Raw genomic sequence first — 118912 nt, 5'->3', positions numbered from 1 at the left:
TCCAGAGAAACAGAACCAATTAGAGATATATATTAGATTTATTTCAAGGAATTATCCCACAGGATTGTGGGAAATGGCAAGTCTGAAATTTGTAGATCAGGTTGGAAACTCAGGCAGGAGTTGATGCTTTGGTCTTGAGACAGAATTTCTTCTTCAGGAAACTTCAGTTTGTGCTTGTAAGGCCTTCATCTGATTGGATACAGCCCACTCATATTATTAAGGATAATCTCCTATACTTAGTCAAATGATTATAGAGGCTAAATACATTTATAAAATACCTCATAATAACCTAGGTTAGTGTTTGATTAAATCACTGGGTACTAAAGCCTAGCTGATTTCATACACAAGACTATCATAGCAGTCTTTATCATAAATAGATTATACTACATATATCACCTTTATTTTATTCTGAGCTTTCCCCAAATCATCAGATATTCATACAAAACATGCTATTTATTAAAGTGGTTTGATATCCCAACATATCAAAATAAAATAACTTATTTATTCCTGTATTTAAGGACTAAAAATATTGTATACATGTATATATATCTCATATACTATAAAATATTGTATACATGCATATATATTTTTTAAACTATTTTTGATTATTCATTAAATTTCTAAAAGCAGGGGATCCCTGGGTGGCTCAGCAGTTTAGCATCTGCTTTCGGCCCAGGGCATGATCCTGGAGACCCAGGATCGAGTCCCATGTCAGGTTCCCTGCATGGAGCCTGCTTCTCTCTCTGCCTGTGTCTCTGCTTCTCTATATCTCTCTTGCTCTGTGTCTCTCATGAATAAATAAAATCTTTAAAAAATAAATAAATTTCTAAAAGTGGGATTACCAAGTCAATGACTATAAAGATTTTATTTTATTTTTTAAATTTTTTTTTAAATTTTTATTTATTTATGATAGTTACAGAGAGAGAGAGAGGCAGAGACACAGGCAGAGGGAGAAGCAGGCTCCATGCACCGGGAGCCCGATGTGGGATTCGATCCCGAGTCTCCAGGATTGCGCCCCGGGCCAAAGGCAGGTGCCAAACCGCTGCGCCACCCAGGGATCCCGACTATAAAGATTTTAAAGCCCATATTCCTATTGCCTGAAGCTTTGTACCAATTTACACTTACACCAATATTATATGAATACAATGCCAATGTCACTGTACTCTAGATAAAATCAGGTTTCATAATTTTATCAATTAAATAAAATGTTTTGTATCTCTTTACTGCTATGTAAAACATTTAATCATTCACTTTATCTTTATTGATCCTTTCTACTTTTTCTTTTGTTAATGTTTTTACTTTTTGCTTATTTTTCTGCGAGGCTACTAGCTTTCTTCTGATTGAAATATGAAGTATTTATATATTATGAATATAAATCTTGGTCATATTTCCTGCAAATGATTCCTAATTAGCTTTTTGGTTTTTTATTATACAATTTTTAGAATATAAAATCCATTACTTTAAGTAAAGTAAATCTTTCCTTTAAGTAAAGGAAGAAACTATAAATCCTTCAAGTTTTCACTTAAACAGTTGATCAAAATTAATAAAGATATAGTCATATATTGGTGATTAAAATAGAGGGAACTGAAACATGAAAATGAAATTATTTTCATATACAAATGAAGCATCACTCCCACAGATGACTCAGGTAACTAACTAATCATGTCTTTCCAAAAAACATATTTGGGAAAACTCAGTTCCCCCCCTGAGATATCTTACATATATGGTATTTTTCTTCATTTAGTAGTATTACTAACTTTAGAATCTATTAACTGAGTTGTCATTTCTAATTATGTTCAAATAAATTTTAAGATGATCAGTAATTTTTAAGAAAAACATGGGAGAATAAACAAAAAATGAACTTATGATTTTTTTCCTGCTTCTAAATAAATTTTAAAAATTTAAAAGTGGGATCCCTGGGTGGTGCAGCGGTTTAGCGCCTGCCTTTGGCCCAGGGCGCGATCCTGGAGACCTGGGATCGAGTCCCACGTCGGGCTCCCGGTGCATGGAGCCTGCTTCTCCCTCTGCCTATGTCTCTGCCTCTCTCTCTCTCTCTATCATAAATAAATAAAAAATTTAAAAAAATAAAAATTTAAAAGCAAATAAGGGTGTTAAATCTGTGATGGTAATAATAGCTGCTTGACATTGACATGCTACAAATAAATCTGTGTGGTAATATAAATTGACTCAGGCATTTGTTGCACATATGACAGCCCAAAATATTTTCATTTCCTCCTTAGTAATTTTTAGATTTTCTTATCTCATTGACTATGAAAAGCACAATCATCCCACGCAATGTTCTTGAATTTACTGTAATCTGCCCAGAATTCTAGCTTTATTTTCAAAATCGAGGTGAAATTGAATTCCAAGAAAGTTATCTAATTTGACCAATAATTTAAACTTGCATAGTATAGTAATACTTAGAATTATTTTTCTACTTTAGTATATTTAAATTGGTTAGTTGAGTCCAATTGGTTCCAATAATTTTTATAAGGTTGGCAAAGCATCTAATTCTTTTCATTCATAATTCCTAATTAAAATGGGTTAGTGGATATCATATTTAAAGGGTCTATCCAACAAGAAGACCTAACAATTATGGATATTTATGCCCCTAATGTGGGAGCAGTCAATTATATCAACCAATTAATAACCAAAGTAAAGAAACACATAGATAATAATACATTAATAGTAGGAGTCTTCAACACTCCACTCTCAGCAAAGACAGATATTCTAAGCAGAAGATCAACAGAGAAACAGGCTTTGAATGACACACTGGATCAGATGGACTTCATGGATATACACAGAACATTCCATCCTAATGCAACAGGATACACATTCTTCTCAAGTGCACATGGAACTTTCTCCAGAACAGACCACATACTGGGTCACAAATTAGGTCTCAACTGATACCAAAAGATTGGGATTGTCCCCTGCATATTTTCAGACCACAATGCATTGAAACTAGAACCCAATCACAAGAAGAAATTTGGAAGGAACATAAACACTTGGAGGTTAAAGAGCATCCTACTAAAAAATGAATGAGTCAACCAGGAAATTAGAGAAGAATTAAAGATTCATGCAAAGTAATGAAAATGAAAGTAAACCATGCAAAATCTTTGGGATACAGCAAAGGTGGTCCCAAGAAAGAAGTACATTTCAATACAAGCCTTTCTCAAAAAGTTGGAAAAATCTCAAATATACAAGGTAACCTTACACCTAAAGGAACTGGACAAAAAATGGCAAATAAAGCCTAAACCAGGCAGAAGAGAAATAATAACATTAGAGCAGAACTTAACAAAAGACAGACCAGAAAAACAGAACAGATCAACGAAACCAGGAGCTGGTTCTTTGAAAGGATTAATAAGATAGATAAACCGTTAGCCAGCCTTATTAAGATGAAAAGAGAAAAGACTCAAATTAATAAAATCATGAATGAAAGAGGAGAAATCACAACCAACACCAAGTAAATACAAATTATTTTAAGAACATATTCTGAGCAACTATATATGAACAAATTAGGCAATCTAGAAGAAATGGATGCATTCCTGGAAATTTATAAGTTATGAAAACTGAAAAAGGAAGAAATAGAAAACCTGAACAGACCCATAACCAGCAAGGAAATTGAAGCATCATCAAAAACCTTCCAAGAAACAAAAGTCTAGGCCAGATGGCTTCCCAGGGGAATTCTGCCAACCATTTAAAGAAGAAATAATACCTATTCTACTGAAGCTGTTTCAAAAGATAGAAATGGACAGAAAACCTCCAAATTTGTTCTGTGAGGCCAGAATTATCTTGATCCCAACACAAGAAAAAGACCCCACCAAAAAGAATTACAGACCAATACCCTTGATGAACACAGATGCCAAAATACTCACCAAGATACTAGCCAGTAGGATCCAACAGTACCTTAAGAGGATTATTCACCATGACCAAGTGGGATCCCTGGGATACAAGGGTGGTTTGGAATTCATAAATCAATCAACATGATAGATCACATCACTAAAAGAAAAGACTAGAACCCTATGATCCTCTCAGTTGACACAGAGAAAGCATTTAACAAAATACAGCATCTATTCCTGATTAAAACTCTTCAAAGTGTAGGGATAGAGGGAAAATATCTCAATATCATAAAAGCCATCTACAAAAAGCCCACAATGAATATCATTCTCAATGGGGAAAAACTGAGAGCTTTTCCCTGACGAAGGTCAGGAACACGACAAGGATGCCCACTCTCACTGTTGTTCAACATAGTACTAAACGTCCTAGCCTCAGCAATTAGACAACAGAAGGAAATAAAAGGCATTCAAATTGGCAAAGAAAGTCAAACTCTCCCTCTTTATAAATGACATGATACTGTATATGGAAAACCCAAAAGACTCCACCCCAAAATTGCTCAGACTCATAAAGCAATTCAGCAATGTGGCAGGATACAAAATCAATGCACAGAAATCAGTTGCATTTCTATACACTAACAATGAGACTGATGAGAGAGAAATTAAGGAATCAGTCCCATTTACAAGTGCATCCAAAAGCATAAGATACCTGTGAATAAACCTAACCAAAGAGGTAAAGGATATACACCCTAAAAACTGCAGAACAAAACAAAACAAAAAAAACTACAGAACACTTATGAAAGAAATCGAGGAAGACACAAAGAGGCGGAAGACCATTCCAGGCTCATGGACTAGAAGTATAAATATTGTGAAAATGTCAATGCTACGCAGGGCAATTTATATGTTCAATGCAATCCCTATCAAAATACCATGGACTTTCTTCACAGAGTTGCAACAAATAATCCTAAGATTTGTATGGAGCCAGAAAAGACTCTGAATAGCCAGAAGAATGTTGAAAAAGAAAATCAAAGCTGGGGGCATCACAATGCTTGACTTCAAATTGTATCACAAAGCTGTGATCATCAAGACAGTGTGGTACTGGCACAAAAACAGACACATAGATCGATGGAACAGTATAGAGAACCCCAAAATGGGCCCTCAACTCTATGGTCAACTCATTTTCAACAAAGCAGGAAAGAATATCCACTGGAAAAAAGACAGTCTATTCAATAAATGGTATTGGGAAGAAGAATGGACAGGCAGCCACATGCAGGAGAATGAAATTGGACCATTCTCTTACACCATACACAAAGATAAACTCAAAATGGATGAAAGATCTAAATGTGAGACAAGAATCCATCAAAATCCTAGAGAAGAACACAGGTAACAACCTTTTTGACCTCAGCTGCAGCAACTTCTTGCAAGACACATGACGAAAAAAAGCTTCTGCACAGCAAAGGTAACAGTCAACAAAGCTAAAAGACAGGTTACAGAATCAGAGAAGATATTTGCAAATGACCTATCTGAAAAAGAGCTAGTATGCAAGATCTATAAAGAACTTCTCAAACTCAACACCCAAGGAACAAACAATCCAGTCATGAAATGAGCAGAAGACATGAACAGATATTTCTCCAAAGAAGACCTACATTTGGCCAACAGACACATGGAAAATTATTCCACATCACTTGCCATCAGGGAAATACAAATCAAAATCACAATGAGATACCACCTTACACCAGTGAGAATGGTGTAAAATTGTAAAATTAACAAGACAGGAAACGACAAATGTTGGCGAGGATGTGGAGAAAGGGAACCCTTTTGCACTGCTGGTGGGAACGCAAGCTGGTGCAGCCACTGTGGAAACAGTGTGGAGGTTCCTGAAGAAGTTAAAAATAGAGCTACCCTATGACCCAGGAATTGCACTACTGGGTATTTACCCCAAAGATACAGAGGTAGTGAAATGACAGGACACCTTCACCCCAATGTTCATAGCAGCAATGTCCACAATAGCCAAACTATGGAAAGAGCCATGATGTCTTTCAACAGATGAATCGATAAAGAAGATGTATATATACACAATGGAATATTACTCAGCCATCAGAAAGGATGAATACCTACCATGTACTTTGACATGTATGGAACTGGAGCGTATTACGCTAAGTGAAATAAATCATCATAGAAAGACATCCACTTCTTGTTCACTCCTGGCCCTAGCCCCTAATCTACTCTGTCTCCATAGATTTTCTCATTCCGAACATTTAATGAAAACGGAATTGCACAATATGCGGCCCTTTGTGTGTGCAGCATAATGTTCTCAGGGTTTATCCACACTGTGGTGTGTATCAGTACTTCCTTCCCTTTTGTGGCTAATAGTCCATTTGTGTGCATGCACAACATTTTGCTTGCCTACTTGTTAGCTGATGAGCGTTTGAGTTGTTTCTACTTTTTAATTACGAATAGTTACTACATGAACATTGTGAAAAAACAAAAAAATAAAATGGGTTAATGGTTATTCATTTATTTTACTTATAATAGTCTCACTTATCAAATGTATTACTACTTTTACTACTTATTGAATCTATTCATATTTTAAAAACCTTTTATGGTTTTTTCTAATGCTTCTTTAATGAGTCTGGTTAAACATCTTTTCATTGTTTACCAGCTGTTTGCATTTTAATCTAAGTAAAAAAAATTTTTTATAAGGGTGTTAGACATCTTTTCCCTAAGCATGTAGTAGTTTAAATGTAGGCATATTTCTATTTCAGTTTTTTTATAAAGTTCTCTTGCAAGGCTAAATTTGAGCAAAAATTAAAAGGTACCTTTTATATGAAAACTCTTTCAGGGAAAATGTCTTTGTGTGAAAGTATTTTTTTCTTAATATCTTCCTGATTTGGAAATTGTTTGGGATCTTAATATAAAAATGTGGACTCAGAGTAGAATTGAAATTCTCAGAATTAAAATTCTTATGTTAATGTTGGCTAAATTAGTAGTTAAGGAACCACTTTTTGGAAGATGAATTATGAGCACTAAAAGTAACTCACGCAATATTAACATGATAAAAATGTATACTTCTCATATGTAGGCCAGATTCAAAGTACTTTTGGTATAAGAATTTACAATATGAAAATAATATAATTATCACTGGAGAAGAGTGTGTAGATAATTCCAAGTTGAAAATAGATCCTGCAATAGATCATTATTAAACTGAGACAAAACAAGTCCTCACTTCCACTTGTCCAAACTCCGCCACACCCCCCCAAAAAAGTTGCAGAAGATGGAAGTAAGAAAGGTCATAATTTGTTGGGTTTCTGAATTTTGAAAGACATTATACTGTATACCCTGGTTATCTCAATTGTGATATGTCCAAATTTAAAATTGTCTTTTTTCCTATCAGGAACCATCAGCCTTCCTTTTTTTTTTCTTTTTTTTTTAACTTGTTATAATTATGGGACATGGGCAGGGGATCATTCTTATCCCTTCTCCCAGGTCTTCACCCTCAATTAGCAACCACATCTTGTTTTTTCTACCTCTGATTATATCTCAAATCCATCCTCATTTCTATTCTTGCTATTACTTCCTAAGCTTGGGCTTCTTCTTTAATTTTTCCAATGACCCCCTTACAGGCCTTCCTTCCTCCAGCCTTTTCTCATCCCAAAATATACTCACACTCTAATCTTTTTTTTTTTTTACTAAGATTTTAAAGATTTTATTTACTTGAAAGAGAGCATAAGCAGAGGAAGAGGGAGAAACAGACTCCCTGCTGAGTGGGGAGCCTGACATAGAGCTAGGTCCCAGGACCCTGGGATCATGACCTGAGCCAAAGGCAGCTGCTTAACCAACTTAGCCATTCAGGGCCCCCACCGAAAGTAATCTTAATAAAAGTCCTATAATGTATTTGCCTTTTAAAAAAATTTGAATATTTTTGCCTAAATGGCTTGTTTATTGTGCTTAGCATGACTTACAGGTTTCTTCATGTTTTGGCCTGCCTGTATTTTTCCAGCTTTATCTTCCAATGCTGTACTTGGCATTCAGTACTTTAGTTATATTAAATACCTGAAATTCCTTGAAGTGCCCTGTGTTAGTTAGAACTCTTTGTGTTTGATCCCACTGCTTCCTGCCTCTTCCTTAATGGTCCTGATTCAGTGATTATTCCCAACTTCTTATTTTCAAAGTGCTTAAGTTGCTTCTAACTTAAAAACAAACCAGCACTGTCTCCTTTTCAGGCAACTTCCTTGAAAGAGTAACTTCTATTTCTTTACTTCCTGTTCATCTTTTTGCCCTTCCTACTACTCTAAAAAACACCAATTGACAAAAGCTGCCAGTAAAATCATGTCCAAATCTAATGAACTAGTCTAGGTGCATACCTTAGCTGACATCTCAAACAGCACTTAACACTGTTAACTATTACTTACCCCCAAACAAACCAACCTACTTATTTTTCTGCACCTTGTAGAACACATGGAAAATATGTGACTTAAAAGATAAAATAATCAGTACCATTTAACCACAGCCATCATTAACATTTTTATTTCCTCTGTCTCTTTTTCTATATACTGTAAGTATGGAAAATTGGGATATTATAAATATGTATTTTGGGTTTTTTCTTTATGCATCTTCCCTTGGCATTAGACAAATGTTCTGGAAATGATTTTAATCATTGCATAATGTGTTATAGATGTATCATACTTTATTTAGCCTTCTGCTACTGTTGACATTCAGCTAGTTTTCAATTTTCACTAATATATCTAGGTCTCAGATCTTATTTCTTAATAGAATATCCCAAGAAGGGAAAAAACTAGGTTCAGGATAAGTGATAAGCATTCATGATATAAGTTGCCTAATTACTTACAGGAAAGGTAATTTACATTCCCATTGCAATGTATGAGTATCTGAAATTTATCATTCTCTTCCTAACATTGTAGTTTTTTAAAAAATACTTTAAGTTTGATAGGTTCAAATGGAATCTTGTAGCATTCATTTGCCCTTCTGATTATAGTGAGATTATACTTTCATCACTTTCATCACTCTTTCCTCCTCACTTTAGTCTTCTAGTTCTCTTCGGAATGTTCTTTTTCATTCTCTTTCTCAGGCTTTTTTCTATTCCACTGTATTTTGTCCTCAGTCTCTTGAATGTCCCACAGGCAGCTCAAATGCAGGATGTCCAAAATTAAACTCATCCTAAGCTTGCTTCAATTTTTGGCTAATGATATCATCAACCACCCAGGCACCCTCAAGTCAGAAACTTGAGTCTTTTAAGATGACTCCCTCTTCTCATCCCCACATCAGTCCAATCCACATGTTAAATCTCTCAAATATGTCCACACCTCTCTTTCTCCATAGCCATTGCTCTAGTCTAAGCCTTGGTTACTGTAATACTCATGACTGGACTCCCTCTGCCTCGTCACCCTGCTCCATTTCATTCTATATACTGCTTCCAGAATGATCGCTCTCACTCTTTTTAAAAAAATTATTTGAGGGAGAGAGAAACAGTGTGAATAAAGGGCGGAGGAGGCAGAGGAAGAGAGAAAATTCCAAGCAGATTCCCTGCTGAGTATGGAGCCCCACTAGGAGCTTGAGCTCAAGACCCTGAGACCATGATCTGAGCCAAAACCAAGAGTCGGTTACTCAACTGACTGATCCACCCAGGTGCCCCCAGAATGATCTTTATAAAATGCACACCCAGACTCAATTGGTCAAGTGTGTGACTCTTGATCTCAGCTCAGGTCTTGATCTCATGGTTGCGAGTTCAAGCCCCACATTGGGCTCCATGTGGGGCATGGAGCCTACTTAAAAACAAACAAACAATAAAAATAAAATGCAAATCTGATTGTTACTCCTTGGACTCTACATCCCCATCCAACTTTATCCCTTGCCCTTACCATCTGTTCCCTTTTCTCTAGCCATATGGAACAACTAGAATTCCCCACTGCTTCTAAACTCTTTCTGCCAAGAGTATGCCTCTTTTGTGTTGTGAACTCCTACAATAGTAAGGGAGCCTATCCAAGTATCATTCCATCACTTCCCTCTCCTTTATGCACAGATTACACTTTATACAGAGTTTTATTATGACACTTAACATTACAATTTCATAATAATAAAAAAAAGACTTTATTTGAGAGAGAGCATGAGCAGGAGGAGACAGGCACAGGGAGAGGGAGAAGCTGGCTCAGGGAGCCTGACTCAGGGCTCGATCCCAGGACTCTGGGATCAAAACTTGAGTGGAAAAAAAAAAAAAAAACTTGAGTGGAAGGCAGATGCTTAATCAACTGAGCCACCGGGTGCCCCTAAATAAATGCCATTTTTGAGCAATTATAAAATTCCTTTCAATCTTCTCCCAACATCTAATTATTCACCAAGTTCTATAATCTCAATCTATCTGATATCTCCGTTACCAGATCCGCCTCCATTTCCCATTTCTAAGGTTGATTAAACTATTTTTTTTATTTATTTATGATAGTCACAGAGAGAGAGAGAGAGAGAGAGAGAGAGGCAGAGACATAGGCAGAGGGAGAAGCAGGCTCCATGCACCGGGAGCCTGATGTGGGATTCGATCCCGGGTCTCCAGGATCGCGCCCTGGGCCAAAGGCAGGCGCCAAAACGCTGCGCCACCCAGGGATCCCCTGATTAAACTATTTTAATTGCATTCTGAGACTTGGGTGCTTCTCCAAACCAGGCTATTGTCACTAGAGCTGACAGTTACCTTCCTAAAACACACCTGGTTATGTTACTTTACTTAAGAAAACAACTTTGATGACTACTCATTTTGATTATAGGTGGGTATTTCCTCAAAACATGGAAAGCTTTTCTATGGAGTTAAAAATAGAAGAATGCACTTTTCTATGGAGTTAAAAGAAGAAGAAAAAGCATAGAATGCTTTTCTATGAAGTTAAAAATAGAAGAATGGAAGGAGACACAATTCTCACTAAATTCAGGATTTTTACTAAACATTATAGCATAGTATTTAATAACTTTGAGAATCCAACCCCAGCTCAGCTCTTTAGCTCTATCTCCTTTCACTTTCTCCTCATCCTCAACACACATCCTGGATACCATTCTTTAATACACTGTTGTGTCTAGTATGCCCTATCACCAAGCAAATTCTTACTCATCCTTGAAAGCCAGCATCTGGTTACCCGGTTGCTCCAAGAAATGGTATAAAGAAGCTTCAAACTGTTTATGTAATCTTTATCAGTCCTCCAAAGCAAGCCAAATCAAAGTAAAAATAGGATTTTGGGGGAGTATGTTCAATTGGACTTTTTGCAACATGATGTAAACTATGTATAAAAGCATCTTTTAAGGACATTTCTATTTTTATAGATCTATAACATACAATTGAAATAAAAACAAAGTACTTTCTATACAAATACAACTTCAAATTAAGTCCCCTGGCCTATACTTCCAACTAGATTGCAGTCACTAAGCCCTTTATAGAAATTCTGAAGGAGTTACAGAATACTAGTTGCTCTAAGAAGCTTTCTCTAATCTTCTCTTCCCGACAAGCTGTTCATAGCTTCTCCTTCTGGGCTCACACACTCTGATCATATACAACTCTTATCTTACTAAACAATAATATAGTATATTATTTCTTAGTTTCTTCCACTAGGGTAACTAGTCCAGGGTAAGGACTCTCTCAGTTTCCTCATGTGTCAAATAAAGATGATAAGAAGATAAATCTCATAGAATTATTGTGAGAGTTAAATATGTTACTGCATATTTAAAGCACTCAGCACAGTGTATAACATAATAAAATGTTAGCAATTTTTTTCCCTTTGTGTTTGTTAGATCATGAAGTACTAGCCTGAAGAGTCCCACAGGAAACAGACTGGTAGATGTGTCATTCACAAAAGAGCATCATAAGAAAACACACACGTCCTGAAATTACCTAAGAGGTCACTACTTAAGCAAAATGCCTTGCAGATGTGATACGAAACTGAATGGCTTTTTAATGTATAGTAGTTTAAGAAGAAAGTTTTTTTTTTTTAATTTATTTATGATAGTCACAGAGAGAGAGAGAGGCAGAGACATAGGCAGAGGGAGAAGCAGGCTCCATGCACTGGGAGCCCGACGTGGGATTCGATCCCGGGTCTCCAGGATCGCGCCCTGGGCCAAAGGCAGGCGCCAAACCGCTGCACCACCCAGGGATCCAAGAAGAAAGTTTTTAAGACCTTAAAACTGGGAAAGAAGTTTCATTTATAAAGTTTAGAACTTCTGAGCTATTTATTAAAAATAAGATAAAACAATTTCACATTTGGAGAAAAGGAAATAACACAATGTCTTGGGAATTTGCACTGTTTCTGACTCCATCATACATTACTTCTTTATATTATAAAATATACTTTATTTTCAGGTTTTATGACAAAAATCAAATGAGTGTGTTGTATGGTAGAAATAACATATTAAAATTAAGGAATATCAGATTCTAGTCCATAAATTAGCTGTGGGACCTTGGGCAATCTTTTTTATTTTGGTGGGGGGGGGGCAATCTTTTAACTCCTCTGGCCTTCAGAGTTCTTCTTTAGAATTTGTAAGGATTAGACCAATCTCTAAATTCCCATCCAGCTTGAAAATACAATGTTCTTACAATCTATATTTTAACCTTTCTCTTACATGGTTTTTCCCCTCATTAGAAACTAAACACTCTTTTTTTGAGTGGGGAGCAGGAATCAAACCTTATTTATTTTTGTACCTTAGTGCCTAGAATCAATGCCTGTTTCTCGACTGAATGAATGAGTGCCCCTACAGAGCTTCTAATTTAAAAAAGGCATAGCAAATTTATGGTATAACAGGTTAGTGGCTAATGTTAATGTTATTATACAAGAATAACAAATGATCGTGCATTAATATGATGTGGATATTCAATATACAGATTCATTCTATTGTTAATTTGTTGAGAACTGTTATTTTATTTTAAAAAAGGAATTCTAAACCAAAAGTTTTCCTTACTTTTGACATATTTTAGAGAAGTTATATGTAAGTTATATAGCTTTGAGGAGAGAGGCTAATTCTACTAAATCTCATCATCCTAAGGGCAGTGTCCTCTTAGATCAAGTAGGTATCCAAGTGTTTGCTCTCCAGTACCATTTTGTAAAAAAGATTATTATTTCTGCCTTGCTACCAAAATTATAGACTGAAAGACAATGTGATCAAGGAAATAAGGAACTAGAGCATATAGATGTGTGGAGAAAGCAAACACACGTGTGTATGTACACACATACATACAGTTTAACTCAGTAACTCGATTGCCTCATGTACCCATTTTACAATTAATATTTAGTGCAGGCTTATTGCTGGAACAGTTCCAAAATATCTCTAATATGGAATAGAAAATGAAGAGCAATTATCTAACTATAAAGTCTATACAGATGAAACAAATGGACAGTTCTCCTGCTTCTTTTGAATAAGGGCAGATGTCTCTCTCTGGAAATACTCCAAAAATAGAGTTACAAGGGATTCTATTTCCGTTTCAGTATCAATATGATTGAAATTTGAGGTGCATTTACTTCACAATTTCTTGGACCTGCACTGTTGGGAAAATGAAGGGTTTTTTTCCTAATATTTAGCTCTCAGGCTCAATCACACCACCCTGAGTTTCAATGTTACTCACTGATTAACTCTACATAAATTGACACAAGCACAATAAGTTTTTATTTTTAAATTATTATTACCATATGCAGAGCAAAAAGTAAAGGGACTGATCTACTTGTGCATTCACATTTTAAATTCTTGAATTATAAACAAGTGAACAAATGATCAGTTAGGAAAGGAAAACTGAAGGTTTTCTTTATAAGTCTACTAATTTGTCTAATAATTAATAAAACATGCTCAAATTTTAGAAAAACACCTTTTCCCTATATGTGATATCATATTAATAATAAATTATGTGTACCCCATAAATTTAGAAAGACTCCCTCAATATTAAGGACAGTCTATCTCTGGCTAATGCAATTATTTGGATATAATATAAGCATCAAAAAATAAAGTGGTGGCATAGTTCAAAATTTTCCAAAGTGTTAATACTCTCAATGTTGAGTTTCCAGTTCCAGAATTGTCCATTCCCCTTGGGGTGAACAATCTTCAGAGGAAAAACTAGCCATGGTAATGCTTGCTGAGGAATCATCAAGGGGAGAGGTCAGTTCACTCCATCTGTTCAAAGTGTCAACATGTGCTTTACCCTGAGGTTTTGAGCTATCTCGTGCTAAAAGTAGTGTCTGGTTGATTAGATACTGTGCTAAATTTAAGTCTTCAGGAACAGAATTCGTAATATTTAAGTTTGAATCCTGTTCAGAGAGCAATTGCTTTAATAGTGTCCAATCTTGTTCTGCAAAGTGCTGATCATCTTCAAAATCCATGTCTGTAACATGTGTTTCTGATTCCATTTTCTGCTCAAATGCTTCTATTACATCCATCTCATATATTGGAGAGAGGGTTTTTGAAGGCCGATGGTCATACATGTAGGTTTGTGCCAGTGTGTCACAATCATCTATGTCTCCTGAAATAATTCATAATACTACACAATGTAAAAATTGCACATGTTGGTATCCCTCAGAGTTTTGTAGAATAATATTAAAACAATATAATATAGTCCCAAAAAACAGAATGGAAAAAATAACACTTATACAAAATTGACAAGATTATTGAGGCATTTCTTTTTCTACGTTAAAAAAAAAAAAAAAAACCAACCGAAGAATGTTTAGCAGCAAATTAACATAGGCAACTAATAATAATTCTCCATACTTTAATTTGAAAACTTGTGATACAGAAAACAAAAATTATTTAAACATAAACATAGAATATGCACATGTATCTAATTCACTACAATAGGAACTTAAAGAAGAAAAAAAGACATGGTTATTTGATGGTGACTTTTAAGGTGAGTCAGTTCCAAAAGGGGATACATACATTTTGTCTAAAGCCTTATTTGTATATTGCACATGCAAAGGAGGATGCAAGCAAGGACAAACAAAAAAGTACAACTTTAAAGAGCTCCCTGTTGTGATTTTGCTGAACAAGGGCTATTGATCAGTATCTTTCTTAGTTCTGATATACAATAGCTATGCAGTCAGCCACTATTGCATATTTTAAATGTGGGTCATTAGTTCAAATTACTGTAATAAGGAAGACAAACACACAAAACAATTAGACAGGAAATCATCTATTCATATGAAATAAGCCTGGGCTTTTTTCATATATTATCATTGCTTCTAAATATAATCTCTTTTAGGAAATTTATCTTTTTACTTGAAAATTTTAGAATTATAGTGATGCTTAAAGTCTTAATCTCTGTAAAATGCATATAAATTATAATAATTAATCTAGTTAAAATAGTTCAGTGCTTTTAGTTATATTACTATAGTTATTGCACAGCCCTCTTAGATATATACTTAGCATAGTCCATAAATCATATCCAATGTATAATAAAATTTCTAATAGTCAAGAATTTTATGTTAAATTAGACATAATAACTAAATAATAGCAAACTAAGTTTTTCTCTTCATTCTTTTATGTAAAATCTCTTAATAGATTAACTCTAATAATAACCAAAATTTTACTAGATCTTAACTCTGCACTAGGATTTTCAGTGAACAATAAAGATTAACTAGCTAGTTTTCATATTATTATGAAATTTAAGTTTTCATTTGAATTTCAAATCTGTTGCTTAATTATTCTAACTAAAATATAACATTCAGGGCTACATACGACTTTAAAATTCTATAAACTCATTTTCTTATGGATTTAGTATTTCTATTTCTGTACATTACCTGCAGATAAAGCAATATTAGCTTTTTTGGTAGCAGTAGAATGGTTCTCTTTCACTTGACCTTCCTGAGGCAGAAGTTGACTCCGACAGGAGTCTAGAAATTTTGTAGAGCTGTTCTTTGGTATGTCAGAATTGGGTTCTCTTTGATGAAGCTCCAAATGACACGGTCTTTCTTGAGATTTTATATCACTATCTGAGAGTTTGCTGCGTTGCTGAAAGTCATTATCCACATCGTTTCCACTGTTTACTTTTTTATCTTCTGGAAGAAGCTGTCTGCCTCCTTTGGACAAGACATCTACTGTGTACTTTTTTCCTGTGGCTAAAGCACTCTGTTTATCTTTTCTTGATGAGTCAATGCTACTGGGACCCAAGAGAGAGCTTTCGTTTTTATATACACTCTTGCCTTTATCTTGTTTACATTCTAAAATACTACCTTCACTTCCATGTGTATACCTGGAATAGCAGGTCCTTCCGTTATGTTCATGAGAAATGCCATCAAAAACATCAGAAGGGGAAAGAGAATCTACAGAAGGCTGAAAGGGAGTATGGGCTTCCCCTTCATCAGATCCTAGTTCTTCACATTCATCTACTGAAAGTAAAACTGATCTTTTAAAATTCTTAGTTGCAGAAAACTCATGACTTTCATTTTCTGTTGCATCTTCAAAAGCTAAATTAATTATTCCCTGAAACTGCTGAGGAGCTGAGTTAGATGTAGAGAAATTTTCTCCAACATTTTCAGCTTCAGATCTTTCATCTTCTGTTTCATCTGCAGAGGAAGAAACTTGATCTACTTCTTGAGCAAACTGGATGCTGCCTCGTAGAATATTTTCTTTTTCTCTAGGGTGGACTACTGTAGATCGAGACCAAATTTCTGGCCTTTTCCTAGGAATCTCATCATCACTTGTTGAATTGACTTGGAAAAGATCATTACTACTTTGCTTTTTCATTTTCACTTCAATTCTTAAGTTACTATCATATATTTTTAATTCCTCAGGAGTACTGGTATCACTACTACTTCTTCCAAGAAAATCATGGCACAGCATAGTGCCACATTTAGAAATACCTCTGTCATTTGACCCATCATCATCCTGAGACCCTCCAGCATCATAGTCTTCAGATCTGGGCTTTATGTCATCAGAGGATGTGGTAGCACTGCCAGTATCAGATTCAGGACTCTCTCTCTGATGCAGACCACTGGTACTCAAATTCCAGTGGCTCATAAATGGAACTTCTGGAGTTTCATGGCTATCTGGAGTTTCTGTTGTTTCCATATCTTTAGGAGAATTTTTTCCTGATGTATGTTCCAAAACACACTTGGAGGAAATATCTGAGTCTGCTGTAGCATGTTTGATTTCACTCATACCAGAATCATCAGATAAGTGCCTAGGAATTTTCTGTTCTTCTACATGAATTTTAGATTTTCTGTCATCTTGGACAGAATTTAAGGTGCCATTTGTCCTTCCAGGAACACATGGTAAAACATCTTTGACACATTTAATGCTTAATTTTTTATTTGTATCTTGTTCCTCTCCTTGCTTTTCCCTGTCTGATACTGAATGGATTTGCTTTGGATTTGCTGAGTCTAAATCACAAACAGGATTAGAATTCAAAGAGTTTTCACTGGGATTTGAAATCATGGATTTTAGGGCAGTGGTGGTATAAAATTTTGAATCTACATTAGCACTCCCATCAAAATGACAATATATTTTAGCTGTGTTGGGATGATCTGATTCTTTGCCAGAAAATTTTGCTTCATTTTTATCTGAACCAGTCTGTTTTGATTCCAGTTCATGTTTTATTGATTTATCCAGATTTGAAATACTTTGGCATTCTAATACTAATTTCTCTTTCCCTTGGTTGCTTAATGGCTTTTGTGGCTCAGGTTTGCATGATGACTGGAAAGCTTCTGTACTGCTGATTTCTGATGTGAGATTAATTAGAGGTTCATGAGGCTTCTGTTCAGAAATATCATCCTTGTTATTATTTTCATGTACATCATGAAGCATACTTTTTTGGACAACACATGTTTCACTTTTTAAAGGTCTTTGAGAAGGCTGAGTTTTCAATATAACCTGTCCAGGAAGCATTTTCTGTTTTGAATCTTTATTACTCAAAGTTTCACTTTTCTTAGACTGATTTAAGTTTTTAGGCATTGCCCCTATTTTTGCATTAACCTTGGGCAAAGGTGTGTGTCCTTGCTTGACAATCTTTTTCTTAGGTGTTTGTTTATCTGTAGTTGTATTGAGGTCCAATTTTGTCACATTTTCTTCAGACTGCTTTGAAGAGACTGAAGATTTTACTGAATTTGGTGACTCTCCTTGAGATCCAAAGAAAAGAAAATTTAAAAATACAATGTATCTTACAACTTGTGAATGAAATGCAATATTTATTTTCAAATTACTTTATAAGAAATAAAATAAACAATGAAATATCCATAACAATGGACAACAAAAGATTAGGTGTTAGTACATGATAAAATAAAAAATATTTTTATTACAAATATAGGGGGATTATTCCAGCATCTTAGTAAAATTATTTAAATAGGATCTTTCTTCCTCAAGTAAAGAGTTTTGATCTTTATGCCAGAATTGGATTTGCATAAATCCATGAGGGTGGAAAAATCTGATTTTCTTATATCACAAAAGAGCAGGAAGGGTCTTCCCTTTGAAGTTTTTCTGGGAAAAAAACACTATTCCACACAGCTGAAAAAGGAGAATCAAACTAAATATAAAATAGAGGGATGCATGGGTGGCTCAGCAGTTGAGCGTCTACCTTTGGCCTAGGGCATGATCCTGGAGCCCTGGGATCAAGTCCCACATTGGGCTTCCTGCATGGAGCCTGCTTCTCCCTCTGCCTATGTCTCTCTGCCTCTCTCTCTCTCTGCCTGTGTCTTTCATGAATAAATAAATAAAATCTTAAAAAAATATATAAAATAGAAATGTTGAAATTACTACAGTTTTTTCTGTCAAACATGAACAAAACTAATTTACTTTTCATAACTAAATCATTATTATTGTAGATCATTTAGGTTAACGACTTAGATGTGTAATAGAAACTAAAACTGATAATTGGAGGGAAAGGATTAATTATGAGACTCTATTTGTTTACACTGGTTAAGTCCTAGAGATGATATTTAAATCTATCAAAAAGAATTGCCAAATCTTTTTAAATGTTTAATTTTTAGCTATTACTAGAACATGAATAATTTTTCTCTGGTTTATTTTAAAATATACTTTCAGTATTAATTCATTATCTAACTCAAAATTGATTTTAGGTTTTTTAAAAAATTTTTATTTATTTATGATAGTCACAGAGAGAGAGAGAGAGAGAGAGAGAGAGGCAGAGACATAGGCAGAGGGAGAAGCAGGCTCCATGCACCGGGAGCCCGACGTGGGATTCAATCCCGGGTCTCCAGGATCGCGCCCTGGGCCAAAGGCAGGTGCCAAACCGCTGCGCCACCCAGGGATCCCGATTTTAGGTTTTAACAAACTGCTCTTACCTATGTGAATGCTTAATGCATAAAGCAAGTTAATTTTAAAATCAGTTATTAGGTCAGCAGATTATGCAATCTGATCATTATGCTTTTCTTTCTTAGAACACGGCAAAACAGGCACAGAAGGAAAATTCTTCTTCCCTATATAATACAGCTCTCAAGACTATACCATTGCTTTTGTAAAGGGCTCTAATGTTAGTGCTGGTTTTCTGTATGGAATTTCTGTAGTTGTCAATGAAACTGAAAAAACCTAGGCATAACATATTAAAGGACCAAAAATGCAGATAAATTAGTGACTCTTTTAATTATTTCTCATAAAAGACAATTAAAACTAAACCCACACCCTGAAATACCAAAGTACTTATCTAGGGGCAGCTGGGTTTCACTCTTGGTTTCAGCTTAGACTCAGGTCTATAAATCCATCTGCCTGCCTCCTCCCAGCTCTGCACTCCAAAGGCTGCTTGGGCCTCTTCCTTTGCCCCTCCCCATGCATGCACTCAGGCACTCTCTCAAATAAAGAAATCTTTTTTTTTTTTTATAAATTTTTATTTATTTATGATAGTCACACAGAGAGAGAGAGAGAGGCAGAGACACAGGCAGAGGGAGAAGCAGGCTCCACGCAGGGAGCCCAACATGGGATTCGATCCCGGGTCTCCAGGATCGCGCCCTGGGCCAAAGGCAGGCGCCAAACCGCTGCGCCACCCAGGGATCCCTCAAATAAAGAAATCTTTAAAAAAAAATATTTATCTAAAAGTTAAAGTGTAAAATCTTATCTCTATAGTATGATACAAATATAAAATGAGTGAAACCGTGTCATATTCTTATTTGTTGCTAAAGTTCCAAATCAGAGTTCTGTTTATTCAATTTAAACACAGATGTAATACCTAGGACCATATCAGCTTTACCTTGAGTTTTAGCAAGATTAGATGAGGCATTTTTTGTCCTCTGTTGAGCTGTAGCACATCCATTGCCATTTCCTTTTTTCTTTATAATAGCCTGTGGTACTGGATCACTATATCCTTTGCTAGTGACCTTCTTTAGCCCACTAAGAAAAATGATTTGCATTCAGTATTATACTCAGATGGCATCACATGCACTTTTTAAAAGACCCATATATGAAATATTTTTTTCAAAGAAATTAAAAATATCTTTTTTTTTTTCTAAAAATAGGAAAACCTTATATTCATAGGTCTTTAAGTTTATAAACCTGTAGGTTAATTAAGTATGATAAAGCAATACAGAATCAAGTGCCACAAGTGTAATCTATCATTTTGTATCAATAATCATTTTTCATAAATATACTATGTTCTAATAAAGTTTTAAAATATTGTATAAATAAATACATTAAATTTTCTAACAAAAAAGAAAAGATATTTTAAAAATATTTGGCTAGAAGTTAGCATATAATTAACTTTCAGAGAAAGCTAATGTATAGGTAAAAAAAAAGAATGAAAATTTACCTGTTATTTATATTAGTTTCTTCTTGAATGCTTTTTTTATTTGAAGTTCCATTGGCAACTTTTGAAACAGGTCGAGATTTTACTACTGTAAATTAAGAAAAGTCAGTCATGAAACTGAACACTGCATATGTGAATGTCATGCATAAATTCACTGGTCAGACACTATATCCAAAAATAAATGTTAATGTGGTAAGAAGTATGTTTTCTCTCAGTTTGCATGAACACATGTAAATAAATGCTTCTTGGCATTTGAAACTAAATAAACATCCAAACATAGAATCATTTTTTCTAGGAACTTTAACTGTCAGGAGCTATTAAAAATAGGGGTACTAAAACCCACCTACAGAAGAAGTTTTGATACTTTCCACATTGTTTTTCACTGTCTGTCCTGGAGGTTCACAAAAGGACAATTTATCACCAGAAGGCTTCTCTTCTCCTACTGCTCCATTTTCTTTTGGTTCATCCAGACATTCAGTGGAAATCAGTAATTCCATACTTGAATTGGTTGATCTGCTGGCAGGCTCTGCAATGCTGAGGCATGGAGAATCTTTTCCTGTCACTTTCTTCAAAGGCTTTGCTTTGGCTTGCACGTTTAAGGTTCCAGTGAGTACCTTGGGTCTGGCACCTGTAATGTGCCCTTCCTGATTTCTCACTCCTTTCTCATTTAATGAATTTTTCTGTCCATTTGCTGACACTGCTGCTGATCTTTCCACAGCTTGTCTAGGTGACGCATTTGCTGACTTAGCATTATCACTGTTTTCTGTTTGGGACTTTATTACAGCTTTGGGCTTTCCAGAGACATTTTTCCCCCCAGTTTTAAGTTCTTTTGAAACTTTAGATGCTACTTTTGTACCACCCTTTTCCTTTAAATCATCATGTTTCAAAGTTTTATTTACAGTATTTCTATTAGTATTTGATGAATGTCCAGATGCTCCCAATCCATCAGATTTCATCTTTTGCTTAGTAGAGGGATAACTCCAACAATCCTTGGTATTTCCTCTCCAAGATTTGTTTTTTATAACACCAGAGTCAGAAACTTGTCTCCTTTGCTACAAAGAAGAAAAAAAAAATCTTTATAACTTGACTAAAGTCTTTGACTTATAATACTTTGTCTCAATAAGCCAACTTTTCAAAGAGGAAAAAGTAAAGATCACATTAGGATATAGGGTCACTTGATGGGCACTGAGGAGAGCACTTGACAGGATGAGCACTGGGTGTTATGCTATTGGCAAATTGAACTCCAATTTAAAAATATATTAAAAAATGTAAAAAAAGGATATAGGGTCACTCAAAATTGGATTATTCTTGATCATCTGAATGTGTCTTTCATGACATTACCTTAATTGAATCTAAAATACAGCATAAAAAAATCAAAAGGCAATGCTATTTTAAAAAGGCATACTATTTAGCTTTGTGAAGTTATGCTAGAGATTAACACCTAAAGGTGTCAGGATGCCTTGAGCCAATGATAACTATGTACAACGTTTTTTGAGGGCCCACTCCCAGGTTCCTTGCTAAAACTCTTCATATTGTATGAAGCAACAATAAGCTCCTGTTGCTATCTATATTTCATAGACAAGAAACTGAGAATTAAAGCTGGTATGTGATTTACCAAGGTTACATGCTTGGTAGGATGGAAGTAGGACTTGACCTCATGATTTACTGCTTTAAGCAGACAATCATCTACATGGTATAATTTGAGGGATATTATAAAGATTTTCACCAAAAACCATTTCTTCAATCCTACCCCAAATGCCAGAAATTTTATGACTGAAGATTTAATCTTTGGGGGTGGGGGCTGGGGGCCACAAGCCTCTGGGAAACAAGACAGTACATGTGACAAGTTTGGCTTTTGCAAGAAACAAAATAGTAATACGGCACTGGCTATATGGAGAAAGTGGAGGAAAAGAGGTTCTAAAAACAGATGAAGTAGGCAAAAAGGTGAAAAGGGAAGGACCAATGTCTCAAGGTCCTTCTAACAGGTCCTAACAACATTTTAAAAAGTGGTAGGAAGTGCAGAATAAAATTTTAAAATTACATTGCTACTCTTTAGGAAATACGTCCCCCTGCTTTGAAAAGCTGTATGAAACTGCAGAGGTCTGAGGAAAAACCTGTGCTGTCTTCGTCTTTGTGTCCTTTACCACTGTGCCCATAACATACTGGGTACTCAAAAAAAAATGTGATGCATGTTGTCAAATCTGAACATATACTGACATATAGTTCAAGGACTAATATTCCTGAATATAAAAAACTTTTTTTACATTAGAAATTTGCCTAAGTTAAAGATAACATATATATGGGAGTGGGAATACACACATACACACACGCACACACACACACACACACATGCATGCGCACGCACAAAGTAATAACCTGGCTAAGTTTAAGGAAAAGCTAGGTGTGGTACTAATAAAGGAATTACTGGGTTCCTGTCATGGCTTTACCTACTTGACTTAGGATATCTAAGAGGTCATTGACATATCTGGGCCTCATATTATATATTTCTAGGGGGTGGAGACTTGGTCCTACTCAGTGTAAAGTTCTAGGATTCTATGTAATATTTATAAAGTTCAAATAGGTTTGGCCCTCATTTTTTGTTTTCTTGATCAAATCTTAGCTCAAAAAATAACCATTCCCTATTTTTAATATCTAAAACCAGGTAGAGGGATCCCTGGGTGGCGCAGCGGTTTGGCGCCTGCCTTTGGCCCAGGGCGCAATCCTGGAGACCCGGGTTCGAATTCCACGTCGGGCTTCCGGTGCATGGAGACTGCTTCTCCCTCTGCCTGTGTCTCTGCCTCTCTCTCTCTCTCTGTGTGACTATCATAAATAAATAAAAATTAAATAAATAAATAAATAAATACCAGGTAGACTTCTGATTCTAGACTTCTTCTCACCCTTAAAATTGATCCTACTTAATTTTCTGTATCCTTGAATCTATTTTAAAGCATCATGCTATGGGTGAGATCTATGTAGTACATGGGGTAACCATAAGAAACTTTATATTAACATGGTATAGCATGATGAGGATACAATACATACACACATCAACTCTACGTATTCTCTAACTTCCATCTGCAAAGTTTACATATATTTCTTATATACGAATGGCCAAGTGGGAAGATCACCACATGCTATTGACAAAAATGAGAAAAAGAGTCAACCTTTTAAAGAATTCCCCTTAGATACCCTTTAGTTCCAGTTACTATTCCTTTTGTTTAACTTTTTATTGTAGTAAAATTCACACATAATCAAAAGATAGAATAGTATAATGAATCATGGACCTATTACCAGCTTTAACAATGATCAGTTCTTGGCCAAATTTGTTTCATATATAACTACCATTTTATTTTGAAACAAGTCCCAGACATCATTACCTTAAGTATTATGGTACCAGAACTCTTCTTAAATCTTTCTGTCTTATCTCATTAACTTTCTTCCACTTCCAGAAGATCTCATCTCTTTTTGTAAAACACATTTACTCATTCCATACCTATTGAGCATTTACTGCATATCAAACAATTGCACATAAATTATTTCACTTAATTTTCACAATAATTCTGCTAGGTTTTATTAGTCCGCTTTACAGACAAGAAAGCTAAGACTCACATATGGCAGAGATAACAAATGTGAAATCAAGGCTGCATTGTCCTGGCAACTGCCAGGCAGCAGAGTTGCTTCCCTTGCACTTGGCTAGAAAACTTTTCTCCTCTACCCATCCTTCCCTCCCACACTCGCACACACACTTCCCACCTCTGTGTAGGGGTAAGCAAAAACACCTTAGGCAGGTAAAGAATGATGCTGAAAGACCCCAGGAAACCTGTACCCTGCATTCAGCCTTTTGGCCTCATGGAGGCCACACATTTTCCTCTTCACTTCCTCACAAAACCAATAAAAATCTAGGTAAGGATAAAAAAAAAAAAAAAAGTGAAGTCAAGATTTTAACTCTTATTATTCCATGTCCAGCACCCAATTCAGTATACTGTCCTTCAGAGGGAAATGTATTACCCTGTTTTCTTCCCACTGTGGTTAACAGTATAAATCCATGGACAACCTGAAAGTCAGGAAGGTAAGGAAGAGCAACAAGACTTTGTTCTATTTCACTGTAAGGCAAGGAAAGAGGAAAAGACTGGTTGATAACAGCTAGTAGAACAGCAGAAAGAAAGGCAGGTAGGATAATTCTAGGGGAGCCTGAAAAAAAAAACCCACTGGGGATAACAGGGAACTAGTACATAGAGAAAAATGTTCTAATGTACCACTTCAGAGTATGTTCTGTGGAACTTATAATATACCTAAGAACGGTCAAGGGGGAGTCTAGCAGTGTTCCATGCTTAGGGAAGAAAAATGTTCAACATTATAACAAATAAAGCAAGTCATTTGTGTGTGGGAAGGGGTTAAAAAAAAGACAAAATTAACCATCTTAACCATTTTTAAGTGGGAAGAACAAAAATGCTCCCTATATAGATCTTGTGCAACAAATATCTAGAACCTTCTCATCTTGTAAAACTGAAATTCTATACCTACTGAAAAATTGCCTTTTTCCTTATATCTCCAGCCCTGGGAACTGCTATTCTACTTCATGTTTCTAAGAGTTTGACTACTTTTGATCACATAAATACAGCAAGTAACTTTAAAAGTAAAACACAACCAACTATACTCTTGGTATTAATTGCCTTTTTCACACCAAAAATGTGTTATATGAACTAAAAACTTAGTATAGAGAAAACTGGGACAACTAAAATCTTTTGTAAGAAGTAGGTTAATTAGAAAATTAGACACTGAATTAGGTCTAGGATTTTAGACAATTTCTGATCTGTCGGAATAGCTCCAATACATTAGTTGCCAAAAAGGTTTTCAAAGAAATAAAAAAGGCTGAATATTTCACTTCCTATGCCAGCTGGATACTAAAAATTCACATCATTTAAAAATGTATAGAATATTTACTTGATTAGAGAAAGACTCAAAATTATTTTCATTAAGAATCAGCTTTATTTGGGATGCCTGGGTGGCTCAGCGGTTGAGCATCTGCCTTTGGCTCAGGTCGTGATCCCAAGATCCGGGATTGAGACCTACAACAGGCTCCCTGCAGGCAGCCTGCTTCTCCCTCTGCCTGTGTCTCTGCCTCCCTCTCTCTCTGTGTCTCTGCCTCTCTTGTGTCTCTCATGAATAAATAAATAAAATCTTTAAAAAAAATCAGCTTTACTTAAAGAATATATTTAAGGAAATCACTGAAATATAAAATAATAAACTTTAAATTATTTAGCATCTTTTTTCAGACCTGTAAAATTTTAAGTTTACCTGAGAACTACTGAATACAGGCTTTTTGCCAAGTCTTCGATCATCACCTTTGTCAAATGCAGCTGTAGAAAGAAACAATTTATTTTTATAGAAAACACTATCATTGCCATAAAACTAGAAGGAAAATAGTATGCTAGCAGAAAAAGGTGGTATTTTAGTGGAAGTAACTTTAAAAAGGCTAAAAACAATCTAGTACACTTAAATAATTGCATATTATATTTTAGAATTTTTTTTTAAGAATCTCATTTTCAATCTTATTTTCTGGTCTCTGGGTTTTACATTATTAAAATAAATAAATGTAAAATCTTATGAGAAGATTCATACATTTACAAAAAAACAATTTTATCAAGCTGTAAAATTATAATTGGTTTCATTAAGTTTTCCAAATTTCAAAAAATCTCAGGTTGTGGCAAATTAATATTTTATAAATTATTAAATATAAGAAAGTGTCTATCCTAAAAAAATGTAAAAATACTCTGTTGAAATTGACTACAAATATTTCCTGGTTTTGCAGGTTTTTCATGAGGAAAAAGGAAAGAAAAGAGAAAAAAATAAGATACTGTTGGAAAATAAAACAAACAACCCTCAAACCCATTATCATTCTTTTTAGAATTACTTAAAAACTCACTTTCTAGATTGGGTTTATACGGGAATTATTGCAGAGCTCATGTTTTTATGTTCTTCAAATAAGAATTTGAATGACGTCAGGAAAATATATAGAAATAATGAGATGAGAGCTATAAATATAGTTCAGCTAATGTATTTCTTTCTTTTGAAGGTTATAGTTCAAACTATTTAAAACATAATTTGAATATAGTCTCCAAAAATTATTTAATATTTATTAAAACAGCTGATAAAAATATATTAAATTATACGTAACACTCCCATTGTATCTTCTATTTGTGTTCTATAGAATCTGTGCTATAAGACAAAGCAGGATCCTAGAAAATGGCATTATAAGGACTGATTTACAGTAAGCAAATGACTTTGCACAATCCTATGCAAAAAGAAATTAATATAGGATTTCTCCCAAAGGTCAGTAACTCAATTAGACTATAAGAAATGCTACAACAAAGACAACCTAGAATCACTCCTTTTTCTGGGGTTTCCCAATGCAGTAACTATCCGTAAGTCAGGACTCATTATAATTCAGCATACTGAAGATTAAAAAAATATTATTACACTGATAGGATTGAAAAGTTCTTTTTGACAATTAGTACAATTACCAATAATTTTGTTTTACATATGTGTGTACTTATATGTATTTGCATTATTTTTAATTAACATCTTATAGAATTAAAATAAAGAACATTGTTTAAGGCATAACTTAACTATGAAATCCTTTAAAATGAAGAAAAACAAAGTTTACACCAATCAGAAGAGAGTTGAATGACACCTACTCATGGAATGCTGATCTTATCCTATTCCTTCATATTGAATAGATTTCATAGTAAAAATTAACTGTCATCTAAAAATCAGTACAGAAATAGTCACAAGAAAAAATCTCAAATTCCTGAAGACCTTGAGATTTTCATTATTTCATGATTTTGTTCTTTTATTATTTTGTTGGAATGTCTTTGAAAAGTGCTCTTCAGTTCACATCTAGCTACACTATCATGTTATGCTCAAAATGCAAGACAGAGCAAATCATATTCTGACTATTCCATTAAGGAATTTAACATATCTATGTACTATCAAGAAATATATCACATATGGCTTTCATGTTTTATAGTGCAAAATGTTCACTTCCTAAAATAGAGTCTCTTAGAATGTTTTTAAAAGTATACTTGCTGAATCTGCAAATATTTTTTCTAAGGCACCTGCTTAAACCCAAAAATAGTCATGAAGCCATTTTTAGTTCCACACCCTCAAAATTTTTATCTTAATGTTTTTGAAACAAACATATATTCTGAGCAATATACATCTTTTGTTTAATGGTAACATTTCAAATGGTACCTATTAAATGTCAGAGACCACTGTGCAGCTCCTGAGGGACACTCCGCAATAGCACACATTGTATCACTGAACCAATCAATTGTGAAATAAAGCCATCTAATTTAGACAAAACCACAAGAAATGATATATTATACAAAACACGGAAAAGCTCTGTGACAAAATATATTTTAAAAGGAAGAGAAAGTATGTTTAGTAATATGTTCTATGTGGATTACATTTCCTATACTTCTAATCTCTTTATAAGAATGCTTTTTAAGCAAATTTGGCTGGAATATTGTTGCTAATATAGAGTAGGGTTAAAAACTGATAAACATATATGTAAAGGAAATGAGTCATTTTCTAAGAACAGCAAAGCATGATTTTTTAAAACTGCCTAAACATACTATCACTAGTTTCAATTAGCAAGCTATTATTGAACAGAAGCAAACAATGTTAATCCTACCACTTATTAGCATCCTCTCAAAATATCTCTTGCACAAAGATCATAAAATTAGAATGAAAAATCCCAAGGCTAACATACCTGCTTGGATTTTCTGTTGATCATCTGTGCTCATCAGCTTCCAGCTTTCTGTGTGACGAACAGCATAGAAAGACTGAACCAGGAAGATCCACAGCTTATCACGCAGAGCCTGGATCTTGCACGTAAAACCCTGTGTTCAAGCAACAAATCAGCAGCTGGTGAGAGCCACATTGTCATAGCAACCAGTCATTATTCCTTTCTGAATCTACTTACTCCTAAGCTAGATCAATGATGTCATCACTTAGATTTTTAAAATCGTCGAGTACATGTTATTTATGAAGGCTTACTCTTCAAAAACAGAATTTTATAGTGAACACGAAGCTAAACCTTATCCTTTCAACCAAACATTATTTTAAATCACCAATGGCCTTTACATGAATACCTTCTACAGCAAGTTAACTATGACATTACAAGGTCAAATACTCTATGTAATAGTAATAAATATGATGAAATTTTTATCATTCTTGTTAAACAAATACAAAATGTCAATAATTTGCAATAAGCTAACACTAATTACATTTAAAAATAAGATTTTAATTTTGCTTTTTCTTAGTCAATCCAATTTTAAATATGATTTTTTCTGAAGATGAAAAGGAATCAAAATATACTATAAAAATAAAAAACAAGGAGTATTGAAAATTCTAAAAAATTATTTAAAATTTTCTGTAAGTTTTATATTTAGGCAATTTAATAGTGACAGGGGAGAAATACAAGTTATGCTGTACCAGTTAATATTGTTAGTACCAAACTAACTTTAGAATTAGTGAGTCAAATGCCAAGTTCTGAACTTTTACAATAAGTCTATTGAGAAGTAAATGAAATTTAAAAATTTTTGTTTAATAAAAAGCTCCAAGCAGATACAAAACTAGAGCCTATAACCAACCCCCATCACCTAGTTTCAATGAACCATGCAACATTTAAAATGTGCATATATTTTAAAGTCTTGAAACAATTCAATATTATATCATTTAAATGAACTTTATAATTTTCAATACCATTTCCTTTGTATTGTCAGAGTTCAGTAACATGTCCAAAGCCATTAGAAGAGAGCAACTATTCTCAGTGGTAATATTTTCTTCAATTGCTTTTAAAATTTTGTCCAATAGATCAGCTGTGCTGCTCATTGCTTGTGACTACAAAACACAGAAATTTATATTTAATAGGAATACATGTAAAATGTGTAAGAAATGTGAAAGTCTGGCTTAACAATAGGCCATTCATCATAACTGGCCATATGCAGTCAACCAGAAATCTTATTTCCTCTGTTAATAATAATTATAATCACATAATTATAATCATAGCCGTTATTATAAAAATCTTTTTCCCTTAAAAAAATCTGTAGACACACACACACACACACGCACACACTGTTCCTAGGAGCCAAAATAGTCCCAAAAATGGAACTAGAAATAATAAAAATTCTTTATTCAATAACTAAACTTAGGAATAGTGAATCCCCAGTAAAACTGAGAATTTTGCATGGATCATAACTGTATTACTGACAAAACAATATCTTTTTGACTGATTTCTAAAATATGGCTTATGCTAATTGAGGGCCACTGCTGGCCAGAGTTACATTCTATTTGCCAGTGCACTCAAACCTGTCCCCTCCTGCCTTCACTATCTTGTGAGCCAAAAATCCTGTCCATCATTGCTCTAAATCCTATACAAGCATGCCATCTGCTATGGAATTTATTTAAGTCACACTAATTTAATCAAAGGCAACCTGCATTTAAAAACTCTTACATAATTGTAATCAGAACACAAAGATGGGGCTAAATATAGGATATAATTTTAGACACATTACCTGCAAGAGAAGAGCAAAATTTTCACTTTGAATGATCGTGGAGAAGTTTTCTATAATAAATGCAATACATTCTTCTTGCAGCTGAGATGCCATAGTCAGTGCTACTTCTGTCCACTTCACTCTGGGTAAACTGATGATTAGCCTGTCGCTTTCCATCAGAAGAAAAGCAGCATTCTCAACATTCTTATAATTTTTTAAAAATTGGAAAAAAGTTAGATTACTATTTATAATATAACTTTCTACGAAAATACTTTTCTTATGATGTTTCCTGCAAAAAAATCCCAAAATTCCAGGTAGCAAATGTCTTTGTCATTACTTAAAATACTTATTTATTCATCCATTCAGAATTATCCAAAAGGGCAAACTTTGAGCTGGGAATAAACTACCTCTAAAAGATGACTAAAACAAGCCTGAGAGCAGAGATATAACTACAAAGAAAAACTTGACCTGAGATTTTGACTATTAAATTAGTTTTTGTGCTTATAGATATCATTCATAATGGTATGCCTACACTGACAAAACCTTCTTTTCTGACTATAAAATACATGTTATTACAAATTTAGAAAGGCTAAAAATTACTTATATTCTCCAGTGATTTTCTTTCTCCTCTCTAATTAGGTAAGACTCTATATTTTATTCATTTAATGATGATTCATTTTTATACCACAGGAAAAGAATATTCATGAATACTGATCTCTCTAGTAGAATGACAATTTACAAATACTATGTGCTCCAAGGAAAAGGAAAAAATGGCAACATACACATTACTGTATCTTATTCATATTTGATTTCTAGTTCTTAAAACAATCCTTAGTAAATAACTGCTTAATGAGTAATTACCTGATAGATTGTAGTAGACTGAAAAAACATGGCCACAAATTCTTTGTAAAATTCTTTGGAATTTATTTACTCATTCCTTGAATCTAGACTGGCCTTTTCACTTGCTTACACAAATAGTGGCACTGTGCAAGTTCCAGAGCCAAGGTTTTTAAGAAGCCCTGCGGATTCTGTCTTTATGCTTTTACAATTGTGGGACCACAAGGCCATGAAGGTGGGTAAGGGAGACCCCATAGAGTAGAAACCCAAGCTCCAACTTAGCCACCAGCTGAAAGCAGCTCCAGAATGAACTCAGGAAGAATCAGAAGAATCACCCAGTCAACCCACAGAATTGTGAGAAATAATTATAATTTTAAATCTCTTAGTTTTGGAGTAGTTTGTTACAGAACAATAAATAACTGATAAATCTGGAAGTGAAAGGCTGAAATCCTCAACATAGGCTGCATGATGTAAACTTTGCACACCCTCTGTATGTTTCAGATCTCAACTCTATCTTCCCTCATCTCTGGCCCTACATCAGAATCCTTTTATACATGCCATCAGAGAACTGTCCCTTTTCTTTTGGGTAACTGATTCCTTTGTAATTATTCGATCATGAACACAACTACTTGATTAGTATCTGTCTTTCTCACTAGGCTGCATGTTTACTGAGCATAAAACCATGTCTGTTTTGGCTCACCACTATATCCCCAGGGCCTAGTACAGAATTGGGTTATAGTAGACCCTCAAATATTTCTTCATTTCTTAGCATCATCAGAGAGTGAGGGTCTATATGTGAATTCCTAAGCTGAATTAAGTTTAATCCTTGAACAAAACTTTTTAACATTTTACCCACTTACCAAGAATTCTTTTTAAATATATTATATAATTCCTTGCCTTATTAGAGTAAAAAAAAATCATACATTGATATAATTCTTTTTTTTTTTTTGATACCATCATCCTTTTCTCCTCTATGACATCCTGAATAACTGTGCTTTTAGGCAGTAAGTCCAATTTGCTCTACTGTAGGGATTGTTCTGGTGGTGAAGCCAAATGTAGGGTATTCAAATAAACGTGGTAAGTGTCTACAAAGTGCTTACTATACACATAATGTCATGTGCTATGATAATTTTTTGATAATTTTTAAAAAATACAGATAGTTATAATAATTTAGGTTGGAACCTACTGGAAAACCAAAATATGGACATAAATGATAATATAAGTGGTATGTGATCTTATTCCATGCAGATCTGAATATACAACATTAAATGTTAGAGTTCAAAGGAAGAAAATGTAATACATTTCTAGACCAAATATATAAAATTTTAATCCAATAGTTAATATAACATATGCTCCAAACTTTAATATATAAGGGGTAGTACTAAGTTTTTTTCCTTTTCCTTCCCCAAGCCACCCATTTTCCCTCCTCCCAATTAATATTATTTATTTTCTGCATCTTTCCAAAGCTATTTCATACATACTCACCCAAGAAATATATGTAATATTGCCTTTATTTTACTCAAATGAGGCAATAATATGCATAATACTCTTGTCCTTCAAACTCAGTTACATCCTAAATATTTTTCTAATCTGAATATGAAGAGCCTTTTTATTTTTTTAACAGCTAGCACTAGCCCACAATATGGATAAGTCATTCAACCAATCCTATACGTATATTTACATTGTTTCTAATTTTTTGCTGTTACAATGTTGTAACAAAATATCTTATAGATGAAATTATTTCACACAGATGTGAATATTTCTACAGGATAAATTCCTAGAAGCAGAATTGCTGGGTCAATACTATTTGTTTTGGCCTGGGTTCTGCCTGAACCCTGAGTCTGAGAAACAGGCTTATATGAAGATAGTTTATTTTGGGAAGTGATCCATTAGAAGAGTGAAACAGAGAAGGAGGGAAAGCCAAAGAAAGGGTATGTTTTCTAGCTCCTTACAACTCAGTGTGAGCCACAGCATCTGCATCACCTGGAGCTTGTTAGAAATAGAATCACAGGCTCTACCTCTGACTTATTGAATAAGAATATACATGTAACCAAGATTCTTTTTTTTAAAAAAAGGATTTTATTTATTTATTCATGAGACACAGAGAGAGAGAGAGGCAGAGACACAGGCAGAGGGAGAAGCAGGCTCCATGCAGGGAGTCCGACGTGGGACTCGGTCCCAGGTCTCCAAGATCACGCCTTGGGCTGAAGGTGGCGCTAAACTGCTGAGCCACCCAGGCTGCCCTGTAACCAAGATTCTGAAGTGTTTTGTGTATATACTGAAGTCTGATGAGCACTAATATTGCATTCACTATTACAGGCAACTGGGGCTCAATCTTCCTGGGGACCCTCTGAAGAGCCACAGAGAATGCACTTTGAATTACTCTGCCCAAGGGACAAAAAAAGGAAACATTTAACCACTGGCTCCCATCTCCCATTAGTCAAGGCTTATCCCCTGTGGTGTTAATTTCCTTCTACTTCCAGGTTTGCATGCCAGAATTACTGAGTTGTAGGTACCCTGTGTAGAGTGATAGTGAAGCCTTAGGACAGAAAGTGAGAAATATGTGTGATGTGCCTGAGGGAAAGTGCTGTTGGACTGCACGCATATGCAGCTGGGTCCTGCAGCAATGGCTGGAGTTCACACATTGGCCAAGAGGATATGAGGTGGGGCACCAGAAGTATCCTAAACATTGCCAATATATATTCAATAAAGAACTGTTTTCCAAACTGCAGATTTCTCTCCTAGCAACCTAGGGAAATATTTTTCGTGGCTTATGATCAGCATTAGAAAACAAAACGGAGAGAAAAGAGAAAAATAGGAAATATCAGTACATCGTGTAATAATAGTAAGTATTCTTTTGTAAAACTTGTTTCAGTTTTGTATGTTTGAGTGTACTAGGTTACAGTGTAAAAAAGAAATTCCTAGTCCCAGTCAAAAAAGTGTGAAAAACACAGCAAAAGTTATACTAGTTATTTTCATTCTAAAAGATAGAAAATGGTTTGATATTGTAATTTTCATGTCCATTTCTCTTAAATGAAGTGAGATTTATTCATCAAATTAAGAAGTGTTTGTATTTTCTTTGCAAATGATCTAATTTTGCCCTATTTTTAATAATCAAATTGTAGAAATCCTCTATATTAGGAAAATTAGAATCAAAAGTATGATATGAACTGTGATTTGTCTTTTGACTTTGCATATGGTCATTTTTACTACATAGAAATCTTGCATTTTTATGTAATCAAAAATATTTAAGGCTTCTGAATTTTATATCTCTACTCACCTGCCAAGGTTATAATTCTCCCAGAGTTTATTGTAGTATTTTAATTTTTTTCCCCTTCATATTCAAACCTGTGATCTATTTGGAATATATCACTGGCATACCAGGATATGAAGAATAGATCCAACTTAAAATTTTTCCAGCTAGCTTCCTGGTTGTCTTAATATCCTATACTGAAAAAACACTATGATTCATATCATTTTCTAATCCTTATGATACTGCATTAATCAAATAGGTCTTAAGCTATCCTTTGGCCTTAGGACTAATAGCATAATATATATAACTTTGGTTTTTCACCCTAGGGACCATGCCCATACCTACTTTTGTTTTAACTTTCCTAAATTTAAAAACTCTTCATAATTTGTTTTAAAGGGCTTAAACGGGGCACCTGGGTGGTTCAGTGGTTGAGCATCTGCCTTTGGCTCAGGTCATGATCCTGGGGTCCTGGGATCGAGTCCCACATCAGACCCTTGCAGGGAGCCTGCTTCTTCCTCTGCCTGTATCTCTGCTTCTCTCTCTGTGTCTTTCATGAATAAATAAAAAAATCTTAAAAAAAAATAAAGGGCTTAAAGTATTTTGACAAAGAAAAATTTAATGTTTTGAAATAGTTCAAGTAATTACACATTATAAAATCATAACTTGGGATCCCTGGGTGGCGCAGCGGTTTGGTGCCTGCCTTTGGCCCAGGGCGCGATCCTGGAGACCCGGGATCGAATCCCACATCGGGCTCCCGGTGCATGGAGCCTGCTTCTCTCTCTGCCTGTGTCTCTGTCTTTCTCTCTGTCTCTCTCTGTGACTATCATAAATAAATAAAAAATTTAAAAAAAATCATAACTTTTCTGACACCTCTCTCTTATACTCATGCCTCCACCCTGCTTTCTCTTCTCAAAAGCAATGGTCGTACATCACATCTTACTGAACTGCTGCAAATTGATCAAGAAAGAGAAAAACCTTAAAGTCTCTCAAATTAATAAAAAACAAACAAAACCCTCAAAATATAGTTCAATGCAGCATTTTCTTATCTCCCTTGCTATATAACAGCGTTGGTCATGTCACCAATAGAGTAAAGTGCCCACCACAGCACATGTACCTGAACTGAATTAGAACTAAAGGAGACTACAAAGATCGCCTGCTCTTTCACTTTTTGAATAACTTATTTACATTTTAAATTTGAAAAAATTAAAAATATTCTATTAAAAATTTTTGAATATAGTTGACATACAATGTTACATTAATTTCAGGTGTACAACATAATGATCCAATTTTCCTATACATTGTTATGCTCACCATAGTGTAGCTCCCATCTGTCATCAAGCAATGCTATTACAATACCACTGACTATACTCCCTAAACTGTGCCTTTTATTCTCATGACTTATTCATTCCAGGACTAGAAGCTTGTATCAACCACTCCCTTTCACCCATTTTGCTTATCCTCTTATCCTTTCCTTCTAGCGACCCCCAATAGGTCTGATCTTGCTTTTTAAAAATTTATTCATTTTTTTTAGATTCCAAATATAAGTGAAATCATATGGCATTTGGTTTTCTTAGTCTGACTTATTTCACTTAGCATAATCCCTTCTAGGTCCATTCACATTGTCACAAATGGTAATATCTTATCCTTTTTATGGCTGCCTAACATTCCTGTGTGTAAGTGTATGTGTATGTCTGTATATCATTTTTATCCATTTGTCTATCAATGGACATTTAGGTTGCTTCCATATCTTAGCTATTGTAAATGATGTAGCAATAAACACAGAGGTGCATATCTTCTTCGAATCAGTGTTCTCATTTTCTTTTGGGTAAATATCCAGCAGTGGAATTATTGGACCATATGGTATTTCTGTTTTTAATTTTCTGAGGAATCTCTATACTGTTTTCCACAGTGCCTGCACCAGTTTGCATTCCTACCTATAGTGCATGAGGGTTTCTTTTTCTCCACATCCTCTCCAACACTGGTTATTTCTTATCTTTTTGGTAACTAGTAATTCTGCCTGGTGTGAAATGATATCTAATTCTGGTTTTGATTTGCATTTCCCTGATAATTAGTAATACTGAGCATCTTTTCATGTGTCTGTTAGCCATTTGTATGTCTTCTTTGGAAAAAAAATGCCTATTCAGGTCTTCTGCCCATTTTTCAATTGGACTGTTTGTTTTTTGATGTTGAGCTGTAGAAGTTCTTCATATATTTTGGATATTAACCCCTTATTGGATATATCACTTGCAAGTATCTTCTCCGACTCAGTAGGTTGCATTGTTTTTTTTTGTTTTTGTGATGCTTTCCCTCACTGTGCAAAACCTTTTTATTTTGATGTAGTCCTAGTAATTTATTCTTGCTTTTGTTTCCCTTGCCTGAGGAGACCTATCTAGAAAAATGTCGCCATGACCCTGTCAGACACATTATTGCCTATGTTCTCCATTAGAATTTTTATGGTTTCAGGTTCCACATTTAGGTCTTTAATCCATTTTGAGTTTATTTTTGTGTTAGAAACTGGCCCAGTTTCATTCTTTCACTTATAGTTGTCCAGTTTTCCCAGCACTGCTTAAAAATATCCTATTTTTTTAAATCAAAAGCTAAGTATATTTTACTGATAAAATATGAAGAGTTTATGAAGTTAATGTTTCTTAAAGCTTGACTATTCACAAAGAAAGACATAATTTCACATTTTCATTATAATCACCAAGATACCAAAGGCCACTGGATATTTGGCTATTCTGATGTTTACCTTTTCATCTATTGTGAAAGGAAAAAATGAACATTCATAAAGCTTATAAGAACCTAACTAGAGTTATAAAATCAAAATAAAATATTGTAACAGAGGTAGAGGCATAGTTTGGAGGGCTTATTCTTCAATTAAATTCACAAACTTACCACTTGTAAAAAATAGACTTTTTAACAAGACATCTAGTTAAGATCCCTCCCAATCTGGCCTTACCCTCTCCGCAGACTTACCTCTTCTCATTCCAGTAACAGCAGAATATTGGAACTGCCTGCCACCAGATCTCTGGTATAATTTAGAAGTTTGTCGGGAATATCCTAATGTACTTCTGTTATTTTGAAATTATCCTCATCTTCAGCTTCATCTCAAATTACTGCTCTCATCCTTCTAATCAGAATCAATTGTTTTTACCTCTGTGATCCCAGTACATACCTGAATTATAACATATTTATCCATTCATTTATTTACCTATTTGACAATACATATTGCATGGCCTAAACTGGGGTTACCAGGATAAATTAGAACATGGAACTTTTTTTCCTTTTCAAATTTTTATTTAAATTCTATTTAGCTAACATACAGTTCAATATTGGTTTCAGGAACATAATTCAGTGATGCATCACTAACATACACCACCTGCTCATCAAATCAAGTGCCCTCCTTAATAATTACCCATCACATATCTAGCCCATCCCCCGCCTACCTCAATCAACCCACAGTTTGTTCTGTTTTTACGAGTCTCTTATAGTTTTCCTCTTTTTTTTGCCCCTCCCTTATGTTCATCTGTTTTGTTTCTTAAATTCCATGTGAGTGAAAGCATACAGTATTTGTCTTTCTCTGACTGACTTATTTTGCTTAGCACAATACACTCTAGCTCCATCCATGTCATTGCAAATGGCAAGATTTCATTCTTTTGATGGCTGAGTAATATTCCATTGTGTATATATACATCTTATTTATCCACTCATCAGTTGATGGACATTTGGGCTTTCTCCATAGTTTGGCTATTCTTGATAATGCTGCCATAAATATCAGGCTGCATGTACCTGTTCAAGTCTGTATATTTTTTTATCCCTTGGGTAAATACCTAGTAGTACAATTGCTGGATTGTAGGGTAGTTCTATTTTTTACTTTTTGAGGAATCTTCATACTATCTTCCAGAGTGGCTATACCAGCTTGCATTCCCACAAAGCGGGGTAAGAGGGTTCCCCTTTCTCTGCATCCTCGCCAACACCTGTTGTTTCTTATATTGCTAGTTTTAGCCATTCTGGCAGGTGCAAGGTGGTAACTCATCGTGGTTTTGATTTGTATTTCCCTGATAATGATGTTGAGCATCTTTTCATGTGTCTGTTAGTCATGTTTTCTTTAGGAAAGTGTCTATTCATGTCTTCTGCCTATTTCTTAACTAGATTGTTTTTTGGGGTGTTGAGTTTGATAAGTCCTCTATAGATTTTGGATATTAACTCTATCTGATATGTCATTTACAAATATCTTCTCCCATTCCATAGAGGGCCTTTTAGTTTTGTTGCTTGTTTCCTTTGCTGTGAAGAAGCTTTTTATCTTCATGAAGTCCCAATAGTTCATTTTTTTTTTTTTTTTTTTTTTTTGCTTTTGTTTTCCTTGCCTCTGGACACATGTCTAGGAAGAATTTGCTACAGCTGAGGTCAAAGAGGTCACTGCCTGTGTTCTCCTCAAAGATTTTGATGATTTCCTGTCTCACATTCAGGTCTTTCATCCATTTTGAATTTATTTTTGTGTATGATATAAGAAAATGGTTTAGTTCCATTCTTCTGCATGTCGCTGCTCTCAACACCGTTTGTTGAAGAGACTCTTTTTTCCATTGGATGTTCTTTCCTGCTTTGTCAAAGATCAATTGACCATATAGTTGTGGGTCCACTTCTGGGTGCTCTATTGTGTTCCATTGATCTATGTGTCTATTTTTGTGTCAGTACCATACTGCCTTGATGATTACAGCTTAGTAATTTAGCTTGAAATCTGGAATTGTGATGTCTTTTGTTTTGTTTTCTTTCTTCAGGATTTTGTGCTTTTGTGGTTCCACACAAATTTTAGGATTGTTTGTTCTAGCTTTGTGAAAAATGCTGGTGATATTTTGATAGGGATTGCATTAAATGTGGACATTGCTTTGGGTAGTATAGACAGTTAAAAATGTTTATTCTTGGGGGATCCCTGGGTGGCTCAGCGGTTTAGCACCTGCCTTTGGCCCAGGGCACGATCCTGGTGTCTCGGGATTGAGTCCCGCGTTGGGCTCCCGGCGTGAAGCCTACTTCTCTCTCTGCCTGTGTCTGTGTCTCTGCCTCTCTCTCTCTCTCTCTCTCTAGGTCTATCATGAATGAATAAATAAAATCTTTTTAAAAAATGTTTATTCTTCCAATCCACAATTGTGGAATATTTTTCCTTTTCTTTGTGTCCTCTTTAATTTCTTTCATAAGTGTTCTATAGTTTAAGAGTACAGACCTTTTAACTTCTTCAGTTTGGTTTATTCCTACGTATATTATTGTTTTTGGTGTAATTACAAATGGGATCCATGCCCTGATTTTTCTCTGCTTCATTATGGATATACAGACATGCGACAGATTTTTGTACGTTGATTTTATAACCTGCAACTTTGCAGAATTCACGTATTACTTCTAGCAGTTTTTTTTTGTTTGTTTGTTTGTTTGGGTTTTTTTTTTTTGGTTGACTCTCAGGTTTCCTACATAGAGTATCATGATGTCTGCAAATAGGGAAAGTTTGACTTCTTCCTTGCCAATTCTGATGCCTTTTTTCTTTGTGTTGTCTGATTCCTGAGGATAAGACTTCCAGTACTATGTTAAATAGTAATGGTGAGAGTGGACACCCTTGTTCCTGACCATAGGGGAAAGGCTCTCAGTTTTTCCCCACTGAAGATGATATTAGCTGTGGGTCTTTCATATATGGCCCTTATGATGTTGAGGTATGTTCCAACTATCCCTACTTTGTTGAGGGTTTTTATCAAGAATAGATGCTATATTTTGAACTTAATGTTAGTACTCACATAGTCTAATTTGTATTTTACTTAATTATTTAAATGCCTTTTTTCGGGGATCCCCAGGTGGCTCAGAGGTTCAGCGCCTGCCTTTGGCCCAGGGCACGATCCTGGAGTCCCAGGATCGAGTCCCACATCGGGCTCCTGGCATGGAGCCTGCTGCTCCCTCCACCTACGTCTCTGCCTCTCTCTCTCTCTCTCCCTCTATGTCTATCATGAATAAATAAAATCTTTTTTTTTAAATGCCTTTTTTCTATCAACTTGTGAAATGATGAAGTCAAGGTCCACACTTCTTCAGAAAAAATCTTTGCCCACAGTGAAGACCTAGCATATTATCTTTAGAATGGCAACAATTTGTTTTAAGATCTGCTTTGTCATTTACTGATATTATGAACTTAAATAAAGCACTTACTTCTCTGATTGTCTTTTCTGATATATAAAAGAGAGATAAGGGTACCTATCTTATATAAAATTTTTAAAATGAAAGTATTTTTTGAACTGTGAAGTTCTAAAAACACCTATTAAATAATAATGACAGTAGTAGTAGTAGTAAGTGATGTTTCTACTTCTAGTAAACTGAATTATAGCTAGGCCATTTGTTTGCCTTCATGAACAGGGAGTAACTATTTACTGATCAAGAAACTAATCCAAAATATTAAGCAACAAAACTACACAGTCCTTCATTAGCATAAATATAGATTTATATTTATTTTTTGCAATGGTATCTCACTAGCTGGTGGCCTACCCCAGTTAGATTTAGATGTATCTTCCATGTAACCCAGTCTGATGCATCATTTAGGGTTCAATCAGAGAAAGAGAACCACTAGGAGTTAAATATATATATATATTTATATGAATATATATATATATGAATCTGTTACAGGGATTTGACCATATTCAATTGCAGGAGCTGGCTACTGATGTAGTTTGAAGACCACAGGGAAGGCAGCTAAGGGAAGACAGATATAGGACAGCAAGAACAAGCTGACATCCAAGAGCACAAGCTAAAACCTACAAGAATGGACTCATTTCAGTTCTCAGTTCCTCCAACCTGGATTAAATGGATGTCCTTCAGGAGATTCTGGTGCCCTTCATCATGGAACTAAACATATCCCCAGCAGAGGGGTAACGAAAGCCAAAAAAGGACACACGGCATGGTGGAGCAGTTGCAGCCTGTCTGCTGTTTCATTTCAACAAGGTGAGCCAGTAAACAAGCAACATGTATGAGATAAAAGTGCCTACCCCAACAGTCCTGGTGTTTAAATAAAAAAAGGCTGCTGCTTCACTTTTACCCATCAAATCTCACGCCAAATTGTCTCTCGTGGCCACTTCAACTGGAAACATTCAAAGAGGAAAATTCTGGGAAGCATAGTTCATCAGAGCCAAGCTGACAATATTACAAAACCACTGTAGTCTGCCCTTTGTCAGCTTGGCACCCATACACTTCTCTTTATACGATACTTAATTCTCAAATGGAAACAATAACAAAGTTGTGTTTTTACCTAACTTAGTATAACTATCCTCTATACAACAAATATGCTAACTTTTTCCCTATAAGAGGATATAAAACCCCTTTTTTGTCTTTGGGTGATATTTATTGTTTCCAGACTGATTCACACTTCCCTTTGGTATCCTATAACTTTAACATGGAAATATAAAATTAACTATTATTAATACATCTTATATTAGATGGTAGAGATATGAGACAGTAGAAAAAGTATACACAAATACTGGTTTATATAAACAAATATTCAAATAAAAAAGGGAAATGAGTATTTATATCATCACCACTATAGCACTCATTTCTGTAACTGGTAACTTGGTTATAGCTGGTATTTATCAAGCCAGCTGTTTCAGGATGATATAAAACATGGAAAGGCCATTGAAATCAGGAGCATCGGCTTACTGCCAGACTTGATTTACTGTGGAGTTTATTAGTCACAAGTGATGCTGTGTGAAATACCATGATTGTGAAAAAAGCTGTCTGTAAGTCCATGAATAGTGGTTTTAACAGAAACATTGGAGGCAAGGAAGGCAAATATATAGCCAGAGCAAATGTCTACTCTACTGAGAACGGAGCACTGCCTTTTCCATGATGAAATGGTCCAATATAATTAACTGGCCACCACGTAAATCCTCTTGGGAAATGTTGCCATAGAGAAGTTTCAGTGTTATATCCCAATCTACCTTAGTGAGTGAAAATCCATGTTGTTGATACCAATGTACAATCTCCATCTATGGCACCATCCTCCTTTTGTTCATGAATCAAAATATACTTCTCAGTGGTTCTGCATCTCTGAACCCTAACTAATGAATCTGGTACAGGGGAACAGAATCTTAAGGACAGGTTTTCAACTAGTTCTGTGTTATCTGGAATTGCTTTTCTCATCTTGCTTTTATAATATAATTCTATATTTATATTTAAAACATTGAAAGTACCTATATAAAACCAAATGAACTTTTTGATGACAAACACAAAGAAGGATATTCAGGTTATACTTACTAAAGACTGAATCAACATATTAAGACAACTTTTCTGAATCTCAGGAGGTACATTTGCAAAACTTCTCTCAGACCAAAACCTTGCAAAATGCTTTACAATCCATCTGTTAAAAAAAAAATCAAAGAATCCTGAGTTAGAGAAATATTTTTAATTATGATACTCAAATAATACTTTTATTTTCCGTGACATAAGTTGTACACATATATGTGGATGACTAACTAACCCTTATAATTAATTTTGTGAGTTCTCTGATGGACTTAATTATCCTTCCTTTTCTGTGAACACATTTTAAATCCACCGAGTTATATGCACAGATTTTAACATAAATAATTATGGTTCAGCTAAAATAAGATTGATCCCAAGCACCTTGAGTAATATCTAAGTCAATACTTCTCCTCACAATTGTTACAATGAGTTAAGCACTAAGCTACATAGTGTGCCCAAGAAAATAGGCCAATTCCAAAATTTCTCAGAAAATTAGGAGATGGAAGAACAAAGTCCCTACATCAATAGTATCAACACTACTTCAGATCACTTACTTCATGCAGTCAGCAAAAAAGACTGTCCACTCCAACTGTATGAGCAATAATCAGGCACTCTAATACAGTCCCTACATCAATAGTATCAACACTACTTCAGATCACTTACTTCATGCAGTCAGCAAAAAGACTGTCCACTCCAACTGTATGAGCAATAATCAGGCATTCTAATACAGACGCCAACCTTCTGGAAACCGGCTAAAATTGATAGAAAACAACACATGTATTATTTTTCAATTTACAGAGGCTAAAAGTGTTTGGTTCATAAAGATGACCTGATTTATATACCTAAACTATAGAATAAATGTTTATGATTCAAAAGTCTGTTCTTTCAAAATTATCACTAACAACCTTTAGTTTTATAGAATGGCATTTGAGCTCTCAGTGTCAGAATGCATACAAGTTTTTTGGTTTTTTGTTTTTATTTTTTTTAAATTTATTTATTCATGATAGACACAGAGAGAGAAAGAGAGGCAGAGATGTAGGCAGAGGGAGAAGCAGGCCCCATGCCAGGAGCCCGACATGGGACTCAATCCCGGTACTCCAGGATCGCGCCCTGGGCCAAAGGCAGGCGCTAACCCGCTGAGCCACCCAGGGATCCTCTACAAGTTTTATTCTAATTTCATTTAGCTTAATTTTATTTGTTTTATTTATTTAAATTCCATTTAATTTTATTTACATTCAATTAGCCAACATACGGTACTCCATTAGCCTCAGATATAGTGTTCAACAATTCATCAGTTGTGTATATTTAAATTCAATTTAGTTAACATATAATGTATTATTAGTTTCAGAGGTAGAATTTAGTGGACTCATCAGTTGCACATGACATCCAGTGTTCATTCTATCATGTGCCCTCCTTAATATCCATCAGCCAGTTACACCATCCCCCTACCTACCTCTCTTTCAGCAACCCTCAGTTTATTTCCTATAGTTAAGAGTCTCTTATGGTTTGTCTCCCTCGGTTTTCATCTTATTTTTCCTTCCTTTCCCTGTGTTCATCTGTTTTGTTTCTTAAATTCCACATATGAATAAAGTCATATGATATTTGTCTCTGACTTACTTTGCTTACATTTAGCTTAATTTTTTGTAAAATGGTATAATAATTTCTAGCACATCTCAGTGCAATGCAACCATATGGTTTAATCCGCTTCATATAAACATAACTCTAAGTATATATGCAAGGGGAGGTCCTACACTGACCTCAGACAAAATTATAGAAGTTAATTAGATCATAATTATATAACACATTTTTAAAAGCTCAAATACAGAAGAATCAAATAAAATGTAGATATAAATAGTGACGACTCACTGCTCTTGGTGTTAAGCCTCTGTGCAACATATAGCCCATATCATTTATTTTCAGGTTTTGGATTATTTCCTAAGCATATCTATTGCCTATTAGGGTGAACAGAGTTCAGTTTCTCTCTGTACACATTCATTTGTTGTAATGCGAGGTTTATACACTTAATAAAGACCACTAATCAGTCAATTTATAGATATAGTCTCTAAATGTGTCCTTCTGAAGATCCCCTGCTCTCAGAGAAGAGCAAAAGCTTCTTTTGAATTGCATCCAGCATTGTATTTCTAATAAGGTCAGTGATTTCCAACTTTTAAAATTATTAATTGCTATTATTTGAGTTTCTAATACAATTCTCCTAAAGGTATCATATTAGTGTTTAATAAATTGAATATAAATATTTTGCTTTATATATTAACAATTTGATTATCCCCTTTAAGATAACTGGAGGTACTCTAGGTTATTCTAAAATCAGAAATGGCTGTCACTATATAGATTATACAGAGATAATTCTACAAAGTTAAATAATTTGGTTTTCTGAGCCACTTTAGATAAGAGTATCAAACTCATGCGAAGAAACAACTGGTATAAACAAAAACACTCAGAGTCTAAAAAACTGCAAAAGTAAACACAAGAGTTAAAAAAAGTCTAGCAATCTAATTCTATTTAGGAATAACCAACCATTTACAATGTGAAGTCCATTAATTGATGTATAACTTTAAAATTTTTTCCATAAAAAATATTAAAATGCAAAGTAACTTACTTAAAGCAGAGACTAGCAAACTATACTTGTGAGCCAATCTAGTTCACCACTGTTTTTGTGAATAAAGTTTTATCCAAACACTGCTACACTGTTTCATTTACATATTGTCTATAGTTGCTTTTCTTCCAGAAGGCAGAGCCCAGAAGCTGTGATAGAGAACAAATAGCCCACAAAGCCTATAGTATTTGCTACCTGGCCTTTTACAGAAAAAGTCTACTGACCACTGGCTTAGGAGGTTAACTTTAGCTCTCTGAGAATTGTAATTATATAAAAATGCCAATTCCCAAAGGTTTTGTAACAGGATGACTGACTTTTAGTCATTTTCAAAATCTGCCTGCAGAATCTGGAAAGATGTGCATTTAAATTACTACCTAAAATACGTTTTTAAGAGGTGGAACGGGGCGTGTGGCTGGCTCAGTCAATTATAAACGTCCAATTCTTGGACACTTATATTTTGGCTCAGGTCATGATCTCATGGATCATGGGATCAAGCCCTATGTGGGGCTCCCTACTCAGTGGGAAATCTGCTTGAAGATTCTGTCCCTCTGCCCTTCTCCTCACTCGCGCACCTGCGTGTGCTCCCTTCTCACTCTCTCAAGTAAATAAATAAATCTTAAAAAAAAAAAGAGGTGGCAAAAAAATATGTAATGTAATGCTGTGATTCTATAAATGGCTATATAATTAACCAGATGCAACATGGTAGTAGGTTGACGTCACTTAGTTTGCTCTACTTAAGATGTCAATGACTTTTGCTGATGACTCTTTTAGGAGCAGACTGAATTTCACCCTAGTCTCTTAGTGGATAAAGATTATTCCAGTGGTTCATGATGCACAAAACTTCCCTAGGTGGATACAGCATCATTTGGCCCTATACCAGCATTCTCTAATCTCACATACCCACTAGGGTTCTCCTCCTGCCTATTGTACCATTTATAACTGGGGTAGGGTGGACGCCCCATACTTCTTCAATGTATGATAATAGCTATCGTCCCTAATCACCAAGCTTATACTGGCTTCTCCCTTTAAAAATCTCCATATTAGAGTATACTCTCACTGGTTTCTGAGGCATATTCCAGGCTCTTGGAAGAAATCTCTTACCATTTTCTTTTATTCTTTAATGGAAGCTCCAGAGTGGGCTGGTTTTAGAGATATGGTATATGTCCATGTTAGGGATAAGACATATCTCCTCATTGCAGATACCCTCTATCTTTAATCTTTATTCAGGATATGCTTGTATCATCCTCCTAACTTTCACTTGGCTGGGAGATGAGGGAAGCAGATGAATGAGAAGGAAAATCTTTCATCAAAATTCTTCACCTTGGGATCCCTGGGTGGCGCAGCGGTTTAGTGCCTGCCTTTGGCCCAGGGCGCGATCCTGGGGACCCGGGATCGAATCCCACGTCGGGCTCCCGGTGCATGGAGCCTGCTTCTCCCTCTGCCTGTGTCTCTGCCTCTCTCTCTCTCTCTCTGTGACTATCATAAATAAATAAAAATTAAAAAAAAAATTCTTCACCTTCTACATATTTGAGGATACCACTTACTACCCTCCTTCTTCTAGTTCCCTTACTTCTAGAGGCTGGAATGAATGGCTGATTAAAGGTGGCTGAGAAGTTTAACTTTTTCAGTAAACCCTGAGTGGGTGGTAGTGGAGGTGGTGCTATATGCAACTATTCATGGCTCTGTTTTAGTACATGGAGTGCTTTCTCAGCTACAACTTATATAGAGGTAGGAAAAGTCTTACCTAACACAAAAATCTAAATTTAAATGTTATTTAAATTATTTAAATTACCTAATTAAAATTCATACAATGCATACTGTTGCCTCAAGTACCCAATAAGAAGGGAATGATGTAAAACAATTCTGTTAAGATTTTTCTGTTTATTACTAAAGTAATACATGACCATTGTAGAAAATGTAGAAAAGCATAATCAGAAAATAAAAAATAGGGTAGCCTGGGTGGCTCAGTGGTTTAGCGCCGCCTTCAGCCCAGGGCACGATCCTGGAGACCAGGGATCAAGTCCCACATCAGGCTCCCTGCATGGAGCCTGCTTCTCCCTCTGCCTATCTCTGTGTCTCTCGTGAATAAATAAGTAAAATCTTAAAAAGAATAAATAACCTATCAGTCACAGAATAAATTAAAACAATGGAAAATCTAAGAATAATGTACAAAACGGGATCTGTACAAATGCACAGTATGATATCTTTCTTTAGAAAATAAATTTGTTTGCATAAACTAAAGTTAAAAGTTAGTATTCATACTCTATCTGGGGAGACTGAGAGGAATATATTCGACCCCAAGTACATGCTACAAAGAGAAGTCACAGGAAGGAAGAGCACTTTCAGGAAAAAGAACCAATGAAACACTTCTAATAAATGTGTTTTGATAAATGGAGAAGGTAACTTTGGTTCCTGACTTCCTTAGTTCCAAATCCTGACTGAGTCCCAGCTATACCTTCTACCTTTGAATTATAAAGGATACTCCTATATCCTTTTAATAAACCCCATGTCAATTTTATTTTACTTAAATGATCTGAATTAGTTTTTTTGCAGACATACCATATGAGCTATTTCTTAACTAGAGTTCCCATTAGTTAAATTGACTTAATATTTTTAAGATTCAAAGCACTATTCACTATCAGAGTTAAAAATCTAGTAGGTAATAATGGGTGACTTTAAGCATTGGGTAAGATTTCTGAGACTCAATAATTACCTTCTGAAAGAAATTACAGTAATCTCTTCTTAAAATATAGATTGCTACTTCTTTTAATCCTTCTAGTCCATACATATCGGCCATATTGAGTATCTGACTAAAATAAAAATAGATACACTGTTAATTCTCCAGTTTAAAAATCAAGAAATAATACATAGTAATTTCCTGATTAGTCTGTTTTAAAAAAATAATAATCTGAATTATTTTAACTCTAACTTTCTGCCCTATATATTTTCTTTATGGATAATAAAAAGGACACAGGTCAAAAGTTGAAAGCACTGTTACATGACTTGATTAGTGGAGATAACAAGAAGTAAATTTGGAGATGTTTCAATCAAATTCCCCTCATATTTTCAGCGACATATATAGCAAAGTTCAGGAAGCTGCTTCAAAGGCTGTAAAAGTTATGAAACTCTTTGCAACAAATTTGTACAATAAAAACTTACTTGGGAGAAGAGTAATTAATTGATGCTTATCATTGAAAATGCCTACAAAGAGATTTTCCATTGCTTCTTTCATTTGGTAAGTATTTCCCAGCACCACACTTACTTTAGGTAGTTAGGAAACAGACAAGCCTTAAGAGCATGATAAAATTCCATATAGATTTCCAGGCAGGAAAACTTCAGTACTTAATCCCTGTGACTTATGATACTTTCCTTCCAAAATTATATTAATCAGTTTATAATTAAAGGAACCAATGAATATTTAAATTAAAGAAGCAGCTTTCATTTGTTTGATACTAGAACAGCAATAAAAGAAGAGAACATTCAAAAAATTAGAAGAGCAAGGTAGATTTCACTTTCCAGTATGATTTCAGCAACTTAGCATTTCACTAAAGAGCAATGAAGAACCATTGTGGTTTTTTAGGATACCTATATTCTTAAAGTAATTTTAGGTTTTTTTTTTTCTTTTCTTTTGCTGCTTAAGAGAGTAATCCTAAAATTTAAAAATAAAGTAGTAAGATAATTATTCCAAATTTGATAAAGATTCAACTTTATAAAAACCTGTAATTTTTCAAACAAATATAAAGTTTTCCTAACAAAATTTAAGTCAAATACTTTTCCTAATCTTATCATTGTGAGTTGCTAGATCATCTTTTCTTCTAACTAAGGTGACTTACTGTTTTTAGATATTCCTAACACACACAAACAAGATATGGCAAAATAATAAAAGTGAAGCTTTTATTTCATTGACACTTTAAAACATAGCTCAATCAAGCAGAAACCATTAAGTCTTAATACTTCTATATTTAAAATCATTAAAAAGTAATACGCACCCAACATTAGCTTTGTCTGGAAAGTCCAAAATTCCTCCATATATAAAATGCATCATAACATTCATTTCTACATGGTTTATACTGAAAAATAAAAGAAAACTTAATTCAAATCCAGAAATAATTAAGGTTTGACTGATATCAATGATACATTCTATTTTCTTGCAAAATTTTAGCCAAGATAAAGTTTTAATCACACTTTTATCTGAATATATTATTCAAATAACATCTATACAGTTATTCCATTAATTTAAAATTAAGTATAACTGTAGCTATAGATTTTTATATGTTATAAAATGTTATTTGTATGTTATCAAATCACTGATTACTTGTTGAGCATCTTCTGTAATGAACTTTTAGAGTTAGAAGGGATCTGAGAGGTCACAATACAACCTCTGGCTCATTAGGAAATCATCGCTGACAAATGGCCTCTAATCTTCTTTTTTTTTAATATATTTTTTTAATTTTTTTTATTTATTTATGATAGTCACAGAGAGAGAAAGAGAGGCAGAGACACAGGCAGAGAGAAGCAGGCAGAGAGAAGCAGGCTCCATGCACCGGGAGCCCGACGTGGGAATCGACCCCGGGTCTCCAGGATCGCGCCCTGGGCCAAAGGCAGGCGCCAAACCGCTGCGCCACCCAGGGATCCCGCCTCTAATCTTCTTAAAGCCTCATATGAACAACTCTATTCACTGGAAAGATTCTTGTTATGCTGTATAGATTTCTTAATTTGTAATACCTATCCAGCAGCTCTAGCTTGACCAACATCCTCATTACAGATGAAAAGTAAAGATAAGACTTAAGTAGTCTAGAGTGATAATTTTTATGTCCTACTGACTACTGGATTTCAAACTGAATTCATGGCCTCCTTCCTCTTCCCCATTTCCCCCAGTACCCCAGATTCAGTCTTCTTCATGCTATTCCTAATTTGTTCATAGCACTGTAATAGGGCTTCTTGCATCTTGTCTTATCCTCTGCCTCTGTACCAAAGGGACTGAATTATCGGGTTTGTGGGTAACAAGCACTGGTCATTAGTCAGGAGGAACTTGAGATGAGAGATAATTGGATTTCTTTTTCCTTTCTTCTCTATTGAACAAGTGTGAAGAGGTGATTGGGAAGAACTGCATCTACTACTATACAGTTTCAGACTTTCTTTCAGATGGGTTGTTATAGAGGGGACATAGTAAGCAAGTAAACTGTGGTTCTTCCATTTAACACACATTTTATTGCTTTAACAGTTTCTATCGATAATAAAGGAAATGTTGGAGCCCCTGGGTGGCTCAGTTGGTTAAGTATCCAACTCTTGATTTTGGCTCAGGTCATGATCTCAATGTCATGAGATGGAGCCCATATAGGGATCTGTGTCCAGCAGGGAGTCTGCTTGAAATTTGCTCCTGTCTCTTCCTCTGCCCCTCCCCCTGCTCACACACTCTCTAAAATAAAATCTTTAAAAATAATAATAATAAAGGAAATGTTTTCTTACTTCATCTGCTAGTTCTTTCAAATTATTTTGAATAGGAAGAAAGTGTATTATTTATTGTCCACCCCAACTCTAATACCATCTAGATTATCACCTACATACCTAAATTAGAGCCTGAGATTCATCTTAATCATCTCCCTCATTATATCCCATCACTTTCAAAACTTCTTGAATTCAGCCTCTGCTCCCTCTTTCTCCTCTCACTGCTCTGGGTTAGCCTCTTATTTTCTCTCATCTGTATTATGACTATATCTTCTCTCTCATGTGGGTTTCCTACCTGAAATAATCTCTTCACATCCCATTTCCCACACTACTATTAGAGTGAAAACCTTTCAACAGTTCTCCATAGCCCATTGAAAAAAAAAAAGTACAAATTCCTTAGCTTGGTGTATAGTGTTCTTTTCCAACTGACCTCGTTCTCCTTCCCTCTAAAGAGGGAGATGAATGAACTACTCATTTCCTATACTTGAACTACTTATAATTCCTTATATGTCTATGCCTTAGTACACCTGTTTACTCTTAAAATTCTCTCTCTCTACTTATTTCATCTTCCAGACACCAGACATGTGGCTCTTTATCTCTGATTGTTTCCTTAATATCCCAAAGGCCAAAAAATAAAAATCACCAAATAGTAAACAGTAATAACTAACATTTATTGAGCACTTATGAGCCAGTTACTGAGCTAATAAGCATTTTGAATGCCATTTGCTCATTGAATAATAACTTAATAATAGATACAAGTGAAAAACTGAAATTAAGCAACTTGCCCAAGGATAAATGGCTTACACTATAGTTTAAATCCAGGCCGACTGACTCCAAAGTGTAGACTCTTAAGCAGTACACTATACTATATGCTTCCATTATCACATTTATCAAACTGACTTTTTTTTTTATATATATATATTTATGTTAGTCACAGAGAGAGAGAGAGAGAGAGGGGCAAAGACACAGGCAGAGGGAGAAGCAGGCTCCATGCACCGGGAGCCCGACGTGGGATTCGATCCCAGGTCTCCAGGATCGCGCCCTGGGCCAAAGGCAGGCGCCAAACCACTGCGCCACCCAGGGATCCAAACTGACTTGTAATATCTTTGTTTACACATTTGTTTCTCCTTCTAGACTGAGTTATGTTAGGGCAGGCTATACCTTAGGTTTATCCTTGCATTTCTAATAGCAGCCAAATGTCAGCAATGATTCAGTAGCCCCAAGTTGAGAAGAATTTTCTTCACCCATACAATATTGCAGTTCTGCAGTGGAATCAGGGTGGGAACAATGCTAATAAGATTTCCACAATTCATTAAGCATAGTATCTATGCTAAAAGATATCTGCTAAATAATATCTGCTAATAATATCTGCTAAAGGAAATAAAGAAGGAAGGCAAGAAAAAAATAGAGTCCCACAGGGTAGGACTCAGAAAGGTGTTTGATTCTATTTCTTATATAACATATGCTCAATAAATGTTTGAAGAATGTTTAATGAATGGCTTATTAGGACACTTGTAGCATCTTTCTGACTCTTCAGAGGAATATTGAGTTGAAAATATAAAGCATTTAAAAAAAAAAGCATTTTTCAATTAATTTAATATATATTTACTGGCCCCCACTATGGCTAAATACTGGTTTCTGCTGATTCAAAAATCCCACATCTTTAATACTTAGGAAAAAAGTCAAATCTCTACATATTCTCATTTATGTACTATGGATATGAGAAAATTTGATCTCAGACTAATTATGCCACATTATCTGTAGTCTGTAAATCTATGACACTAGCATAATTACTACAATGTATATGCCATGCACTTTCCCTCAAAATTTCAAGAGCCATTCTTATTATTGTTAATGAGAATTGGTCATTTATGTTTAATAATGGTTTCTTTCAAAATTTGACATATTTAAGCAAAAGATAATAATAATTAAGTAAAAACAAAAGTAGTGTTATTAAAATCAATAGCAAAATCTAGACATTTGAGCGTATATATAAATATGTTATAAAAATGACAAGAAACCATTTTCCTACAGTTTTACAGATGTTTTACTAAACTGCATTCTCATTACAGTGTTGTAAGTCATATGTATTTTTACTAAAATTATTTATAAAGACATATTCAACTGACCTAGAAAAACAACAAATCACTTCAATAGCCTACAGTTTAAATGGAAAGACTGAAAGCACTATCTCCATTTAAATGTAATCAGAATAAAAGCTTTTAGGAGATGAAAACTTTATATATACTCCAGGGAGAAAAAACCTATGAGAGCTCTAAGACCAGAGAATAAACATGCACCTCATTTACTAAAATCTTTGTGCTTAATGTGTGCTTCCTAAAGTTTTAGGGTTCGATGTGTGTGGGCTAAGGTAACCTAAGGACTCATCCATAAGTTAATTCATTCACATTTAATATTTATTGAATGATAGGCTCTATTCTAGACCTTGAGGCTATAAGAAGCTTACATTCTAGAGGGAGAACATGGACATTAAATATATAAACAAATATATGAAGAAGATAATTTTAATAGTGAAAAGTGCCATGAATATAACACAACAAGATAATATAAATGAGGGTAACTGGAGAGTTGGATTATAGTTACTTTAGGTGGGATAGTCTGGAAAAACCAAGGAGCCAGATCACATAGGGTCTTCTAGGTTGTAATAAGGATTTGGGTTGAATTCTGTGACGAGAAGGCACTGAACAATTTTAGTCAGAAGAGAAATATATCTAATTTATATTTCAAAAGATCATCCTGAAAATTCAGTGTAATCCCTGGAATCTCCTAAGGGAAATGAGAAAATCCAAATTTATGCTCCAGAACCCCAAGCCACCATTCAAAGACTTTTATTTACATAAAATGTAAATATGTAGAGTTACAGAAATTATTGGCTGTGGTTCGATTTGCAGTGCAGGGTGTGGAAAACTTCCCCCTTCTTCCATCAAAACTGGAAAACTTTCTTACACTTTCCAACCCTGGGGCATAGGTAGAACTAGGGTTATAGGACTCTACTACTCCTACCTCAATTTATTGAAGGTTATCCCTCTTGAAAAATATCACGTGCGTTACATCTATGAGTTACCAACTCATTAAAAACTCTATGGTTCTTTTCTATAAGGACAGACAGGATTTCATTCTAATCTACTGCAGAAAATATCCCACAGGCACACAACAGTGGTACAGTTCCCAAAAAAGGCTGCTGATCAAGCAAAGCAGGTATTGCTGTCCTAGTATTGGTAATGGCCCTTGCTTGAACCCATTTCTCTCTAGAAAATGAGAACAATCTAATCTAGGGAAAAAAAGAAAAGACAAATATTAATAAACATTATATACTATATACCAAGCACTATCTCATTTAATCCTTTCAATAACCTCAGGAAATTCAGGGAAGGTAAGCAATGTCTCTAAAGTCATGTAACAAGTTAGGGCTGGATGTTGGACTGCCTATAATGACATCAAAGTCCATGATCTAAACTACACTACCCATGGAAACAGCTATCCAGGTTTACAATATATACTAATGTGGAAAATTTGTTTTGTAGATTGCTTTGTTATAAAAATTCCTAAAAGGTGTGATTTTTTATTCATTTTTTAAAGCTTAATTTGTTTTAGAGGGAGAAAGAGAGCACATGTGCGTAAGTGGGGATAGGGACAGAGGGAGAGGAAGAGAGAGAATCCTTCAAGCTGAGCAGGGAGCCTGATGTGGGGCTCAATCTCACAATCCTGAGATTATGACCTGAGCTGAAACCAAGATTATGACCTGAGCTGAAACCAAGAGCTCCACCTACTGAGCAACCCAGGTGCCTGAAAAGATGTGATGTTTTAAAAACCAAAATTCCTAAATCCCTTTTAACCGCAAAATTCCTAAATTCCCTTTAGCCTTCCTATAGCTTTATATCCCATGATACTAATAACATTTTAGGTGATAATTTGACACAGCGAATTTGATATGTGATGCAAGAGGGAAAAGCAAACATATTGTGTAATAAGAATAAAGGTTGTATACAAAACCCAGCAGCTTGGGCAGCCCAGGTGGCTCAGTGGTTTAGTGCCAGCCTTCGGCTCAGAGCGTGATTCTGGAGTCCCAGGATCAAGTCCCACATCAGGCTCCCTGCATGGAGTCTGCTTCTCCCTCTGCCTGTGTCTCTGACTCTCTCTCTCTCTGCCTCTCATGAATAAATAAATAAAATCTTAAAAAAAAAGAATATAACACAATGATTTAACAACTCTGTATGTTATGTTATGCTCTCAAGTGTAGCTCCCATATTCCCTGTGCTGTGCCTTTTATTACTGTGACTTATTCATTCCATAACTGGAAGCCTGTATCTCCCACTCTTCTATCCATTTTGCCCATCCTCCTAGGCCCTCCCACTCTGGCAGCCATCAGCTCTCTGTATTTATGGGTCTGTTTCTGCTTTTTGTTTATTTCTTTGTTTTGTTTTATTTATTTTTTTTTATTTTGATTTATTTTTTATTGGTGTTCAATTTGCCAACATATAGAATAACACCCAGTGCTCATCCCATCAAGTGCTCCCCTCAGTGCCTGTCACCCAGTCACCCCCACCCCCGCCCACCTCCCTTTCTACCACCCCTTGTTTGTTTCCCAGAGTTAGGACTCTCTCATGTTCTGTCTCCCTTTCTGATATTTCCCACTCATTTTTTCTCCTTTCCCCTTTATTCCCTTTCACTATTTTTTATATTCCCCAAATGAATGAGACCATATAATGTTTGTCCTTCTCCGATTGACTTATTTCACTCAGCATAATACCCTCCAGTTCCATCCACGTCAAAGCAAATGGTGGGTATTTGTCGTTTCTAATGGCTCAGTAATATTCCATTGTATACATAGACCACATCTTCTTTATCCATTCATCTTTTGATGGACACCGAGGCTCCTTCCACAGTTTGGGTATTGTGGACATTGTTGCTATAAACATCGGGGTGCAGGTGTTCCGGTGTTTCACTGCATCTGTATCTTTGTTTTGTTTTAGATTTCACAGTGAAATCATATGATATTTGTCTTTCTCTGACTACCACTGACCAACTTCAGTAGCTTATTCAAGGGAAAAACAAATTGTGAAACAAGTTTGGCTACTTCTATTTGGCTTTTTCTTGGGCAAGCTACTAAAGTTGGTCAGTGGTAGTCAAGCCATATTATAACAGGAGATTATCCATCACATCCATCATAATCAAGGATGGAAAATTACAGGTAAAGTCGTAGAGACCAGTAGTTAATGATACCACTTGTTTCTTGTCTACTCACTTCTTAACAGACTTCATCTTTAAAAGCCTTGTATTTTGAATGTTTAATCTGATCACTCATGAGGGCTGACTAAGGACTTCCCTTATTCCCATAGCTAAACTCAGAGGTCATCTTAAACAATACAAAACAGATAGAAGCGGAACATATCTGGTTGAAGGAGTGCCCTTCCCCATGTAGTTTTCCCTCAGATCCCTATCCCATGCCATCTGTTCCCTAACATACCTACCAGGAACATTTAGGGTCCTATGGGATGAAGTTTAAAAATCAGTGATTTAAACAATCAGTTTAAATTAGTGCATTAGCTCAAGAACCCAACTCATTCCAATAGGAAACTTTTAAATTCTTTAGTGACTATGGTGTAATGGACACTGAATTAAGTCCCCCCAAATCATGTGATTTATATTCAGGATAAGCTCTTATTTACCAGGTGACTCCAGGAAGACATTTAACTTAACTGATCTTGCTTTTACTCATCTGCAATACATGAATACACCTGCTCTCTCAAAGACTGATTCTAAAAATTAAAGGGCATAGTAAATGTGGAAGAAGCCCAGAAAAAGACATGGTGTTACTATAAGGTATTATTATTACTGGTGTGGACAGAATCTATTTGGAGAAAGGAAGAAAGAGCTACATAATAGGTATCAGATAATAAAAACTGTCACTAAACCTACAAGGAACTAAGATTTCTTCTAGAAAAAAAAAACTAGACATGTGCTTTCTGTAAATTACTTTCCCCTGCTGTAGAAAAAGATCTCATAATCATACTCTTCTGTTGACTTTTATCTCACTACACAGGATCATGTGATTTTTAATGAATGTCAAAAGTTGCATTTTGAATCAAACTACTGTTACTTCTCCATTTACATTTCTATTGAATTCAGTTCTAATGGAAGTGGATTGACAGGTTTTTTTTAAATGATGTCTAAAATATCTGAAACACAGACCCTGGACAAGTTTCCAAAATTACACCAATGTGATTATCCCTAGGAATGGCACACTTAAACTCTGGCCTCTACTAGCACTATTCTTTTTTTCTATATTCAGTGGATATTTTAAATTCATCATAAAGAAAGAGATCTTAGGGCAGCCTGGGTGGCTCAGCGGTTTAGCACGCGGCCTTCAGCCCAGGGCCTGATCCTGGAGACCTGGGATGGAGTCCCACGTCTCCCTGCATGGGGCCTGCTTCTCCCTCTGCCTGTGTCTCTGCCTCTCTCTGTGTGTTGTCTCTCATGAATAAATACATTTTACAAATCTTTTTTTTTTTTTTAAAAAAGGTTGCAAAATACAGGGATATGTGTATTAAAACTGTGGTAGTATAATTAAAACATAATCTCAAAGGCCCTAGTATGAAGAAAACAGGGTTAGGACCTTTTGCAGATGTTTCATTTCTACTAAATGGATAAAATATGAAAAAAAGAACAAAATAAGAACACATTATATATTCTTACAAATAACAGTTCCATTTTTTTATAGAGTGAGAAATTACAAAATGATAGGCATTTGTAGATATGTTCTAGATAGTAAGAGAACCAGATGACTGCAACCAAGAATCAAGATTATAGGTCAGGATGACAAAATAAATGGTAAGAATTTATCAATACTTTCTGTGCATCAATTGTCATGAAATTACCACTATCACTATTCCACACCCAAATCTCTGGCTAAGATCTAGAGCTGAGAGGTTCCCTCAGAACTCCTAGGCAATTTTCCTACTGAGAAAGCCCTCCCCCATACTATAGAATCTTGCAGGGATCATCTATGACCAAAAAAAAAAAGGTTGCTTTTTATCATTTAAGGTACTAGTTCATCTCTTAATAACTATTTTAGCAGTTTACATAAACTGCCACCAATTGTGTAGATTCACCATTGCCTCATAATAGGTCAATTAAATCCACACCTACCCAAATTATTCTTTTAAAAAAAAAAAGAAGCAAAACTACCTTTTACAGCCCAACCCATCCAAATTGATATACCAAGGCCTAATCCTCCAGTGTGGCTATATTTGGAAATAGGGTTTATGAAAGATTAAGATTAAATGAGGTAACAGGGTGAGGCCCTGCCCTAATGTGCTAAAATTAGTGTCCTTATAGAAGAAACACCAGAGAGTTCTCTCTCTCCCTCTATTTTCATCTCCCCTTGCCCCCATGCAGTAAGGAAAGGCCATTAAGCACATACAAAAAACTAGCTGTCTGCAACCTGAGGTAAGAGCTCTCAAAGACACAAAACTTGCTAGCACTCTGATCTTGCCAAATTGCGAGAAAATAAATTTCTGTTGTTTAAGCAACCCAATAGTAGTATTTTGTTATAGCAGTCTAAGAAGACTAACACATTATCTCTATTACTAAATGCTTCCTACTATGTCATTTTCAGAAGATGTACTTTAATGAATTCCACAAACATGAGAAACATTCCATTGAACACATGGGGAAATCAGATCCATAAAAAGTGCTTTGTATGAAGGAGTATTTGTAGTCAAGTTGCCTTATAAAAATTATGCTTACCCTTGAAGAGTAATGTACTCTTGGGAGCTTTCAGCCCAACAGCCACTCAGCATTGCAGCAAAATAACTAGATCTGGCACTTAAAATGGCCCTAAAGGGAAGAGAGTGGAAAACACAGGTAAACATTTATGTATTATGCAAGATATAATTTTTTATGAAACTCATCTTTACCTCTTAAAATGTAGTAATCTATTTGTCTTGTTTACATTTACTGGTAGGATTATAATAATAATAAGAATTACACATCTATATTTATACCTAAATATTTTTTTATTTTGTTTTTTAGAAAATGAGAGCATGTGCATGCGTGAGGTGGGGGGGGGGGTGGGAAGGGGAAGGAGAGGAGGAGGAGAGAAGAGAAAGAATCTTAAGCAGGCTTCATGCTCAGCAGGGAGCCTCACATTGGGCTTGATCTCACAATTCTGAGATCATGACCTGAGCTGAAATTGAATTCTACACTTAACCAACTGAACAATCCATGCAACCGATTATACTTAAATATTTTGATCACTTAATTAAAACGTTAATTCTAATGTTTTTATTTTTTCCCCTTGAAAACTCTTTACCTTCAATGATTGAAACTATTTTCATGAATAAGAGAGTAATAAATCATTTGCAAATGGAGAAATAAAGAACCAAAGATGTTATTTAACATTTTAAGAGAGTAGCAACAAGAAAGGTACTAAAACTATAAAGGTCCTGAGTTCAAGTTCAGAACTCCCCTAATTATGCTAAAGAACACCCATATCTTAGATGGGAGAAACGACAAGAAAGATATTTTCTTTTGAATTTCTATTCTATATTCTCACATAAAATGTCCATTCACTCTTTAATTCAACAAATGTCTATTGACTTCTGTTTTGTGCTAGGCACTATTCTAAGTGCTATGAATACAGCAGTAAATGAGATACACAAAACAATATTATATTCTAGTGGATGGTATAGAAGAATGGAGAGGGACAAGGAGAAGAAAAATACACTTCTGGCAATGCCTTACTGGGTTATCTCAGACCAACATTCTTCAAGATAGCTAAGAAAGGGATGCCTGGGTGGCTCAGTGGTTGGGCGTATGCCTTTAGCTTAGGGCATGATACCAGGATCTGGAATCGAGTCCCACATCAGGCTCCCTGCGAGAAGCCTGCTTCTCCCTCTGCCTGTGTCTCTCATGAATAAATAAATAAATCTTTTTAAAAATAGTTAAGAAAAAAAGGGAGATACATATAAATACAGCCATATACATAAATATATAAATATAGTTTTTTTTAAGCAAGATTGATTTGAAGGCATCAGGAAGATACCATCATGGTAGATTTTGAAACAAATTCTAAGAGAGAAGACAAAAGAGCTCATCCAAGTATTTTAGGTAACTTTTTCCACTGAGGCAATTTCCAGTATCTCTGATGAACACAGATCTGAAAAATCCTTAACAATTAGCAAACCAGATCAAATAATATATTTTTAAAAAACCATTCACCGGGCAGCCCGGGTGGCTCAGTGGTTTAGCGCTGCCTGCAGCCCAGGGCGTGATCCTGGAGACCCAGGATCGAGTCCCACGTCAGGCTCCCTGGATGGAGCCTGCTTCTCCCTCTGCCTGTGTCTCTGCCTCTCTCTCTCTCTCTGTGTGTGTGTCTCTCATGAATAAATAAATAAAATTAAAAAAAAATAAAAATTAAAAAAAAATTAAAAACCATTCACCATGATCAAGTGGGATTTATTACCGAGATGCAAATGCAAGGGTGGTTCAGTAACTGCAAGTCAATCAAAGCGATATATCACACCAACATGAAAAAGGATAAAAACCATAAAATCATTTCAACAGATACAGAAAAAGCATTTGACAAAGTACAACATTCACTTATGATAAAAACCCTCAACACAGTAAGTTTAGAGGGAACATATCTCAACATAAGGGCCATATATAAAAAACACAGCTACTATCATGCTCAATGGTGAAAAACAGAGACCTTTTCCCTAACATCAGAAACAAGAAAAGGATGTCCACTCTCACCACTTTTATTCAACATAGTACTATAAGTCCTAGCCATAGCAATCAGACAAGAAAAAATAAATAAAAGGCATCCATACTGATGAGGAATAAGTAAAACTGTCACTATTTGCAGATGACATACTACATATAGTAAACCCTAAAGAGCCCACCAAAAACCTACTAGAACTGATAAATGAATTCAATAAGGTCACAGGACATAAAGTTAATATATATAAATCCACTGTATTCCTATACACTACTAATGAAATATAAGAAAGAGAAATTAAGAAAACAATCCCATTTATAATTATAGCAAAAATAATAAAATATCTAGGAATAAACCTAACCAAGGATATGAAAGACCTGTACTCTGAAAATTATAAACACGGAACATGAAGAAAACACAAACAAATGGAAAGATGCACCATGCTCATGAATTGGAAGGACAAAAATTGTTAAAATATCTATACTACCCAAAGCAAACTATAGATTTAATGCAGTCCCTATCAAAACACCAAGAGCATTTTTCATGAAATTTGAACAAATAATCTTAAATGTATACGGAATTACAAAAGATCCCAAATAGACAAAGCAATTCTGCAAAAGAAGAACAAAATAGGGGGTATCACAATCCCAGATTTCAAGATATTCTATAAAGCTATAGTAATCAAAACAGTATGGTACTGGCAAAAACAGACACATAGATCAATGGAACAGAATAGAGAACCCAGAAATAAACCCATAAGTAATCTGGACAAAGATTAATTTTCAACAAGGGAGGCAAGAATATGCAATGGGAAAAAGACAGTTTCTTTAAAAATGGTTTGGGGAAATGGGACAGCTACAGGCAAAAGAATGAAACTGGACCACTGTCTCACACCATACACAAAAATAAACTCAAAATGGATTAAGGACCTAAATGTGAGACTTGAAACCACAAAAACCCTGGAGAGAGCACAGGTGGTTAATTATTCTGACATTGGCCATAGCAACATTTTCCTAGGTATGTCTCCTGAGGCAGGGGAAACAAAAGTAAAAAACTATTGAGACTACACCAAGATAAAAACTTGTGCACAACAAAGGAAATAATCAACAAAACTGAAAGACAGCCTACAGAATGGGAGTAGATATTTGTAAATGATATATCCAATAAACAGTACCCAAAATATATAAAGAACTTACACAACACCAAAAGAGCAAATAATCCACATTAAAAGTGAACAGAAGATATGAACAGACATTTCTACAAAGAAGACATATAGATAGCTAAAAGACACATGAAAAGATGCTCAACAGCACTCATCATCAGGAAAATACAAATCAAAACCACATGAGATATCACTTCACACCTGTCAGAATGGCTAAAATAAAAAACATGAGAAACAACAAGTGTCAGTGAGGATATGCAGAAAAAGAACCTTGTGTACTGTTGGTGGGAATGCAAGCTGGTACAGCCACTGTGGAAAACAGTATGGAGTTTCCTAAAAAAGTTAAAAAAAAAACTACCCTACAACCCTACTAAACTACAATATTAAAGCAATTACTCTAGTAGGTATTTACAAAAAGAATACAGAAATACTAATTCAAAGAGATATACACACCCAATGTTTACAGTAGTATTATCTACAATAGCCAAATTATGGCAGAAGCCCAAGTTTTCACTGATAGATGATTGGATAAAGAAGTATGTGTTTTTATATATATGTTATATATATAAAAGGAATGACATCTTGCCATTTGCAACAACATGGATGGAGCCAGACAGTGTAATGCTAAGTGAAATAAGACAGTTGGAGAAAGACAAATACCGTATAATTCTACTCATATGTAGCATTTAAGGAACAAAAGAAAGAAAAAAGCCACAAACCAAAAAGTAGACCCTTAACTCTTAGAGAGAACAGATGACTACCAGAGAGGAGGAGGGGGGGAGGGGAGGAGATGAGTGAAGTAGCTAAGGGGGATTAAGAGTACACTTATCATGATGAGTACTGAGTAATGTACAGAATTGTTGAATCATTATATTGTACATCTGAAATTAATGTAACCCTGTATGATAACCATATATCATGCTCATATAACTACATGCTCAGTTGGCTGGGCATCTGCCTTTGGCTCAGGTCATGATCCCAGAGTCTTGGGATGGAGCCCCACATCCAGGACTCTGCTCAGTGGGGAGTCTACTTCTCCTTCTCCCTCTGCTACTCTCCTCCCACGCTCCCACTCATGCTGTTTCCCTCACTCTCTCTCTCCAATAAATAAATAAAATCTTTAAACATTTTTTAGTTTAAAAAACTCATCAAATTAGACTTTTAACTCTCTGAATTTGATTATATGTGAATTCTAAATATAATAAACTTAATTGTAAAAAGCAGAATAAAAATAAAACTTAATATAGAAAATTACAGGCCAAGATGGCTTCCCCAGTAAAGTCAAATAAACTTTTAAGGAAGATATAAAATTAATCTTACTCAAAGTTTTATTAAAATAATAAATAGAAAAAAAGAACAAGAAAAAATACTTTCCAACTCATTTTATAAGTTAACATAACCTTGAGACCTAAACCTAAAAATTTCTCTCAGAAATATAGATGCAGGGCAGCCCGGGTGGCTCAGTGGCTTAGCGCCACCTTCATAGTCCCGGGTGTGGTCCTGGAGACCCGGGATGGAGTTCCACATCGGGCTCCCTGCATGGAATAGAGCCTGCTTCTCTCTGTGTCTGTGCCTCTCTCTCTCTCTCTCTCTCTCTCTCTCTGTGTGTGTCTCTCATGAATAAATAAAATTTTAAAAAAAAGAGAAATATAGATGCAAATATATATTCAACAAAATATTAGCAAACTGAATCCAGCAATAAATACATTGAATAAAACATCACAATCAAGTTGAAATTATTGTAGGAATACAAGATTGCTTTAATATTTCAAAATCAAGCAATATAATTTAGCACATTAACAAAATTAAAAAGTTGTGGTCATTAAAATAGATATAGAGAAGCAGTTGACAAAATTCAACACCAATTTATGATTTTAAAAATTAAAAATTTAGGCAATTCCAATCAAAATCTCAGAAAGTTATTTTGTAGGTATTGACAAAGTGATTCTAAAATTTATATGGAAATGCAAAGAACCAAAAATAGCCATAACAATACTGGAAAAGAAGAACAAAGTTGGAGGATTCAGACTACCTGATTTCAAGAGTAACTGTACAGTAACAGTACTCAAGACAGAATCAACACAGATCAGAGGCCAGAAATAGAGCTACACAAATATAGTTAACAGAGTTTTGACGAAAACACCAATGGAGAAAGGAGAGTCTTTTCAATAAATAGTGCTGGAACAATCAGACACCCACATACAAAAAAGTAAACCTAGATACAGATCTTTAACTTACACAAAAATTAACTCAAAATTGATCAGAGATCTAAATATAAAATATAAAACCCTACACCTCTAGAAGAAAACACCAACATAGGATCTTGGGTTTGGTGAAGAATATAGATACAATATCAAAGTACAATCCATAGAAGAAAAAACTGGTAAGTTGGATTCTATTAAACTTAAAAACTTAAGCATGGAAACTAGTCAGTAATATTTTATTATATATTTGAAAGTTGCCAGAAAAGTAAATCTTAAAAGTTCTTATCACAAGGAAAAAAAAAATTTTTGTAACTTTGCATGGTGACGGATGGTAAATAGACTTCGTGTGGTGATCACTTCACCATGTATACAAATATTGAATGGTTGTTAACATCTGAAACAAATACAACATGTCAATTTTAACTCAAAAAAATTTAAAACTTTTCCTCTGTAGAAGACATTGTTAAGAGAATGAAAAGACAAGGCTCAGGGAGAAAGTATTTGCAAATCACATTTCAGATACAGGATTTCTATCCAAAATATGAAAGAACTCTTAAAACCCAATATTAGACAACAAACAGCCCACTTGAAAAATGAGCAAAAGATATGAACAAAAAACTCCCAGTGATATACAGATGGCAACTGATTGTATGAAAAGATCCTCAAGATCTTCTGGCATTGGGGCGCGAGGGTGATTCAGTGGTTGAGTGTCTGCCTTTGGCTCAGGGTGTGATCCCAGGACCCTGGTATCAAGTCCTGCATCTGGCTTCCAGCGGGGAGTCTGCTTCTCCCTCTGCCTATGTCTCTGCCTCTCTCTGTGTGTCTCTCATAAATAAATAAAATTTAAAAAAAGAACTAAAAAACAAAGATCCTCTGGCATTAGGGAAATAAAAAGTAAAATGAGGGCGCCTGGCTACCTTGGTTGGTAGATCATATGACTCTTGATCTCAGAGTTGTGAGTTTGAGCTCCATGTTGGGTGTGGAACCTACTTAAATTTCTTTTAAAAACTAAAAAAAAAAAAAAAGTAAAGTAAAATGAGATATAAGTACACATCTATTAGAATGACTGAAATCCAGAAAACTGACAGTATCAATTACTGATGAGGATGAGAACCAAAAGGAACTCTCACTCACTGCTAGTAGAAATGCAAGTAGGGGGTGCCTGGGGGGCTCAGTCAGTTGAGTTACTGATTCTTTATTTCAGCTCAGGTCAGGTCATGATCTCAGGGTTGTGAGATCGAGCCCCACACATCAGGCTTCGCACTGGGAGTAAAGTTGGCTTAAGATTCTTTTCTCTCTCTCCCTCTGCCCTCCCAGCTCATGGGTATGCTTGCTTTCTCAATCTCTCTCTCTCTCTCTCATATACAAACAGGAAGGAAGGAAGGAAGGAAGGAAGGAAGGAAGGAAGGAAGGAAGGAAGGAAGGAAGGAAGGAAGGAAGGAATGCAAGTGGTACAGCCACTTTGAAAGATAGTTTGGCAGTTTCTTACCAAGTTGAACATAATCTTATCAGATGATCTGATAATCATATCCTATTTAACCAGCTGATCTGAAAATTACGTCCACAAAAAACTTGCATACAAATGTTTACAACAGGGATCCCTGGGTGGCTGAGTAGTTTGGCGCCTACCTTTGGCCCAGGGCATGATCCTGGAGTCCCGGGATCGAGTCCCACATCAGGCTCCCTGCATGGAGCCTGCTTCTCCCTTTGCCTGTGTCTCTGCCTCTCTTTTTCTCTCTGTGTCTCTAATGAATAAATAAATAAAATCTTAAAAATAAAAAAAAAGTCAAAAATAAAATAAAATAAAATCATCAAGTCTAAGGCAACTATAATATCCCTCAACAGGTGAATCAATAAACTGTGGTATAGTCTTAACAACAGACATTATTCAGTGATAAAAAAAAGAATTAGCTCTCAAGCCACACAAAAACATGGATGAATCTTAAATGCATATTTCTAAGCAAAAGAAACTAGTCTGAAAAGGCTACATACTGTATGATTGTATTATATGACATTCTGGAAAAGCCAAAACTGTGAAGACAATTTTGAAAATTGCCAGAAATTTGGGGAGGGCATCAATCACAGGAAAGTTTTAGGTGAAACTATTCTGTATGATAACTGCAATGGTAGATGTAGGACAATATCCATTTATAAAAACCCAAAAAACTTTAAGCACAAGTGAACTTTAAGGTATGTAAAGACAAAATATTTTGGAGGAGGTCAGGGGACCCTGGGATGAAATGCAGTCTGTGACAAAAGAATCTAATTGCATTACACATGTATGAAATAACCTCACTGAAGGGAGTGGAGAAGGAAGGTCCTGGCCTAAATAACTTTGGAAATGAGTACAGACTACAAGAATAAAGACAAAGGAACCAAATACAAACACTGTATGCCAGTTGGTGAAGCTGTTTCTCATAAAATAGAGATTAACAATTCTGTTTTTTTTTTTTAAGATTTTACTTATTTATTCATGAGAGGCACAAAGAAAGAGGCAGAGACATAGGTAGAGGGAGAAGCAGACTCCCTGCAGTGAGCCGGATGTGGGACTCCAGCCCAAGACTCCGGGATCACGACCTGAGCCAAAGGCAGATGCTCAATCCACTGAGCCACCCAGGTGTCCCTGAGATTAACAATTCTAAAACCATTATATGTGTGTGTGTGCATGTGTGTCTGTATATATATATATATATATAGAGAGAGAGAGAGAGAGAGAGAGAGAATTGAACAATTAAGTACTAGATATTGGAATATGAAAGCCAAGCTTGTCACTGTTATAGAAGATTACAAAAAGTAAGGGAGTAGACTAGGATGATCTATGTGGTGACAGATTAGTATTGGAGACATCAATATGAATTTATACTTAGCTTAATATAAAGATGGATTCATATAGAAATATTTATAGATACGTGCATATATGCCGGTGAATATAACACATATATTTCTTTGCTCTGTCGGCTGAGAGGACCTAAAAGAAAACAGCAACAAGCACACCCAGTATCCAGATACTAGTTTCTAATTCCATTAGAATAAAAGAACCAGGGATCATTAGAGAAATGGTTGATTCTAGGACAGATGAGCTTAGAGTACTTTTAGTGTCAAAAAGTAAGGAAATGCTACACATACACACAATGATGTGGGGGTTGTTAAAGGGATATAAGAACACATTGAAAGAGCTCCTGTAGCTAAAGCTGGAACAGTTTCAGCAATAAAATAAATAAGCCAAAGTAAAGAATAAGCCAAATTACAAACCAAAGTACAAAATGTAAGTCAAAGTACAAAATAAATTTTTTTTCCATAGACCAACAGAGTTAATATAATATTGCCATTTCCAGTGATGCAGAATACAGCTGCAGTTGTGTTTCAAGGAGAAGCTTACTGAGGATGGCCATCCCAACAGCATGATGCCACTCCTGGGCCAGTCTGCAGCCTCAGTAGATACTCTTCCATAGTGGTGAGGCCCTGGCTCCACCTCTGGTTATCCTGTACTGTCCATATCATTATAGTTCAATGTGCAAGACTTTTCCTTTTTCATCAAAAGCCTCTGCTCAGTGCTCTGCAGCTTAGTTTCTGTTTGTCCACTCTGGTCTGTCCTTTATCATAAGATCTGCTGAATCACTCCTGAATTTCTGTATATACTGATATATAGAAATGACTGAATAAATAAATGGGGAAAAGATGCAAATTTCTTGAGCAAAAGAATTCCAAATAATTTAGATACATACTATTCCCTCAAGAAGGTGAGCCCTAACTCCCATCCCTTAAGTGTGGGCTATATACAGTTCTTTCCAGAGAGTATAGTGTGCAAATGGGAGATTGGGGATGGTGATGAGAATAATTTTACAGTGCAAAATCAAAAAACTACCTTAGCCAGGTGATCAAGGTTAACATCAACAGTAATAAGTCACTACCATTACATGTACCCATGAAATGATATAATAAGAAATGACACTTTATCCTTTTGAACTTCCTCACCAAAACCTATAACCTATTTAATGGTGAAAAAATTCAGATAGGGACGCCTGGGTGGCTCAGTGGTTGAGCGTCTGCCCTCGGCTCAGGTTGTGATCACAGGGTCCTGGGATCAAGTCCCACATCAGGCTCCCTACAGGGAGCCTGCTTTTCCCTCTGTCTGCGTCTCTGCCTCTCTCTCTCTCTCTGTCTCTCATGAATAAATAAATAAAATCTTTTTAAAAATCAGATAAACTCCAATTGAGGAATATTTCTACAAAATACTTACCCAGAGCTCAAACTGTCCAAGTCATCAAAAACAAGTAAAGTCTATGAAACTGTTACAGCTAAGAGAAGCCTAAAGAGACACGACCATTAAATGTAATGTGGCATCCTGGATGTGACCCTGGGGAAAAAAAATATTAGGCAAAAACTAAAGAATTCTGAATAAACTATGGACTTTAGTTAATAAGGTCTCAATGTTGGTTAATTGTACCAAATGTACTACACTAAATGTATATAAAAGATGTTGATAATATGGGAACTGCGTGAGGGCATATGAGAATTCTCTGTACTCTTCCCAGTTTTTCTGTCCTAAAAAATAAAGGATATTAAGAAAAAAATTAAAGGGATGCCTGGGTGGTTGAGCATCTGCCTCTGGCTCAGGTTCGAGTACCACATCGGGCTCCTTGCATGGAGCCTGCTTCTCAATCTGCCTGTGTCTCTGCCTCTCGTTCTGTGTCTCTCATGAATGAATGAATGAATGAATGAATAAATAAATAAATAAATAAATAAAGTCTTAAAAAAAAATTAGGGATGCCTGGATGGCTCAATGGTTGGATGACAGCCTTTTGGCTCAGGGCATGATCCTGGAGTCCTGGGATTGAGTCCCACATCGGGCTCACTGCATGAAGCCTGCTTCTCCTCCCTCTGCCTATATCTCTGCCTCTCTCTCTCTGTGTCTCTCATGAATAAATAAATAAAACCTTTTTAAAAATATTAGGGATTCTGCTTCCACTTTTGTAGAAAAGGTAACTTTTCTACATTAACAAGTAGAAAAGTGAATAAAATATGACACTGGAAAAAAAAAGGTAGTATAGGACTGATTCCTAAAAGAGGGAAAACTAATTAGGTAAGTCCTATAGTTATGATACTTTTCTTCCTGGAAACAAATTGTAGATCATGGCATAGGGAGAACAAACACAAGAAGAGCCTGGTTGTCTTCCTGAGTTGAGAAGACTAATATAGGAGCTTCAGGAGGATAAGTCAGATGGAATTTATGGGGCACAATACAATGGAGGAGGGAGTTATGAGAAAAAGAACTCCAGAAATGACAGGAATTAAGTTTTGTCTGTGTATAATCCCCTGCCCACCTCCCTCCTAGTAATCCTCAGTTTTTTCTCTGTAATTAAAAAAAAAGCCTGTTTTCTGGTTTGCCTCTCTCTCCCCCCCACTCCATGTTCACTTGTTTCATTTCTTAAATTCCACATGAGTAAAATCATACAGTAATTCTTTTTTTGACTTATTTTGCTTAGCACAATACACTCTAGCTCCATCCACATCATTGCAAATGGCAAGCTTTCATTCTTTTTGATGGCTGAGTAATATTCCATTGTGTGTGTGTGTGTGTGTATATGTGTGTGTGTATATATATATATATATATATCACATCTTCTTTATTCATCAGTTGCTGGATATTTGGGCTCTTTCCATAAAATTTGGCTATTGTTGATACTACTGCTAAACACTAGTGCATGTGCCCCCTTGAATCTGTATTTTTGTATCCTTTGGATAAATATCTATTAGTATGATTGCTGGATCATAGGGTAGTACTATTTTTAACTTTCTGAGGAACCTCCATACAATTTTCCAGAGTGGCTACACCAGTTTGCATTCCCACCAACAAGGTAAGAGGGTTCTCCTTTGTCCAAATCTTCACCAACAACTGTTGTTTCCTGCATTGTTAATTTTAGCCGTTCTGACAGGTGTGAGGTAATGTATCATTGTACTTGATTTGTATTTTCCTGATGATGAATGATGTTGAACATCTTCTTTTTATTTTTTTTTTATTTTTTATTTTTTTTGACTGGTAGTAGCAGGCTGAAACCCTAGTTTATTTCAGCATCAGCAACATCTTAGCCGTCACAAAAATAAACTCTACCAAGGGTGACAGAAGTCTCTACAGGGAGGCTAAGGGCTCAGCTGCCAAGTGGCGAACAACAGAGGGATGCATGGCGGGCACTGCCCGGGCAATAAGTTAGGAAGCAGTGGGGCTGGTGGTGGTGGCAGATGCTGCTCCATCTCACTGAGCAGCTTCACACCATCCACCACCATCTGTACCAGCTCCACCTCTGAGAAGCCCAGGCGGTCTGCGTTGGAGACATCAAAGACACCACCCACAGCAGCTGTGTCCACACCACCTGTGCCTCATTTCTGAAGCCGCAGCCACTTGAGCACCTCCAGGAACTTCTCATGCTTGCCCAGGAGGGGCAGCTTGATGTGCACACCTGCCCGCAGGCCTGTGCCCAAGTTGGATGGGGAGGTGAGGATGTAGCCCAGGTGAGGGTTCCACATGAATTCATAATTCTTCGACTTGAAAAGTGTTTCAATCTGGGTGAGGTCGTTGCAGAACCGAGCGAACACCTCCTTCATGTTGCCCCCTTTCTGCATGGAGATGACCTGCAGGTGGTCTTCCTCGTTGATCCACACCAGGAAGGTCTTATTGTCATTGTGCCAGATGCCACAGGCATCTGGCCAGTCGCAGGCCATGCCCGAGGCCAGGAGCAGGGGTGACATGGGCTTATCAAAGAGGAAGTGGTTGTCAATGAGCTGCTGCTGCTCCGCCTCGGTCATGTGTTGAGCATCTTTTCATGTGTCTGTTAGCTATCTGTATGTCTTTGAGAAAATGCCTATTCATGTCTTCTGTCCATTTCTTAACTAGATTATTTGTTGTTTGGGAGTTGAATTTGATAAGTTCTACACAGATTTTGGATACTAACCCATTACCAAATATATCATTTGCAAATATGATCACATCTTCTTCCAAAAGAATAAAATCTGTGAAAATCTGTAGTTGAGTGTAGCCACCTACATGAATTATCTTAGCTAGATCTTCTGTATAATTTGCTATAGCTTTTTTTTTTTTTTTAATTTGCTATAGCTTCTACACCAGCACTTGGCGCTTCACGCTGCACTTTTTTTTTTTTTTTAAGATTTTATTTATTTATTCATGAAAGACACGCAGAGAGAGGCAGAGACACAGGCAGAGGGAGAAGCAGGCTCCATGCAGGGAGCCCGACATGGGACTCGATCCTGGGACTCCAGGATCACACCCTCGGCCAAAGGCAGGCACTAAACCGCTGAGCCACCCAGGGATTCCCTTCACCCTGCACTTTTATGTTATGAAGACAATCTCTTTCCTTCAACCTCATGAACCAACCTTTACTGGCTTCAAAATTTGCTTCTACAGCTTCCTCACCTCTTTGAGTCTTCATAGAATTGAAGAGAGTTAAAACCCTACTCTGGATTAGGCTTTGGCTTAAAGGAATGTGATGGCTGGTTTGAGCTTCCATCCAGACCACTAAAACTTTCTCCATCAGGTTTTCATTTAACATTTGTTTTTTCACTGGAGTAGCACTTTTAATTTCCTTCAAGAACTTTTCCTTGGCATTCACAACTTGGCTAAGTGTTTGGCAAAAGAGGCTTAGCTTTCAACCTGTCTTGGCTTTCAACATGCCTTCCTCACTAAGCTTAATTATTTCTAGCTTTTGATTTAAAGTGAGAGATGTGCAACTCTTCCCTTCACTTGAACACTTAGAATCCATTGTAGGGTTATTAACTGGCCTAATTTCAACACTGTTGTGTTCCAAGGAATAGGGAAGCTTGAGGAAAGGGAGAAAGAAAGATAAGGGAATGGCTGATTGAGAGAGAAGTCAGAACAAACACAATACATATCAATTAAGTTTGCCATGTTTTTATGGGTGTAGTTTGTGGCACTCCAAGACAATTATAATAATAACATCAAAGATCACTGATCACCACAACAAATAATGAAAAAAAAATAGAAATATTGCAAGGATTACCAAAATGTGACCAGAGACATGAAGTGTGCAAATGGCAGTTGGGAAAGTGGCACTAATTGGACTTGTTTGCTGCAGGTTGCCATGAATCTTCAATTTGTAAAACAAAAACAAAAACAAAACAAAACAACAATAACAACAAAACTCATACCATCTGCAAAGCACCATAAAGCCAAACGCAATAGGAGCTATACCTGTATAAACATATAGCATGTCATAACTTACATGTGTGGCAGGCATGAGAATGCATCTCTCTGATCTTTGACTGCATAACTGACCAATGGCTCCAGTAGGGCACCCTGCATTCGTTACCACATGGGTACCAAGGCTTTCTCACAGGCTGTTCTCTACTAGTGACTGAGGACATCCAGGACACTATTCCAGAGAGATAGGGCCTTTTCTGATGGGTGACCTTGGCCTGGGAACTTTCTAACACTGCTGATTTTCCTCAGAACTTCACTGTAGCCTAAGACAAATACTACCCAAGCTTCCTTCCTTTCCCTGTTCCTTCCATCATAGGCAGATCAACACAGAAGTTTGACAGCTCCTTCAGTCACCCCTGGGTTCCTTACCATGTTCTCTCACATGCATTTAGCCTACTAAATTTCTTGCAAGTATAAACCCTATCCTCATGTCTGCTTCTCAGAATATTTGCACTAATACAACATGCTATTTCCTTTAAGTAAGATTAAAAGCATTTGAGACTTAAACAATTTCCCCGACTTTAAGACAGAAACTTCGAAAATATTCCTACTTAATTAGATACAAGCCTCAGTTTAAAAATAATGCTATATGGGGAGGCCTGGGTGGCTTAGCAGTTGAGGGTCTGCCTTCGGCTCCTGGAGTTCTGGGATCAAGTCCCACATCAGACTCCCTGCATGGAGTCTGCTTCTCCCTCTGCCTATGTCTCTGCCTCTCTCTTTCTGCGTATCTCATGAAAAATAAGAAAGAAGAAAAGAAAAGAAAAGAGAAAAGAAAAGCAAGCTGTATGAAAAAAAATGCTGTATAAGGTGACTGGGTGTCTCAGTCAGTTAAGCATCCAACTCTTGGTCTTAACTCAGGTTTTGAAATCGAGGTTATGAGTTCAAGCCCACACTGGGCTCTACACTGGGCATGGAGCCTACATTTTTAAAAAAGTGCTATGAGATGGCAGAGCATATTAAAAATCTTTGCCAGATTTTTCATTCTTCAACATGCCAAAAAACATTTTCTCCTTTTGATTAAATTTAATCTCAACTGACAAGGCTGCTTCTGCTTCTGGCTCTGTCAAGATGCCCTAATTTCCCCCTTGCTCTTGCATTAGCACATTGCTTGCTATTCAATACTTCCTGATGTTAGCTGAACTAGATTCACTACTCCAGGCAGAATAATGGCCTGGATTACTTGGGGAAGCTCTAAAGAAGGAATTTTTCACTAAGACTGTTTTTTGTTGTTGTTGTTGTTTTTGTTTTGTTTTTAAGTACTCTTGCTCCAAGAATACTTTTTAAACTATTTCTATATAACTAAATAAAGTTAAACCAAGGGTAGTGAATCAAACTTTTTGGAGTTGTCACTATTACTCACTGCACATCTTTGCAAGCATCTTAGAGAACACATACTTTAAAAAAAGCAAAGAGCTTTTTCTTAAGACATCCATTTTGACATCCATTGATTAAAGCTTTCATAAGATTAGCCTTCCTAAGTAAAAAAATTATTTGTAAAGTGTAATGGATGGATGCCCTATTATCCAACAAAATTAGAACTGATAGTTGTTTGGCTAATCAAAAATAATTAAGAGAATTTAATTATTTGTATATGTCATAATCATTTTATAATAACTTAAAAATAAATATGGAAAAGTACAGCATAGGAAATATAGTCACTAATACTGTAATGACTGTGTATGAGGACAGTGGTAACTACACTTATTGTGGTGAGCACTGCATAACATAAGTTGTTGAATCACGGTTATGCACTTGAAACTAATACAATATTGTATTAGTCAACTGTATGTCAATAAAACAATCATTTTACTGAGCATTAAAATTCCAGAAATTCCGGGATCCCTGGGTGGCGCAGCGGTTTGGCGCCTGCCTTTGGCCCAGGGCGCGATCCTGGAGACCCAGGATCGAATCCCACATCGGGCTCCCAGTGCATGGAGCCTGCTTCTCCCCCTGCCTATGTCTCTGCCTCTCTCTCTCTCTCTCTGTGACTATCATAAATAAATAAAAATTTTTAAAAAATTAAAAATAAAATAAAATAAAATTCCAGAAATTCCAAATTATACAGGTAGAAGTATGCTTAAAAAAAAAAAAAAAAAAAAAACAAAAAAAAACCTTCTATACTCTTCATGGGGAGAAAACGAGAAAACCACCAGTAATCACTTGATAATGACCTTAACTTCTTGCAGGAAATTAGCAGTCTCAAAAAACTCTCTACCCGGGGATGCCTGGGTGGCTCAGTGGTGAGGATCTGCCTTCAGCTCAGGGCATGATCCTGGAGTTCCAGAATCAAGTCCCACATCAGGCTCCCCACAGGACACCTGCTTCTCCCTCTGCCTATGTCTCTGCCTCTTTCTCTGTGTCTCTCATGAATAAATAAAAAAAAATAAAAAATAAAAAAAGAAAGAAAAGAAAAAGCCTCTCTACCCCTAACACTGAACAATCCTTTCTCTTTTGAAATTCTCCAAACTGTTTTCATGCTCACTTGCAACCAACCAATCATTAACAAATGTATCTGAAGACCAGTTAGAATGTCTGTCCCACTTCCAAAAACTGTATCTTAATAAAATATCTGCCAATTTAAAAAAAAATACATATGGATTCATTCACAAATCTTTCACCATAAGGCCAATCCTTTTTTTAATGTGAGTTCACTGATTAGAGCATCTTTTTTCTCACAAAAACTATATGTATATACATCTATAATTTCGAATTCAAATTTCTCTAAAATGAAGAATGAAATCTAAAACTTTTGTGAAGCACCCAATGTATAGAATCATTTTAGATTTTTGTAACTTCCCCCTCAAACTTTTACATTGTTCATCTATACTAAATTCAGTAACAATTTTTAAAATGTCTCTTCTTTATTAAATCTTCCCATTCACTTTATTTTGTACTGGAATAACTTTTTTTTTAACTTTTTAAAATACTTTTAAGATTTACTTATTTTAGAGAGAGAGAGAGAGAGAGAGAGAGAGCACCAGCGGGAAGAGGGGAAGGAAAGAAAATCTCAAACAGACTCCACACTGAGTGCAGAACCCAACGCGGCTCAATAGCACAACCCTGAGATCATGACCTGAGCCAAAATGAAGAGTAAAACATTTAACTGACTGAGCAACCCAGGTGCCCCATAAAAATTCTTTCATACTCATGTATCATTGATTTATTTAATATTTCATTAAGTTATGCTGTGAAAATTATAAGTTAAATGGCATTAAACAGGTTTGGGAACAACCCAAGTGACTCTTAGAAGACACAAACTCAATGACAAGAACGGAAAAATCTAAGTACAGAGAAGAGCCTCCTAAACCTTGACAGTTCTGCCTCCTGTGCTGTTAGTATGTTCTATAGAGAATATCTAAAGAGCAGTTTTAGTCTAGTTCAATCAGGGAGATTGTACTGCATCGGGCACCCAGTGCCTTTAGCTTTGGTACCCCACTGCAACCTCCCTTAAAAGCCTGTAGCACTCAGGAATTTTCTGTTTTCCTTCTATTGTTATCACATCAAACCTCACAAGTGGACAGGGCTGACCACTTATTACTAACAAAGTAATTAATATTAAGATGTTAGTGACTCACTTCATTGCATGGTAATTTGGAATTTTATAATTATTAAGGCTTCCTGGCAATCTGAGTAAGATAGCAAACTTTTTCTGTAAAGGGACAGATAATAAATATCAGATTTAAATATCAGGCTTTACAGGGTACTGTTGCATATGCTTGTTTTTTGTTGTTTTATATAAAAAGAAGGCAGTGACCAGATCTGAGCCATAGTTTGCCAGCCTCTACTATAAGGTATAAGACACAACAATGTGTCTCCCTTCCAGATACCCAATACATATTTATATCAACAAACATTCACTAGAAGCTTATAATGTGCCAGCTATTAGGTTATTTTGTGTGCATTACCTCATTCAATCCCCAGAGCCATCCCATGCTATAATTACTATTATTATTCTTTTCATAGATAAAGAAATTGAGACTTGAAGGCACTTCTTGACCATTCCATAAATGATGGAGTCAGAATCTAAACCCAGAAAAACTAGCTTATGAATTACTGAACTATACACTTCTAGAAAAGCTTCCAGTTGAACATATAACTGATTAATACTATGGCACAAACTAGAACACTGACCTTCTGACTGAGTTCCAATTTGCTAAATATTCAGAAAAAAATCTACATTTTAAAAGGGGAGTTGGATACTTTAACTCACTGAATGAAAAATCTAATGGTATAATATCAGGCACTGAAAAGAAAGGCATTTTGGAAAGGATATCAGATTGAGCATCAAAGCTAAAATCAGGAATCACTGCCATGCTATTTCAATAAATAAATGATTTATTTCAATAAATCAGCCCAAGAAAATCTTAATTATGGAACACAGAAGTACAACAGACAATCTTAAAAATGAAACAGATTCAATCTCTCTGGAAACACTACAATAATAAATAATGCCATAAAATGGGAAATCCCCAATAGAGTGGGTCAGGTGTGAACTTAGGGGTAGGCTGAAGATGATAGGAGGAAATAAAGACAGAAATGTACAATATCCAGATAGTACTCATCTGGTGAATGAGAGCAATTCAGGCAGGAAAGTAATGTTACAGAGGTCTACAAAAGTAGGTAATGCGTAGTAGCATCCCAGGAAGCAGTACTCAGAAAAGGAGTAACATAAAAACAGGATCAATGAATTCTAGGGGGTCCTCCATTTATTATAACCCCCATCCTTTCAAATAAAAAGTGCTCTCTTCATTTCTCCTTTGAATAGAAGTATTATAGATAAATAAGGACAAAGATGTGAGAAGAGTGTAGAATATGCTTCAGAGGGGAAAAGGCCTGTGTAGATGGAAAAAAGTAAAGTAAATTTGACTTTTCCTGACGGCCCACTGCTATTCCATCCTTTCTTGGATTGGGGTGAAATGGAAGTGATTCAAGCCACATTTCTCTGCTTGTCCCCTATAAGTGCATACAGGTTGTTGTTACTTTCTACACAAAAACTTGTTATCAAAGGCTTGTTGCCTGCATGATGATAACAAACACCTAAATAGTACTTTAAAGTATTTTAATCCTAATAATCACCCTGTGAGATGAGTGCCTTGAGAATATCCTGTTTGATGAAGATCTGAAGCACAAAATGGTTAAATGACTTGCCCAAATTCACAGAGCTAAAAGATGGCAGGGCTAGAATTCAAAACCAGACAGAAAGGCTCCACACACAGTTCACACACTCTTAATTACTCTGTTATAAAATAACTTCTTTGGCTTAATTGTGCTACCACAAGCAAGTGACTGGCATCAAACTGCATATCAAGGGCTCCAGGCATTAAGCTAGGGATCAAGATAAAGACTGGACAGAGCAACTAGCAATGGGAGAGATAATCTTGGAAGAACCAGGTATGGGGATATTTATGAAGAGAGAGCATGAGAAACAGGGACTCAAGAAGAAACTACCTCATTACCACATCAATTTAGACATATTACACTAGCAAACTATTTATAAAATAGACCCCTAATGTGAATATAATTCTGATCATAAATCCTGGTAATTATTAGTACTTGCACTGATCTTTCAATATATGAGTACATATAATTTTAAAATGAAAACAGCCATATTACAAACAGATTTTTAGCCACACCACTAAGATAAATGTGAACGTTGACCAGCTAGAACAAGAAGTAATTCAGAAAGGTCTGATGCTGGGCTTTAAATTACATGACATGAATATATGTCTTCTGAACTACTGACATAATATTCCTTAAATTGAATAATAAAATTATGTACTAAACAGAGAGTTGTTCAGTTTGGAGTAGGAAGGTAATGAGATTTAGATTTTGCCATTGTAACTCACAGAAGTGTACTGAGTAGTAGAAAACATTAAGCCAGATCTTCTTGTAACATGTGCTCAGGAAACTGCCCTTCTAGTTAATATACATTTATTTTTTATTGCTAGGTGAACAAAATAAACCAGAAGTGTGAGCAAGAGCTCTTCTGAAATGCAAACCTAATATTCTAGATCCAGTTCCTAAAACAGTCCACTGTCAGGCAGCGCACAGAGAGGCCAAATATAGACACTGTTTGAGGATATATTGCAAATGATCACAAGGTCTTGCTTTCCCCGTATGACAACAATAACCTTTGGGCTCTATAAGTAAACTTTGGTATGATCCCCCTGTGGTTTCAAGAAAAACCTGAACACAAAATAAAATTAAATTAATTTTTAAAATAAAACTGTGTTGCCCCCCCATAAAAAAGAATGAAAGAAGCAAACAAACAAACAAACACATATGCACACAATATTTGAAAATATATATCCATGATATGGAAAACATATTACTAAATCTGTATTATATCCTGTATTTTACTATATATATAATGCAGATTTCATAAAAATTGGAAAAATGTGCATATGTATGTACTTATAATTATAAAATACATGTTCCCCAGAGAAAAGCTCAAATTGTGAATGGTAGTCTGACTGAAACTGGGAATCCTAGAGTTTAGCAAGGTAATGCTGTCAATTAACTGGCAAAGCCAATATGAAGTTTGAGAGCACAAACATCAGTACTGTTGGCATAGTTGAATCCTATAATCTAAACCCATTGCTAATTTCACTAAGAATGTGCACCCTTGAGCCTAGAAGACTGGTTCTTGCCATTGCAAACAGCCTGGTTCTTCCTCTTCAGAAGCACCAGAATAACTTATCGACATTCTATTTAAACACAAAGAGAGGGAGGAAGAACACTGGGCTCCTCAGTGTTCTGGTACCATTTTTTGTCCATTGTGAGGCTCAGCTGTACGTCTTTCCCTTGAGTTCCCAAACAAAAATCTGTATTTCTTATTAAAAATTTTTCTTCTTTTAAGCAGATTTTAGTTACTTGCAAAAAAGAGCAGGCTTTAATTTGAAATCTAAAAGCCCAGAATGTTGAAGCAACCCAATTCTAAAGCATGATAATGGTTTTTTCAAAGTACATTGAAATACTAAGCCTTCTAATCAATGCTATTCATAAGAATATCTATTCTGAATCAAAGACTTTGAACCAAAATGCATCCAGAGAAAATATATGTCATTCATATAGAAATAATAATTTTCAATACTATAATGCCTGTGAAATTAAAAATTGCATTTAATTACATTTTCTGTGACAGTGGCTTTCAAACCTATTTTAGGCAATAGAATATTTCCTTCTAATGAAATCTTAGGTTCATGCCCAATGCAAAGTAGAAATTCGCTCTGGCTAAAACATGCGAACATGTCTGGGGAAGGGATATGTGTGTCTATGTGAACCTGCAGGCAAAAAACTCTACCCGATGTACAACCTCTTCCCCTGTCAGGGGCTCCCTGAGGTACAACCATGACACCTCTGTGACTTTTATGAATCAGAGCTTGAAAACCACTGTGCTAGAAAGAGACAGCCACCCCTTTAAACTTTACTTTCACAACCAAGACACCAAATCAATCACATGCCTATTTACCTGTGAGCTTTAAAACTTTTTCCATCAACATAAATATCAATATCTGGGCAACAATGTTTCACGTAAAGTTTCAATAAATCTTCTCCTAATTCAGATGCAGGATCCAAGTCATAATTATCTTTAAAAGAGAAAAACAAAACTAAAAAATAGTTTCTTTCTTATAAATATCCCCCAAAATGTGTTTTAATATTAACTAAAGGTTTTCCATATAGTTATCATGATTAGCTACTAAGAGAGAGCAATAGTAACTAAAATATTTAACTGGTAATTTCAAAATAAAACAACCTTTAAAATCCTATATATCTTGCTTTGAAATATAAATTTCAACTTAAATAATTAAATATACCTTTTAATATAGATTCACATTTAAATATAGGTAATATTATCACAAAATTACATACCCAAATTAAAGCCACTTCATGAATATCTGACATAAGAAGTTAGAAAATTTTCCAATTTTGATGCCCTTTCTTGTTACCTATTACCTTCCTATTCCTGTTCATGACTTTTTTGGTGAAAATAACATTTGAACCAATAGATATCCAAATAAAATCAATGGGAAACTACTTAAGAATTTTAATAAAGGGAGTGCCATGATCAGACCTGTAGTTAATAAACATTGTTCTACACGGTATAAATGGAGGGTGGCACAATGAAAGGCCTAGCAACTAGCGGGGGTACAAATGCTCAAGAAAAATTGCAAAGACCTGAAATAAAGAAATGGCAGGAGGATAAAAAAGAGAAGTGTGTAATAATATTTAAGAGAAGGGCACCTGGCTGGCTCAGCTGGAGGAGCATAAGTCTCAATCTCAGGGTCCTGAGTCTGAGCCCAATGTTGGTGTAGAGATTACTTAAATAAGTAAATAAATAAACTTAAAAAAATATTTAGAAGACAAATCAACAAACATGGTTATGAATATAATGAAGGGTAAAAGAGTAACTGAGTAGAATGATAGTGATAAAATTTACATGATAGAGTACTTAAGAACAAATTATGTTCGAGGCAGATGATTAAGTCGGTTTGAGGCAGACTAAATTTTGAAATATTTAAGGTATATTTAGACAGATATGTCTAGTAAGTGGTTGGATATGAAGCTTAAAAAAATGGGAGAAAACCAATTATTTAGGGGGTAGAAAGACAATGTGCCAGTGAAGGAGGCAGACGAATGGCCAAGAAGGAGAATCAAGAGAGTACAGTGTCATAGTACACAGGAAGCTTCAAGGAGGGTGACACTCACAGTAGGAAAGCCTGCAAAGAAGTTAGTAAGATGTGGACAACGAGTATCTGCTAAACTGGTCAACATGGGAATTTTCCACGGAGGAATAGAGAAATAGTTAAGACGGGGGTTGAAAGTAAATGAACTCTTCACTTAAAACTGCAATGTGTTTGGCCACTTTAATGGGATGCCGTGGGGCTGTGACAGAACTCTAGACAAGAGGCAAGAAAAATGAGTACTAAATATCAGCTCAACCAACTGCTCTGGGTGGCCTTGAGAAAGTCCTTTATGCTCTTAGAGTTCTCATCTATAAATCAGCTTATAGCCACTTACTCCTTAGAGTTATCTGAGACTAAATGAGATAAACTGTATGAATGGATCTACCTTAAAGCCTAGAAGACACATCCATTCACTTATTCACCATAGTTAGATGTTGTTAACACACAAAAGAGGATTCTAAGTGGGCTTAAATCAATTTAGTTATTGTTGTTGTACTAAATATCAGTAATAAAATCCTTTAGTTAACAGATACTTTCATATACATTCTGCTACAGTCCCTGTTTTGAAAATACCAGTTTGATCTAACACAATTGATTTATTAGGAAACAATCTGAATGTAATGTGAAATTTTCATTTGCTTATGTGCATTTCACTTCCTCGCAGCTCATTCACAAGAAATACTAGGTCAATGCAAAAAAACCGCACCCAGCTGAACGGAGCCATGTAAGAATACACAAAATACACAGAAACATCCTAAATATCTACCAGATACCTCAATTCACTGCATATGTTATGAGCCACATCCTCCATATCTGGTGTTATACATTTCCATCTGATTTCAGATAACCAACTGTTAGGAGACCATTTTCTATAAATATTTTTGTGTTTCCCTATGGTCTGACCTTTCTGAGCAAAGCATTGGAAAACTTGGACAAAGAATGATTAAAGAACAAACAGGTTTGGAAGCTAGAGATAACTGTGAGGTTCCAGAAAGATTGACAGGTTTTCTTCCCCTTAAAACCATTTCCCTATACTCCTGGGTGGTGAAGCTAATATGTTCCTCTCTGTTCATCAGGGAAGATTTATTTACCTTCCAAAGTAAAGACCCCTCCCTCCTACTCTCTCTTTCTCTGAAGAAGATGGGCAGATCTGCCAGTAGTCTATCAGAGTCTCCTAATTTTAGTGTTCCTCTTTTATAGTGCAATCCCACTTCACATGTAGGGTAACATCAGGCCCTCACCACCTAACCTTGTAGGGACTGGGGTTTGGGAACTTAGATGCTCTGTAACTGTAACAGTCGGTTTTTTGATCCAGAGATCTCGAGTTTCCTGTCAGAATATCTACTATATGTCTCTAACTATATCATCTATACTTCTATCATTTTTTATACTCATATTTATCTATACCTTCCTATGTCCTTAACATCCTCCTTCTGCCAATTCACAATAATTCATAAGCTGCAACCCTTCTGATAACCACTTCTACAAACAAACTGAAATTCTTTTACAAGGTCAAATACCATATTTATTGTAGTAATGTATTTCTTAACAATTCAACCTGTGTAAAACCATACTGTTTTTATTATATTCCTATCTTTTTACAACATGTCACAACAAAACTGTAATTTTTGTGCTGTGACAAAATATAATGATGATTTTATGTTGCATGTTGTTTTTAAGTAATACATATGTTATGTTATAACAACTGGATCTATAGTCTGCTTAAAGCTTTTACTGGTGTAGATTAGAATAATGATGATGACATGTGGAGGCTTAAGAGGACAATTGTGAATTACATGTGTATTGTTCATAATAACCCCATCTCCAATTGTTTGGGAAAACTAGGAGTTGACTATAGGATTACTTTCACTTACCCATATAAATTTACTTTCACTTACTTTTATTACATTTACTTTCATTTATTTTTATTTCATTTACCTATTAGAAAGAAACCAGTATAATTGATTTTTGAAGTATGTTTTTCTCCAATTGTATCAGAATATAATTACTATCATGGCATTGCAATTTTATAAAAATCCAGAAAAAAATGCCTCACCAGTAGAAATTAAATTGTTCTCTCCATCACTGATATCCTCTGGAACTTCATGCTTCAGAAGAGAACAATGAGGTGACTTTTTATCTAAGAACTCGACAGATGATCTTCCACCATTGTCAGTGCACTTTCCAAAACTGAAGTCGTGTGTCTTTTGTGGTACTCCCCTCTCCACTATCTTTTTTTTAAGAATTTCCTCTTCATAGTTTTTTATGCTTCTGTTTGATGAATATACAATCCTAAAAGAAAATGTAAAATATTAATAAAAATAATGTTGGTGATTCTTAAAACCTAGTCTCCCAAGTGCTGCTTTCATATAATACAACGATATAATTTTTTTAAAGATTTATTTATTTATTTATTTATTTATTTATTTATTTATGATAGACATAGAGTGAGAGAGAGAGAGGCAGGACACAGGAGGAGGGAGAAGCAGGCTCCACGCCGGGAGCCCGACACAGGACTCGATCCCAGGACTCCAGGATCATGCCCCGGGCCAAAGGCAGGCGCCAAACCGCTGAGCCACACAGGGATCCCCCAACGACATAATTTTAAAACCATTTTTATCTGGACTAACTGGAAAAAGATCTCAAATAGCATAAAGTTTTAAAAGTAGAAAATGTTTTAATGTTAGAAAGTAATATATAATACAATCACACTAGATAACTTAGATAAAATGCACAATTCCTAGAAAGACACACACTACCAAACTTGACTTAAGAAGAAACAGAGTATCTGAACAGACCTATACCAACTACAGAGACTGAATTAGTAATTAAAAACTTTCCACAAAGAAAAATCCAGGACCAGGTGGCTTCACTGGTGAATCTACCAAATGTTTAAAGAAATAACACCAAACCTTCACAAACTTTTCCAAAAACTAGAAAGCGGCACACTTCCTAACTCATTCTGAGGCCATTATTATCCTGATACAAAAGCAGATAGACACCATAAGAAAACCGTAGATTAATATTCCTTAGCAAAGTAACAGCAAATTGAATCTAGCAACATTTCAAAAGAATTATACACCACAAGCAACTGGGGTTTATCTCAGGAATTCAATGGTCGCTAAACAAATGAAAATCAATGCTATATATCACATGCTATGGTCTGAATGTTTGTAGACCCTCAAAACTCATATGTTGAAACCTAATGCCCAATGTAACATTAGGCAGGAGGTAGGGCCTTTGAGAAGTTAATTAGGTGAAGCCCTTATAAATGGAATTAGTGCCCTTATAAAACAGGCTCCAAAAAGATCCCTTGCCTCCTTCCAAAATGTGAGAACACAGTGAGAAGTCAGCACCTACAACCCAAAATAGGGTCTTCATCAGAATCCTACCATGCTGGCACTCTGATCTTGGACTTCCACCCTCCAGAAATGTGAGAAATGAATTTTTGTTGTTTATAAGCCATCCAGTCTGTAGTATTTTTTTATAGCAGCCCAAAGACATCATAAAACTTTTTAAATTTAGTTCTCTTAGCAGGACTAAGACACTATATCAACAGGACAAAAACCACATGATCACATCAATAGATGCAGAAAAAACCTTTGACAAAATCTGATACCCTGTCATGATGAAACACTCAACAAACTAGAAATAGAAGGAATGTCCTCAACCTGATAAAGAATATCTATGAAAAACCCACAGCTAACATCATATTTAATGGCACAAGACTGAAAGCTTTCCTTGTAAGATTAGAAAGGATGTCTGCCTGTTCTCATTACTTCTATTCAACATTTAACTAGAGGCTGTAGCCAGGGGATTAGGCAAGAAAAAGAAATAAAAGGCATCTGGATTACAAAGGAATAAGTAAAGCTATCTTTATTTACAAATGACAAACTTGTATATAGAAGTCCTTGGAAATCCACCCCAAAACCTATTTGTTAAACAAGTTCTACAAGGTTGCAGGATACAAGATCAATATGCAAAAATCACTTGTATTTCTAAATACTAGAAATGAACAATCTGAAATAAAATTAGAAAATAATACCATTTACAATAGATAAAAAAAATGCTTACGAATATATTTCACAAAAAAGCATAAGACTTGTTCATTCAAAATTACAAAACAAGGGCAGCCCAGGTGGCTCAGCAGTTCGGCGCCGCCTTCAGCCAGGGTGTGATCCTGGAGACCCAGGATAGAGTTCCACATCGAGCTCCCTGTATGGAGCCTGCCTCTCCCTCTGCCTGTGTCTCTCATGAATAAATAAATAAAATCTTTTTAAAAAATTACAAAACAATGCTGAAAGCAATTATGTAAAGGGAAACATTCTAGATGACTTTTGATTTTTAAATTTTATTTAAATTCAATCTGCCGACATACATCTTCCAGTGCTCATCTCATCATGCACCCTCCTTAATGCCCATCACACAGCAGATGATTTAATATTGTTAAAATGGCAATACTCTCTGAATTGCTCTATAGATTCAATGCAATATCTATCAAAATTAAACTACCTTTCTCCAGAAATTGAAAAGTCAGTCCTTAAATTCAAATAGAAATGCAAGGTACCCAGAATAGTCAAAACAATCTTAACAAAGAACAAAGATGGAGGATTCACACTTCCCAAATTCTGTTTCCTACAAAGGTACAGTCATCTGTACTGTGTGGTAGTGGCATGAGGATAAACATATAGATCAGTGGAATAGAACTGAGTGTCTAGAACTACATATATGGGCAACTAACTTTTGACAACAGATTTGTGATATTGTGATTTATAATATGAAATACATAGTTGGTCTTTGTCCACTGTTCCTAGCACATATCTCCTAATACTCTTGTAATTTCCTATGCAAGAGTCATAGAGACATCTTTTGCTATAATACTTAACTTTGTTCCCAGCTTCTGAAGTAGCTCCAGATGGATGGAAGTGGAATGGATGGCTTTTCTTACTCATAACAACAAGCCCTTGAACCACAGCAGAGTTTACATTAATGAGCTAGGTGACATTTGGAAAACCCTCAAGGATATGGGCCAGTTGGCGAAAGAGTCTGAATTAATCATCAATGGCCAATAATTCCATCCATCATGCCTAGGAAATAAAGCCTCCACAGAAACCCTAAAGGATGGGATTTGGTGAACCTCTGAGTTGGTGAACACGTGGAGGTGCTGGGAGGGTGGTGTGCCCAGAGAGGGCATGGGAGTTCCACTCCTCCTCCCACATACTTGCCCTTTGCATCTCTCCCATCTGATTGTTATTAAGTAACATCCTTTTATAGTAAATTGGCAATATAGTAAGTAAAATCTTTTCCTGAGTTCTGTGAGCTATTCTAGTAAATTACCTGAACCTAAGAAAGGAGTCATGGGTACCTCCAATTCAAGGCTGGTTGGTCAGGAGTACAGGGAACAACCTGGACTCACAATTGGCATCTGAAAAGGGTTGGAGACAATCTTATGGGACTGAACTGTTTACCTGTGGGATCAAGTATTATCTCCAGGGATCCCTGGGTGGTGCAGCGGTTTGGCGCCTGCCTTTGGCCCAGGGTGCGATCCTGGAGACCCGGGATCGAATCCCACATTGGGCTCCCAGTGCATGGAGCCTGCTTCTCCCTCTGCTTGTGTCTCTGCCTCTCTCTCTCTGTGACTATCATAAATAAATAAAAATTAAAAAAAAAAGTATTATCTCCAGGTAGTGTCAGAATTGAGTTGTACTTGTAGACACCCAGCTGGTATCTAGAGAATCTCAGAATTGCTTGGTGTGGGGGAAAACTCCCACACATATGGTGACCAGAAGGGTAGGAAGTGATGTATACTATGAGTAGAGTATTAAAAGTAATGGAAATACACAGTAATGTGGTTTTCCTTTACAGATGTCCAACAATCCAATATGAAAAGAATAGTTTCTTAGAAAGACGATGCTGGGATCCCTGGGTGGCGCAGCGGTTTGGCGCCTGCCTTTGGCCCAGGGCGCGATCCTGGAGACCCGGGATCAAATCCCACATCGGGCTCCCGGTGCATGGAGCCTGCTTCTCCCTCTGCCTATGTCTCTGCCTCTCTCTCTCTCTCTGTGTGACTATCATAAATAAATAAAAATTAAAAAAAAAAAAAAAGAAAGACGATGCTGAGACAACTGGATATCCAAATGGAAAAGGTGAAAGTTCTAAAAGTAAGAACTAAAAAAGTATACACAGGTATAAATCTTCAAGACTCTGGATTAGGCAACAGTTTTTTACACATAACACCAAAAGCACAAGTGACAAAAAAAAAAAAGAAAAGAAAAGAAAATGAAAATCACAGAAATTATTATAAACTTTTGTACTTTCAAGGACACTATGAAGAAAGTTAAAAGACAACTCACACAATCAGAGAAAATGTTTGTAAATCACATATCTGATAAGAGACTACATATAAAGAATTTTAATATCCTTTTACAGGGCAGCCTGGGTGGCTCAGCAGTTTAGCACTGCCTTCAGCCCAGGGTGTGATCCTGGGGGCCTGGGATCGAGTCCCATGTCAGGCTCCCTGCATGGAGCCTGCTTCTCCCCCTACCTGTGTCTCTGCCTCTCTCTCTCTTTCTCTCATGAATAAATGGATAAAATATTAAAAAATAAAAATAAAATAAAATCCTTTTACATACAATAAATTCTTTAAGATTTTATTTATTTATTTGAGAGAAAGAATGCTGGTGAAAGAGAGGGAGCATAAGCAGAGTAGAGGGGTAGAGGGAGAAGCAGATTCCCCATTTTGCAGGGAGTCCAATATGGGGCTCGATCCCAGGACCCTGGATCATGACCTGAGCGGAAGGCAGATGCTTAACCGACTGAGCCCCTCAGGTGCCCCAGAATAAAACTCTTACATAGAGACTATGTATAGAATATAGAATATATAAATAATTTAAAAATATAAACAACACAACTCAATAATATAAAGACAAATGGCCCAATTTAAAATGGGCAAAGAATGTGAATAGAGTTTACTAAAGAAGATATATAGTAGCCAATATGCACATGAAAAGATACTCAACATCATTAGCCATTAGAGAAATACAAATCAAAATCACAATGAGATACCACTTCACACCCACTATGATGACTATAATCAAAATGACAGATAATAACAAGTGTTGTCAAGAATGTAGAGAAATTGGAATCCTCACACATACTAGTAGGAATGTAAAATGGTGTAGCCTCTTTGGAAAAGAGTTCTGGCATTTCCTCAAAAGTTTACCGTATGACCCAGCAATTTCACTTCTATAACACAAGAGAAATGAAAACATATGTTCATACAAAATTCTGTGCATGAATGTTCATAGTAGAATTATTCATAACAGCGAAAAAGTCAAAACAACCCAAATGTCTATCAACTGATGAATGGATAAACAAAATATGGTATATCCATATGCACAGAAGAGGTTTAACATAGCAGCCCTGACTATCTTTTAAAAGACTTAATTATAAGGTTGGTCCTTGGAGGACATTTGGGAACATGATTTCAGAAGTGTTCCTGGCATTCTATAAATGACAAGCATGGCACAAGCATGACAGGCTCATTCTACCTGAACTATTTATATAAATAGTATGGTTTATGCTTAACACCTGCTTTCCTTCCAGGAGTCTGCAATATGGATGCACAATAGATACAGGGTGCCTACATGACAAACACCTAGTAAAAACTCTGGACAGAGCCTCTAATGAGCTCCCCTGGTTGGCAACATTTTAGAAGTGTTGTCATAACTCATTAACTAGGGGAATTAAGCATGTCCTGTGTGATTCCACTGGGAGAAGACTCTTAGAAGGTTGTGCCTAGTTTCCCATACTTCACTTCATATGCCTTTTCTTTTTATTTCTTTTGTAATAAATCATAGCCCAGAATAAGACTATATGCTGAGTCCTATAACTCACCAAATCATCAAACCTGAGGATGGTTGTGATGATCCTTTATCCATCATACGATGAAATATTCAGCCATGAAAACAAATGAAGAACTGACAAACACCACAACATCAATAAATCCTGAAAACATCACACTAAGTTTAAAAAGCCAGACATAAAAGGTCTTTTATTATATGATTCTATTTATATGAAATGCCCCAGATAGGCAAAACCATAAAGACAGAAAGTAGATTACTGACTGCCAGGAAATGGGAGAGGAGAGAGTGGGAAGTGACTGTTGGGGACATGAAACTTCTTTTTAGGATGGTGAAAGTATTCTGGAATTGGAGTGGTGGTAGTTGCAAAACACTGCATATATACTAAAGCCACTGAATTATACAGTTTAGAAGGGTGAATTTTAAGATGTGTGAATTTTATCTGTTTTTTAAAAGACTGAGAAAAGAAGGAGAGGAACTGGAGGCAGTGTAATAGATAACTCTTGAGCTTTATTACAAAAGGGTGCAGAGCATTAGAGTACTAGCTGGCAGAGTATTAGTTGAGAGGGAAGTGAGGTCAAGAAGGGCTTCTCTTATTTTTAAAATGGGGATAAAATATCATGTTTATATAACAATGAGAAGGTCCAAAAAAAAAAAAAAGAAACTTCTTTTGGGGAAAACGAAAATTGCTGGAGCAATGTTCCTCAATAGGAGAAAAGAAATAGGGTGACAACTGGCGCACAAGTGGAGGGAACGGTTTTAGAAGCACTGACAGTTTATCAATAGTAACTGGGGAGAAGACAAAGCATATGGTGTAAATGGAACTAAATGAATAGATGTGGGAACAGTTTGTGAAAGTTCTCTTCTAATTGCTTTGATTTTCTCAGTGAAATAGGAAGAAAGGTCATCAAGTAAGAATGAAGATGGGGAAGAACAGCTGATGGCTCAACAAAAAGGAGGTGTGAAATCATCTAGGAGAGTAGGAGAGCAAATGGGACTAGGGAGATATAGTATGACTGCATTGAGTATGATTGACAGTCAGCACTAAGTGCTTACCTGAGGTTCATGGTCATAATTTAAAGTGAGACCAAATAGCCTATGTTTTTCTCTTGTCATTTAATTGTGTGGATGCAGGAGTAAAATAGTCAAAGAGCTGGATTTGAGGTTTGGGGTTTTGACATGCAAATAAGGCAAATTCAGAGGGGGCAAGGGGAGAAAGGCTGTATGTAAAGGAAGTGATATAATGATAGACAAATTTAAGCTAAAGTAAGGACAAGAGGATAAGAGACAATAAAACTGAGGTAAGAGTCATTACAGGTCCGGATGGAGTTGATAAATTATTATATTTGGGAGTTTTAAAGGAGTAAGGTAGAAAGACAGGAGGTGGAAGTTAGAGGTTGAGATGCTTGGAATCAAGATTATGCAGTTATTGATAATGACATGATTTAGGATTTGACACGGTAGTGAGGTAGTGTGGAGAACCAGATTACTAGAAGAATTAAAAGAACCAAAAGTCCATGGTATTGGAAACATTACCTATGTGACAATTGTAATTACCAAGAATTACATTACTAGAGAAATTAACAAGAATTTCTTTGAGAAATGAAAAGGACTGACTTCTAGGAAAAATAGTGGAGTAGGAGGATCTTAAGCACACCTCTCCCATGAATACAAGTATATAACACTCACATCTATGAAAATAACCTAGGAAATAAACTGAAGACTGGCAGAACAGATTCTCCACAGCTAAATGTAGAAAAGAGGACACATCAAAAAGGGCAGGAAGGGTGGAGATGCTGTCAGGAGTCAAATGGCCCTTGGGACTGTTTGTGGGAAAGAAGGATGCCATGGACATGAAGATGACCAGACACTAGCCACGGGGGACCCACATGGGAAAGATGAATCCCCATAATATTTGGCTTTAAAAACCAGATGGACTCAACAATCAGTGGGGCTTAACACCTGGAACTTTAAAAATCAGCAAGCAAAGCTCTGAGAGAGCCAGGAGTCCCCTCATTTAAGGAGAGAGCACAACAACAGCCACAATGAAATACAGCAGAGCTGCAGCAGTTTGAAAAATACCTGGGGCATATAAGAAGGGGTTTTGGGGGATCCCTGGGTGGCTCAGTGGTTTAGTGCCTGCCTTTGGCCCAGGGCGCGGTCCTGGAGTCCAAGGATCGAGTCCCGAGTCGGGCTCCCAGCGTGGAGCCTGCTTCTTCCTCTGCCTGTGTCTCTGCCTCTCTCTCTCTCTCTCTCTCTCTCTCTATGTCTATCATGAATAAATAAATAAAAACCTTAAAAAGGGGGGGAGGGGTTATTTGCTAATATCAGAGTGTGTGCTGGAGGGGTAGGGATCTTAGGGAACTTCTCCAAGAACAAAACAGCTGTTGAGCACCATTACCCTCCCCCACACCAAAGTCTAGCTACATGGGCACCTGCAGGAACAAGCAGAGCATGTACACTATCCTTTTACATGCTAAAGTATACTCCATACCCCAATTCTCCTACAGAAATGCCCTCTCCATCACAGCCTAGCCGAGACTTTTCCCCAGGGGCTACAGACCCCTACCCACAACTGACTGACACAGACCTACTGGCTCCTCACAACCCCATCCCACATTTTCCTGCAGACCTGCCCCATTCAATACGTCCTTGGCTGAAGCCCATCCAAAGCAGTGCCATAAGCCTGGCAGTATGCAAACAGCCCTAACAGGATCCATCAACATTTCAATGTGCCTCTGCTCTGGGGGAGAGGAGAAATTAATCACACATACTAGTCCAAATGCAGCCCCAGCATGGGTTGGGGACAGACATCAGGTCTGACGCGTACTCCACTCACCAATGAAAAATTCTCAGGAGACAATGCAGAAAAGTACCTGCAGTTCCATGCTACTGCATCTCTGGCAAATGCCTGATATGGCTCAATCAAGCCCAAAGTGGCCCCAGACTGGCCCACTAACAACACAGGGACCAAACTCTGGCCACAACAGGCAAAGAGAGCCATTGCAGACAACTACAATAAAGGCAAAAATGGTTCAGCCACAACACAGGGGAAAATACACCAAACATAAAAGATACCTTTGAAGTGCCAGGTTCTGGGGATACCTGGGTGGCTCAGTGGTTTAGCACCTGCCTTCAGCCCAGGGCATGGTCCTGGGGTCCCGGGATCGAGTCCTACATCAGGCTCCCTGCATGGAGCCTGCTTCTCCCTCTGCCTCTCTCTGCCTTTCTCTCTCTCTGTGTGTCTCATGAATAAATAAATAAAATCTTAAAAAAAAAAAAAGTGTCAGGTTCTAGTGAACAGGAGATACTGCACAATAGGCACTATAAGACCTCTTCTTCATAAGGTACTGTTTTCACAAGGAGGAGAGATAGCTAATTTTCCTAACACATATAAACAGATACAGAGAGTTAGATAACATGAGAAGACAGAGGAATATGTACTAAATGAAAGAACGGGACAAAATCATAGCAAGAGAGCTAAACAAATGGAGATAAGTAATATGCCTGATAGAGAATTTATAGTAATGGTCATGAAGATACTGACTGGATTTGAGAAAAGAGTGGAGGACCTCAGTGAAACACTCAACAAAGAGATAGAAATATGAAAAAGAGCCAATCAAAGAACTCAGCAACTGAAATTAAAAATACACTAGAGAGAAGAAATAGTACACTGGAGGAAGCAAAAAAAAAAAAAAAAAAAAAATTAGTCAGCAACCTGAACAACAGAGTAATGGAAAGCAATCAAGCTAAACAGGAGAGAGAAAAATAATAATAAAAAATTAAAATTGGGGATCCCTGGGTGGCGCAGTGGTTTAGCGCCTGCCTTTGGCCCAGGGCGCGATCCTGGAGACCCGGGATCGAATCCCACGTCGGGCTCCCGGTGCATGGAGCCTGCTTCTCCCTCTGCCTATGTCTCTGCCTCTCTCTCTCTCTTTCTCTCTCTCTGTGACTATCATAAAATAAATAAAAATTAAAAAAAAATTAAAATTGACTAAGGGAGCCCAGCAACATAGTCAAACATAATAATATTTGCATTATAGGGATCCAAGAAGGAGAAGATACAGAAAAGGGGGCAGAAAATTTATTTGAAAAATAATGCCAGAAAACTTACTGAATCTGGGGAAGGAAACAGAAATCCAGATCCAGAGGCATAGAGAGCTCTCAACAAAATCAACCCACAGAGGTCCACACAAAGACACATAGTAATTAAAATGGAGAAAAGTGGTTATAAAGAATTTTAAAAGCAGCAAGAGAAAAGAAAACAGTTATATACAGGGGAAAACCTCATAAGGCTATCAGCTGATTTTTCAGCAGAAACTTTGCAAACCAGAAGAAAATGGCAGGATATATTCAATGTACTAAAAGGAAAAAAACTGCAGCCAAGAATACTCTATCCAGCAAGGCTATCATTCACAACTGAAGAAGTTTCCCAGGCAAACAAAAGTTAAAGGAATTCATAACCACTAAACTAGCTCTACACGAAATTTTAAAAGTAACTCCTTTGGTAGAAAGATCACAAATAGTTGTTAAAAAAAAAAGCCAGAAGTACAAAAGCAGTAAAATTAAGTATATCTACTAAAATCAGTCAAGTGATTCCCAAACTAAAAGGATATAAAGTATGACATCATATACCTAAAATATAGCAGGGATGGGGGAAGAGAAGTTAAGAGTGGGTTCAAACTTCAGGAATCATCAACTTAATACAGAATGCTATATGTGTAAGATGTGTAGATATCATATCTATTGATTACCAGAAAACAAAAACAATAACCAAAGTGATATCCAAGCATATCACTAAAGAAACAGTGAGGGGGGATCCCTGGGTGGCGCAGCGGTTTGGCACCTGCCTTTGGCCCAGGGCGCGATCCTGGAGACCTGGGATCGAATCCCATGTCGGGCTCCCGGTGCATGGAGCCTGCTTCTCCCTCTGCCTGTGTCTCTGCCTCTCTCTCTGTGACTATCATAAATAAATAAAAAAAGAAAAAAAAAGAAACAGTGAGGGAAGAGAGTAAGAAATAAACAGAGAAGAACTACAAAAACAACCATAACATGCAACAAAATGGCAGTAAGCCCATACCTTTCCATAATTACTTTCAATGAAATAGGACTAAATGTACCAATAAAAAGATATAGAGTGACAGAACAGATAAAAAAGCAGGAACCATCTACAAGAGACTCATTTCATACTAAAGATACCCGCAGATTGAAAGTAAAGGAATGGAAAAGCAATCATTATGCAAATGGAAGTGAAAAGAAAGCCAAAGGAGCAATATTTATATTGGACAAAATAGACTTTAAAACAAGAGATGGAAAAGGACACTACATAATCACAAAGGGAACAATCCAACAAAAGTATATAACAACAACAAAACTCTAGGACCAAACAGCTTCACAGGTAAATTCCAACAAACACTTAAAGAAGAGTTAATACCTATTCTTCTCAAACTCTTCCAAAAAATAAAAGAGGAAGGAGATCTTCCAAATTCATTCCACGAAGCCAGCATTACCCTGATACCAATACCAGATAAAGACACCCAAAAAACCCCCAAAACTATAGGCCAATATGTCTGATGAATATAAATGCAAAAATCCTTAACAAAATACTAGCAAATCAAATCTAACAATGCATTAAAAAATCACTCACCATGATCAAATGGGATTTATTCCCAGGATGCAAGGGTGATTCAATATTCATAACTCAAAGTAATACAAGAGAAAGGATAAAAACCATATGATCATTTCAATAGATGCAGAAAAAGTATTTGACAAAGTATAATTACCATTCACGACAAAAACCCTCAACAAAGGAGATTTAGAGGGAACATACCTCAGTGATAAAGGCCATATATAAAACCCCCAAAGATAACATCATCTTCAATGGGGAAAAACTGAGAGCATTTCCCTTAAGATCAGGAATAAGACAAGGATGTCCACTCTCACCACTTTTATTCAACATAGTATTGGAAGTCTTAGCCCCAGCAATCAGGAAGAAAAAATAAAAGACATTCAAACTGGTAAAGAAGTAAAACTTTCACTATTTGCAGATGACATGATACTATACATAGAAAACTAAAGATTCCACCAAAAAACTACTAGAACTGATAAATGAATTCAGTAAAGTCACAGGATACAAAATCCATTGCATTTCTATACAATAATAAAGAAGCAGCAGAAAGAGAAATTAAGAAAACAAACCCATTTATAATTACACTCGAAATAATAAAATACCTAGGAATAAGTTTAACCAAGGAGGTAAAAGATGTACTCTGAGAACTATAAAACACTGATGAAAGAAATTGTAGATGACACAATGAAATGGACATATATTCCATTCTCATGGATTGGAAGGACAAATATTGTTAAAATGTCTATATTACCAAGGATGCCTCGGTAGCTCAGTTAAGTGTCTAATTGTTCATTTTGGCTTAGGTCATGGTCTCAGGGTCATGAGATTGAGCCCAGCATCAGGTCCAAGCTCAATGCAGAGTCTGCTTGAGATTCTTCCCTCTTCCTCTCCTTCCTTTTCTGTCCCACCCTGTACTTGTGCTCTCTCTCCAATCAATCTTTTAAAAAAAAGTCTATAAAAACAATGTCTACAATACCCAAAGCAATCTATACATGCAAAACAATCCCTATCAAAATACCAATAGCATTTTTCACAGAACTAGAACAACCTTAAAATTTGGATAGAACCACGAAAGACCCCGAATAGCCAAAAAACAATCTTGAAAAAAAGACAAAGCTGGAGGTATCACAACCCCAGATTTGAAGATATACTGCAAAGCTATAGTAATCAAAACAGTATGGTACTGGCATAAAAATATAAACACGGATTAATGAACTGGATAGAGAACCCAGAAATAAAACCATGAGTATATGGTAAACCAATCTTCAGTAAAGGAAGCAAGAATATGCAACAGGGAAAAGTCTCTTCAATAAATGGTGTTGGGGGACGCCGGAGTGGCTCAGCGGTTGAGCGTCTGCCTTCGGCTCAGGGCATGATCCTGGCATCTGGGATCGAGTCCCACATCAGGCTCCTTGCAGGAAGCCTGTTTCTGTCTCTGCCTCTCTCTCTCTCTCTCTCTCTCGTCTCTCAGGAATAAACAAATAAAATCTTAAAAAATAAAAAATTTTTTAACAATGGTGTTGGGAAAACTGAACCACTTCACACCAACATGAAAATAAACTTGACATGAATTAAGGACCTAAATGAGAGACCTGAAACCATTAAAATCATAGAAAAGAGCACAGGCAGTAACACCTCTGACATTACCCATACCAACATTTTTCTAGATATGTCTCCAGAGGCAAGGAAAATAAAAGCAAAAATAAACTACTGGCACTATATCAAAATAAAAGGCTTCTGCACAGCAAGGAAACAATCAATGAAACTAAAAGACAATCCAGTGAATGGGAGAAGATATTTGTAAATGACATATCCGATAAAGGGTCAGTATCCAAAATATATAAAGAACTTACACAACTCAACACCAAAACAAAAAACAAACAAAAAACCCTCAAAAATCCCATTAAATAATATGCAGAGGACCTGAGTAGGTATTTTTCCAAATAAGACAGACAGATGGCAACTGACACATAGAAAGATGTTCAACAGTACTGATCAGGGAAATGCAAATCAAAACCACAATGAAATATCACCTCATACCACTCATGATGGCTAGAATAAAAAAGACAAGAAACTAGTGTTGGGAAGGATGTAGAAAAAAAGGAACCCTTGTACACTGTTGGTGGGAATGCAAAACTGGTGTAGCCACTGTGGAAAACAGTATGGAGGTTCCTCAAAAAGTTAAAAATAGAATTACTATATGATCCAGTAATTCCACTACTGGGTATTTATCCAAAGAATACAAAAGTACTAATTGAAAGATTATATGTACCTCTATGCTGACTGCAGCATTATGTACAATAACCAAATTATGGAAGCAACCCAAATATCCATCAACAGATGAATGGATAAAGAAGGTATGGTATATATACATAATGAAATATTACTGAGCCATAAAAAAAGAATATAATCTTGCCAGCTGCAACAACATAAATGGATCAAGAGAATATAATGGGTTTTTAAAAAAGGTTTTATTTATTTATTCGAGAGAGAAAGAGAGAGAAAGAGGCAGAGACACACAGGCAGAGGGAGAAGCAGGCTCCTTACAGGGAGCCCAATGTGGGACTCAATCCCAGGACCCTGGAATCACACCCTGAGCTGAAGGCAGATGCTCAACCACTGAGCCAACCAGGTGTCCCAAGAGGATACCATGTTAAGGGAAATAAGTCAGAGAAAGACAAATACCATACAATTTCACTCACATGTGGAATTTAAGAAACAAAACAAAGAAAAAGAAGAGACAAACCAAAAAGCAGACTCTTAACTACAGAGAACAAACAGATGGTTACCAGGGGGGCGGTAGGTGAGGAGGATGGATGAAATAGGTTAAGGGGATTAAGAGTACACTTACCATGATGAGCACTGAGTAATGTACAAAATTACTGCACGTACAATCACTATATTGTACACCTGACTAATATAACACCGTATTGTTAACTAAGGAACTAAAATTAAAATTAATTAACATTTTTAGAAAGTAAGAAAGAAGAAATGAGGAGGACTGACTTGGGGGAGTACAGAGGACTGGCTCATGAGATTTAAAGACAGGCAGTTTAGAAGATGGGAGGAAGAAAGATCTAAAGGCAGCAATTGGTTATCAAATGTTTTAAAACGTCCCTGGAAATTCGGTTTATTCAAGTATGCTGAGGCCAAATGATGAGGAAATGACTGCCATTGAAAAGATAGTTTGTAATTTACAGTCCCCAATTGGAAAGAGGCACACCACACCAGGAATGGCCACATGGGGAAGCAATAGGGTTGGTTTGGAAGCAGGAGGGAGGGCAAAGCACCGCAAAAGCCTTTATTGTGTTTTCTGTGGGAAACAAGGAGTGAGACAAAATAAGCAGCTGAAGAAGCTTAATATTAGATAGTTTTAATAATTGGGGATGGGAGTGGGGTGGGGTGAGGTGGGGTAGGGGGTACTCTGGGCTATAAGGATGGCCTTTAGTTGCCTAGTACTTGGCCCTGGGAAGATTAAGGCAGAGAAATACTGCCTTGTGGAATGTAAGAACCAGATTGAGGAGGTGGGTGTTGGAATGAATGCAGAATTACTTCATGTGCTCAATAGGAATTACCTAACCCTGGGGGGAACAATCTCTACTGTCAGTGAGGCCCCAGATGCCAGAGCAACAATAATACAGAAAATAAGAAAATATAGTTAAATACAGTTAATACAAGACATCTATCCCACCCACTTCCAGTCTTGTTAGTATAAGAAATATGAGAGAGAAAATAACCACCACCTGAAAAAAAAAAAAAAAAAAAAACCACCACCTGAAAATGCTGCCGGGGAAACAGAATCTTTGTTTCTGTACTGTTCAATGTGTTTATCTTACTGACAAGTTATCTTAGCATTCCGCAGTTATTGATGTTATGTTGAAAATTCAAAGGTCAGGGCACCTGGGTAGCTCAGTGGTTGAGCGTTGGCATTTGGCCCAGGGCGCGACCCTGGGGCCCTGGGATGAGTTCTCCATCAGGCTCCCAGCAGGGAGCCTGGTTCTCCCTCTGCCTATATTTCTGCCTCTCTGTGTCTCTCATGAATAAGTAAATAAAATCTTTAAAAAAAAAAAAAAAAGAAAAAATTCAAAGGCTATTTCTCTTAAAAACAAAAACAGACTATGGAATAAACAATCGGAGAGTAAAAAAAAGCCTTTCCTAGCACACGCATACACACAGATATACATACTCTGACAATGACAACGTGTTAAGTCTTCTTGGGAAATCAAAGATTTTTATGATACTAAGTTGAATTTTAATTGTTATTATTTTTATTTTTTTATTATTATTTTTTAATTTTTATTTATTTTTTATTCAGAGGCAGAGAGAGAGAGAGAGAGAGAGGCAGGCAGAGAGGCAGAGACACAGGCAGAGCGAGAAGCAGGCTCCATGCAGGGAGCCTGACGTGGGACTCGATCCTGGGTCTCCAGGATCACACCCCAGGCCGCAGGCGGCGGCGGCGCTAAACCGCTGCACCACCGGGACTGCCCTAAGTTGAATTTTTAAATTTTAGTCATGAAGTCATGAAGCAAGAACTATTTTCCACTGCCAATCATTTGAATCATATATGATGTTGTATATACAACAGTTTTTCACAGACTGTTATTTCTACTCTAACTCAAGTGCATAATATCAAAGGACTCTATAGTAAGTAGCAATACAGTATCTCAAAAAATTTTATTGGTTGTCTAAAGAGAAAGGATGTGCAATAAAGCCACTAATAACAACTGAATTTCATAAGTAAAATTTTTAAAATTATTTTTTCTGAAGTTCTATTAAAAAAATTAATCTCAATATTTTACATTATAATCCTCTTCTACTTTATATTAATATAGATGAGATTTCAATGCAATCTGCTAAAAAATAAGGGGTACATCACAAGCACTTTTGCAAGACACTACACGAGATACCACTGAGGATGTGTACATCAATGAGATGATCTAATATCAAAAAGCTTACATAACCACAGACGTACATGACTAACCTAATACAATACAAAATGTGATTATGTGCTTTAAATAGAGGCCTGTGAAGGGCTATGAAGCACAAAGCCATCTACTCCAACCAACCTCCTTGTTCTAAATATGAGAAAACTGAGGCTCAAAGAAATAAAACAAGATAATGCATAGCCCAAAGGCAGATCTCTGCCTTGTTGTCAAGTCCAGTGCCTCCTCCACTTTACTATGCTGTCTATCTTTTTTTTTTCTATTACTTTTAATGACAATAAATAAAGGAAAACAGTGGTATAGTTTCTTCTTTTCTCTGATATACAAAAATTTGATATATCCTATGCATCTTCATCTAAACATACACTCAAAGGGTGCCTGGCTGGCTCAGTCAGTAGAGCATGCCACTCTTGATCTTGGGGTTGTGAGTTTGAGCCCCACATTGGGTGCAGAGATTACTTACAAGTAAAATATTTTTTTTTTAAAAAAGAAAATAAACATACACTCCAGAAATACATCATTTCATAGGGCCTAGTACAGGCCTACTACTATAAATAACACTTATTAAAATGTATTCAGTGCTTACAATATGCCATACCACTGTGCTAAGTGCTTTATAAGCGTCTTATTTAACCCACACAAAGAGATATAATCTTGAGAAACTACATTAAAAAAGACCTCCTTCCTGGATACATTTAGCAAAAATGGGTGTCAAATAATTATACATACATGAAAATAATAGTAAAGCATTAAAATGAAATTCTAATCAATTAGAATGGGGATTAATTTAAACTAATTTCTCCCATTACTTAGGTGATTAAAATTCTAAGTTCAGCAAACACAAGTCCCTAAAATCACTAACGAGTTCAATGGATGTTCTGTTTTCAAAAATTTTGACCACACACAAGCCAAAAGAATAAAAAGTTATGATCTCATATTTTTACAAACATAATTTGAAGTTTTTGCACACCAATAACATAGAAGTCAGTATATAGCAATGGTTCTCAACAGGAGGTAATTCTACCCCCAAGAGGACATTTGGCAACATCTGGCAGACATTGTGATTGTCACAATTCAGGGGGTGGGGGCTCAAGAAGAATGCTACTTGCATCTAGGGGCTAGTGGACAGGGATACTGCTAAACATATAAGATGCACAGCACAGACCCTAAAACAAAGAATTATCCAACCCAACGTATCAATAGTGCCACTGTCAAAAAATCTTGGCACAGAGTAACTCATTCAAATTACTAGAGAAAACACCATTTTTCCTCCTTTAGGCTCAGTCTCAAATTACTACTTACTTAGTCTTTTTGAACACTAAGCTTCTAATACTCTAATATTTAGCCTCTACTAATACTAATTACTAAGATAATTTGTTATTTAAATGAATAGATTTTTTTAGGTTATAAAAGATACGAAAAAACAGGAAATTAAACATACATATATATTTAAAACATAAAGATATATTAGACTTAAATATAAGAGAATAAAGATAAACACTTACTGTAAAAATGTTCTAAATTCTGAAGCTTCAAAGTTCTCCACAGCAATAGACTCATGATTTGTTAAATTATCAGATGTCTGTCCAATAGTATGAAAATAGAAATCAGGAACCCTTGCTAAAAGGACTGCTTTGTGCGCTTTGAACAAAGTACAACCTACAGAAAAAGTAACATCTGTATGGATTTCTTCCCTTAGGAGCCTGTAATGAATAAAAAGGAACCATAGTTTAGTGATAATCAAAAATATAAAATAATTTTTCAAAATAGCACGAACTAAAAATATAGAGGTAAATAACAAAATTTAAAAAGGTTAATATGAAAATGAGTTTGTTCTCAGTTCATTCCAAAGAACACTGTTTAATACTGGCTTAGAATCTAATTTTCTAAAATTTATAGTGAAAACAAAAGGTGATCACACTAAAAAGAGTAAGACTATTTTTTCAAAAAATATCTTTTAATTCCTTCTGGCAATAATAAAATTTATTTTCTGGCTATTTATGTGGACTTTCCTTTAAAATGTACCTACATTAGATTTCAGAACAAGAACACAAAGTCATATGGTCATTGACTATTGAAAAGAATAAAAATTTTTAAATCTTATTAAAATAAGCCAAAAAAAAAAAAAAAAGGAAAATGTCAACAAAACAAACAAGCTGAGTATAATAGACAATACAGATTAGAAACTGGTACACTTTGTTCTGACTATTGTTAAATACCAAGTCTGAAATGCAGGCCTGGCCATCAAGAATGTGACATTTAAGTCCTTTTCCAGTTTTTTCCTCACACAAAGAGTACAAACCATGCTCTAATCTATTATTAAAATGATGGGCTCATGGGGTAACCCATTTAAATCCCTTTACTAATGCACATGGTTATGGTAAAGCCCACTGATTACATGTAAAGTGATGGAAGAACGGAAATCAGCATCATAATACAAACTGTCATAATCTCTTGTCCCTGTGGTAAATATATATTTCTATTCTCTAAACACTAAATAATATTTCATATAACTATATCATTATCCTTGGCAAGGTATGTATTTTCAGAGGATTTCCATATCACAAGATATAACTGGCAATCACACCAGTACAGTATAGGAGGTACAAAGGTACAAGTAATGGATAAAGATATCCATTACACTGAAAGCTCAGAATGTTGCCACAGACATTCACACTCCCCCAAGACCAAGTTAATGGCTTCTTCCTCTGATCCCAAAACACTCAGTGCATACCTCTATTATAGCACTTCTGTCATTGCATCATTATTTGTATGCGTCTTTCTCCCTACTAGACAATAAACTCCCAAAGGCAAAAACTGTATATTCAGTATACAGAGCTCAATATCTGCTTGTTGAATTTTGTTGTATTTTACCCTTAACAAAACAAAGGCTTCAGAACACAAAACTTTCAGATCCTTGGAAACAATAAGCAAACAGAAGCATTTTAGTCAATATCTTAATCAATAATTTTCATAAGTGGCTTTTAAAGCTATGGAAAAATGCAACCGGTCTCTCAAACATTAATAAAAACTCAAATTGGACAAATACTCAATTTGTTCCTTCCTCCCACCCACCTTCTCTTCATCTTCCCTTCCTCCCCAAGTAAGTAATCAATGCAGCTGGTAGCCATATAACCATCACTAGGGAATCTGCCTTGTTCTTAATACATGCTCATGAGTATTTGTTAAATAAAAAAATTTAATGTGTTTAAAAAATTGCTAATATGAAACTATAGTGCCTTTTATTTTATAAAACTATATCAGTTACAAGCATATCTTGTGTGCTACAATTAACAGAATTATCTGACTCAGACTGGCTTAAATATTAAAGGGATTTATTTGCTTATCTAAAAGTAAAGTCTAGAGGAAGGACAGGTTGGAGCAAAGGCTCAACCATGTCAAGATCCAGCTTCTTTCTATTTCATTTCTCTGCCAACTATTGCGTTAACCTATCTAATGCATTTTGGACTGCTGATTATCACAAAAAATGTACTGAGCATGAACTATATACCAGGCACTGGGGACAGGTAGATGACTAAACATATGTGCCCTTGAGGATTTTACTAAATAGTAGGGAAGATATGCCTGAAAATTAAGGAGTGTGATATATTCGATAACACAAATTTTTTTCCAGAGACAGACGTAAAAGACCTTACAGAGGGCAAGAAAACCAAATGAGATTTTAAAGATCAAACAAGAGTTGGTCAGGGAAGCAAGGCAAGGTCATAGAGAGTTAGTTCCTGGCTCCACATTCCTTGCTAAGGTATGTGTGAGTATGGAGCTACAAACTGGTCAGCATAGAGTACTGTGGGGCTAAGCGACAGAGGAAGCTTCTGGGATAAAGACATGTAAGAAGAAAAGAGTTTAACTCCATCTTACAGTTGAAGGCGAATCACCAAACGTTTTGAAACACAAATTCATTTTTCAAAATATCACCTATTAGTTGTGTAGACGAGGAATTTGGAGGAAATGAGAAAATTACTGCACAACACAGATGAATGATGTAAAGGCTTGAGCTAGAAGAGATCAATGGTGATAGAGACTGAGGAATGGAATTAAAATATACGTTGATAATAAAATTGGCAGGACTTGGTGACTGGATGTAGAAGGTGAATAGAAGGGAATAACCTCTCTTTTTCGGCTTGGACAACTGGGTACTGATGATACCACTAACCTTTACTGTGTATCTGTTACTCCAATCTTCATTCTCAACTCCAGACATATTTCCAATTGTCTCCTGGATAGGATTTCCTCAGCATTCACCTTACTCCTCCCTTTCAAATGCCCTAAGATTTGGCGCCATCTTCTATGTTTCCCTTTCTCTGTATCTCCACATGTAATTGGTCACTGAGCCCATCAATTGTACATGTGAATCCCTTTCACTTTTTCCATTGCCCCTGCCATTATGTATTTCTTGACTATTAAAAAATCTCCTAACTGGTTTCCTTGTTCCTAATTTCTCAACTTAAAATCTAAATATGTTAATCCTCTATTTAAAAAACACCAATGGCTCTCCACTATCTTCACAATACATTCCAAACTTTTCACTGAAGAAAGAAGGCCTCCTCGGTCTATTCTTAGTTTACCCATTTCACCCTCATCTGCTGTCACTTTGGTTGCAGGCCATACCCACAATCCCCTCCCAAAAAGCTACCAAATTCATTTATCATTTACATATGGCTCAGCTTAGTAGCACATGACCCTGATGCTCTTAACCACATCTGAATGGAAAATGGAATAAGCCAAGGTTAGCCAAGAGCCAATATGGTAGTTAAAGCTGCAAACTCTAACAGAAATGTTCTATAATAAACAGAAACCAACTGATAACACTGTAAGAGAGTTTCAAAGCAAATCTAAGAGTAAGAAAAAGGAATGGCTAAGGACAGAAGCAGAGATGAAGGAACAAAATTACTGAAAGATCAGTTTGTAAAACTACTGCAAAGAAAGCACACTGACTGGCTCATATTCCGGTTATAGGACCTTGGGCAAATCATTTTAATGTTTCTGGAGTCAGAGTGTCAAGGTTTTTATTCACTCTATCCCTTCATCCTCAATGTTCAATTTCCTTATCTGTTAAATGGGAATAATATTGGGACACCTGAGTGGCTCAGCGGTTGAGAGTCTGCCTCTGGCTCAGGTTGTGATCCCGGGTTCTGGGATCAAGTCCCGCATCAGGCCCCTGCGGGAGGCCTGCTTCTCCCTCTGCCTGTGTCTCTGTGGGTCTCTCATGAATAAATAAATAAAAACCTTTAATAAATAAATAAATAAATGGGAATACTACCAAGACTTACCTCACAGGGTACTAACTAAAACATGTCAACCTAGCATCTATCTAATAGTAGAATAGCAGTAAGTTTAGCTATTTTTCTTACAATTGTCCTGAATAATGGTCCATTTCTCAATGAGGTCTTACAGTATAGCTGCTATCATATTCCAGGCAACTTTCCAATTCTACATTAGGTCGGATCTGGCTTTTTGACCACTGAAACAGTTTCCTATTTTATTCACTTCTCCATATACCCTATTATCTTAGGTAACCCAGAGATGTTTCTGTTCCTTGCTGTTTGGAAGAATCTAACACAACTTGCTTTCCCAAAATAAATCAAACTTTTTCAAATCTCTGTGCCTTTGTAAAAGCCATTCCCTTTGTTTAGATATCCTAATTCTCCCTTCCTGATCTTTACCTAGTCAACTTTTAATCAATCCTCAGGAGATCACTCAAATGTCACCCTAAAAAGCCTTCCCCAAACTCATGCCAGTCCCCATAACTTTTGTTTGGCTATTACTTCTTTTACTAAAGTGTAAGCACAATAATCAAAGCTATGTCTTATTAATCTTTGATTTTTCATGACCTAGTACAAATCTAGGTACATAGTGGGTGCTAATACTTCATTAATATTTGCAGAATAAATCCATTATATTGTGTTTGGAAAGGATTAATTTGGCACAGCAATTAGGGTGGCTGGGAACACAAATGAAATTTTCTTGTTTAAAAAAACTACTTTTTTTTTTTTTTTTTTTGCTTGTAAGAGGAACTTAGGAGTTCAGGCTCGTATCCTTAATTACTGTTCAGATGAGGCTAAAGATAATACTTTAGCCTCATTTTCTTTATATAAATTAGATCTGTTCTCTTCCTTAAATGCCTTGCACCTTAAAGCTCACAATATAGCCAGGAGAATAAAGCCACTGAAGAGGATTGTCTCCTTCCAGATTCACCCTGGAAACAGAACAACTTCAGCTTTATTTTTCCATCTTTTACATTAATCCCCCACTGGTGGAGACAAAAGAGCATCTCTACTGGATAGGCCCAAGTTAAAAGGAAATTTTTTTACTTTATAGAAAGCCTAGTTTATAGCTGCTGGAGCCTAAGTGTTGGTGATAGCACTTTTAAAAATGTAGAATGCTGTACCACTGTTGGTTATTAGTTATTATGTTTACTTTAGTTCAGTCTTAAAGTCTGACCCAAGCAGCCAGCATCAGCATCACCATCACCTGGGACCTTGTGAGAAATGCAAAAGCTCTATTCCTGACCAACTGAAGGAGCACTGTGGCCTGGGACCCAGTAAATCTAAATCTTAACAAGCCCTCCAGGTGATTCTGATGCACACGAATGCTCACAAAATCAGTTTTGGTGGAAATGGCAGTTGGCTAGGGAATATTTCCAAGCTTCATTTTCTTTATAAACTGAGATGTCATCAACTGGATTCACCACAACCCGAGTTAAGCTCCGGAAACAACCCTCCGTTTGCTCGCATCCTCGTGGGAGCTGGGAGTTGTCGGGAGCTGTGGAGTGTTCTAGGTGGAGAGGGGAAGCCAGGTTGCAATCAGGAAGAATTTCTATGGAAGCATTTCTAGTAAATTGTTTAAAGAGTTCAGAAGTAAGAGACCTCCGTGACTCCACTAATTTGTTCTATTTTTCCTTATCCTATATATTCATTTGTACACCTAATCTGTCATGTTTCTCAAACTGTTTAAACTTATTTAAGTGTACGTTTCAGGACCCCCAAGCCTGGACCCATCTCGACCTTAGCGATCTGTCTTTCAAGATGTAAGCCTATTCGAGTTATTCTGTCTTAAACTGGTGCTGCACGTCACGACGATACTCCTGGTGATTTCCTTTTTTTAAATCGCCTACGTGCTCTCCGAGGTGCTCGGGATTGCTTTCCGACGAGAGAACCGCTCCGTCTGTGAGGAGATCGGTGCACGTCCCATAAAAGCCTGAGGCGAGGAGAGCGCGGAGGGGAGGGATGGAGAGGCCGAGAAGGAGCCACGGCTTCTTGGGCGGAGATGGATGCAAGCAGCCAGAGTTCCCGCCTCCTCCTACCTGAGCAGATCCTGGCTGAGCTGCTCCGATACCACCGCCTTCAGCCGGCGCCGCTCACAGGGCCCCTTCCTTTGCAACCCCTTACTGCAAACTGCAGGGGACCCCAGAAGTACCGCGGGCGCCGCGCTGCCCTCCCCACAGCCGGCCATGTCCCACGGCGGCGCGGCGCCACGCCGCAGGCCCGGTACAGCACCTCGACCTCCGGCTGTGGAAGAAGGGGGCGTTTCCGACCGAACGCTCGGCTCCGGCCCGAATCCGCCCCTCAGGGAAAGGTTGACGCCTCTCGGGTTTGCACTCGGCCCCTGACGGCCGCGGGACGGCTCTCCGCGGCGACACGTGACCCGGGAAGGCTGTGCGCAGGCGCAGTAGCTCTGTTTACCTCGGCCCGCGGGCGCCCCGCCCCCACTGCCCGGGAAGCAAAGGGTCTGGAGGAAGGGACCGGCCTCTCGGGCTGTTTTTCCTCGCAGCGTTTGCTCGGCGGGGGCTTTTATTGCGGGCCGGGTTCGTATCGACCTGTGAGCCTTTCCACATTGTGTCTTCCTGGGACGTCAGCGCGCTTTTTTTTCTTTTTTCTTTCTTCCCCAGGAAAGAACAGTTCACAGGACCTTTTCTGTGGCGAGTCACGCTCGCTCGTTTTGTTGCTTTGGGCGAGAAAAGCCGGGGGTGTGAGGAGCCGGGAAAGAACTGCCTGAAATCGGCAAGAGTTAGAACACCCCCGAGTCCTCTGCGAAGGGTGTGTACAGAGTCCACAAGGCCCCCCATCGCTTTCTAACCCAGGGAGTGGCTCAGATAACCGCTCGGGGACGTTATAGCTGAGAAATACCAGCTCGTATTCCAGGGCTTTGCATATAAAACCAGAATATTTATGGGGAGGAAGGAAGGAGGCAAGGCTGAAGGAGCAGGGCAGTGAGTGGACTGGTGGGCCATGGAATTTTGAACATTTTGGCCTGAAGAAAATATCTGGACTGGATATAATTAAAAAAAAATTTTTTTTGACACTTTGACCGGAGGAAGAAAGCTCAATAATTCCGCTTCGTTCCAAAGCTGCGCACAAAGGATCCTTTATCATTGGTTGGTTTGAATCAGTTTTCAAGCGATTCAAAAGTTACATGTGGTTCTTGCGTCTCTCTTCCAAATACCAAGTATTTGGAAAAATAGATGGGCCTTGTACCATAAGATTGGCCCAAAAGTAGCTGTTTGGCCAAATAATGCCCCTCTGAAGTTTTCAGACACGATAATGAAAAATAATAAATTAAATAAATAAATAAATAAGTAAATAAATAACTGGATAATCGAATCTCTATTCCTGTGGAAAAGAGGAGTGTCAAAAATAATAACAGTATTTACTGAATGCTTATTAGGTGAGAGAACTGCTTTATATACATTACCTCAGTCTTCACAGCCACCACTTAGGTACATACTAACATGAGCGAAATCTGCAGGTGAGGAAGATGAGGCATGACAGGACAGGTAACTTCAGAAAGGTCACACAGCCCATGTAGTGGTGGTCTAGGTATTAAAGGGTAGGCTGACTAGCAACCAACTCTTCCCTTTCAAAGTCCTGCAAGAGTTCCACCATGTCCCTTCATCAAGGAAGTAACAGGCATTTTTACAATGCACAATTGCATTAACTCACTGGTTCAGAATTTTTGACAGAATGGTTTTCTGGTTCATATAATTTAATTCTCTTAAAAACACCTTACGCAATTGACTATGTGAAGTGATTAAAGAAAAAGTGAGCCTTTAAAAAACAAAAATCTTACAAATAAATAAAAAATTTAAACGAAGATCTTGTCAATAATGCTCCACATTTCACCATCAGAGAATTTTTACTTAAAGCATTATTTTCTGTTAAAAATAAAAAAGCATATTCATTTTCATTAATTCAGGCTATGAGGTCATTTAATGTGAATGACGTTATCAGATTTTTTTTTTCCTGAGAGACATTTAGGAAGAAAAGAGAATCCTAAGTAACTAGCAAAGGGAGCATTGAAGGTAGATACAGCTAAATCCATAATTTTGGGTTGGGCTGGCGTTAACTATGATACTCACGTGTGAAAAATCAATTTAGGTAAAATCCTTGGGAGGCAAAAATTCAAAAACTACAATTTCATGAAAGAAAAGTGATTAAGTGATTTTTTTGGATGCGTTCTTTTTTCCTTCTTTAAAAATGTTTTCATTTGGGGATCCCTGAGTGGCTCAGGGGGTTTGGCGCCTGCCTTCAGCCGGGGCGTGGTCCTGGAGTCCTGGGATGGAGTCCCACATGGGGCTCCCCACATGGAGCATGCTCCTCCTTCTGCCTGTGTCTCTACCTCTCTCACCCTCTCTCTTTCTGTGTCTCTAATAAATGGATAAATAAAATCTTTAAAAAATAAAAATGTTTTCATTTGAAACATTTCAAATATATGAAGTAAAGAGAGAAACAATGAACCCCAGTATACCCATTACCATGATTCAACAATTATCACAATTTGGGCATGTATGCTTTATCAAGTCTTTTCTCCTTTTCGTCTTTTCTCATGTTTCCTTCTTTTCTTCCTTCCTTCTAAAATATTTGAAAATCAAACCACAGACATTGTTAAATTTCATTCCTACATACTTCAATATGCATCTCTAAAAAAAGTGGATTTTTCTATCCACTAACTTCTTCCTTACAAATTAACAATAATTCCATTTACTACATAACCCATTATAAAATTTTCCCAACTGTCCTAAAAAATATCCTTTATAGTTGGTTTGAATCAGTTTTCAAATGATTCAGAGGTTGTGTTTGGTTCTTATGTCCCCTCTGTCTCTTTTAATCTAGAGCAGTTTGCTCTCCCATTTTTATCTTCATGCCATTGATGTTGTAGAAGCCCAGCCAACTGAGAATTTTAAATTTTACTGTTTGTGTCCTTGTAGTATCACTTACTATGTTCATTTATACTGTACATTTCCTGCCATTGTTAGTTTCAGAGACTTGATTAGATTCAGGCTCAATTCTTTAGCAAAAAATACTTAACAGGTGGTCTATTAATTTTCTATTGCTGCTTTAACAAACTACCACAAATTTAATGGCTCAAAAACAACACAAAATTTTTCCTTCAGTTTTGTAGGTTAGAAATCCTACATGGATCTCACTGGGCTAAAATCAATGTTTGAGCAGGACTGCATTCCCTTATGGAGGCTCTAAGGGAGAGTTTCCTTTTTGCAGATTCTAGAGGCTGTCCATATATCTTGGCTCTTGACATCCTTTCTCCCATCTTCCAAACCAGCAGGCTGAGTTCTTCTCACATTGCATTATTTTGACCTCTTCTTTTGCCTCCATCTTTCCTTTACATTCAGTCCAACTGGATAATCCAGGATAATCTCCCTGTTTTAAGGTCAGCTAATTAGCAAACCTAATTTTATTTGCAACCTTAATACCCCGTTGCCATGTAACCTGACAACATATTCACAGGTTCTGGGATTAAGACATGGATATCTTTTGGGAAGGTGGAGGCAGGCATTAATCTGCCTACTACAAATGTTAATTTACTTTGTATCATATTAGGGGGCACATAATGTTTGGTTATTCTCCTTTTAATGTTGCTAAAATGTATCATACATTTTCATCTGGTAGTTTATCTGTTGCTAATTCTTGTTTGAACCAACTAGGCATTGCAAAATAATTGTATAATTCTATCATTATCTAGATTCATTTGCTGGAAATCTTCCTTAAAGAAGAACCATTCTTCATCAGTTAGAAATACTGGATATCCAGAGATACATTTCACACTGCAAAAGCAGAATAAATACTAAATTCACTTATTTAAATGATCACTTTTCAAAGAAAGGAGTTGGTACCCTCATTAATTCCAATGTGTTTGATTTATTATTTTTGTTATTTTCATGAACTCATTAATTTTTATATATGCAAAGATTATTTTTATTTATTTATTTATTTATTTATTTATTTATTTATTTATTTATTTATTTATTTATTTTGATGCTCAAATAGCCTTATCTGGCCAATGGGAATTCCTTGGGAATTCAATGGGAATACTGGCTCCTGTGTCCTTTTGACACATTCTTTAATCTGTGATAGTTTCCTTGCTCTCTGGCACAACCAATACCAGATACCTTGTTTATTTCCCACCCCAGCTATTCCTCTAAAGAGCTACAGTTCATTTTACTGTGGAATGGTAGGTATAGGCCACAATCTGGGTGCTAAGTGTGCTCACCGATATTGGAAGGGTTGTTTCTAAGCAATACACATTTCTATAAGAAAAAAAGTTGCTGAATTTATACTATATCTGATTCAAATTTAATATTATGAGATTTTTAGATTTTTTTGTTTTTAAACTCTGTTCTATTTTTTTTCTTTCACTGAAAAACTCTTGGCTCCTAACAACATTAACAGAATAACTTATCTATACATTCCTATAGAAGTTATCAGAGTATCATAAGATAAATATTACTAATAACAATTAGACTATATTCAATTTAAGGCATTTTGCATTATTATCATGGAAATATCAAGTTGGGTGGGTACTAAGGATGACTATTTGTGTCCTCCCAAAATTCATATGTGGAAATCTAATCCTCGGGCAGCCCCGGTGGCGCAGCGGTTTAGCGCCGCCTGCAGCCCGGGGTGTGATCCTGGAGACCCGGGATCGAGTCCCACGTCAGGCTCCCTGCATGGAGCCTGCTTCTCTCTCTGCCTGTGTCTCTGCCTCTCTTTCGCTCTCTCTGAATAAATAAATAAATAAATCTTAAAAAAAAAAAAAAAAAAAGGGAAATCTAATCCTCAATGTGAAGGAATTTGGAGTTGGGGCCTTCAGGAGGTAATCAGGTCATGAGGATGGAACCCTCAATGAATGCGATTAGTTTCTTTATAAAAAAGACCCCAGAGGGCAGCCTCGATGGCGCAGCAGTTTAGTGCCGCCTGCATCCCGGGATGTGATCCTGGAGACCCGGGACTGAGTCCTGCGTCCAGCTCACTGCATGGAGCCTGCTTCTCCCTCTATCTGTGTCTCTGCCTCTCTGCCTCTCTCTCTCTCTCTCTCTCTCTCTCTCTCTCTACCTCTTGTGAATAAATAAGTTAAAAAAAAATTTTTTTTAATTTTTATTTTATTTTATTTATGATAGTCACAGAGAGAGAGAGAGAGAGGCAGAGACACAGGCAGAGGGAGAAGCAGGCTCCATGCACCGGGAGCCTGATGTGGGATTCGATCCCGGGTCTCCAGGATCGTGCCCTGGGCCAAAGGCAGGCGCCAAACCACTGCGCCACCCAGGGATGCCCTAAAAAAAAATTTTTTTTAAAGACCCCAAAGAACTCCCTTGCCCCTTCCACCATAAGAGAACACTGTGAGAAGACAGCTGTTTACACACCAGGGAGCAAGCTCCTATGAGACACCATTTGCCAGCGCATTGATCTTGGACCTCCCAGCTTCTAGATCTATAAGAAATAAATGTTGATATTTTAGGCCACCAGTCCCTAGTATTTTTGTCATAGCAGCCTGAAATAAGACAGGATTATAAAATATCACATATCCTGTCCTTTCTCAGGTGAGAAATGCATGGAAATGATCTCAGAACAGTATTTAATTTTTTTCTGTCACTTTCCTTAAACTTTCCTCCTCTGCTCACCTCTCCCTCACTCATCTCTTTTTCCTTCCGTCTCAAAATACTAGGAAGCTAACTAATGAAATGTAAGCTTTAGGGGCCCCACTTGTACAAGCCCCTCCCAAGATTCCATTGGAAGACCCTAGAATTTATTTCCTTTCTGCAGTTTTGGGGGTATGTTTTTGTAAATTTTGCAAAGGTAAGCAATTATGCCACATTTGATCAAGACTTCCTTCTTAGCCAAGTGTCCCCTCATATAGTGGCACTGAGTGCCTACAGGCATTTTTGGGATATGGCCATAATGAAACTAAGTTGAAGATATAGTAGTTTGGGTTAGAAAGGCATATTTTTTGGTTCACAATCATTTCCATATCTAGATATGTTGTTTCTCCCTGTTCTGGTGCAGGAATGGCTTCCAGGAATATTTCATTGATTCATCCTGCATAGTGACATGAAGGGATAGGGCCCAAGGTCCCATCACATCACATGTGAAGATGTCTCATAGCAAAGGGTGCTAGAAGTATATCGGTAGTTAGGAGGTATACAACAGTAAGTAGGGGCTTCAGTTCTCATTGGTGTTTAGTCAGAGTGAAAGGGGCATTATTAGTAATGCAGAATATGCAATTATAAACACAAATTTCCCCTTTGATGAGACTCATACAAAGTAGAATTTGTCAAATTCCTGTATTTATAACTTATATTTGCAATATTAGTCAGCTTTTCAGAAATTGTACTCTGTTGTAATTTCTTTACTCATTCTGAATCACTTTCAGGGGTTCAGTTGGTTAAGCATCTGCCTTTCAGCTCAGGTCATGATCTCAGGGTCCTGGGGTTGAAGCCTCTCATTGGGCTCCCTGCTCAGAGGGGAGGGAATCTGCTTCTCCCTCTCCCTCTGCCCCTCACCCTGTTCCTTCTCTCTCACTGTCTCAAATAAATACAATCATAAATAAATAAATAAATAAATAAATAAATAAATAAATAATAACTTTCATAACAAGAACAACAAAAAACTTTAAATGGCAGCCATACCATTTATAATTGTTTCAATGGTATTCCCAATATTATATCTTTTCATTTTTATTATTTCCACCAAAAGGGTAAGAGGGTTCCCCTTTCTCTATGTCCTCACTAACACCTGTTGTTTCCTGTGTTGTTGATTTTAGCTATTCTGACTGGCATGAGGTAATATCTCATTGTAGTTTTGATTTGTATTTCCCTGATGATGAATGATGTTGAGCATCTTTTCATATATCTGTAAGCCATTTGTATGTTTTCTTGGAAAAAAAAGTCTATTCATATCTTCTGCTCATTTTTTAACCAGATTTATGTATTTGAGAGACAGAGTATATAAATGCACAAGGGATGGGGGAAGCAAAAGAAGTAAGAATCTCAAGTAGTCTCCATGTCTAGCCCAACATAGGCCTCAATCAAATGAAACTGAGATCACAACCTGAGCCAAAACCAAGAGTTGGACACTTAACCGACTGAGACACCCAAATGCCCCTGTATTAACTCTTCTTTAAATGTTTGGTAGAATTTCCCTGTGAGGCACCTAGCCCTGGACTTTGGTTTGTTGGGAGATTTTTTTATTACTGATTCAATTTCTTTGCTGGTTATTGGTCTGTTCAAGTTTTGTATGTCTTCCTGTTTCAGTTTTGGTAATTTATATGTTTCTAGGAACTTACCCTTTACTTCCAGATTGTCCAATTTGTTGGCATATAGCTTTTTATAATGTTCTCTTATTTTTTTTTTATTCATTTATGATAGGCACACAGTGAGAGAGAGAGAGGCAGAGACACAGGCAGAGGGAGAAGCAGGCTCCATGCACCGGGAGCCCGACATGGGATTCGATCCCGGGTCTCCAGGATCACGCCCTGGGCCAAAGGCAGGCGCCAAACCGCTGCGCCACCCAGGGATCCCTATTCTCTTATAATAATATTTCAGTGGTTTTAGTTATTATTTCTCCTCTCTCATTTTTGATTTTATTTATTTTGGGTCCTTTCTCTTTTCCTTTTAATAGGTCTGGCTAGGGGTTTTTATTTATTAATTTTATTAATTTTTTCAAAGAACGAATTCCTGGTTTCATTGATCTGTTCTATTGATTTTTAGTTTCTATACCATTTCTTTCTTTCTTTTTTTTTTTTCTTATTTTTTTAGAGAGAGAGAGAGGAAGGGAGAAGGGGTAGGGGGAAAGGGAGAGAATCTTAAGTAGGCTCCACGCCCAGTGCAGAGCCCAATGTGGAACTGAATCTCACAACCCTCAGATCATGACCTAAACCGAAATCAAGAGTCAGATGCTTAATCAACTGAGCCACCCAGGTATCCCAACATACCATTTATTTCTCCTCTAATATTCATTATATCTCTTCTGCTGGCTTGAGGTTTCGTTTATTGTTCTTTTCCTAGCTCCTTTAGGTGTAAGATAAGGTTGTTTATTTGAGATTTTTCTTAGTTCTTGAGGCAGGCCTGTATTGCTATATACTTCCCTCTTATGACCACTTTTGTTGCATCCCAGATGTTTTATACCATTGTGTCTTTTTCATTTGTTTCCATTTACTTTTTTTATTCTTCTTTGATTTCATGGTTGACCCATTCATTATTTAGTAGCATATTATTTAACCTCCATGTATTTGTGGTGTTTCCAAATTTTTTATTGTGGTTGACTTTAAGTTTCTTGTGTTGTAGTTGGAAAATATGCATGGTATGATCTCAATCTTTTTGTACTGGTTGAGGCCTGATTTGTGATCTGGTATGTGATCTATACTGGAGAATGTCCATGTGTACTTGAAAAGAATGTGTATTCTGTTGCTTTAGGATGAAATGTTCTGAATATATATGTCAAATCCATCTGGTCCAGTGTGTCATTCAAAGCCATTGTTTCCTTGTTGGCTTTCTGATCTGTCCATTGATGTTAAAATGTTAAAATCCCCTACTATTATTGTATTATTATCAATGAGTTCCTTTATGTTTGTAATTAATTGTTTTATATATTTGGGCACTCTCAAGTTGGAGGCATAAATATTTACAATTGTTAGATCTTCTTGTTGGATAGACCCCTTTATTATTATGTGCTCTTCTTCAATCTCTTGTTATAGTCTTCAGTTGAAGACCTAGTTTTTTTGATGTAAGTATTGCTATTCCAGCTTTCTTTTGGCATCTATTTGCATGAGAGATGTTTGTCCAACCCCTCACTTTCAATCTGCAGGTGTCTTTAGGTCTAAAGTGAGTCTCTTGTAGGCAGTATATAGATGGGTCATGTTTTTTGTTTGTTTTTTTTAATCCATTCTGACACACTTCCATTTACAATCAGAGTAATTAGTGATAGATATGTATTTAGTTCCATTTTATTACTTGTTTTATCATTGTTTCTGGAAATTTTCTGTGTTCTTTTCTAGTCCTTGTCACTTTTGGTCCTTCTTTCTCAAAGAGTCCTCTTTGATATTTCTTACAGGGCTGGTTTAAGGTCATGAACTCCTTTAGTTTTTGTTTGGGAAATTCTATCTCTCCTCTATTCCGAATGACAGCCTTGCTGGATTGAGTATTCTTTTTCCTTTCAGCATGTTGAATATATCATGCCACTCCCTTCTGGCTTGTCAAGCTTCTGTGTAGAGACCTGCAGCTAGCCTTATGGGTCTTCCCTTGCAATTTAAGTACTTCTTTTGTCTTGCTGCTTTTAGGATTTTTTCTTTATCATTATATTTTGCAAATGTAACTATAATATGTCTTGGTGTTGGCCTGCTTTTGTTAATTTTGATGAGAGTTCTCTGTGCTTCCTAGATTTGGATGTCTGTCTCCTTCCCCAGATTAGGGAAGTTTTCAGCTATAATTTCCTCCAATAAACCTTCTGCCCTTTTTTTTCTCTCTTCTTCTAGGACTTGGGTGATACAAATGTTACTATGTTTGATGAAGTCACTGAGTTCCCCAAATCTATCCTCATGATCCATGAACTATTCTTCTTTCTCTCTATAGTTTTTTCTTCTTTGTTCAGCTTCATTAATTTTCATTATTTTATTTCCTATATCACTTATTCATTCCTCTGCTTCTTCCATCCTTATGATCATTACCATGTTTTTTTTTAACTCTTTTATTTATGTGGTAAGAGTTTCTCTGATGTCTTCCATGCTTTTCTCAAGCCCAGAGATTATCCTTATGATTACTCCTTTAAATTCTCCAACAGGCATATTACTGACAGCTGTTTTGGTTAGATCTCTGGCCGTGATCTATTCTTGTTCTTTCTTTGGGGATGGATTATTTTGTCTTGATGTTAGAAAAGCCTGGAGAGTGATGGCTTTATGAAGAAGAGGTCATATAGTGTCAGTGTCAGGCCCTTGTGCTTCAGGAAGTGTCTCTGATGTGTGCTGTATGCATTCTGCTGCTGTGTTTTGCCAACTTTATCCCTCAGGTCAATCATCTGCAGAGGCTCTCCATGCCTACAGTGGGCAGTGTTTGGACCTTAGCCAGAGTGTGGTGAGTTTTAACTAGGCATGCTCTGGTCTGCTTGTTAAATAAGACCTGATGTTACTTCCACTAGAACTGAAGCCTTGCAGAACTCTATGATCAGTAGACATTGTGTGTGGGGGGTTTGTGCTGATCTTCTGGGGGAGGGGGCCTGCTGTGGTCCTTAGGAACACTAGCCCAAGAAAAGCAGCACCAGCTGAGTGCAGGGGGATAGGACTTGGTGTAAGCAGGATAGGTAGCCAGTGTTGGTGCTGTGCTATTTACTGAAGGAGGGAAATGGTGCCAGCCAGCTTCTTTGTCCCCTGGAGAGGGGTCTCTGTGCTTGCTGCTCTTGGGGAAGCATTCCCAGAAGAGCACATAATTTCCCCTCCTGTGCTATTTTCATGCAATCTGTCTCTGGGTTCCTCACCTGCCTGGAGCAGTGCAGTGCCCATTGGCTTTATCACAGCCAAGCCTGCTGACTTTTAAAACTCTAAACTTTAGGGACATGCTGTGGCAGGGGCCTGAACTGGTCTCGTGGGGGAGGTTTACACTGCACTGGGATGGATGCAGGTTTGACCAAAGAATTTTCAGTCATGCCAGAATATAGGGGCATAGGATTTGGAGCAAAGCAGGCTAAACAGCCAGTGTCCAGATTAGGTACCCTAAGCAGGTGTCTCTGTGCCTATGCACAGAGGTAAGTGGCACATGCTGGCTCTTTTGTTCCCAGAGAGGTGACTCTGAAAATGCCACCTTTCACAGGTATGCTCCAAAAAGAGCAAACAGTCCCTCCCTTTGCTCCTTAGGTGAGCCTCAGATCATAATATCTGCCCTGGCGTTGCTTGCCTGCCTTCTCTCCAGGAGTAAGATAGCGCCTTCAAGACTATTGTAACCAAACCTGCCAACCTCTAAAACTCCATTCTTTGAGCCCCCATTGGTTGCAAAAACAAGAAAATCAGCTCCTCTCACTTCCCCAGCCAATGGCTTTGGAGAAACATTCTCCTTGTGTGTTCCCCTCTGTGCTCCACTCTCTCTTGTCTTTTTCTGTGACCATGGCTCCCCCACCTCCACAGCACTCGCTATCCATTTCTCCCCCAAACTGAGTCTCTCCACCTCTCACCTTTCCCTGTGTGGCCTCTTCTCTCCCTCTGGTTGTGCAATTTGTCCTATCAATCCTCAGGTTGATTTCTTGGGTATTCAGAATGATTTGATAATTATCTAGGTGTGTTCCAGGAACAAGGCAAGGCTAGGGTCCTCCTATTATACTGACACCTTAACTCCCCTTATAAATAGATCTCTTATTCTCTAACTTTAGTCATGTTGATATAAACATATCTTAAGAAAAATTGGTACTATAAGATCTAATTGAAATATATATTTCTCAAGCACATTTTACATATCATAATTAAGTGCTTAAGCCACCTAGAATAAAAACTATTGTGTTTTTTCTTCAAGGATAATTTTATTTCAATCATAGTTTCTACTTGGAAAGTACATTCACTATTTTCAGGGCTGACTTTAAATTTGAATACAGCAATTAAACCAGTACTTAATGTGGTAATGAATATATAGAGGATGTCTAGAGGTGTAACTATGAATTATATAATTTGGTATATTCTGGATGCTTCAAGGCAAATTTCTTAAAGTTTTTGTATGAAATGTACTCTGAATTCTGTCCAGATATTTCCTGAGTCTGGAAATATCAAGATCTGACTCTCCAAACTCTGTCCAAAGTATAGCAGCTAACTCCTGCTCTATCATGAAACCTTCCTCAACAAGATCAAAAAGCTTAAACAACACTTGCAGAATATTTTTCAGTATCGGCAGGATTGCATAGGATAGTCAGATCTGTCACATATTCTCTGAATTCTATGCTTCCATCATTATTCCTGTCAAAGGGAGCAAAAATATTGTTCCAAAGACTCCGAAATTAGGACTTTTAAGTAATTTGCAAATTCTTCAATTCCTATAGTGGCGACTCCTTTAGGAGGAACTGCAATTGCAGTATATTTATCCAGTTGCTAATGAATATTATTCCAATCTAATTTCAGTTTCTGGCTAATTTTTGTAATTCCATTAAACTAGCTTCCATGGGTAGTTGAAGGTTACATATGAAAATCATCAGTCTATAATCTTCATAAGTGTGGTCTATCAAAGACAACCCCCAAAGCATTTGCATGTTGATCCTCAATGTATTGGCAAAAGAGATGGGTCTTTTTTTTTCTTGGTCATTTGGTGTATAAACAGGCATAAACACAACTTTTCTTCTGGCGAAGAGCTGACTGAAGATCAACATATAGACTTAAGAACCTGCAAACCCCTGCCAGGCCTAGGTCACTGTGCCCAGTATGTTTGTAGCACCCACTACACAGGAATACCTGGAGAGAAGTCCCCTAGTTTAAAAGTGACCAGAGAGGAGCAGTTGGTATGTACTCCTTCCAAGAAAATCAGTATCTGTGGCCATGTCCTCTTGAATGTCACTTCCTTCAGGATTTCATCCTGGGTATTCTTCCTGGAATTTGGGGTCCTCTGGGATCACAAGCACAGGCCATGCTGACAGTAGGAGCTTTCCAGCCACTTGAATCTGCCCATTT

General features: G+C 36.5%; 1 protein-coding gene and 1 pseudogene across 4 annotated transcripts; both read right to left on the bottom strand.

Annotated features, from left to right (window-relative positions):
• Nucleotides 1-13455: 13455 nt before the first annotated feature.
• Nucleotides 13456-106631, bottom strand: BTBD8 (BTB domain containing 8). Of its 4 annotated transcripts, XM_072834473.1 has the most exons (18): nt 106296-106631; nt 100477-100674; nt 82594-82829; nt 79322-79439; nt 58280-58369; nt 49051-49131; nt 47775-47871; nt 43111-43199; nt 42463-42565; nt 30123-30305; nt 29311-29448; nt 28316-28445; nt 25840-25901; nt 20885-21593; nt 20545-20629; nt 19990-20129; nt 15593-17908; nt 13456-14322 (listed from the first exon to the last, which is right to left on the bottom strand). In XM_072834473.1, the coding sequence occupies exons 1-18, from the start codon at nt 106442-106444 to the stop codon at nt 13853-13855; spliced, it is 5394 nt and encodes a 1797-aa protein (XP_072690574.1). In that variant the 5' UTR covers nt 106445-106631; the 3' UTR covers nt 13456-13852. The 4 variants fall into 4 exon arrangements, with proteins under 4 accessions (XP_072690574.1, XP_072690573.1, XP_072690576.1 ...); XM_072834472.1 differs by lacking the exon at nt 100477-100674 and having other exon boundaries at nt 106296-106590; XM_072834475.1 differs by lacking the exon at nt 79322-79439 and having other exon boundaries at nt 106296-106515.
• On the bottom strand, nt 69744-70436 carry LOC140637555 (creatine kinase B-type pseudogene; annotated as a pseudogene).
• Nucleotides 106632-118912: the final 12281 nt, after the last annotated feature.

This window comes from Canis lupus, chromosome 8 (genome assembly GCF_048164855.1).
Source record: "Canis lupus baileyi chromosome 8, mCanLup2.hap1, whole genome shotgun sequence".
In the NCBI taxonomy this organism is placed as follows: Eukaryota; Metazoa; Chordata; class Mammalia; order Carnivora; family Canidae; genus Canis; species Canis lupus.
Note: the sequence above shows the minus strand (reverse complement) of the source record. Positions and strands in the feature narration are given on the sequence as shown.

Coding starts and splice junctions, on each gene's coding strand:
- BTBD8 (XM_072834473.1), bottom strand. CDS start 106,444: ATGGCCGGCTGTGGGGAGGGCAGCGCGGCGCCCGCGGTACTTCTGGGG. Junction 58,370..79,321: donor AAAAGTTTTAAAGCTCACAG/GTAAATAGGCAT, acceptor TCTTCCCTTTAG/GGCCATTTTAAGTGCCAGAT. Junction 28,446..29,310: donor CTGACAATACAAAGGAAATG/GTATTGAAAATT, acceptor GCTTGAACACAG/GGTTTTACGTGCAAGATCCA.